Here is a 132,268-nt window from a genome sequence, read left to right as displayed (position 1 = left end):
AGTACTACATTTTAAATCAATCAGAGTGTTAGTAGATCTTACATTGTTTGTTATATGTATAAGGTCCGTAACGAACCTGCGGAACAACGAGCTTTGTTTCATTTTCGGATTAACAAACCTTCGGAATAACGAACCTTATTTCATTTTCGGATTAATGAACCTTCGGAATAACAAACCTCATCACATTTTCGGATTAACGAACCTTCGGAATAACGAATCTTCGGAATAACGAGCTGTAACCACCAAAATCATGACTGGTTTTCGGCCGGAAGCTCTGGAGTCTAGTGGATATAACTCCTGTCCAGCAATTATGAGGTCATGGGTTCGAATCCCACCTGAGTTAATTGCCCATGATTTTTATAATGGCTATAACTTAAAACACTGAATAATCGGTGATAATTGACATCGGTGAAGGACAATTGTCAATCAGACTTTAAAAAACAACAACAACATCCAAACAGATATAGAGGAAGAGAACGAGGAAACACAAACAAGCATAGTAAGTGTACAAAAGACTGCAAATAACAAAATTACCTAATGAATATCTCAGTGAAATATTCAAGGCAACATACTTTGGAGAAAGTTTTAGCAACAATCTTGTTTCATCTGAATCTTGACAATCCCCAGAACAGGCCCGTAACTATTGGGGGGGGGGGGGGCGTCGGCAGGTGGAACGACAGCTTCTCTTCCTCCGGCGAGTATAATTAGGGTCTTCTTGACAAATAAAAAACAAAACAAAACAAAACAACAAAACATGATTTTTATATACTTTTTCAATATAGGACTGCCCCTCCCTGTGGATGTACGCAGAAGGGGTTTGGGTGGACTAATGATTTAAAGTTTGGTTGTTTATTTTTTTATGCTTGTTCCATATTCCACTTATTTTTCATATTCAAGTTTTACAAGTTTGTAAATTAAATTAGGAAATTACGTTACAAGCAAAGAATTTCGTTTATTTTTGCTTTGAGCAACTTAAAAGTATATTATGTACCTCTTTTAAACAATATTGTACAATATTTTCCTTCAGATTACTTTCATACGTCCCTCCCCCCCCCAAAAAAAAAAACACACTAAACAAAAAACAAAAACAAAAACAAAAAAACACCATCACAAACAAAGATTGCCAGTGAGTGACATCATCTGTAAAATCATTGCTTAAGTACTAATATGGTTAATTAAAGACATATGATTGCACCATATCCAGTACCGAGCATAATTTGCATGTTTTCCTGCAGCGTCTTTCGTTAGTCATATCAAGAATCTGGAATTATGCAAGGATTGTAATACAGTTAACCTCTCATGCCTCTCAGACCTTTCCTGCTCACTCCCTCAGAAAGGTCCACTATTTGCGAATTTCGAACTCCCCAATAAACGTTCTATAGTTACGGGCCTGCCAGAATGTTGCTCGTTCAGCGTTGAATTTTCTTATTGTCTATTATTCTTGAAGTCACTGGCTCATCCACGATCATTGGCCAGGGGTGCAGTGACGTACGTTTTTATCACGCATGCGCCGTTCATTTCTAATATCTGGCTGCAACAAGGCACACACGTACACGAGAATGCTCTTACCTATCCCTTTGCAACTTTGCATTGTAAGCTCTCACGGAAAGCAGGTAGGTCGACTTATTTTGATGATATATCACAACGATACTTTGTAGTTGATTGTACAATTTTATTTTGTAGACGCGTCCGTCTTAGTCAAACTTGATTTCTAATTTTACCCCGAGACCTCGATCTATGTCAAGCAGCTGCTTATGATCGCGGTCTCCTGCTTTTCTTTTCTTTTCTTTTCTTTTCTTACAATTACTACAAATAAATAATTCCTAAATCCATTACCTCAATCCCCCTTTTCTCTATTTTTCTTCTAAAATTTGGTTATCGCAGTGTATGACATAGTAAATGAATACTCAATCATTATGTAGTTAATTTACAATTTACTGTTGTTTTAAGATGTCCTCTTGAATTATTCTGTAATATAATGCTACATAAGCTTTATGCATCGACCAATGTTATGCTAAAATACACTCAGCAAAAAAAAAAGAAGAAAGTAAACACTTTTTCGAGTATATATTTTTTATAGAATTTTTGGTTAAAAATTAATGTATTATATATCATACGAAAGGAAATTTAATTGGCTATCAACCCGCTATTTCATCCATGTCTCTCATTGTGTTAAACTGGTCTTTTGTTGTTACCTTGAAGAGCATTTGCAAACGAAAGGCAACATGCTATAGTTTTTGCAAGTTTTACTTTTGTGCCTTGAAGGACAAAAACGAATGTGTTCACGCATGCTTAAATTTTGGTTGATAGCCAATTAAATTATCTTTGATATGATATGAAATATAATACATTGATTTTCATCAAAATCTTCTATGAAAAATATGAACTAAAAAAAGTGTTTACTTTGCTTTCTTTCTCTTTTGGTGAGTGTATATGTATGTACTCTATGGTTATGTGTAATTTGAAAAAGCAGAAATAAAACCAAACAAACAAACTTCATGGGAACACACTCGCGCGTGGTGCTCGTAGCAGCAGACTATAGTCACGATAGTATTACTTTAACCTCATCAAACAGACTAATCTGTATCACAAACTCTCCTCTGGTGACTGTTCACAATAGTCTGATGCTATCGCTGATATCCGAATCATACTTTTTTTTTCCTTTTTAATTCTTTCTTCAAAATATCTGCCTCAGCAACTTTTCTCCTTGCGCTAATGCACAACATCTTATATTCACAGCTGCGAACAGAATCAGTAGTGTTCCAGAATTTTTGCATTCACTCTACCCAAACTGGGTGCTGCTTTATAACATTGCTAACCCACTGAATTCTTTTGAACATCAAAAGTATGAAATGCACCCACAAGGCAAAAACAACATAATTGTATCTCCTTTTGCTGATTGGGGAGTGTTCACTTATGTTGTTCTCCCTTCTACAAATCTCCACCCCCTTACAAAAATCGTCAATGGCAATTGAATGGCTGTGAAAGGTAACTGTCAATGGTGAAGGGTATTTGAATGGTATAGATTTTAAGTGTACAGTGGTAACTGTCACTGGTGACGGTTATTTGGATTGTAGGTTTCCAGTGGTCAGTGGTAACTGTCAATGGTGAATGGTACTTGAATGGTAGGTTTTCAGTAGCCAGTAGTAACTTGAAAGAAATGGTAAAAGGTGTTTGAATGGTAGGTTTCCAGTGGTCAGTAGTAATTGTCAATGGTGAAGGATATCTTGAATGTAAGTTTCCAGTGGCCAGTGGTAACTGTCAATGGTGAAGGGTATTTGAATAGTAGGTTCCCAGTGGTCAGTGGTAACTGTCAATGGTGAAGGGTATTTTAATGGTAGGTTTCCAAAGGTCAGTGTAACTGTCAATGGTGACGGGTATTTGAATGGTAGGTTTCCAAAGGTCAGTGTAACTGTCAATGGTGATGGGTATTTGAATGGTAGGTTTCCAGTGGTCAGAGGTACCTGCCAGTCGTGAAGGGTATTTGAATGGTAGGTTTCCAGTGATCAGTGGTAACTGTCAATGGTAAAAGGTATTTGAATGGTAGATTTCCAGTGGTCAGTGGTAACTGTCAATGGTAAAGGGTATTTGAATGGAAGGTATCCAATGGTCAATGCTAACTGTTAATGATGAAGAGTATTTGATTGGAAGCTTTCAAGTGGTCAGTGGTAACCATTATTGGTGGAAGGGCGAATGGTAGGATTCTAGTGGTCAGTGGTAATTGTCAATGGTTAAAGGATTAGTAGGTTTTCAGTGGTCAGTGGTAACTGTCAAGTGTGAAGGATATTTGAATGGTAAGTTTCCGGTGGTCGGTGTTAACTCTCAATGGTGAAGGGTATTTGAATGTTAGGCTTTCAGTGGTCAGTGGTAACTGTCGATGGTGAAATGTATCTAAATGTAGGTTTCTAGTGGTCAGTGGTAACCTTCAATGGTAAAAAGGGCATTTCAATAGTAAGTTTTTAGTGGACACTGGTAACTGTCATTGGTGAAAGGTATTTTAATGGCAATTTTCCAGTGGCTTGTGGTATTTGCCAATGGTGAAAGGTATTTCAGTATTGCAGTTTAATGTTTTATTATGCTAAAATTGTAGAAGTGGAGGCGACTTGATAGCCGGATTTAATTCAGCTATTGTTTCACGAATATCATTACATGTCACCATCTTTTAAAATGGAACTTCATTTCATTCATTCAAAGATAAAAATCTATAACATGAATTGGTCATTTTTTTGTTATCAAATTTTATATATTTTTTGTGGGGGGATGGGAGAGGGTTAAGCCATCTAAATGGTGCCATTCTACCAGTTTTTGGTTTTTATGCCACTGGTTATTCATTGGTATCTATTGGATCAGTATTAGAATCCATGAAGGCGATACACTCTAAGGACATGCAGAGATCTAGATTTGAGTAATTTTTTTTTTTTGGTCGTTTCAATTTTTCTACGAATATACATGTTTACATTTCATATATATATATTTTGATGTGAATACTTGTTTTTTGAATCATTGTCCTCTTTTTACGATGGAGGGTGAGTGGTACGCCCAATGGTAAATGTTTGAATTTTTAAGCTTCAGTGGTATAACGCAGAGGAGACAAAATGGAAAATTTGGAGAAATATGTGAAGGGGAATTTTAATGGTATGCTGAAAAGGTAAGTTTTAATGGTATAATGGAGGGTAGACTAATAGTAATTTTGAAGGGTATTACTGAAGGGTATGTTTGAAGAGTAATCGAATGGTATGCTAAAATGATATTTTTCTAAATGATCAGTTTTCCCAATTTAATTAGTTTTGAATGCTAGCTCTAAATGGTAAAATAGTAAATGAAGAGAGAAAGCTATATGAAATTGTAGAGTGAATGGTATACTGAATGGTTTTGTGCAAAATAAAGTGGTATGCAAAATAAGATGTTTCCAATTATCTAGATTAGTTTTGAAACGGTAGTTTCTGAATGGTGAAAAATGAAGAGTTTAAATTCTGAAAGGTAAAATAAAGTGGGATGTAATACCATTCTAAACCAAAAATGTTTTGAAGTAATAGTCTTTTTTTTTTTTGTACGGGCCTGCATTATAGCGGATAGCGTCAATAAAACATACAGTCCCATATTACAATCTTTCTTTTTATCCCCTTCAAGTGTCATTGCACATTTACAATCACATGATATGATAATTTTTTGTGATAAACAGTAATACTGATTAACATCTACAGGATCAACAATGATTTATAATAAGTTTTATACCGTCATTATCCCTGCCCTGGTCAGATACAGGTACCCTTGGGTGGCTGCTATAGGTAGGTTTTGGACTGTATGTTAAAAAACCTGTCTTCGCGACCACCTGTCTGTAGCGGCCTCCGCCGTATACGACCACTAAATACAATTTCCTTCCGAGTGAAAAGGCATGTTAGAGAAAACCTAGCTGTCTATAGCTGCCACCTATCTATAACAGTCATTTTTTTTCGTCTCCCTGGAGGTGGTCGCTATAGACAGGTTTGACTGTAGGGCTACAGTCAAAACCTTTTTTTTAGCGACCGGCTGTCTATAGCGGCCATCTGCCGTATACTACCACTCAAAAAACAATTCCCTCCGAGAGAAAAAGGCATGTTTAAAAGAAATCATGATATAGCGGCATCTTCTTTTATGACGGCCACTTTTTTCGTCTCCCTTTGGGTGGCCGATATAGGACAGGTTTTGGACTGTATAGTAAAAGCCTGTCTTGGAAGCATCACCTGTCTGTAGCGGTTTTTCAAAAAAGAAGCTGAAAAATGTGAAAAACTCCGCCTCCTTACTGAGCCTCCCTCCACGCTGAAGAAGATACATAAAAACGTGAAAAATCCCCTTCTCCCCCCTCCCCCTCCCCCACCCTCTAACATGCACTCACACCTGAATTTTGCCGCGATTAAAACATGAAATTTCAGTCGTTTCATGTCTTCAAAGCATTAATTCAGCTTTATCCTTTTTCGGTTTCGACAGAAAAAAGATAAAGATTCGAGAGTTTTAGGGACTCTGAGGCTTCAATTTCTCCTCCCCCCTTCGGCTGGGTTTTCGGGGCGGGCCTCATGCACTAAAACAGACAAAAGATCATACGAAATCACCATAAAAGATGCTATATGCCAAGTCTGGTGAAAAATTCGTTGTCGGGTTTACAAGAAAAATGAAAAACGGCAAAAGGTTTCATGAGCAGTTTTTTGTTGTACTACCGTCAATTACGTGATTTTTCGAGATTTTTCTACATTTTCCCGGCGTTTTTTGCAAAATCCCGGCTCCACAGGGGATTAGGGATACTATTAGTGGCGGCGTATTCTTACGTCTCCCTCCAGATGATTTTCACCAAGAATAAATGGTGACCCAGCCATATAAAAAAACAATTTCTATATCAATGTTAGATAAACTCCATATTTTTGGGCGCATTTAATCGGAAAATCAATCAATTCCAGCGCCAGAGGTCACACCACTTACCACTGATCAGAGGACCATAAACCTTTTTAACCTTAATACCCAACACGCTAATTACCCCTCTCACCCTTTCTTGGAACTTTCCTTCTGCATAATGCAAGATGTCTTTTATACAACATTCTCTTGAGTTTATGTTTCCCAAGTTTTCCTTTCCTTTCCTGTGTTTCCTTTGTGTATCGTTACTTTCTTTTTTGCTTCCATACAGAGTAAGCCTGAGAGTGAAAGGGCTAGTATAATCTACAGAAAGAAAAGGTAGAGGGGATACAAAGAAACAACAAATCGAGTTTTACGTGAAGGAAGAAACTTTAACACGGGGAATGAAATTTGTATAGAGCGCCAATGAAGTGTCGCATGGCCTATTTCGTCGACGAAAATATAATGACTGACTTCTTAACGAAATAGGCCGTATATGCGACACTTGACGCTCCATACAAATTGTCCATGGTTTAAACCATGGTTTCAATTGTACCACCTGTGTGAATTCGGGCCATAGTGGCCACTACGTGATTATGCTCCCAAAACACTTTCTTTATTCGCGCTTGAGGGCGACTAAGGTATTAAAAAAAAACTTGTAACGCAAAAAAAACTTTACTGTTTGAATTCTTTTTGAATTCTATTAATTAAACCCTAGCACTGATTATTTCTTTAAAGGGATGGTATATTGGTGGAGATAAGAATTGGGCTTTTAACTTCTTGTGAGATACCAAGAAATCACTTCTGAAATAGTACAGACCATATCATTCTTAGAGGATTTCATAGTTTATTTTGATGAAAATTGGTTTTAGAATGGCTGAGACATCCGAAAACAAAGTAAAACAAAGCGAACGGGCCCCACCTCTTATCAGGATCGCTCTGTTTTGGATATCTCCGCCATTTCAAAAACCAAATTTCACCAAACAAACGTTGAATTCCTCTTGGAATTACATTTTCTTTCATATTATTTTCATAAAAAGATTTCTCATTATCTCACCACAAATGTGAAAAACCTCAAGTTAGGTCTGAGCCAAAACTATACTATTCCTTTAAGCAGGGCTCGACACTAACGGTGGCCCGGTGGCCCGGGGCCACCAAAAATGAAAGTCGGGCCACCAAATTTAAAAAAAGGGCAAAATTTGGTGGTCCGCCTCGGGCCACCAACATTTTTTGAAAAGTATGTCAATAAATTCGTAACTTTTTGCGCCGGAAATTAGCAGTTAAATTTGTTCAAAGGATGGATGAAAAGGACTGAATGAATGCCTCAGAGTGAGTGTTGCAAGTTTGTTGAAGTTTATTTATGAGTAGATATGTCCAACTTCTAATTCTTACTATCATAAATCTTAAATATTTGACTCATTAAAAAAAAGGACTTTTAATGTTTTTTGTTTTTGTTTTTCGGGACACCAAATTTTTCTCTCGGGCCACCAAAAATTTGAAAAATTTAGGATTTTGGTGGCCCCATCGGGCCACCAAACAAAAAAGTTAGTGTCGAGCCATGCTTTAAGGATGTATGGAGGGGGGGGGGGGGTGGAGAGCAATGCCTGGTTGCTGGTGGTATAGCGTCGATAATATTAATGAAATCCCTTCAGCCCCTCTCAATGATTTCGCCAGCAATGCCAACATTATCCAAAGAGCAAAGGCTTAAGGCCATTTGTCAGCTCGTTGTTGTTTTGGTTGTTTTTTTTTTTTATTCAGTTTTCCCAGTTGTTTCATCTTCTCCATGACTACTAATTCCGCATGTCCCCGTATAGATAACTCTCTTCAGCCTGACTGTTCTCTGTAATAAGTAAACACTACGATTTTCCACTAAAGTCATTGAACATTCACAAAATATCTGTTCATGTTTTAATCACGGAATGTCTGCTCAAAAAAGCTCAACACGTTACTTTCTCTCTCCCCCATCTCTCCCTCTCTCTCCCTCCCCTCACACACACACACACACACACACACACACACACACACACACACACACACACACACACACACACACTTACATTTTTTTTATTTTCCTGCCAAGTTGTATCTCAGAATGAGAAATCATTTGTTTTCCTCTCTTTTTGCTAACATAAATAGTACGTCCATTTTGTATGAGAACGAGAGATGGAAAGTGAGAGAGGGAGAGAGAGAGAGAGAGAGAGAGAGAAGGAGAGAGATGGAAGAAACATGAAAAATGCTGTATGATACAAAAATGAAGATACTCAAAAACTTTAAGAGTGAAAGGTAAAGGATGAAAGGTTTAGTCTTTTCATCCGGTCTGTCGCATCTTATTTGTTTGCGAAAATGATCTACAATAATATTGTTAAGTGGCCTGTGGTATAGTCATTCCCTATTCTTGTGTGCAGCCTCATATTTTTGTTCAGAGTAAAATTTTTAGTGATGCCCTACATCGGTAACATGGTTTTCGTGCCTGGCGTCCGTGGATTCCAGCCTCCGGAGCACCAGGTGCACATGGCACTATCTCTTCAAACGTGCAAACTTATCGTACGTTATTTACATACATGTCACAAACTGAAATATTTATCAAAAGACCAATGGCAGTAATCAGCATTTTCTCAACGTGTTTATCGTAAAAGCGGCTATGTATTAGCTCGAGCATGAAAAAAAAAATCTTTTACATCAGCTTTTCTGAAAGTAGGTCGATGTATTGTTTCAACGCTGGCATGCCTCTGTGGTTTGAGGTAAGCGTTTGGTAGGAACAATAGTGTACAAGATGTGGTCAGGAGGAGTCGGCCCAATATTCACATCATAGTGGTAGTGATAGTAAAAAGTGTAAAAGTGATGGTAAAAGTGACTGTAAAAAGTGTTTTGTGTACGCAGAGCGGAAAATCAATTCAAATCAAATTAAATCAATCAAAACCCAGTTGATAGTAAAAAGTAGTATGTGTATACATAGTAATAGCTTTCGACTCCGTGTTCCGTTTTTCATGATTTGACAATTTTTTCCTACACGTAAAACGTCAACGGTGACGGGACGGGACCCCCTGGGCGTAGCGTTTAAGTGCGTTTCAAAAATGTTTCAGTGGTTGAAAAAATAGTGTTTGGTATGTAGTGCAAAACAGTATGGCGTTAAACAAGCATACAGCCAGAGGGATTTTGTGATTTTAAACGTAGTTGTAAACGGCAGTAGTAGTGGGAATTGTGTCAGGGCCATCAGGGTTACAGAAAGAAAAAAGAAGAAAAAATGAAAAGAGCAATGAGAGGATGGAGAAAGAAAAAAATTAGGAAGACGAAAAAGGAAATTAAGAATTGGGAAATCTGTAGTACTTTTTATATGATCTGACATTCACAACTTTCTAAGAAAATTATACGTTTTGGTTTCTGTATTCAGCCGCACATGCATATTGGGAGTGAAACGTATTAACGATAGCTACGAGGCGCTTCAGTCATAATTATGGTTGATAGAGAGGATCCCCGTGTCCAACCTCGGGAGGAGTCATGCGACGTATTCTTAGCCATATCTCATTCTTTTGGCTGCTCGTCAATAGATGGCGCAATGCTGATGCTCTGCTCAGTGGCTCTGCTTGGTCGGTTGGGTAGACATGCTCGAGAATTTTCCGGAGCCGAGGCGATGGTACCAAGTTTAGAGTACAAAGGCGTCGTCACCGGAGATATGTAAAACTTGTCGGATGTTATCTACTTTTCTGTTTCATAGACTAAAAATATTAATAATAAAATCTATGCTTGAAAATCAAACCTTTCTACACGTGTTTCCCCCCTCACGTGGCTATTCATTAACTCGAGCACGTTACCAGGCGCGATCAGAAAAACCAGTTTACATCAGCATTTCTAAAAGTTACGACATTTATTGTGTTTTATCGCTGCCATGCTTTAAAAAATTGATGAAATTAGCGTAGATAGGAAACAATATTTGTGAATATACCGAAGGGAGATTGAAGTCTCGGCTGTAGTGGAATTTAGCATTGTAGCTGTAAATGGTTTTATGAATACTGATAGAAAATAGTACTGGAAATCAATAATGTTTGTTTACTGTATCTAACAAAAAGTAAGAAGTTTTCTTTAATAGTTTGAATAAGTAGAAAAACGAAGACGACAATACGTATTGGAAGCATTCACAAACGTAAAGTAATAAACGCAGTATTTTCTCCTAGTCACACAAAAGTAAATAGAAAGTAGAAGTAACTGATGTTTGCATTTTGTAGTGGACGTTTAAACTGAAGCAGGAATAGGTTTGGGCAGAGTGGACCAGAAAATTATTTCTGTGGCCACATGAAGGATGAAAAATTGAAAGCATAACTTCATAATAAGCATACTTCATATTTGAAAGTAGTAAGCAATAGCTGATACCAAAAATATGATTTTGCAGTATAAAGAGCAGAATTATGTCTATATTGGTAGAAGTAGAAGTAGTATCTAGAGAGGAAGAAGAGAAATTAGAAAGGAAAACTGACCTACATCTATATAAAAACAATAATTGCTGTATCATATGAGTGTCCCGAAATCTACCCTGATCTGGAGAAAATGTTTAGTACTTTTTGGAAATAATGAAATGCCATAAGTCTCAGGAAAACGTCAGGATAAACATTTTTTCCTCATACCAGTTACGAATGACTACATTTAATTCCTTTTATTTCAGCTAATTAGTATATTTTTCCTTCCAGTCCCATTTCGTTACTCATCCTCTGATTGCTAAAAACGAAGAGCACTGGATGTTTAAGACCGAAAAAAATGTGTGGAATCCAAACCTTCTCCATGCACTTTTCTCAGCCCTCTTCAATGAAGTTATGTGTAAATATCCCGCGATAAACCGGAAACTGAAATCTCAATTATAATCTGCAAGAAACTTCGACAAAAATAATACACAAGGAGGAAGCAAGTGACTAACTAAAGGAAGAAACAGTTTAATTACAGCAGAAATGGGAGGAGATTCTGCATTAGTAAAACAATCATATCAATCAAAATATTCACTCCCAAAACCAATATGTAAACATTTGAGATTACCACTAACAGGGGCGGGATCCAGGAATTCTGTAAAAGGGGGGGGGGGGGGGCGTGACTAATATTTTCTGGTGCCACTTCCGGGTTTTTCATTTTCAGTTTTTTTCTTTTTATTTTCTTTTTGTTTTTTTAAACGAAAAAATAAAAGGGAGGGGGTGCGCCGGTTTGCGCCCCCTCTGGAATCCGCCCACTGGACTATGCAAACATGGCCTCTATACTATACGCTCTGTTTTCCGAGAAAATCTCCAATCTGTAATCGAAAGGTCCCCATTACCAATGGAGCAATATAGTTACAAGAGCTATACCAGGAGAGAGAGACAGAAAAGGTATTAGAGGGAAAGTATAGTTTACTGTTTTTGGTTTGAGCTTGGGTTTTCAGATACTAACTTCGATTCTAAACTGGGATGACCAATTAAACCACTTGAAAGAAAAAATGAGAAAAACCACATAAAAAAATATGAAAGAGCTTTACAATTCGAAGAGAAATTAACATTCTATTTGAATAAAAACCAGTGTTGAAAATAGCAAAGATATCCAAAAAAGCACAGTGGTCCTTATAAAATTCATCGATTTTCAGGCATTTTCAGCGGGTGCTGGTTTCACGCTGTCATGAAACGTGACAACCACCACTCCTGATCTGCTAATTCAGCAGTTAGAGAGACTTCTTTATCAATTTTCTCTACGATAAAAAAAGTAGATAAAAAGAAACTTACTTGTAAAGAAGTAGGCCCTACATTAATTTTGTCGAGTCAGTATTTTCGTATTTCGTCGGTAGAGAGTCAGGCATGAGTACAGATTCATGTTTTTTTCGTTGGTTGTTTTTTTTATCCCTAACTTACATTTTAAGAAGTATTTTTGAAGCAGTATATCTGGGTTTTTTTCATCTGCAAAAATAAAATAGTAAAATAGTGGCGTTAACGCGCGAATGTGAGAAATGCATAATGTGATGCATCTTACAGTAGTAACACATATATAAAACTTCCCATAGGACCGACGAGATGGGAACTATATTTAATGAGTCCACCTACTTCATCTGTTTAGCGCGGAAAGTGGTATCACTACCACGTTTCAAGCCAAGAAAAGAAGCATGTGATGATTTATACTGTTTTGTTATGCAGTGGTTAGAGTGAAATATTCTCAGCTCTTCTGAATATTTAAAGGGGATGGCTAGTTACTGATCAGTGGGAATCAGTGGGTCATGGGAATGCTGGGGGATGATTGTTCCAATTCTCGTGGGATTCATTTAAGAGTACATTATATATCTATTGTTGAGTGAAAATTATTGCTTCAAAACGGTCTCATATTCAAGTAATTTGCAGTTTAATGCCCCGTCACTGTACAGGCATGCTAACCTGGAAACATTAAAGTGCACATTTCTTGAATATGAGACCATTCTGAAGCAAACAATTTTCACACAGCAATAGATATATCATGGCTCGACAATAACTTTTTTGTTTGGTGGCCCGATGGGGCCACCAAAATCCTAAATTTCAAATTTTTGGTGGCCCGAGAGAAAAATTTGGTGTCCCGAAAAAAAAACAATAAAAAACATTAAAAGTCCTTTTTTTCATGAGTCAAATATTTAAGATTTATGATAGTAAGAATTAGAAGTTGGACATATCTACTCATAAATAAACTTCAACAAACTTGCAACACTCACTCTCAGGCATTCATTCAATCCTTTTCATCCATCTTTTGAACAAATTTAACTGCTAATTTCCGGCGCAAAAAGTTACGAATTTATTGACATACATTTCAAAATATTTTGGTGGCCCGAGGCGGGCCACCAAACTTGCCCTTTTTTGAAATTTGGTGGCCCGACTTTCATTTTTGGTGGCCCCGGGCCACCGGGCCACCGTTAGTGTCGAGCCCTGGATATATAATGTACTCTTAATTGAATCCCACAAGGATTGGAACAATCATCCCCCAGCATTCCCCCTGATTCCCTATAATGTTGGGTGATCACTAGCGAGGATATTCATCATCATCCGCACTCTCCCCCCCCCTCTCTCTCTCTCTTTATGTATATACAGTACATACATATACAGAAAGAAAGAGAGAGAGAGAGAGGGAGAGAGAGGGGGAGAGTAGATCACAACAGTAGTGAAAGACATTGTTTTAACGAATTTTCGCCCGTAGGGCTTTATCAAGTCAATAGCAGTTTTTATTTTGAAGGTGGTATAAATCAAAATGAAATGAATAAAAAATTAAAATAGAAATAATTTTCATTCATACCATCTTCAAAATAAAATCTGCCATTGACTTAATAAAGACAAAGCCCTATGGGCGAAAATTCGTTAAAACAGCGTCATTTACGGAGTTTTCTCAATTACTACTGTTGTAATCTACCAATATTTTGTTGGACTTCGAGCAGAAACCTATTGCAGTTATTCATATATATACTGTATATAAGTTGTCCACGTGTTGGTGTGATATCATCAAAAATAAAACTGAAACCAAGTTCATGCTGTATTCACCAACAGTTTATTTCGGCACACCGAAATGAACTGCTGGTGAATACAGCATGAACTCGGTTTCAGTTTTGTTTTTGATGATATTATATATTTAAAATGTTCAGTGGTTGAAAATAGTGTAGGTATGTAGTGCAAACAGTATGGCGTTAAACAAGCATACAGCCAGAGGGATTTGTGGTTCTAAACGTAGTTGTAACGGCAGTAGTAGTGGGAATTGTGTCAGGGCCATCAGGGTTACAGAAAGAGAAGAAGAAAAATGAAAAGAGCAATGAGAAAAAAAACCGTTTAATAGCGTGCTTGCTGGAATCTCAGTGCAGCACTTGGGATTTTCGACCTGGCCATTTTTTTCTCTCATATACATTTTCATCAGCATCAGTATTAGGACGATGCGATACAAAGAGTGTAAAGATCGAAGGGGAAAATAATTCCTTAATATCAACATTCCTTCAACCTTTTTCAAGAAATGAGTGCAAGTCAACAAACCAGATCGATATAATCTTGCAGATGTCTTTATTGGAGAGCAAACGTCATGCCCATCGTCATATTGCTGAGCTTTAATCAATTACAAGGATGTCACCATGTACAAGGATGTCACCATTCATCAACGTCTCAGACAACAATCGTGATTTCGTTAAGCCATTGTGTTAATCACACATGACACAACTACGACCTGCTATCCAATCGCCTTTCGTCCATCATGGAAGATCATGTATTTCATTTTATCTGTTTGATCATTAGTTTGAGACAGGGATTTTTTTTTTCATATCTCGTTTCAAGAGGTGTAACTTTGCTGTAAGACTGTCAACTTGTTGATCATGTCTGAAATATTACATATTCTTCATTCTGCTTACTGAGACTCATTCAAAATCTATCTGAGTATTTTCTTCTGTGACCCAGTGTATGTTATCAAATTTTCAAATAAAACCAATTTCTGGTTTACATTGATACAATAAATGCATGCCCATTGATTTTTACAGAGTTAACGCTACTGCAAAGTACACCTGAAAGAAATCCAATGCGATTTCTCTTTTCACGAAGTAACATTCGAGTCAATGATGATGATTATCGATAATTCAGATGTCATAAAATTCGTTGTAATCGCATCAGATCGTCTGCTTGAAGACCAATGGGAGACGAGTCGTGGCTACGTCATGCCTCGGTCTGAGAGGAAGCTCTCCCTTAACCTACGTAATTTTGAGAGAAATAAACGATAGCGTTGATTTTAGTAAAAATCCACTCCACGTCCAACATAATATCAATAAAATTACAAGTCGAATCAAACAAACGTAGTACGAGAAGCGCATGGAAATCGAATAGGGTAAAATAAGAAAGTCATGAAAATTCGATGTTTCACATATTCTCACCAAACAGAAAAGTCGATTCAATTCAAATTTCAATTCAAATTTATTCCGTTTTTCGACAATAAAAAAATAACATGACATACATCACTCTTTCTTCAGTGATAGGAATCATATAAAAGAACAAACAAAGTGAGTTTAACAAAGTAAAGCAGTCCTTATTATACTTACAGTAAAGATACATTGCAATGCCTGAAGTAAATTGAAATAAAGTGGAATATACAACGTACACAAGGCGAAAAACGGAGGGACCCACTGAAAAGACGGAGCTTGTAGAGTGTGGGCCCCTCGGGAGAAAAAGAATCAGTGGATAATATTGGTAGCAATCGGCATCAGAACAGAACAAGAATGACTGAAGCAGCAATAGCAGAAAATAATTGTAACAGCAGAAAAAGAAAAAGTAAAGAAAGAAGAAAAGAGAAAAAAAGAAATGTTTAAAACAATTGACAAAGTAAAAACAGAAATAGACAAAATGAAAATAGAAATTTAAGCCCACACAGTCAGATAGAAAAGGAAAAAAAAACACATAATGACAGCACTAACATATAAACAGACATCAAGCGACAAAGGGACATCGACGAGGCTAGTTAAGCGCAAAAGACAGGCTATATACGACAGGAAGCAAGACTAGCACAACGGAGATAACGATACATGGGGTTGGACGATGGCAAACAAAATTTAGACAAAAACGGGACAAGACGGAAAGAACTCCCTCATTATATAAGCGTATAGAGAGCAGATCTCGAAGAAAATCCTAACTAATTTAACCCGAAACTTTATTCACGAACTTGGTGATGGTCAGCCAGTACGAGCGACAATGTAAAGCAACTATGCGGATTATACAAAGGGGGTATCAGCATGAAGAACTTATAAAGCTAATCCGATTCATTACAGATGTTATTGTAAAATTGCAAAAGAAAAGATTTTAATTTCCGTTTAAATGAATACAAAGAGGGAGCTGCTTTTATATCGTGGTTTAGAGAATTCCAATAGTTTGGACCAGTGTAGGTAAAAGAATTTTTCCCTAAAATTGTTCGGAAAAGAGGTAAGTGAAAATCATTTGAACGTCGAGTGGGGTAGGAGTGAAATGATTGGTTTTTTAGGAACATTGAATAAAAAATAGACGGAAGTAAACTGTTGTTAAACATGTACATAAATTGACCTAAGTTGAATAAAAACAACTCATTTGTTTTTAGTAACTTGTTAGACGCAAACAGTAAATTTGTATGTGAACGTGTAGGAGAATGACAAATGATACGGAGGGCCTTTTTCTGCAGTAACAACACTCTATTCAAAAGGGTCTGGTGAGTATTTCCCCAAGCTAAAATTCCATAATTCAAATAAGGCAATATCAAAGTGGAGTATAACATAAGTAATGACTTTTGAGGAATATAAAATTTCAATCTGTTTAAAATACCTATATTACGTGAAATGATTTTGCAAATATAATCAATATGTGTTTTCCAAGAGAGTTTATTGTCAACAATTATACCAAGAAATTTAAAGTCTGAAACACTGTCTAAGTTAAAATCATCTAAAACTATATTAGAATTCAATACCTCGACAGTGTTACTGAAAAGCATATATTTTGTTTTTTGAACATTCAATGATAATTTGTTAGCCCTGACCCAATTTGTAACTTTTAACAGTTCAGTGTTAACTCTTTGGACTAAAATATCAGCATCTTTGTGAGCAAAGATAACAGTGGTATCATCTGCAAAATGAATAAAAGAAAGTACTTCAGAAACAGAAGAAAAATCATTGATATAAACTATGAATAACAACGGCCCTAAAAGACTACCCTGTGGAACACCGCACTTGACATCTCTTATAACTGAATTATTATCTTTAATTGTAACAAACTGTTTCCTATTACCTAAATAACTCTTAAACCACTCCAAGGCCTTCCCACGTATTCCATAATGAGATAACTTATAAAGTAAAATGTTATGATTAATTGTATCGAAGGCCTTGGAGAAGTCCAAAAAAATACTAATTAAATGAGAGTGGTTGTCAATTGCGTTAACCACGCTATCAACGAAATGAAGGATTGCGTGAGTAGTGCTATGTTTTTCTCGAAATCCAAACTGAGACTTTGTGAAAATTTTATGCAAATCAAAAAATTTAACAATTCTAATATGATTTTTTCTAAAACTTTAGACAATGAAGATAATAAAGAAATTGGGCGATAATTACTGACATCCAGTTTATCCCCCTTCTTATATATTGGTATTACTTTCGCCAATTTCATTTTGTCAGGAAATATACCATGAGAAATTGATAAATTAAAGATATGAGTCAAGGGGTCTGCAATTGCAGATATAACTCCTTTAAGAATACAATTATCAATATCATCATAACCGGAACTGCGCTTGTTTTTAACAGAAGAAACAATATCGATAATTTCATACCTATTCGTTGGAATCAAAAAAATAGAATTAGAATTACATTGACCTAAAAAATCAGTAAAATTTTGTTCCGTCTCCGGGATATCTTGAGAAAGCGTTTCACCTATATGAGAGAAATAAGAGTTAAAGACGTTGGCAATATCAAAAGAATTATTGATCAAATTATCATCAGATTTGATTTGATCAATATTGCAATATTGCAACCACAATGCAAATTAGTTGAGGTGGCGATGTTAATGCCGTACAATTCTCTATAGACTTGCATACTACAGGTGAAAACAAACTGGGTAGCTTCAATTTATCATATGGCTTACGGCAAATTAGATTGCAGGTTGTAATGATCTAATAACTATATATTTTAAAGGGAAAGGGTTGTAGCGGGTAAACCGTCAACTATGATTATAAATTTTAATAATATAATTTGTAAACAAGTCAATATGACAATTGTCAGGGTATGACATAATCACCTCATGTTCTTGGTATATTATGTGTGTTATGTGCTTGCTGCCAATAGCATTTTTGTGGAACTGTGAAATTTCAAATGTCACTTACACTATCTTTGTCAGATTTTAATGCAATCTTTCCTGTTCTGTTAGAATTGGCATCCTGTGTATCTCTAGTTTTCTATTCAAATGTAAGCAACCATTGGCTATTTTGGGTGACTTATATAGAAAGTTCGAAAAGCACCCTTCCCAGTCGATGTACATAAATGTACACGTATGAAAGGTGTCATACATACCTACACATACAGCAGCTTGTTGGGAGATCCTGATCCAACGTCTGAGATCTTATTGTTGCTTGTGCTAGCAAGCATAGATGATGTACTCTTCGAATACAGAGTGATGGCTCCTGAAATATCAAGCAAATGAATTAGAGGCTATCTCCCTGTGTACTTAAAACCATTTCCATGGGTATAATGTTAAAATCACTCAATAGCAATCATGTGCTTTTTAAGAAGCCTATAGCAGCAATCAGTGTGTGTGAGAGAGTTTGAAAGACAGTCTGTTTTCTTATCACTTTGCGAAACTGAAGGCATCGTCAGCTCATATTCGGCAGATCGTGCAATGTGATATGTGAATCTTAACCCGTTCCATACGGGAACCTGGTGGCCTGTGTATTAAGTCTATATGGGTTTGAGAATTCAGGATGGAACGGGTAAAGGAACAAACATGGCCAGTAAAGCTATACTAGAAGTGGAAGTAGGCTACCAGAGGTAGAAAAAGCAACAGAAAATATTAGCAGCAGGTATGTTAGTAAAAGAAAAGAACAAGCAGTGACGGGGTAGAGGCTGTAATATAGAATGAGAATGTGGTAACACTACTATAGCAATGGTAGTAGTCGTACACAGTGGTGTCAGAAGTAGATACTGTGACGTCATCGGCATGTATTTAGCCCTGTGTATGCAACTCATATGGAATGTTGATTGCGACAAATATAAATGAGCCGTTAGATTATGAATCGTCAATTCACACTTGTTCACAAGGGGTATGGAACTCGACCCCAAATCTACATTAGTCAACACACCCATTACACTAAAACACACTCATTGGACGAGCGATATACCATTCGCCCAGTACACAGGATAACGATAATGACGGCTACGACAACCTATACTTCGAGAGAGCAATCTTCAGTGTGTAAATAAAATATAACCACGTACGTATATTTCAAAGTGGAGTCAAAAGGGGCCTGAGCTTTCGATCCTAGCAGAATCTTCGTCAGAGGCAAAATGACAAACAAGCAGGGAAAGCACTCACATATAAGGACTTCACACAAGAACAGACAGGTACAGGCTGGGTACACAGAACAAAGAAAACAAAGGAGAGGGTGGGAGTTCATGGGCAAGGAGCCCAACAGGTAAAGAGAGGGGGGATTAGAGCAGGAGGGTGGACAGACAAAGGGCAGAGGAGAGTGGACAGACAAAAGGCAGAGGAGGGTCAGTGCTCATCAAGAGGATCAAGGGGGCAACCAATGTAGGAAAGGGATGAATAGGGAGGCAACATCAAAGAAGATAAGGAACACCAGAGGGATAAAGAAAGGGAAAGAGTGAAAAGGACAACAGCAAGGGGAAGGGGGGGGGGGGGGCTGAGCAACCAGTGAACCCTGAAAGGAGTACCAGGAGGAGGCAGCAAAAGGAAGTAATCAAATAAATCAAAGTATATATACACACAGTAATGATAATGACAATTGAAGTAACAATAATGAAAACTCGTCCAGACACAGTCAGAACCAGCAGAGAGAAGCTCTGGATGAGACGTCTTCACACTATCCAACCCCATGGCCTCAACATCCAGGAGGGAAATGACTAACCACCTTTTATTTCTTTTTATTATTATTACCATTGTTATTCTCTTTTTCATTTTTGAATTTCATTTTGTTCTTTCTTTGCGCTTTTTCCATTTGCAGACCTGTTTATTCCAAATTAATCCCTTCCTCCAGTCCGAGTCTCTTTTATACAGCCCTTTTCTACCTAAACATACACACACTTGGTTTTGTTGGTTCATACATACTTGTGCTTACTATGCCTTGCCTGCTTATCTACATACATTGTATACAATTTTCTTTCCCCCAGTTTTTTCATATGTGTTTTATTTCATTTCTTTTATCAATATCATTTTCATTATTGTTACTTCAATTGTCATTATCATTACTGTGTGTATATATACTTTGATTTATTTGATTACTTCCTTTTGCTGCCTCCTCCTGGTACTCCTTTCAGGGTTCACTGGTTGCTCAGCCCCCCCCCCCCTTCCCCTTGCTGTTGTCCTTTTCACTCTTTCCCTTTCTTTATCCCTCTGGTGTTCCTTATCTTCTTTGATGTTGCCTCCCTATTCATCCCTTTCCTACATTGGTTGCCCCCTTGATCCTCTTGATGAGCACTGACCCTCCTCTGCCTTTTGTCTGTCCACTCTCCTCTGCCCTTTGTCTGTCCACCCTCCTGCTCTAATCCCCCCTCTCTTTACCTGTTGGGCTCCTTGCCCATGAACTCCCACCCTCTCCTTTGTTTTCTTTGTTCTGTGTACCCAGCCTGTACCTGTCTGTTCTTGTGTGAAGTCCTTATATGTGAGTGCTTTCCCTGCTTGTTTGTCATTTTGCCTCTGACGAAGATTCTGCTAGGATCGAAAGCTCAGGCCCCTTTTGACTCCATTTTACTCCATTGGCTCGCCTTATTGGATAAGCAGTTTTCAGCAGTTTTTTTTTTTTTGCCACATATATTTCAAAGTGATAGCTATCAGCGTTATTTGACGACCATTTCCAGATACTAACGTGACATGACTGTACATCCTAGGTTGCATGAAATTGATTCATTGAGATCTAAGAGTCTGTCGTCGACTTGAAATGTGTAGTTTGTGTGGGTGGCCGTATGGCAAGCCAAATTACTTTTTAAAAAGATTTTCTGATATCACGAATTCCCTTTCGTGATATCAAAAATTCGAATTTCTGATATCACAAATTCAATTTTTGATATCACAAATACCCATTGGTTTATCACGTAAAACCAATTTTTGATATCACGAAATCGAATTAGTGATATCACAAATTAAATTCGTGATATCACGAATTCAATTCGAGATATCACGAATTCACATTCTTGATATCAAGAAATACATTTTGTGATATCACTAATTCCAATTTGTGATATCATTAATTTGCATGGAATTTCAGCACATATCTTTCGCAAACAAATCATTTGATTTCGAGCATTAGTTTTGCGCTGAAATTCAACCGTACATTCTAGCGTTAGTTGAGGGCAGAAATACACAGGAAATTCGAGCTTTAGTTCAGTGCAGAAAACCAACGGGAATTTGAGCGTTAGTTGAGCGCAGAAATACACAAGGAATTCGAGCATTAGTTTTGCGCTGAAATTCAGCTGTGAATTCGAGCGTTAGTTGAGCGCAGAAATACACAGGGAATTCGAGCATTAGCTTTGCGCTGAAATTCAGCTGTGAATTCGAGCGTTAGTTGAGCGCAGAAATACACAGGGAATTCGAGCATTAGCTTTGCGCTGAAATTCAATGTGAATTCGAGCGTTAGTTGAGCGCAGAAATACACTGTGAATTCGAGCATTAGTTTAGCGCAGATATTCCTATGGAATTTCAGGTGTTATCTTTACATAGTATATAACGATAGTTACAAAAAAAAAACTAAATGAAGAGTTTTGGCAACTCGTCTTCATTTAAAGTGATTAGGAATTGGTTTTAAAAGAATCGATAAAAATAAATCGTTTAGCAACATATCTAAAATGCCATTATTGATATATTGTCAATTACTTCAAAGTCACATATTATCACATTCTTATTTTTCTCCATTTCTCGCCACTGATTTGGCAGAGACTGGTTGACTTACAACTTTTGTTTGCGTTTCTCTTTACTCTGTCACGTGAAAGATACTCTCTCCCGATCTCCCCCTGTTACTCCTCTGAGTTAATAAGAGAAATTTCTCATTGCGCAGATTAACAAAATTGAAGTCCTTTGTACCACTGTTTTTTTTTTCTTACTACAAATTCTAACTGTTTGTTTGTCATGCATACTGCTGCATAAACTCCTCATAAGATCTGGATATCTTCACTCTTCTTGCTCTGGTCTGAAGACTTTTGGGCTTGTGCATTCCAGTTTTGTTCTCCCCGGTTTTGGTTCTTGAATAAACTTGCCTATAATAAATTACACTTTAAATTATTTTACAAAATCATAAACATATTGGGGCAGGCAAACTGTACACCCAACACTATTGGTCTTAATGGATACACCCCTTTGTTCTGGAGGACTGATTTTGAGGAGTGAGAAAATGTCTTTAGGAGAAACACGTCGCTTTAAGTGACCACCAGCCGACACCAGTGGTGGACATTTGGCAAGTTTACGACTCCCTCTCGCACCCTGCATGACTCACAGTCTCTCTATCTTATTCTCCGCTGCTGACATACACAGACCAGAGGGGTGATTGCCCTCGGTCGATCCTCCGCAATACAAACACATGGTATGCTTTTATAACACACATACACATACAACCACACATAATTATCATCGATCTGGTGGAAGAGTCTTACTGTAAAGGGGATTACCACATGAAAAATGTATCATAATTAACAATAATGTAGTAATAGATGACAATTTGAGGACCAAAACGATGAATTAAATGTAGGCCCTAAGTGAACATAGTATCATTGAATTCATGATAACATGTTGCAAAACAATTGATTTGTATCAATAATTCATCGAATATACCTTGATGATCATTCAGGGAATGATGGATGTGTAAATCTTTCATTATAGTTATTTGTATTTTGAACATTGTTCTAAAAAAAGTTAGCAGTAGTATACATTCCATCTAAATATCAGCTCAAAAGTATTATGTTCCAATTCCCTGTGTATTTCTGCGCTAAAAAAAAAAAAAAAAAAAAACCCGCTCGAATTCACAGTTGAATTTCAGCGCAAAACTAACGCTCGAATTCACTTTGCATTTCTGAGCTCAACTAACGCTCGAATTCACAGGGATTTACTGCACTGAACTAACGCTCGAATTCCGTGTGTATTTCTGCGCTCAACTAAAGGTGCAATCACACATCGCCGGTTTAGATGGCGGTTCATGGGGGTTCAGCAAATCGCCGTACTCCGCCAAAGACCGTGTTTACACCGTACACAAACCCTGGTCATCCGTCATTCATCCGCCATGAACCCCCGAGAACCGCGGGGAACCGCGGGGAACCGCCAGAAAAATTAAACATGTTTAATTTTTCGTGGCGGTCTTGGCGGTTTGAAATGGACCGTGTTCACATCGCCGTTCATCGTGTAAAGAACGGCATCCTCCGTGTTTGCACCGCAAGATCCGTGATAATACCGTGTTAACACCGCCATAATTTTCAAGCGAAAAGAAACAATGAACTTAAAAGAGAATAATGGCTCCGGCGACACTTCGTGGCGGAGCAATGAAAAAATGGAGAAAAAAAAAGCAAAGATGAACCCGTAATGCAAGATCGGGTAAATATATTGAATGCTTTAGTTTCCTTATTTCTTTAACACATCTGCAGTAACAAATGAAGTTTAATGTTCAAAAAGTTGTTAGGTAAGTTGAATAGTACATCATTTACATTAAAAGGCAAGTTCATAATTTTATTTATGCTTAACAGCTTTTACGATGGCCAGCAACGTGAACCTGACAAGTTATACACAGAAGACTTATGTAGATAATATGTTGGGTTTTGCTTTCGTGATTATGTATGCCTTTTTGTAAGACTGCATGTTGATACAGATAATAATTATGTTGAAACTTTAGAGAGTAGAGGGAAAAGCAATGTTGAAACTTGAACAAAAAACACCATTATTATGTTACGTGAACCTGGAAGTAAAGAGGAAACTATGCACACATACTGTATATGCTTCTTTGATAATGTATAATGTACATGTCCTTTTATTAACTGTTGTTAAAGATATTATCATTATATTATCATCATTGTCGTTCTTATATAGCGCATAGTACCTTTGGCAAGGTCTCTATGCGCTTTAGAGGGGGAACAAAAAGATCAACAGGAAAAGGTATTTTCAGAAACAGCAACAAATTGCATAAATCATCATCTACAATCACTATGTTACTATTTTAACAGATAAGTTTTTAAAAACACTTTGGACTTATTGATGGAACTTGCATGTTTTATCACTTGGGGTGCTGTTCCACAGTTCTGGGGCGGCATAAACTACATTTGCCATAGTAGTTTGTTGTAATGGAAAGAGGGTATCACATACAGATTCCCCTTACGATTTAGGAACTCTCATAAGCTCATATTTCACAAGGAGCTCTGAAAGGTAAGAAGGAGCAATTTTGTGAAAACATGGATAAACAAGCAACAAGATCTTAACTTCAATACGCGAAATAGTTATGTGAAAACTTAATAAAAAAGAGAGAGTACTTGTACTTGTACATCACTTGATAAATAAACCTGCAAATGAACAGGAAACTTTGGAAATTACGTTGGATTCTGCTTTGATATGTATGTCTTTTTCATGACAGTTAATACAGATATTTTAAAAATCAAAAGAGAAAGAGAAAAAGCATAGATAATATTGTTTGTTGCATCACTTATATCAATCTGTAAAACACAGGGGGCTACAACGTTTCATAATTTCTTTAAAATTGTGTTTACCTAACAAAGCAAAACGCTCCTTGTTGTAACCCATTGATGACAAGTGAAAGGGCTCTGATTGCATCCAACTAAATGGGCTTAGTATGGACTCCTCCACCTTCCGGGGAGATCCGTGTTACTACCGCGTCAATCCGCGTTTGCTCCGTGTTCAAAACGTGTTGAGAACGTAGTCACATCGCTTTCCGCCATCATTGGGACACGGTTCACAGCGGTTTGAGAACCGCCTGAACCGCCATCTAAACCGGCGATGTGTGATCGCACCTTAACGCTCGAATTCACAGTTGAATTTCAGCGCAAAACTAACGCTCGAATTCACTTTGTATTTCTGCGCTCAACTAACGCTCGAATTCACAGGGATTTACTGCACTGAACTGACGCTCGAATTCCCTGTGTATTTCAGCGCTCAACTAACGCTCGAATTAATGTGAATTTCAGCGCAAAACTAACGCTCGAATTTCACTTTGTATTTCTGCGCTAAACTAATGCTCGAATTCACAGCGATTTTCTGCACTGAACTAACGCTCGAATTCCGTGTGTATTTCTGCGCTCAACTAACGCTCGAATTCACAGGGATTTACTGCACTGAACTAACGCTCGAATTCCCCGTGTATTTCTGCGCTCAACTAACGCTCGAATTCACAGTTGAATTTCAGCGCAAAACTAACTCCCGAATTCCCTGTAAATTACTGATATCACATATTCGAATTTGTGATATCAATAATTCAATTCGTGATATCACAAAATGGAATTTGTGATATCAGAAATTCGCATTTGTGATATCACAAATAAGAATTCTTGATATCACAAATTCATATTAGTGATATCACAAATTTATTTCGTGATATCACAAATTCGAATTTGTGATATCAAAAAATCATTTTGTGATATTACGAATTACCATTGGTTTTTCACGTGAAACCTATTTTTGATATCAAGAATTCGAATTTCTGATATCACAAATTCATTTAGTGATATCTCAAATTGAATTATAGATATCACAAATTCGAATTTCTGATATCACAAATTGAATTTGTGATATCAAGAATGGATTTTGTGATATCACAAATTCGATTTCTTGATATCACAAATTAAGTTCATGTGCTACACTTACGGGAATTTGTGATATCACAAATTTAATTCTTGATATCACAAATTTAATTCTTGATATCACAAATTGAATTCTTGATATCAAAAATTTGATTTTTTGATATCACAAAATGCAATTTGTGATATCAGAAATTAACTTTAGATGTAAAAAAGGCTTGCCATATGGCCGTACCTGCAACATGTGGACAAGCCATAGACGTTCCGCTCATGGTCGCGGTGGCCGAGTTGCTGTTGTGCCCCAAGGAGGTGATACTGCTACCAGGAGCGAAGATGTCGAGACAGGAACCGTAGTTAGAGAAGTAAGATCGTTTGTCGTTACTGTTGGTGGCACCCACAGTGATAGCCTGCGATTTGTCACAAAGAGGAAAAAAGAACAAGTCAACCTTAGCCACACTGTTCAAATATTTTTTTTTTCTTTCGACGGTACTTAAATGTTCATATCCCATGTTGATAATGATGCACAAACCCTCAATCTAAAAAATTATGGGTTCTGCACCTCTACACCAATAAATGACATGACTACGAATGGAAGTCTGTTGCAATGAGCAAAGACCTTGCTAAACCGTGGCTTTGGCAGCTTACAAAAGCGTGCATTGGCAATCATTGTAAGTGGTATTCTGCTTCAGTGGACTGAACTATGGACTATGATTTTGATGGGAAATCGCGCTTCTTACGGTTGAGGCACGAGCGGGTGATGAATAGCAGGCGTTTGCGTCATCGTTGCCCGCAGCCACAGCCGTGGGGACTCCAGAGCTGATCAGGTTTTTGACAGCAGTGTCGAGAGCTGTGGATATACCGCCTCCAAGTGACATGGACGCAACGTCCTTGCTTCCAGCATTTGCCCGAACGTAGTCCACCCCTGGAGAAACAGAAAGCATCGATTTTTTATTAAAAAAACTCTTTTGTGTCAAAGTTGTGGTGATGGCAGCTCCACAGATGGCTTGATTACATGCCGTAATATACTGACGGTGTCATTCAATACGATAACTCTTTCCTATTTCCCCTTATATTGAACATTCACCTATGCAATCTTTCTTGAAATTTTCTTTAAGTACAAAGTTGCGAAGGCTAAAGATATTGGCATAGATATTGATGGAGGACTACAGACAGACTATATCATGATGCCAATGTGCTACCATGAACTGACTTTAACACTGGGGACAGTCGAGACATATTATGATAATAGAAGAAAGTAAGTGAGGTTGAGGAGGAAGCAACGATTTGATTTACCGCTGATGACGCCACTGTTGCTTCCAGATCCCAAACAGTTAAGCACCTTCACTCCCTTTATGGAGACCTTTGTAGCTACGCCATAGGTGTTGGATCCAACCGTTCCTGCACAGTGAGTGCCGTGTCCATTACAGTCAGACTGGAGTCAGTAAGAGAAGATTACAATATCAAGGATGTTTGTTTTTCAAGTATGTAAGGACATTTAAGGTACAGACACAACCACACACAACCACACACATGCACACACGCACACATACACACACACAGCGAAACTCACAAATAGGTACATATTAGGAGTACCCCGGTGGCTGTTTTCTTCCACAGACAATGCTCCAAAACTGTCAAATTTTAAACCTAGAGTGTTGACTAAAAAGCAAGACATAAAGATTAATACCCCCACAATGTACCTCTTACCACACATCCACCCATACAAATATGATTATGAAACTTCATATAGATACCTTTTTATGCAGAATGAATACGAAGTAATGAGGAAATCGCATCATATACAGTATACGATTTGGTTGATAAACTGCAAATTTTCCATCAATCACCCCCCCCCCCCCCCCCCTTGTCCCCATGGTCATTATCATAATGAAGGCATGTTTCGTCAATGACCGTCCTACTTACATTGCTACCCCCGGCATAGTTGACGACCTGATCGGCACGACCTCCGAAATCATTGTGGGTATCTCGGACCCCAGTATCAATCACCCAGACAGTGTAGCCACTGCCGGTTCCTGTAGAAGACAAAACATTTAGAAGATCCATGATACTAGTAGCCTGAAGGACAATGAATATCCATGCAATTTGTTTCCCGTTACCTCAAAAGTCTGAACATTCAAGTTTCCGATTTTATACCTCTAACTTCTGTTGAATTTGGGCCGTCTAATGATATCACGTAGATTGCCTCACTTTCACTGAAGAGGAGAGAAACCCTACCACTAGATAAACACAGTTTTGAGAAATTTTGCAGCCATGCTGATTTTTGTTAGCTAACGCTTTTGTTAGCTCCCAACTCCTGAACACTATATCTCATCCCTTTTCTTCTCTTCCTATTCGGGTCCCTTTATTTTCGGGGGGGGGGGGGGTTCGTCTTTATACATTCCACCTTGTGTTGTCCTTTTTGATCAAATGACATTTAAAATACTTCAAAGATTTACGTTATTTGTTCTACGTGTGCGTGCTCCGTTCCTTTAGTTTAAAAAAATGTTACAAAGCACATTTATGTTCAGGGGCCAATGTCCAAGTCAAGCGATTTCCTTATTGCTAACAGCCTCCCCCACCTGTATACTTAAAGACCTGTTATGAAGTTTATTTATTATTTCATGTGATTATGTAATTGTAATGTCAAATCTTGTTCATATTTTCATGACTTGTAAATAATGTGTTTGATATTGTTATACTTATTTTCTGTTATGTACAAGTGGAGAAGTAAGCTTACTGGAACTTACTGAAATTTTAATCTAACCTTACAATATATACGCAAACCCAATTAGATTGTCACAAATCCATGCCTACAGCTTATATCCGCATTGAATGCATGAGAACTGCTAAAACTAACTCAACGTACATGACATGTGCGCTACTTGCAGTGTACTGAAAGTTGAAACTTGTGTGTAATAGTTTCCTTTTACGCCCATAATGACGACAAATCCCCAAACAATTATTTGAAATTTACAAACACGTCGGAGATGTTTTGGATTGGTGCCACATGTCATGATAATCATTATTTCATATCTGCTAGCCTGGAAGAAATGCTAGGTCAAGTTGAGTTGAGTACCTCGTGGGCCGTAGTAGTTGTCTAGAGGAAGGCTCCTCTGATCGATACGGTCAAGACCCCACGTCACCTGAGTACGGTACACGCCATCCTCTTCCACGTACTCGACGGCAGGCAGACTCCGAACCTACAGGAAGAGTTTTACAGGACTTTAGATAACTGTTAACACTATGTCCAACATATACCAAAAAGTGTGGAACGAGAGGATGCCGGTCATGATGAACCTGGACCCTGTTTCATAAAGCTGTTCGTAAAGTTACGAAGGACTTACGAACGACTGGTGATCAGTTCTGATGTGCTATACTTATCATAATTTCAATAATTCAGCACAAGAACTGATCACCAGTCGTTCGTAAGTCCTTCGTAACTTTACGAACAGTTTCATGAAACACCCCCTAGGCTGACAGCTGAAAGGCATTGTCTAACACCAACTACCAGAACACACAGCCAATATCGCTCTCCGCCAAGTCGTGGCGGTGAATGTGATCCGTTTTTTCCCCCTCACCCATCCGCTTTATTATGCCAATATCATCAATTTCTTGGGTTATATTTTGGTGCTCTGGAAGCAACAACAACAACGACAACAACAACAACAACAACAGCAACAGATATCACCATCACTGTACACTGTTTGCAACATTATGTTGCCAGTGAACAAGCGAGTAAATGAAATTAGTTCAGGAAAAAACACCTCAAATCAGGAAAAAAAAAAGAACAGCGAAATATCTAACGATGAGCAGCGGGAGCTGGAGAAGAAGATCAATATAGTACTTGTACATTAACGCTTTTCAGAGAAGGTATGGGAAACAACGCCATAAGTCATGTGCTGTAAACATGCTCAGATAGCGACACACAGGAACATTTACGAACGGTGCAGGTAAATTTCAGCGTGCGGTCTTCTTTAGCGATAGACATAGTCTTAATATAACGAAGATTTAAAAAAAATTGAAATGGTGAAGATTAGTCATTCATTTCTAAGGGTTAGAAATGGAAGCCCCTTTGATGGTAACAGAATGCACTTACAACTTCCAGGACACGCTCCTCCAACTCTGCAGCGAATCCATGCAGGACGTTGCGCCAAATGTTTCCAACACGCCCACCAGAGATGCGAACAGTTGAGGAGATGTCATCGAGGTTGTACTCGTCCTGGGAGCATGTCCAGACAATGACAGGGAAGATCGCATTATTTTCTCCATTCATTAATTACTTTCTGGATAAAACGCTCATTAATCAACAAATCGGAATGAGTGGTTTTACTGAGAAGCTTTGTTACAACAAACAAGCTCAGGAGTACAGAAATAATTTTAATACACTGTATACAAAACTTGTTAAAACTTGGGACTTGGGGGAAAGGCGTTTCCTCCTACATAAGAAGAGCAAAGAATATTACATACCGACCATCGCTTCACAAAACTAGTACAATACTGTATTGTTACACGCTCATTTCTTGGCTTAACACTTGTCACTTTCTGCGCTAAACAGATGAAGTTGTGAGCTCGTTAAAGACAGCTACAATCTCGTCAGTCACTCACATTGGAGGTTTGATGTAAGTGTTACTACTCTTGTACGATCTCGACCCTTTTTTATAACTCCATACAACTTTAGTATCACCGACAGCCTACATACACACCAAACAGAACTTATGTTACCTTTTCTGAGGAAGTGGAAATCTGAAACTCGTGTCCATGAACGTTGAAGCAGGAAATTAAGGATTATAATCTTTAGCTCTTCAAACTTACCCTGATCTTGATGATGTATTTGCCTGGGATAGGCTCCGAGTTGCGGTACAACGGGGCGAGCTCGGCCGAGGCGGCTGCCACGAGGAGGATTGCAAAGAAGGTCAACATGATGTCTGCACAAGTCAAGAGAGAGAGAGAGAGAGAGAGAGAAGTTTGAGAAAGGTTGGATAGCGTGGGGGGGGGGTTAAAGGCTTGATTAGCTCCATTTGAAATAATTTCTGCATACTCTAAATCCATCACTGTGTTTTCAGCAAATTTTCCTGCTCATTAAAACAGCACATATACGACTTTATCTTAGATATAGTCTGGATTTAACAACATTTAGTACCAGCGTTGGTCCCTCAACACCTATCTTTGAGTTCCATGAATTGATATCATTATGGTCGAGCAGAATTTCGAATACACGTAACTTGATAACTTCAAGCATTTTTTTTTTCAATCTATCTAAATAAAAAATAACACCTAATAGAATGGGCAACCTTTTCTAAATCAGTTATAACTTTTTTTGTTGTTTGAAGTAAAGTTACGGTCACAAAGGTTCGTAAACAATCTCCCTGTTCATACGAATTCGGGAGTTCGTAGAGATTCGTAGATATACGTATGATGGGCGTAGTTACGGCCTTCTTACGAAGTTCGTACGAACCCCGATAAATTTGGAAGAACAATTATTTAAGACCTTCTTCAGAAACGAAGTGAGTCGTACGTGAAGCTCACGGCATTCTCAAGTCATTCGTAAAAAGATCTTACAAATGCTTATATCCTTTGTCTGGTTGGGGGAAAAGCCATGCCGTGTAGGTACTGCCGAAAATTCAATGACTGTTGAAAGTTTGATACTGCCAGCATGGCATCAGTGCCAAGGAGACTACAACTGCACGAACGCCGTACGAGCCCTCTGTGAAGAACTTCGAGCGTTTTACGATCATCTTAAGAATTTGAGGCTTCTATGGAATTGTCTTGCGACCGTACGAAATTTACTAAAATCTTTTTGACGTTGCTCTTGTTCGTATGGCCGCCTTGAGAAAAGGGGGATTCGTATATATACGATGTTGAAAATTATCTTGGACAAGGCTATCGACAAGGCTGGCTGCGAACTTACGAACGGTTTATGAAAATAAGAATGCTGGTTTTGTACGACCGTTTTGAGGAGCTCTTCCGGAGTGGTGTAAAATCGTTCTTACGGCGTAAATCTAAAGCAACCTATAAGGTTGCTTTAGATTCACAGTTCAACAGCTTACGGATTTCACAGTGTTTAGTTTATTAACTACTCAATATACCCTTGATTAAAGGGATGTTATAGGTGGAGATGAGAACTGGGCGTTTAACCTTCTGCGAGATACCAAGAAACCACTTATGAAATTATACAGAACATATCATTCTAGTATAAGAGGAATTCAAAGTTTATTTGATGAAAATCGGTTTCGGAATGGGTGAGGTATCCAAAAGTAAAGTAGAACAAAGCGATCCTTATAAAAGGTGGGTCCCACCTGTTATTTGGATTGCACTGTTTTGGATGTCTCAGCCATTTAAAAAACAAGTTTCATCAAATGAACATTGAATTCCTCTTGGAATTACACGTTCTTTCATATTCTATAAGAGGTTTCTCATCATCTCACCAAAAAATGTTAGAAACCTGAAGTTAGGTCTCAACCAAAACTGACCTTGACAACAAAATAGAAGAAGCAGGAATACTTTGGCTGAGACTAGACATTTTCCACAGAGTAAGAACAATAATGCATAATCTTGCTCTTGCTAACCTCTAACAGTGTGAATGATTCTAATACGCACTCCTGTCTTCTCACCCATTACTTATTTCCCTATCAGAGAAACAGCTACTAATGTTATCATAGTAACAACTGATATGTTATCATTGCTATTTTATTCAATTCGTGTAAAGATTTTTTGTTTGTTTGTATCGTTTTGTTTTGCTTTTAATATGAAAGTCTATATATATACTATTTACAGGGCTTTCTTGAAATGAAAGTCTGCTGGATATCATCAGAACTGAACGATTGTTCCCGTTAAAAGATGTTGATAACTAATAAATCATTTCTATCGCTACTCATAGTATACCATTTCTGCAACTACTCCACTTACTACCACAACAACTGTGACTTCTATCTCCCTTCAGTATATGGACCATTATTCCCGTCTATAACTGCTACGATTTCCTTCACATGACAACGATGAAACAATAACATCGTATTAAAAAAAGAGCTGATGTAACAGATTTTCTCGCTCGAGTTAATGTATAGCCACGTGAGGAGAAAAACACGTTAGGTAACGTTGATTCCAGACATAGATATGCCATATTAATAAACACTTTACTTTGTAAATATTGAGGTAATATCTGATAATTTTACACGTCTCCAGTGATGGAGCCGTGCATAGGCGTACCCAGGATTTTTTAGAGGGGGGTGTTCAGTGGCGTACCGTGGGTCAAGACATTGGGGGGGGGGGAGGGCGCACCTCATGGAAGCAACATCAGAATTGCATAACTGTACAATTAAATGCGAGCGAGCGGAGCGAGCGAGCTTGAAAATTTTGGCATTTTATACAGTCCCCAAACTGCCGTTTGTAGATATATATAATAATATATGTATACATATATATATATATATATATATATATATATATATAATGTGAGAGATAGTTCCCTGGGTCCCGATCGTACGCGGTGCCGCATTGTTGGTTGCATATTATTATTGCATATACAGGTTATTCATATAATAATCGTTCTGTTGGTAGGTCCTGACGAAGGCCCAATGACGGGCCGAAAGCTTGACAAGTAAAAGGGAGACTAAGATCGAGAGCAACGTCCCGCCTCAGTCCAATTTCTTTCAATTATATATATATATATATATATATATATATATATTTGCTTTGGAAATTAAGGGGGTTGCACCGGGCGCAACTGCTGGCAGTTGCTGGCAGTAATAAACAGGAGAATGGCATAACGATTAAATGCGAGCGAGCGAAGCGAGCGAGCTGGAAAATTTTGACATTTTAGGTCCCCAAACTGCCGTTTCTAGCTATATTTTTTCGCTTTAGAAATTAAGGGGAGGGGGCGCACCGGGCGCAACTGCTGGTAATTACTGACAGCAACATCAGGAGAATTGCATAACGATTAAATGCGAGCGAGCGAAGCGAGCGAGCTTGAAAATTTTGACATTTTACAGTCCCCAAACTGCCGTTTGTAGCTATATTTTTTTCGCTTTAGAAATTAAGGGGAGGGGGCACACCGGGCGCAACTGCTGGCAATTACTGACAGCAACATCAGGAGAATTGCATAACGATTAAACGCGAGCGAGCGAAGCGAGCGAGCTTGAAAATTTTGACATTTTACAGTCTTAAAACTGCCGTTTGTAGCTATATTTTTTTCGCTTTAGAAATTAAGGGGAGGGGGCGCACCGGGCGCAACTGCTGGAAATTACTGACAGCAACATCAGGAGAATTGCATAACGATTAAATGCGAGCGAGCGAAGCGAGCGAGCTTGAAAATTTTGACATTTTACAGTCCCAAAACTGCCGTTTGTAGCTATATTTTTCGCTTTGGAAATAAGGGGAGGGGGCGCACCGGGCGCAACTGCTGGCAATTACTGACAGCAACATCAGGAGAATTGCATAACGATTAAATGCGAGCGAGCGAAGCGAGCGAGCTTGAAAATTTTGACATTTTACAGTCCCCAAACTACCGTTTGTAGCTATATTTTTTCGCTTTGGAAATTCGGGGGGGGGGGGGGCGCACCGGGCGCAACTGCTGGCAATTACTGGCAGTAACATCAGGAGAATGGCATATAACGGTTAAATGCGAGCGAGCGAAGCGAGCGAGCTTGAAAATTGTGACATTTTACCGTCCACAAACTGTCGTTTGTAGCTACATTTTTCGCATTGGAGGGAGGGGGCGCCCGGTGCGCCCCCTGGATCCGTCACTGGTAGTCAAGGGTGTCGGTTTATGTTCATGATTGGGGGAGGTATGACCAGCAAGGGGGCGTCGAAGTGACCAAGCGGGAGAAGGATGTCCAAAATCTGCACTTTATTAATTTATCCCCTAATTTGTTTGTGTTTGTGAGTGTGTGTGTTTCATATAGATGGAAAAGTTAGGAAATAGCCAAGGTCAAGTCTTATTATTGGCAATGCAAGGCATTTTAATATAGACTAGTATGTATAAAAGCAACACTGCAAAATCAATGATCAAGCTTTGATAGCAAATGTGTACAACCTATCAAACATTGCGCAACATTGCAGCGACTCTTTTTGCCATTCCGATATTCTGAGTACACTGCGCACATCTTGCTTGTATTCAAATTGCCAACCAGGAATCACGCTGAATCACAATCTTTTGTCGTCTCCGGGCTTTTTGAACAATGTTATACCTCTTTAATTATATGGTTAAAAGAAATCTTAGAAAAATATCTTTTTTCTTGATCATCCTTTCATGTCGATTTCAAAAGCAGTTTACTAACCCTTGAATTACCATTTTCGTAGTTTTTTCTTTTTTTTCTATTTTTTTCTTTTCTTTTTTTCTCCAGCGGATTGGGGGGGGGGGGGGCACGTGCCCCCCCATGCCCCCGTAGTTACGCCACTGTTCCTAGACCTAGATATCTAGTGACTTTTAGGCGCAATAAAGTCATCCAACCACAATTTGTAGTGATATAGACTCACACTCAGTTATCTTTCAGTTTTAACTTTCAGTCATTGAAAAAAATCATATCTACTATTACTAAAGATTACCAAGTCCATGTGCTATTACTAATTACATTGAGTAGCAAGTAACTTGCTACTCCCAGAGCTTCCAGAGCTTGGTGCTTCCAGTAGGCTACTATACTGACTGTACTTGGTAGTCAGTGGCGTATCTAGGGAAAACGGCGCCCGTGGCAAGCGCGAAAATTGCGCCCCTAATTTCTGAAAAAGTGTTCAACCCCAACCCCATCCCGGTAGGGACTTAAAAAAAAGTCCTCATGATATGCTTTTTGAAGCACTTAAGAGGGGTCTTTTGAGGGTGATTTAAATGTAATAGGCAACCCTAAATTTTGATATATTTTGGCGAGCGAGCGCAGCAAGCGAGCCGAAAATTTTTATATTTCAGCTTTATACATAACATGGAATTCTTGTCATTTTTGGTTATTAAATCTTCGAATTACAATTCTAATCATAGTGACGGCCTTATAGATAACGATTTATACCAACAGTGTCCAACCCCATCCCGGTAGGGACTCTAAAAAAGTCCACATGATATGCTTTTTCAAGCACTTAAAAGGGGTCTTTTGAGGGTGATTTAAATGTAATAGATATTGAAGAATTTTGGCGAGCGAGTGCAGCGAGCGAGCCGAAAATTTTTGTATTTCAGCTTACAAAACATGGAATTCTTGTCATTTTTGGTTATTAAATCTTCGAATGACAATTCTAATCATGATATGTGACGGTCTTATAGATAACGATTTATACCAACAGGGTTCAACCCCAATCCCATCCCGGTAGGGACTTAAAAAAAGTCCACTTGATATGCTTTTTCGAGCACTTAAAAGGGTTTTTTTGGAGGGTGATATAAAATCGGATAAATTTTGATAAATTTTGGCGAGCGAGCGCAGCGAGCGAGCCGACAATTTTTGTACTTCACCTTACAAAACATGGAATTCTTGTCATTTTTTGGTTATTAAATCTTACAATTTTAATCAAGATATAGTGACGGCTTCATAGATAACGATTTATGCCAACAAACTAAGGACTTGTAAAAATATTCTAAATTACTACGAGTGAGTGAGCCGAAATTTTTATATTTCCACGTCATCATTACGTTTTGTTCTTCTTATTTATTTATTTTTTTTTTTGATATAAATTTTGGCGAGCGGGCGCAGCGAGCCAGCCGAAAATTTGTATATTTTTCAGCGTTACAAAACATGGAATTCATGTTTTGTTTTTATCTTGTTTGATTTGGTTTTCTGCCCCCCCCCCCCCCCCCCCCCATTCTCCTTCCCCCGTCCGGGCGAGGGTTTTTTTTTTTTTCTTCTTTTTTTTTCTGTTTTTTTTTTCACGTGCCCCCTTGCCCCCCCCCCCCCCTAGATACGCCACTGTTGGTAGTATACAAATGATGCACAGGATAGAGTGTGTTAGTGAAGGTGCGGCGCGCTCGAGAGTATTGACAATGGTGCGACATGCACGAGGCGCAGCCGAGTGCATGTTTGCAACCGTTGTCAATACTCGAGAGTGAGCCGCACCTTCACTAACGCCACGAAATAATCCTGTGCATCATTTGTTTTATAAAATGGGTCGAAAACTAACAGCATTATTCACGTACCTTTGTGGGTCAATACCAGTCAGCTACATGTAGCACTCGCTCAAAAGTCAAGATGTCCGAAGATGTTCGTCCCAAACATTTACGCACGTCGTCGCACTCGGAAATCCCGCACATAAGTACTGTACGTACGTATAAGAGTATACGTACGCCACGTACTGTTATGCACAAGAAAGGCCGCCGGCTGTTGTGGCAGCCCGCGGCCCGAACTAGAAGTTGTTTACAGGATTGACAGCGCGTATAGTAGCGCGTGACGCACTTGTAACAACTGATTGAGTGCGCACTGCTAGTGTAAACATTGTGACGTTGGTCAGGCCAGGGAGGTGGAAGAGAGACTCTTCTTAGTGCATACCTGAAGAAATTAATGCACGCACACGTGACTCATTTCAGCGCTTCCAATTGGCTACATTCTTGAACCCATTTTATAACTGATACTACTAACTTAGCATGCAATGTGCCTATAATAGGCTGCATTGTACACACATAATATAATGCATCATACACAATTTACGGTACCGCGTATGGTATAATACCGGTAAACGGTGAACATTATGCGCAATGTATCTTCGCGATTCGGTCAGAAAGCAAAGCAGGGATCGGGAATGTCTACTGTTTGCGCGTCAGCTTCGCGCGCGGTGCAGTAACGTATAGTATTAACATGCACTGTACACGAGTTCTTTAGTGCGTATGATATTATGTAACTCTATAATGTATCATCATCCACACAAACATTAAAACAAGGAAGAGAGAGAGAAAAAAAATGAACGCAAAAGAAAGGAAAGGCGGAATTCAAAACGGAAATAAAAGCGGTAAAGGCAGCTTTTGTTTCATTTGTCAACATCTAAACATTGCTGAAGAGGGGTGTTGAATAGCTCAAACACCTCCCTTTTGCCCAAGGGAGGTGTTTGAACACCTCAAACACCCCCCTTTTGGCAAAGGGGGGTGTTTGAACACCCAAAACACCCCCCCCCCCCTCGGTACGCCCTTGGAGCCGTGTACACCTGGTACCATCGCCTCAGCTTCGGATGTTGAACTTGGGGATCCTTGCTATCAATCAACAACCACATGAGCAAGGTGCCACGTGGCTTATCACTGACTTTGAGTTAAAGTGACTTCCTTTCCATTGTCATTGATTAATGTTGGTTACTCTTTATTACACTTTTTAAGCAAATCTTTATGGTCAGCAAGGGGGCACTTTTGTCATTTTCTCAGAGATACAGTGCAACTTAAAAAGACCTGCTCTTACCTGTCACTTTGCAACTTTACATTGTAAGCTCTCACGGAAAGCAGTTGGTCGACTTATTTTGATGATATTATATTACAACGATACTTTGCAGTTGATCATAAAATTTTGTTTAGTAGACGCGTCCGCGGTAGGTAGGCCTACGTAAGTCCAACTTATTTTTAATTTTTACCCCGAGGCTTCGGTCTATGTCAAGCAGCTGCCTATGTTCGCGGTCTCCTGCTTTTCTTTCTTACAATTACTACAAACACATAATTCCTAAATCCACTACCTTAGTCCCCCTTTTCTCTATTTTTTTCCTTCTACAATTCGGTTATTGTAAAGTGTAACATAATAATATGAAATGAAATAATGTATTATTTGCAGATGAAACAGAAACTCAGCGTTAGTGCTTCAAAATAGTTCTAAAATGTGAGTCACAGATAGAAACAAAATTAATGTAAAAATTTGAATCAGTATAATAAGTGTTTAAAGTATTGTTAAACATACAAAATGCGAACAATAATAAAAGTGCTTCGAGACTAAACCGTCTACAGTTATGGTTCATCGAGAGAAATAGTGGTACATTGTATCTCCTTATATTTTACGCTTCATTGCAAAATTTTTACATGGTAGGATGTTTTGTAATATAACTGAATCACAGATATACGTCTCATGTGATATCTTGAACATTTTCAAATCACTAGTCCCAATGGTAAACTGTACCTTAAAATCAGAGTTTTATTCATTACGCTACTCTGCCCCCCCCCCCCCCCCCCGTCGCACTAGGGCAAAAAAAGAAAGAAATAAAAAGCAATCTCCTCATTCTCTTTATTTTGAACCGTGACGAAATCTTTGCATCGTATCCCTCTGCTCAAAGGACGTGGGCGGGGACGAGCACTATCTGTTTAGGGATACTATTAGTGGCGGCGTGGCTTACATGTGTTCTTACGGCTCCTCCGGATGATTTCACCAAGAATAATAGTGACAAGATGAAGACAAACGTCGCCAATGCCAGGTCATTCCTTTTGATGGTTTTCAATCCACTAATCATGGTGTGGTCACATTTTTAAAAACGCGTGGTAGATGAACTCTCCTCATTCTGATTGTTCTATTGTATTACATGCCGCGATTTTCTCCTGTCAAACACCAGTTTAGCACAATTTCTCTATCAATGTGGAATGACTATACATAATCATTATTTTAGTGCGTTTAATCGCAAATCATCAATTACAGCACCAGAAATTAAAAGATGTCGATAACTAATCAATTATTTCTATCGCTACTCATAGTATATCATTTCTGCAACTACTCCATTTACTACCACAACAGCTGTGACTTCTATCTCCCTTCAGTATATGGACCATTATTCCCGTCTATAACTGCTACGATTTCCTTCACATTACAACGACAATAGAACAATAATGTCAAAATTATTTATTAAAAAAAAATGATGAAACAGCGTTTCTGATCCATCTTGGTAACGTGAGCGATCTGATGTATAGCCACGTGAGGAGAACAACACGTTTGGTAATGTTGATTCCAGACATAGATATGCCATATTGATAAACACTTTACTTTGTGAACATTGAGGTAAATAATATCTGATAATTTTACACGTCCCCAGTGATGGAGCCGTGTACACCTGGTGCCATCGCCTCGGCTTTGGATGTTGAACCCGGGGATCCTTGCTATCAATCAACAATCTCATGAGCAAGGTGCCACGTGGCTCGTCACTGACGACTTGGGTTAAAGTGATTTCCTTTCCATTGCCATTGACTAATGTTGGTTACTCTTTATTATACTTTTAAGCAACTCTTTAATGGTCAGCAAGGGCTTTTGTCGTTTTCTGAGAGATACAGTGCAACTTAAAAAGACGATTACGGGAGAGTGTACATTGCATGAAGCAATGGGCAATTCAAGGTTGTCGAATGTCATGATATTATCCTCTGCATGCTTCTCTTAGAGGTTAAGGGTATGCTTATGTTTATCATGATAAGAAAGAAACCTTCAAATACAAACCCAATATTTGATGTTTGCATTGTGCACCTTAATAACATCATGCCATATTGTTCTTCCAAAAGGTCTTCGTTCAAGATATGTATAATGTTTCGCTTCTGTACATTTTAACATTTTAACATTTTAAAATAGTAAAAACGGGTAAATGGTCAGAAATATCATGATACTGTTTCTAAAATTTCTACAAAACAACATTGGAAAATAGTACTACATTTTAAATCAATCAGAGTGTTAGTAGATCTTACATTGTTTGTTATATGTATAAGGTCCGTAACGAACCTGCGGAACAACGAGCTTTGTTTCATTTTCGGATTAACAAACCTTCGGAATAACGAACCTTATTTCATTTTCGGATTAATGAACCTTCGGAATAACAAACCTCATCACATTTTCGGATTAACGAACCTTCGGAATAACGAATCTTCGGAATAACGAGCTGTAACCACCAAAATCATGACTGGTTTTCGGCCGGAAGCTCTGGAGTCTAGTGGATATAACTCCTGTCCAGCAATTATGAGGTCATGGGTTCGAATCCCACCTGAGTTAATTGCCCATGATTTTTATAATGGCTATAACTTAAAACACTGAATAATCGGTGATAATTGACATCGGTGAAGGACAATTGTCAATCAGACTTTAAAAAACAACAACAACATCCAAACAGATATAGAGGAAGAGAACGAGGAAACACAAACAAGCATAGTAAGTGTACAAAAGACTGCAAATAACAAAATTACCTAATGAATATCTCAGTGAAATATTCAAGGCAACATACTTTGGAGAAAGTTTTAGCAACAATCTTGTTTCATCTGAATCTTGACAATCCCCAGAACAGGCCCGTAACTATTGGGGGGGGGGGGGGTCGGCAGGTGGAACGACAGCTTCTCTTCCTCCGGCGAGTATAATTAGGGTCTTCTTGACAAATAAAAAACAAAACAAAACAAAACAACAAAACATGATTTTTATATACTTTTTCAATATAGGACTGCCCCTCCCTGTGGATGTACGCAGAAGGGGTTTGGGTGGACTAATGATTTAAAGTTTGGTTGTTTATTTTTTTATGCTTGTTCCATATTCCACTTATTTTTCATATTCAAGTTTTACAAGTTTGTAAATTAAATTAGGAAATTACGTTACAAGCAAAGAATTTCGTTTATTTTTGCTTTGAGCAACTTAAAAGTATATTATGTACCTCTTTTAAACAATATTGTACAATATTTTCCTTCAGATTACTTTCATACGTCCCTCCCCCCCCCCAAAAAAAAAACACACTAAACAAAAAACAAAAACAAAAACAAAAAAACACCATCACAAACAAAGATTGCCAGTGAGTGACATCATCTGTAAAATCATTGCTTAAGTACTAATATGGTTAATTAAAGACATATGATTGCACCATATCCAGTACCGAGCATAATTTGCATGTTTTCCTGCAGCGTCTTTCGTTAGTCATATCAAGAATCTGGAATTATGCAAGGATTGTAATACAGTTAACCTCTCATGCCTCTCAGACCTTTCCTGCTCACTCCCTCAGAAAGGTCCACTATTTGCGAATTTCGAACTCCCCAATAAACGTTCTATAGTTACGGGCCTGCCAGAATGTTGCTCGTTCAGCGTTGAATTTTCTTATTGTCTATTATTCTTGAAGTCACTGGCTCATCCACGATCATTGGCCAGGAGATCGGTGGGGTGCAGTGACGTACGTTTTTATCACGCATGCGCCGTTCATTTCTAATATCTGGCTGCAACAAGGCACACACGTACACGAGAATGCTCTTACCTATCCCTTTGCAACTTTGCATTGTAAGCTCTCACGGAAAGCAGGTAGGTCCACTTATTTTGATGATATATCACAACGATACTTTGTAGTTGATTGTACAATTTTATTTTGTAGACGCGTCCGTCTTAGTCAAACTTGATTTCTAATTTTACCCCGAGACCTCGATCTATGTCAAGCAGCTGCTTATGATCGCGGTCTCCTGCTTTTCTTTTCTTTTCTTTTCTTTTCTTACAATTACTACAAATAAATAATTCCTAAATCCATTACCTCAATCCCCCTTTTCTCTATTTTTCTTCTAAAATTTGGTTATCGCAGTGTATGACATAGTAAATGAATACTCAATCATTATGTAGTTAATTTACAATTTACTGTTGTTTTAAGATGTCCTCTTGAATTATTCTGTAATATAATGCTACATAAGCTTTATGCATCGACCAATGTTATGCTAAAATACACTCAGCAAAAAAAAAAGAAGAAAGTAAACACTTTTTCGAGTATATATTTTTTATAGAATTTTTGGTTAAAAATTAATGTATTATATATCATACGAAAGGAAATTTAATTGGCTATCAACCCGCTATTTCATCCATGTCTCTCATTGTGTTAAACTGGTCTTTTGTTGTTACCTTGAAGAGCATTTGCAAACGAAAGGCAACATGCTATAGTTTTTGCAAGTTTTACTTTTGTGCCTTGAAGGACAAAAACGAATGTGTTCACGCATGCTTAAATTTTGGTTGATAGCCAATTAAATTATCTTTGATATGATATGAAATATAATACATTGATTTTCATCAAAATCTTCTATGAAAAATATGAACTAAAAAAAGTGTTTACTTTGCTTTCTTTCTCTTTTGGTGAGTGTATATGTATGTACTCTATGGTTATGTGTAATTTGAAAAAGCAGAAATAAAACCAAACAAACAAACTTCATGGGAACACACTCGCGCGTGGTGCTCGTAGCAGCAGACTATAGTCACGATAGTATTACTTTAACCTCATCAAACAGACTAATCTGTATCACAAACTCTCCTCTGGTGACTGTTCACAATAGTCTGATGCTATCGCTGATATCCGAATCATACTTTTTTTTTCCTTTTTAATTCTTTCTTCAAAATATCTGCCTCAGCAACTTTTCTCCTTGCGCTAATGCACAACATCTTAATATTCACAGCTGCGAACAGAATCAGTAGTGTTCCAGAATTTTTGCATTCACTCTACCCAAACTGGGTGCTGCTTTATAACATTGCTAACCCACTGAATTCTTTTGAACATCAAAAGTATGAAATGCACCCACAAGGCAAAAACAACATAATTGTATCTCCTTTTGCTGATTGGGGAGTGTTCACTTATGTTGTTCTCCCTTCTACAAATCTCCACCCCCTTACAAAAATCGTCAATGGCAATTGAATGGCTGTGAAAGGTAACTGTCAATGGTGAAGGGTATTTGAATGGTATAGATTTTAAGTGTACAGTGGTAACTGTCACTGGTGACGGTTATTTGGATTGTAGGTTTCCAGTGGTCAGTGGTAACTGTCAATGGTGAATGGTACTTGAATGGTAGGTTTTCAGTAGCCAGTAGTAACTTGAAAGAAATGGTAAAAGGTGTTTGAATGGTAGGTTTCCAGTGGTCAGTAGTAATTGTCAATGGTGAAGGATATCTTGAATGTAAGTTTCCAGTGGCCAGTGGTAACTGTCAATGGTGAAGGGTATTTGAATAGTAGGTTTCCAGTGGTCAGTGGTAACTGTCAATGGTGAAGGGTATTTTAATGGTAGGTTTCCAAAGGTCAGTGTAACTGTCAATGGTGAAGGGTATTTGAATGGTAGGTTTCCAAAGGTCAGTGTAACTGTCAATGGTGATGGGTATTTGAATGGTAGGTTTCCAGTGGTCAGAGGTACCTGCCAGTCGTGAAGGGTATTTGAATGGTAGGTTTCCAGTGATCAGTGGTAACTGTCAATGGTAAAAGGTATTTGAATGGTAGATTTCCAGTGGTCAGTGGTAACTGTCAATGGTAAAGGGTATTTGAATGGAAGGTATCCAATGGTCAATGCTAACTGTTAATGATGAAGAGTATTTGATTGGAAGCTTTCAAGTGGTCAGTGGTAACCATTATTGGTGGAAGGGCGAATGGTAGGATTCTAGTGGTCAGTGGTAATTGTCAATGGTTAAAGGATTAGTAGGTTTTCAGTGGTCAGTGGTAACTGTCAAGTGTGAAGGATATTTGAATGGTAAGTTTCCAGTGGTCGGTGTTAACTCTCAATGGTGAAGGGTATTTGAATGTTAGGCTTTCAGTGGTCAGTGGTAACTGTCGATGGTGAAATGTATCTAAATGTAGGTTTCTAGTGGTCAGTGGTAACCTTCAATGGTAAAAGGCATTTCAATAGTAAGTTTTTAGTGGACACTGGTAACTGTCATTGGTGAAAGGTATTTTAATGGCAATTTTCCAGTGGCTTGTGGTATTTGCCAATGGTGAAAGGTATTTCAGTATTGCAGTTTAATGTTTATTATGCTAAAATTGTAGAAGTGAAGGCGACTTGATAGCCGGATTTAATTCAGCTATTGTTTCACGAATATCATTACATGTCACCATCTTTTAAAATGGAACTTCATTTCATTCATTCAAAGATAAAAATCTATAACATGAATTGGTCATTTTTTTGTTATCAAATTTTATATATTTTTTGTGGGGGGATGGGAGAGGGTTAAGCCATCTAAATGGTGCCATTCTACCAGTTTTTGGTTTTTATGCCACTGGTTATTCATTGGTATCTATTGGATCAGTATTAGAATCCATGAAGGCGATACACTCTAAAGACATGCAGAGATCTAGATTTGAGTAATTTTTTTTTTTTGGTCGTTTCAATTTTTCTACGAATATACATGTTTACATTCATATATATATTTGATGTGAATACTTGTTTTTGAATCATTGTCTCTTTTACGATGGAGGGTGAGTGGTACGCCAATGGTAAATGTTGAATTTTAAGCTTCAGTGGTATAACGAAGAGCAGACAAAATGGAAATTTGAGAAATATGTGAAGGGGAATTTAATGGTATGCTGAAAGGTAAGTTTAATGGTATAATGGAGGGTAGACTAATAGTAATTTGAAGGGTATACTGAAGGGTATGTTGAAGAGTAATCGAATGGTATGCTAAATGATATTTTCTAAATGATCAGTTTCCCAATTTAATTAGTTTGAATGCTAGCTCTAAATGGTAAATAGTAAATGAAGAGAGAAAGCTATATGAATTGTAGAGTGAATGGTATACTGAATGGTTTGTGCAAATAAAGTGGTATGCAAATAAGATGTTCCAATTATCTAGATTAGTTTGAACGGTAGTTCTGAATGGTGAAAATGAAGAGTTAAATTCTGAAAGGTAAATAAGTGGCATGTAATACCATTCTAAACCAAAATGTTTGAAGTAATAGTCTTTTTTTTTTGTACGGGCCTGCATTATAGCGGATAGCGTCAATAAACATACAGTCCATATTACAATCTTTCTTTTATCCCCTTCAAGTGTCATTGCACATTTACAATCACATGATATGATAATTTTGTGATAACAGTAATACTGATTAACATCTACAGGATCAACAATGATTTATAATAAGTTATACCGTCATTATCCCTGCCCTGGTCAGATACAGGTACCCTTGGGTGGCTGCTATAGGTAGGTTTGACTGTATGTTAAAACCTGTCTTCGCGACCACCTGTCTGTAGCGGCCTCCGCCGTATACGACCACTAAATACAATTCCTTCCGAGTGAAAAGGCATGTTAGAGAACCTAGCTGTCTATAGCTGCCACCTATCTATAACAGTCATTTTTTCGTCTCCCTGGAGGTGGTCGCTATAGACAGGTTTGACTGTAGGGCTACAGTCAAACCTTTTTTAGCGACCGGCTGTCTATAGCGGCCACCTGCCGTATACTACCACTCAAAACAATTCCCTCCGAGAGAAAAGGCATGTTAAAGAATCATGATATAGCGGCATCTTCTTTATGACGGCCACTTTTTCGTCTCCCTTTGGGTGGCCGATATAGACAGGTTTGACTGTATAGTAAAGCCTGTCTTGGAAGCACACCTGTCTGTAGCGGTTTTCAAAAAGAAGCTGAAAATGTGAAAACTCCGCCTCCTTACTGAGCCTCCCTCCACGCTGAAGAAGATACATAAAACGTGAAAATCCCCTTCTCCCCCTCCCCCTCCCCCACCCTCTAACATGCACTCACACCTGAATTTGCCGCAATTAAACATGAAATTTCAGTCGTTCATGTCTTCAAAGCATTAATTCAGCTTTATCCTTTTCGGTTCGACAGAAAAAGATAAAGATTCGAGAGTTTAGGGACTCTGAGGCTTCAATTCTCCTCCCCCTTCGGCTGGGTTCGGGGCGGCTCATGCACTAAACAGACAAAGATCATACGAATCACCATAAAGATGCTATATGCCAAGTCTGGTGAAAATTCGTTGTCGGGTTTACAAGAAAATGAAAACGGCAAAGGTTCATGAGCAGTTTTGTTGTACTACCGTCAATTACGTGATTTTCGAGATTTCTACATTTCCCGGCGTTTTTGCAAATCCCGGCTCCACAGGGGATTAGGGATACTATTAGTGGCGGCGTATTCTTACGTCTCCTCCAGATGATTTCACCAAGAATAATGGTGACCCACCATATAAAACAATTTCTATATCAATGTTAGATAACTCCATATTTTGGGTGCATTTAATCGGAAATCATCAATTCCAGCGCCAGAGGTCACACCACTTACCACCGATCAGAGACCATAACCTCTTAACCTTAATACCCAACACGCTAATTACCCCTCTCACCCTTTCTTGGAACTTTCCTTCTGCATAATGCAAGATGTCTTTTATACAACATTCTCTTGAGTTTATGTTTCCCAAGTTTTCCTTTCCTTTCCTGTGTTTCCTTTGTGTATCGTTACTTTCTTTTTTGCTTCCATACAGAGTAAGCCTGAGAGTGAAAGGGCTAGTATAATCTACAGAAAGAAAGGTAGAGGGGATACAAAGAAACAATAAATCGAGTTTTACGTGAAGGAAGAAACTTTAACACGGGGAATGAAATTTGTATAGAGCGCCAATGAAGTGTCGCATGGCCTATTTCGTCGACGAAAATATAATGACTGACTTCTTAACGAAATAGGCCGTATATGCGACACTTGACGCTCCATACAAATTGTCCATGGTTTAAACCATGGTTTCAATTGTACCACCTGTGTGAATTCGGGCCATAGTGGCCACTACGTGATTATGCTCCCAAAACACTTTCTTTATTCGCGCTTGAGGGCGACTAAGGTATTAAAAAAAAACTTGTAACGCAAAAACTTTACTGTTTGAATTCTTTTTGAATTCTATTAATTAAACCCTAGCACTGATTATTTCTTTAAAGGGATGGTATATTGGTGGAGATAAGAATTGGGCTTTTAACTTCTTGTGAGATACCAAGAAATCACTTCTGAAATAGTACAGACCATATCATTCTTAGAGGATTTCATAGTTTATTTGATGAAAATTGGTTTTAGAATGGCTGAGACATCCGAAAACAAAGTAAAACAAAGCGAACGGGCCCCACCTCTTATCAGGATCGCTCTGTTTTGGATATCTCCGCCATTTCAAAAACCAAATTTCACCAAACAAACGTTGAATTCCTCTTGGAATTACATTTTCTTTCATATTATTTTCATAAAAAGATTTCTCATTATCTCACCACAAATGTGAAAAACCTCAAGTTAGGTCTGAACCAAAACTATACTATTCCTTTAAGCAGGGCTCGACACTAACGGTGGCCCGGTGGCCCGGGGCCACCAAAAATGAAAGTCGGGCCACCAAATTTAAAAAAGGGCAAATTTGGTGGTCCGCCTCGGGCCACCAACATTTTTTGAAAAGTATGTCAATAAATTCGTAACTTTTTGCGCCGGAAATTAGCAGTTAAATTTGTTCAAAGGATGGATGAAAAGGACTGAATGAATGCCTCAGAGTGAGTGTTGCAAGTTTGTTGAAGTTTATTTATGAGTAGATATGTCCAACTTCTAATTCTTACTATCATAAATCTTAAATATTTGACTCATTAAAAAAAAGGACTTTTAATGTTTTTTGTTTTTGTTTTTCGGGACACCAAATTTTTCTCTCGGGCCACCAAAAATTTGAAATTTAGGATTTTGGTGGCCCCATCGGGCCACCAAACAAAAAAGTTAGTGTCGAGCCATGCTTTAAGGATGTATGGAGGGGGGGGGGGTGGAGAGCAATGCCTGGTTGCTGGTGGTATAGCGTCGATAATATTAATGAAATCCCTTCAGCCCCTCTCAATGATTTCGCCAGCAATGCCAACATTATCCAAAGAGCAAAGGCTTAAGGCCATTTGTCAGCTCGTTGTTGTTTTGGTTGTTTTTTTTATTCAGTTTTCCCAGTTGTTTCATCTTCTCCATGACTACTAATTCCGCATGTCCCCGTATAGATAACTCTCTTCAGCCTGACTGTTCTCTGTAATAAGTAAACACTACGATTTTCCACTAAAGTCATTGAACATTCACAAAATATCTGTTCATGTTTTAATCACGGAATGTCTGCTCAAAAAAGCTCAACACGTTACTTTCTCTCTCCCCCATCTCTCCCTCTCTCTCCCTCCCTCACACACACACACACACACACACACACACACACACACACACACACACACACACACACACACACACACTTACATTTTTTTATTTTCCTGCCAAGTTGTATCTCAGAATGAGAAATCATTTGTTTTCCTCTCTTTTTGCTAACATAAATAGTACGTCCATTTTGTATGAGAACGAGAGATGGAGAGTGAGAGAGGGAGAGAGAGAGAGAGAGAGAGAAGGAGAGAGATGGAAGAAACATGAAAAATGCTGTATGATACAAAAATGAAGATACTCAAAACTTTAAGAGTGAAAGGTAAAGGATGAAAGGTTTAGTCTTTTCATCCGGTCTGTCGCATCTTATTTGTTTGCGAAAATGATCTACAATAATATTGTTAAGTGGCCTGTGGTATAGTCATTCCCTATTCTTGTGTGCAGCCTCATATTTTTGTTCAGAGTAAAATTTTAGTGATGCCCTACATCGGTAACATGGTTTTCGTGCCTGGCGTCCGTGGATTCCAGCCTCCGGAGCACCAGGTGCACATGGCACTATCTCTTCAAACGTGCAAACTTATCGTACGTTATTTACATACATGTCACAAACTGAAATATTTATCAAAAGACCAATGGCAGTAATCAGCATTTCTCAACGTGTTTATCGTAAAAGCGGCTATGTATTAGCTCGAGCATGAAAAAAAAAATCTGTTACATCAGCTTTTCTGAAAGTAGGTCGATGTATTGTTTCAACGCTGGCATGCCTCTGTGGTTTGAGGTAAGCGTTTGGTAGGAACAATAGTGTACAAGATGTGGTCAGGAGGAGTCGGCCCAATATTCACATCACAGTGGTAGTGATAGTAAAAGTGTAAAGTGATGGTAAAGTGACTGTAAAAGTGTTTGTGTACGCAGAGCGGAAATCAATTCAAATCAAATTAATCAATCAAACCAGTTGATAGTAAAAGTAGTATGTGTATACATAGTAATAGCTTCGACTCCGTGTTCCGTTTTCATGATTTGACAATTTTCCTACACGTAAACGTCAACGGTGACGGACGGACCCCTGGCGTAGCGTTTAAGTGCGTTCAAAATGTTCAGTGGTTGAAAATAGTGTTGGTATGTAGTGCAAACAGTATGGCGTTAAACAAGCATACAGCCAGAGGGATTTGTGATTTTAAACGTAGTTGTAACGGCAGTAGTAGTGGGAATTGTGTCAGGGCCATCAGGGTTACAGAAAGAAAAGAAGAAAAATGAAAAGAGCAATGAGAGGATGGAGAAGAAAAAATTAGGAAGACGAAAAGGAAATTAAGAATTGGGAATCTGTAGTACTTTTATATGATCTGACATTCACAACTTTCTAAGAAATTATACGTTTGGTTCTGTATTCAGCCGCACATGCATATTGGGAGTGAACGTATTAACGATAGCTACGAGGCGCTTCAGTCATAATTATGGTTGATAGAGAGGATCCCCGTGTCCAACCTCGGGAGGAGTCATGCGACGTATTCTTAGCCATATCTCATTCTTTGGCTGCTCGTCAATAGATGGCGCAATGCTGATGCTCTGCTCAGTGGCTCTGCTTGGTCGGTTGGGTAGACATGCTCGAGAATTTCCGGAGCCGAGGCGATGGTACCAAGTTAGAGTACAAGGCGTCGTCACCGGAGATATGTAAACTTGTCGGATGTTATCTACTTTCTGTTCATAGACTAAAATATTAATAATAAATCTATGCTTGGAATCAACCTTTCTACACGTGTTCCCCCCTCACGTGGCTATTCATTAACTCGAGCACGTTACCAGGCGCGATCAGAAAACCAGTTACATCAGCATTTCTAAAAGTACGACATTTATTGTGTTATCGCTGCCATGCTTTAAAAATTGATGAAATTAGCGTAGATAGGAACAATATTTGTGAATATACCGAAGGGAGATTGAAGTCTCGGCTGTAGTGGAATTTAGCATTGTAGCTGTAATGGTTATGAATACTGATAGAAATAGTATTGGAATCAATAATGTTGTTACTGTATCTAACAAAAGTAGAAGTTTCTTTAATAGTTGAATAAGTAGAAAACGAAGACGACAATACGTATTGGAAGCATTCACAACGTAAGTAATAACGCAGTATTTCTCCTAGTCACACAAAGTAATAGAAGTAGAAGTACTGATGTTGCATTTGTAGTGACGTTAACTGAAGCAGGAATAGGTTGGGCAGAGTGACAGAAATTATTTCTGTGCCACATGAAGGATGAAAATTGAAGCATACTTCATAATAAGCATACTTCATATTGAAGTAGTAGCAATAGCTGATACCAAAATATGATTTGCAGTATAAGAGCAGAATTATGTCTATATTGGTAGAAGTAGAAGTAGTATCTAGAGAGGAAGAAGAGAAATTAGAAAGGAAACTGACTACATCTATATAAAACAATAATTGCTGTATCATATGAGTGTCCGAATCTACCCTGATCTGGAGAAATGTTAGTACTTTTGGAAATAATGAATGCCATAAGTCTCAGGAACGTCAGGATAACATTTTTCCTCATACCAGTTACGAATGACTACATTAATTCCTTTATTTCAGCTAATTAGTATATTTCCTTCCAGTCCATTTCGTACTCATCCTCTGATTGCTAAAACGAAGAGCACTGGATGTTTAAGACGGAAAAATGTGTGAATCCAACCTTCTCCATGCACTTTCTCAGCCCTCTTCAATGAAGTTATGTGTAATATCCCGCGATAACCGGAACTGAATCTCAATTATAATCTGCAAGAACTTCGACAAAATAATACACAAGGAGGAAGCAAGTGACTAACTAAAGGAAGTACAGTTAATACAGCAGAAATGGAGGAGATTCTGCATTAGTAACAATCATATCAATCAAATATTCACTCCCAAACCAATATGTAACATTTGAGATTACCACTAACAGGGGCGGATCCAGGAATTCTGTAAAGGGGGGGGGGGGGGCGTGACTAATATTTCTGGTGCCACTTCCGGGTTTCATTTCAGTTTTTCTTTTTATTTCTTTTGTTTTTAACGAAAAATAAAGGGAGGGGGTGCGCCGGTTGCGCCCCCCTCTGGATCCGCCACTGACTATGCAACATGGCTCTATACTATACGCTCTGTTCCGAGAAATCTCCAATCTGTATCGAAAGTCCCATACCAATGGAGCAATATAGTTACAAGAGCTATACCAGGAGAGAGACAGAAAGGTATTAGAGGGAAAGTATAGTTACTGTTTTGGTTGAGCTTGGGTTTCAGATACTAACTTCGATTCTAACTGGGATGACCAATTAAACCACTTGAAAGAAAAATGAGAAAACCACATAAAATATGAAAGAGCTTACAATTCGAAGAGAAATTAACATTCTATTTGAATAAAACCAGTGTTGAAATAGCAAAGATATCCAAAAAGCACAGTGGTCCTTATAAAATTCATCGATTTCAGGCATTTCAGCGGGTGCTGGTTCACGCTGTCATGAACGTGACAACCACCACTCCTGATCTGCTAATTCAGCAGTTAGAGAGACTTCTTTATCAATTTCTCTACGATAAAAAGTAGATAAAAGAAACTTACTTGTAAAGAAGTAGGCCTACATTAATTTGTCGAGTCAGTATTTCGTATTTCGTCGGTAGAGAGTCAGGCATGAGTACAGATTTATGTTTTTCGTTGGTTGTTTTTTATCCCTAACTTACATTTAAGAAGTATTTTGAAGCAGTATATCTGGGTTTTTCATCTGCAAAATAAATAGTAAATAGTGGCGTTAACGCGCGAATGTGAGAAATGCATAATGTGATGCATCTTACAGTAGTAACACATATATAAAACTTCCCATAGGACCGACGAGATGGGAACTATATTTAATGAGTCCACCTACTTCATCTGTTTAGCGCGGAAAGTGGTATCACTACCACGTTTCAAGCCAAGAAAAGAAGCATGTGATGATTTATACTGTTTTGTTATGCAGTGGTTAGAGTGAAATATTCTCAGCTCTTCTGAATATTTAAAGGGGATGGCTAGTTACTGATCAGTGGGAATCAGTGGGTCATGGGAATGCTGGGGGATGATTGTTCCAATTCTCGTGGGATTCATTTAAGAGTACATTATATATCTATTGTTGTGTGAAAATTATTGCTTCAAAACGGTCTCATATTCAAGTAATGTGCAGTTTAATGCCCCGTCACTGTACAGGCATGCTAACCTGGAAACATTAAAGTGCACATTTCTTGAATATGAGACCATTCTGAAGCAAACAATTTTCACACAGCAATAGATATATCATGGCTCGACAATAACTTTTTTGTTTGGTGGCCCGATGGGGCCACCAAAATCCTAAATTTCAAATTTTTGGTGGCCCGAGAGAAAAATTTGGTGTCCCGAAAAAAAAACAATAAAAAACATTAAAAGTCCTTTTTTTCATGAGTCAAATATTTAAGATTTATGATAGTAAGAATTAGAAGTTGGACATATCTACTCATAAATAAACTTCAACAAACTTGCAACACTCACTCTCAGGCATTCATTCAATCCTTTTCATCCATCTTTTGAACAAATTTAACTGCTAATTTCCGGCGCAAAAAGTTACGAATTTATTGACATACATTTCAAAATATTTTGGTGGCCCGAGGCGGGCCACCAAACTTGCCCTTTTTTGAAATTTGGTGGCCCGACTTTCATTTTTGGTGGCCCCGGGCCACCGGGCCACCGTTAGTGTCGAGCCCTGGATATATAATGTACTCTTAATTGAATCCCACAAGGATTGGAACAATCATCCCCCAGCATTCCCCCTGATTCCCTATAATGTTGGGTGATCACTAGCGAGGATATTCATCATCATCCGCACTCTCCCCCCCCCTCTCTCTCTCTCTTTATGTATATACAGTACATACATATACAGAAAGAAAGAGAGAGAGAGAGAGAGAGAGAGAGGGAGAGAGAGGGGGAGAGTAGATCACAACAGTAGTGAAAGACATTGTTTTAACGAATTTTCGCCCGTAGGGCTTTATCAAGTCAATAGCAGTTTTTATTTTGAAGGTGGTATAAATCAAAATGAAATGAATAAAAAATTAAAATAGAAATAATTTTCATTCATACCATCTTCAAAATAAAATCTGCCATTGACTTAATAAAGACAAAGCCCTATGGGCGAAAATTCGTTAAAACAGCGTCATTTACGGAGTTTTCTCAATTACTACTGTTGTAATCTACCAATATTTTGTTGGACTTCGAGCAGAAACCTATTGCAGTTATTCATATATATACTGTATATAAGTTGTCCACGTGTTGGTGTGATATCATCAAAAATAAAACTGAAACCAAGTTCATGCTGTATTCACCAACAGTTTATTTCGGCACACCGAAATGAACTGCTGGTGAATACAGCATGAACTCGGTTTCAGTTTTGTTTTTGATGATATTATATATTTAAAATGTTCAGTGGTTGAAAATAGTGTAGGTATGTAGTGCAAACAGTATGGCGTTAAACAAGCATACAGCCAGAGGGATTTGTGGTTCTAAACGTAGTTGTAACGGCAGTAGTAGTGGGAATTGTGTCAGGGCCATCAGGGTTACAGAAAGAGAAGAAGAAAAATGAAAAGAGCAATGAAAAAAAAAAAACGTTTAATAGCGTGCTTGCTGGAATCTCAGTGCAGCACTTGGGATTTTCGACCTGGCCATTTTTTTCTCTCATATACATTTTCATCAGCATCAGTATTAGGACGATGCGATACAAAGAGTGTAAAGATCGAAGGGGAAAATAATTCCTTAATATCAACATTCCTTCAACCTTTTTCAAGAAATGAGTGCAAGTCAACAAACCAGATCGATATAATCTTGCAGATGTCTTTATTGGAGAGCAAACGTCATGCCCATCGTCATATTGCTGAGCTTTAATCAATTACAAGGATGTCACCATGTACAAGGATGTCACCATTCATCAACGTCTCAGACAACAATCGTGATTTCGTTAAGCCATTGTGTTAATCACACATGACACAACTACGACCTGCTATCCAATCGCCTTTCGTCCATCATGGAAGATCATGTATTTCATTTTATCTGTTTGATCATTAGTTTGAGACAGGGATTTTTTTTTCATATCTCGTTTCAAGAGGTGTAACTTTGCTGTAAGACTGTCAACTTGTTGATCATGTCTGAAATATTACATATTCTTCATTCTGCTTACTGAGACTCATTCAAAATCTATCTGAGTATTTTCTTCTGTGACCCAGTGTATGTTATCAAATTTTCAAATAAAACCAATTTCTGGTTTACATTGATACAATAAATGCATGCCCATTGATTTTTACAGAGTTAACGCTACTGCAAAGTACACCTGAAAGAAATCCAATGCGATTTCTCTTTTCACGAAGTAACATTCGAGTCAATGATGATGATTATCGATAATTCAGATGTCATAAAATTCGTTGTAATCGCATCAGATCGTCTGCTTGAAGACCAATGGGAGACGAGTCGTGGCTACGTCATGCCTCGGTCTGAGAGGAAGCTCTCCCTTAACCTACGTAATTTTGAGAGAAATAAACGATAGCGTTGATTTTAGTAAAAATCCACTCCACGTCCAACATAATATCAATAAAATTACAAGTCGAATCAAACAAACATAGTACGAGAAGCGCATGGAAATCGAATAGGGTAAAATAAGAAAGTCATGAAAATTCGATGTTTCACATATTCTCACCAAACAGAAAAGTCGATTCAATTCAAATTTCAATTCAAATTTATTCCGTTTTTCGACAATAAAAAAATAACATGACATACATCACTCTTTCTTCAGTGATAGGAATCATATAAAAGAACAAACAAAGTGAGTTTAACAAAGTAAAGCAGTCCTTATTATACTTACAGTAAAGATACATTGCAATGCCTGAAGTAAATTGAAATAAAGTGGAATATACAACGTACACAAGGCGAAAAACGGAGGGACCCACTGAAAAGACGGAGCTTGTAGAGTGTGGGCCCCTCGGGAGAAAAAGAATCAGTGGATAATATTGGTAGCAATCGGCATCAGAACAGAACAAGAATGACTGAAGCAGCAATAGCAGAAAATAATTGTAACAGCAGAAAAAGAAAAAGTAAAGAAAGAAGAAAAGAGAAAAAAAGAAATGTTTAAAACAATTGACAAAGTAAAAACAGAAATAGACAAAATGAAAATAGAAATTTAAGCCCACACAGTCAGATAGAAAAGGAAAAAAAAACACATAATGACAGCACTAACATATAAACAGACATCAAGCGACAAAGGGACATCGACGAGGCTAGTTAAGCGCAAAAGACAGGCTATATACGACAGGAAGCAAGACTAGCACAACGGAGATAACGATACATGGGGTTGGACGATGGCAAACAAAATTTAGACAAAAACGGGACAAGACGGAAAGAACTCCCTCATTATATAAGCGTATAGAGAGCAGATCTCGAAGAAAATCCTAACTAATTTAACCCGAAACTTTATTCACGAACTTGGTGATGGTCAGCCAGTACGAGCGACAATGTAAAGCAACTATGCGGATTATACAAAGGGGGTATCAGCATGAAGAACTTATAAAGCTAATCCGATTCATTACAGATGTTATTGTAAAATTGCAAAAGAAAAGATTTTAATTTCCGTTTAAATGAATACAAAGAGGGAGCTGCTTTTATATCGTGGTTTAGAGAATTCCAATAGTTTGGACCAGTGTAGGTAAAAGAATTTTTCCCTAAAATTGTTCGGAAAAGAGGTAAGTGAAAATCATTTGAACGTCGAGTGGGGTAGGAGTGAAATGATTGGTTTTTTAGGAACATTGAATAAAAAATAGACGGAAGTAAACTGTTGTTAAACATGTACATAAATTGACCTAAGTTGAATAAAAACAACTCATTTGTTTTTAGTAACTTGTTAGACGCAAACAGTAAATTTGTATGTGAACGTGTAGGAGAATGACAAATGATACGGAGGGCCTTTTTCTGCAGTAACAACACTCTATTCAAAAGGGTCTGGTGAGTATTTCCCCAAGCTAAAATTCCATAATTCAAATAAGGCAATATCAAAGTGGAGTATAACATAAGTAATGACTTTTGAGGAATATAAAATTTCAATCTGTTTAAAATACCTATATTACGTGAAATGATTTTGCAAATATAATCAATATGTGTTTTCCAAGAGAGTTTATTGTCAACAATTATACCAAGAAATTTAAAGTCTGAAACACTGTCTAAGTTAAAATCATCTAAAACTATATTAGAATTCAATACCTCGACAGTGTTACTGAAAAGCATATATTTTGTTTTTTGAACATTCAATGATAATTTGTTAGCCCTGACCCAATTTGTAACTTTTAACAGTTCAGTGTTAACTCTTTGGACTAAAATATCAGCATCTTTGTGAGCAAAGATAACAGTGGTATCATCTGCAAAATGAATAAAAGAAAGTACTTCAGAAACAGAAGAAAAATCATTGATATAAACTATGAATAACAACGGCCCTAAAAGACTACCCTGTGGAACACCGCACTTGACATCTCTTATAACTGAATTATTATCTTTAATTGTAACAAACTGTTTCCTATTACCTAAATAACTCTTAAACCACTCCAAGGCCTTCCCACGTATTCCATAATGAGATAACTTATAAAGTAAAATGTTATGATTAATTGTATCGAAGGCCTTGGAGAAGTCCAAAAAAATACTAATTAAATGAGAGTGGTTGTCAATTGCGTTAACCACGCTATCAACGAAATGAAGGATTGCGTGAGTAGTGCTATGTTTTTCTCGAAATCCAAACTGAGACTTTGTGAAAATTTTATGCAAATCAAAAAATTTAACAATTCTAATATGATTTTTTCTAAAACTTTAGACAATGAAGATAATAAAGAAATTGGGCGATAATTACTGACATCCAGTTTATCCCCCTTCTTATATATTGGTATTACTTTCGCCAATTTCATTTTGTCAGGAAATATACCATGAGAAATTGATAAATTAAAGATATGAGTCAAGGGGTCTGCAATTGCAGATATAACTCCTTTAAGAATACAATTATCAATATCATCATAACCGGAACTGCGCTTGTTTTTAACAGAAGAAACAATATCGATAATTTCATACCTATTCGTTGGAATCAAAAAAATAGAATTAGAATTACATTGACCTAAAAAATCAGTAAAATTTTGTTCCGTCTCCGGGATATCTTGAGAAAGCGTTTCACCTATATGAGAGAAATAAGAGTTAAAGACGTTGGCAATATCAAAAGAATTATTGATCAAATTATCATCAGATTTGATTTGATCAATATTGCAATATTGCAACCACAATGCAAATTAGTTGAGGTGGCGATGTTAATGCCGTACAATTCTCTATAGACTTGCATACTACAGGTGAAAACAAACTGGGTAGCTTCAATTTATCATATGGCTTACGGCAAATTAGATTGCAGGTTGTAATGATCTAATAACTATATATTTTAAAGGGAAAGGGTTGTAGCGGGTAAACCGTCAACTATGATTATAAATTTTAATAATATAATTTGTAAACAAGTCAATATGACAATTATCAGGGTATGACATAATCACCTCATGTTCTTGGTATATTATGTGTGTTATGTGCTTGCTGCCAATAGCATTTTTGTGGAACTGTGAAATTTCAAATGTCACTTACACTATCTTTGTCAGATTTTAATGCAATCTTTCCTGTTCTGTTAGAATTGGCATCCTGTGTATCTCTAGTTTTCTATTCAAATGTAAGCAACCATTGGCTATTTTGGGTGACTTATATAGAAAGTTCGAAAAGCACCCTTCCCAGTCGATGTACATAAATGTACACGTATGAAAGGTGTCATACATACCTACACATACAGCAGCTTGTTGGGAGATCCTGATCCAACGTCTGAGATCTTGTTGTTGCTTGTGCTAGCAAGCATAGATGATGTACTCTTCGAATACAGAGTGATGGTATAATGTTAAAATCACTCAATAGCAATCATGTGCTTTTTAAGAAGCCTTATAGCAGCAATCAGTGTGTGTGAGAGAGTTTGAAACACAGTCCGTTTTCTTATAACTTTGCGAAACTGAAGGCATCGTCAGCTCATATTCGGCAGATCGCGCAATGCGATATGTGAATCTTAAGGAACAAACATGGCCAGTAAAGCTATACTAGAAGTGGAAGTAGGCTACCAGAGGTAGAAAAAGCAACAGAAAATATTAGCAGCAGGTATGTTAGTAAAAGAAAAGAACAAGCAGTGACGGGGTAGAGGCTGTAATATAGAATGAGAATGTGGTAACACTACTATAGCAATGGTAGTAGTCGTACACAGTGGTGTCAGAAGTAGATACTGTGACGTCATCGGCATGTATTTAGCCCTGTGTATGCAACTCATATGGAATGTTGATTGCGACAAATATAAATGAGCCGTTAGATTATGAATCGTCAATTCACACTTGTTCACAAGGGGTATGGAACTCGACCCCAAATCTACATTAGTCAACACACCCATTACACTAAAACACACTCATTGGACGAGCGATATACCATTCGCCCAGTACACAGGATAACGATAATGACGGCTACGACAACCTATACTTCGAGAGAGCAATCTTCAGTGTGTAAATAAAATATAACCACGTACGTATATTTCAAAGTGGAGTCAAAAGGGGCCTGAGCTTTCGATCCTAGCAGAATCTTCGTCAGAGGCAAAATGACAAACAAGCAGGGAAAGCACTCACATATAAGGACTTCACACAAGTTGCAGACAGGTACAGGCTGGGTACACAGAACAAAGAAAACAAAGGAGAGGGTGGGAGTTCATGGGCAAGGAGCCCAACAGGTAAAGAGAGGGGGGATTAGAGCAGGAGGGTGGACAGACAAAAGGCAGAGGAGGGTCAGTGCTCATCAAGAGGATCAAGGGGGCAACCAATGTAGGAAAGGGATGAATAGGGAGGCAACATCAAAGAAGATAAGGAACACCAGAGGGATAAAGAAAGGGAAAGAGTGAAAAGGACAACAGCAAGGGGAAGGGGGGGGGGGGGGCTGAGCAACCAGTGAACCCTGAAAGGAGTACCAGGAGGAGGCAGCAAAAGGAAGTAATCAAATAAATCAAAGTATATATACACACAGTAATGATAATGACAATTGAAGTAACAATAATGAAAACTCGTCCAGACACAGTCAGAACCAGCAGAGAGAAGCTCTGGATGAGACGTCTTCACACTATCCAACCCCATGGCCTCAACATCCAGGAGGGAAATGACTAACCACCTTTTATTTCTTTTTATTATTATTACCATTGTTATTCTCTTTTTCATTTTTGAATTTCATTTTGTTCTTTCTTTGCGCTTTTTCCATTTGCAGACCTGTTTATTCCAAATTAATCCCTTCCTCCAGTCCGAGTCTCTTTTATACAGCCCTTTTCTACCTAAACATACACACACTTGGTTTTGTTGGTTCATTTACATACTTGTGCTTACTATGCCTTGCCTGCTTATCTACATACATTGTATACAATTTTCTTTCCCCCAGTTTTTTAATATGTGTTTTATTTCATTTCTTTTATCAATATCATTTTCATTATTGTTACTTCAATTGTCATTATCATTACTGTGTGTATATATACTTTGATTTATTTGATTACTTCCTTTTGCTGCCTCCTCCTGGTACTCCTTTCAGGGTTCACTGGTTGCTCAGCCCCCCCCCCCCCCTTCCCCTTGCTGTTGTCCTTTTCACTCTTTCCCTTTCATTATCCCTCTGGTGTTCCTTATCTTCTTTGATGTTGCCTCCCTATTCATCCCTTTCCTACATTGGTTGCCCCCTTGATCCTCTTGATGAGCACTGACCCTCCTCTGCCTTTTGTCTGTCCACTCTCCTCTGCCCTTTGTCTGTCCACCCTCCTGCTCTAATCCCCCTCTCTTTACCTGTTGGGCTCCTTGCCCATGAACTCCCACCCTCTCCTTTGTTTTCTTTGTACTGTGTACCCAGCCTGTACCTGTCTGTTCTTGTGTGAAGTCCTTATATGTGAGTGCTTTCCCTGCTTGTTTGTCATTTTGCCTCTGACGAAGATTCTGCTAGGATCGAAAGCTCAGGCCCCTTTTGACTCCATTTTACTCCATTGGCTCGCCTTATTGGATAAGCAGTTTTCAGCAGTTTTTTTTGCCACATATATTTCAAAGTGATAGCTATCAGCGTTATTTGACGACCATTTCCAGATACTAACGTGACATGACTGTACATCCTGGGTTGCATGAAATTGATTCATTGAGATCTAAGAGTCTGTCGTCGACTTGAAATGTGTAGTTTGTGTGGGTGGCCGTATGGCAAGCCAAATTATTTTTTAAAAAGATTTTCTGATATCACGAATTCCCTTTCGTGATATAAAAAATTCGAATTTCTGATATCACAAATTCAATTTTTGATATCACAAATACCCATTGGTTTATCACGTAAAACCAATTTTTGATATCACGAAATCGAATTAGTGATATCACAAATTAAATTCGTGATATCACGAATTCAATTCGAGATATCACGAATTCACATTCTTGATATCAAGAAATACATTTTGTGATATCACTAATTCCAATTTGTGATATCATTAATTTGCATGGAATTTCAGCACATATCTTTCGCAAACAAATCATTTGATTTCGAGCATTAGTTTTGCGCTGAAATTCAACCGTACATTCTAGCGTTAGTTGAGGGCAGAAATACACAGGAAATTCGAGCTTTAGTTCAGTGCAGAAAACCAACGGGAATTTGAGCGTTAGTTGAGCGTAGAAATACACAAGGAATTCGAGCATTAGTTTTGCGCTGAAATTCAGCTGTGAATTCGAGCGTTAGTTGAGCGCAGAAATACACAGGGAATTCGAGCATTAGCTTTGCGCTGAAATTCAGCTGTGAATTCGAGCGTTAGTTGAGCGCAGAAATACACAGGGAATTCGAGCATTAGCTTTGCGCTGAAATTCAACTGTGAATTCGAGCGTTAGTTGAGCGCAGAAATACACTGTGAATTCGAGCATTAGTTTAGCGCAGATATTCCTATGGAATTTCAGGTGTTATCTTTACATAGTATATAACGATAGTTACAAAAAAAAAACTAAATGAAGAGTTTTGGCAACTCGTCTTCATTTAAAGTGATTAGGAATTGGTTTTAAAAGAATCGATAAAAATAAATCGTTTAGCAACATATCTAAAATGCCATTATTGATATTATTGTCAATTACTTCAAAGTCACATATTATCACATTCTTATTTTTCTCCATTTCTCGCCACTGATTTGGCAGAGACTGGTTGACTTACAACTTTTGTTTGCGTTTCTCTTTACTCTGTCACGTGAAAGATACTCTCTCCCGATCTCCCCCTGTTACTCCTCTGAGTTAATAAGAGAAATTTCTCATTGCGCAGATTAACAAAATTGAAGTCCTTTGTACCACTGTTTTTTTTTCTTATTACAAATTCTAACTGTTTGTTTGTCATGCATACTGCTGCATAAACTCCTCATAAGATCTGGATATCTTCACTCTTCTTGCTCTGGTCTGAAGACTTTTGGGCTTGTGCATTCCAGTTTTGTTCTCCCCGGTTTTGGTTCTTGAATAAACTTGCCTATAATAAATTACACTTTAAATTATTTTACAAAATCATAAACATATTGGGGCAGGCAAACTGTACACCCAACAGTATTGGTCTTAATGGATACACCCCTTTGTTCTGGAGGACTGATTTTGAGGAGTGAGAAAATGTCTTTAGGAGAAACACGTCGCTTTAAGTGACCACCAGCCGACACCAGTGGTGGACATTTGGCAAGTTTACGACTCCCTCTCGCACCCTGCATGACTCACAGTCTCTCTATCTTATTCTCCGCTGCTGACATACACAGACCAGAGGGGTGATTGCCCTCGGTCGGTCCTCCGCAATACAAACACATGGTATGCTTTTATAACACACATACACATACAACCACACATAATTATCATCGATCTGGTGGAAGAGTCTTACTGTAAAGGGGATTACCACATGAAAAATGTATCATGATTAACAATAATGTAGTAATAGATGACAATTTGAGGACCAAAACGATGAATTAAATGTAGGCCCTAAGTGAACATAGTATCATTGAATTCATGATAACATGTTGCAAAACAATTGATTTGTATCAATAATTCATCGAATATACCTTGATGATCATTTAGGGAATGATGGATGTGTAAATCTCTCATTATAGTTATTTGTATTTTGAACATTGTTCTAAAAAAAAGTTAGCAGTAGTATACATTCCATCTAAATATCAGCTCAAAAGTATTATGTTCCAATTCCCTGTGTATTTCTGCGCTAAAAAAAAAAAAAAAAAAACCCGCTCGAATTCACAGTTGAATTTCAGCGCAAAACTAACGCTCGAATTCACTTTGCATTTCTGAGCTCAACTAACGCTCGAATTCACAGGGATTTACTGCACTGAACTAACGCTCGAATTCCGTGTGTATTTCTGCGCTCAACTAAAGGTGCAATCACACATCGCCGGTTTAGATGGCGGTTCATGGGGGTTCAGCAAATCGCCGTACTCCGCCAAAGACCGTGTTTACACCGTACACAAACCCTGGTCATCCGTCATTCATCCGCCATGAACCCCCGAGAACCGCGATGAACCGCGGGGAACCGCCAGAAAAATTAAACATGTTTAATTTTTCGTGGCGGTCTTGGCGGTTTGAAATGGACCGTGTTCACATCGCCGTTCATCGTGTAAAGAACGGCATCCTCCGTGTTTGCACCGCAAGATCCGTGATAATACCGTGTTAACACCGCCATAATTTTCAAGCGAAAAGAAACAATGAACTTAAAAGAGAATAATGGCTCCGGCGACACTTCGTGGCGGAGCAATGAAAAAATGGAGAAAAAAAAAGCAAAGATGAACCCGTAATGCAAGATCGGGTAAATATATTGAATGCTTTAGTTTCCTTATTTCTTTAACACATATGCAGTAACAAATAAAGTTTAATGTTCAAAAAGTTGTTAGGTAAGTTGAATAGTACATCATTTACATTAAAAGGTAAGTTCATAATTTTATTTATGCTTAACAGCTTTTACGATGGCCAGCAACGTGAACCTGACAAGTTATACACAGAAGACTTATGTAGATAATATGTTGGGTTTTGCTTTCGTGATTATGTATGCCTTTTTGTAAGACTGCATGTTGATACAGATAATAATTATGTTGAAACTTTAGAGAGTGGAGGGAAAAGCAATGTTGAAACTTGAACAAAAAACACCATTATTATGTTACGTGAACCTGGAAGTAAAGAGGAAACTATGCACACATACTGTATATGCTTCTTTGATAATGTATAATGTACATGTCCTTTTATTAACTGTTGTTAAAGATATTATCATTATATTATCATCATTGTCGTTCTTATATAGCGCATAGTACCTTTGGCAAGGTCTCTATGCGCTTTAGAGGGGGAACAATGAGAACCGCCTGAACCGCCATCTAAACCGGCGATGTGTGATCGCACCTTAACGCTCGAATTCACAGTTGAATTTCAGCGCAAAACTAACGCTCGAATTCACTTTGTATTTCTGCGCTCAACTAACGCTCGAATTCACAGGGATTTACTGCACTGAACTGACGCTCGAATTCCCTGTGTATTTCAGCGCTCAACTAACGCTCGAATTCACATATGAATTTCAGCGCAAAACTAACGCTCGAATTTCACTTTGTATTTCTGCGCTAAACTAATGCTCGAATTCACAGCGATTTTCTGCACTGAACTAACGCTCGAATTCCGTGTGTATTTCTGCGCTCAACTAACGCTCGAATTCACAGGGATTTACTGCACTGAACTAACGCTCGAATTCCCCGTGTATTTCTGCGCTCAACTAACGCTCGAATTCACAGTTGAATTTCAGCGCAAAACTAACTCCCGAATTCCCTGTGAATTACTGATATCACATATTCGAATTTGTGATATCAATAATTCAATTCGTGATATCACAAAATGGAATTTGTGATATCAGAAATTCGCATTTGTGATATCACAAATAAGAATTCTTGATATCACAAATTCATATTAGTGATATCACAAATTTATTTCGTGATATCACAAATTTATTTCGTGATATCACAAATTCGAATTTGTGATATCAAAAAATCATTTTGTGATATTACGAATTACCATTGGTTTTTCACGTGAAACCTATTTTTGATATCAAGAATTCGAATTTCTGATATCACAAATTCATTTAGTGATATCTCAAATTGAATTATAGATATCACAAATTCGAATTTCTGATATCACAAATTGAATTTGTGATATCAAGAATGGATTTTGTGATATCACAAATTTAATTCTTGATATCACAAATTTAATTCTTGATATCACAAATTGAATTCTTGATATCAAAAATTTGATTTTTTGATATCACAAAATGCAATTTGTGATATCAGAAATTAACTTTAAATGTAAAAAAGGCTTGCCATATGGCCGTACCTGCAACATGTGGACAAGCCATAGACGTTCCGCTCATGGTCGCGGTGGCCGAGTTGCTGTTGTGCCCCAAGGAGGTGATACTGCTACCAGGAGCGAAGATGTCGAGACAGGAACCGTAGTTAGAGAAGTAAGATCGTTTGTCGTTACTGTTGGTGGCACCCACAGTGATAGCCTGCGATTTGTCACAAAGAGGAAAAAAGAACAAGTCAACCTTAGCCACACTGTTCAAATATTTTTTTTCTTTCGACGGTACTTAAATGTTCATATCCCATGTTGATAATGATGCACAAACCCTCAATCTAAAAAATTATGGGTTCTGCACCTCTACACCAATAAATGACATGACTACGAATGGAAGTCTGTTGCAATGAGCAAAGACCTTGCTAAACCGTGGCTTTGGCAGCTTACAAAAGCGTGCATTGGCAATCATTGTAAGTGGTATTCTGCTTCAGTGGACTGAACTATGGACTATGATTTTGATGGGAAATCGCGCTTCTTACGGTTGAGGCACGAGCGGGTGATGAATAGCAGGCGTTTGCGTCATCGTTGCCCGCAGCCACAGCCGTGGGGACTCCAGAGCTGATCAGGTTTTTGACAGCAGTGTCGAGAGCTGTGGATATACCGCCTCCAAGTGACATGGACGCAACGTCCTTGCTTCCAGCATTTGCCCGAACGTAGTCCACCCCTGGAGAAACAGAAAGCATCGATTTTTTATAAAAAAACTCTTTTGTGTCAAAATTGTGGTGATGGCAGCTCCACAGATGGCTTGATTACATGCCGTAATATACTGACGGTGTCATTCAATACGATAACTCTTTCCTATTTCCCCTTATATTGAACATTCACCTATGCAATCTTTCTTGACACTTTCTTTAAGTACAAAGTTGCGAAGGCTAAAGATATTGGCATAGATATTGATGGAGGACTATAGACAGACTATATCATGATGCCAATGTGCTACCATGAACTGACTTTAACACTGGGGACAGTCGAGACATATTATGATAATAGAAGAAAGTAAGTGAGGTTGAGGAGGAAGCAACGATTTGATTTACCGCTGATGACGCCACTGTTGCTTCCAGATCCCAAACAGTTAAGCACCTTCACTCCCTTTATGGAGACCTTTGTAGCTACGCCATAGGTGTTGGATCCAACCGTTCCTGCACAGTGAGTGCCGTGTCCATTACAGTCAGACTGGAGTCAGTAAGAGAAGATTACAATATCAAGGATGTTTGTTTTTCAAGTATGTAAGGACATTTAAGGTACAGACACAACCACACACAACCACACACATGCACACACGCACACATACACACACACAGCGAAACTCACAAATAGGTACATATTAGGAGTACCCCGGTGGCTGTTTTCTTCCACAGACAATGCTCCAAAACTGTCAAATTTTAAACCTAGAGTGTTGACTAAAAAGCAAGACATAAAGATTAATACCCCCACAATGTACCTCTTACCACACATCCACTCATACAAATATGATTATGAAGCTTCATATAGATACCTTTTTATGCAGAATGAATACGAAGTAATGAGGAAATCGCATCATATACAGTATACGATTTGGTTGATAAACTGCAAATTTTCCATCAATCACCCCCCCCCCTTGTCCCCATGGTCATTATCATAATGAAGGCATGTTTCGTCAATGACCGTCCTACTTACATTGCTACCCCCGGCATAGTTGACGACCTGATCGGCACGACCTCCGAAATCATTGTGGGTATCTCGGACCCCAGTATCAATCACCCAGACAGTGTAGCCACTGCCGGTTCCTGTAGAAGACAAAACATTTAGAAGATCCATGATACTAGTAGCCTGAAGGACAATGAATATCCATGCAATTTGTTTCCCGTTACCTCAAAAGTCTGAACATTCAAGTTTCCGATTTTATACCTCTAACTTCTGTTGAATTTGGGCCGTCTAATGATATCACGTAGATTGCCTCACTTTCACTGAAGAGGAGAGAAACCCTACCACTAGATAAACACAGTTTTGAGAAATTTTGCAGCCATGCTGATTTTTGTTAGCTAACGCTTTTGTTAGCTCCCAACTCCTGAACACTATATCTCATCGCTTTTCTTCTCTTCCTATTCGGGTCCCTTTATTTTCGGGGGGGGGGGGGTTCGTCTTTATACATTCCACCTTGTGTTGTCCTTTTTGATCAAATGACATTTAAAATACTTCAAAGATTTACGTTATTTGTTCTACGTGTGCGTGCTCCGTTCCTTTAGTTTAAAAAAATGTTACAAAGCACATTTATGTTCAGGGGCCAATGTCCAAGTCAAGCGATTTCCTTATTGCTAACAGCCTCCCCCACCTGTATACTTAAAGACCTGTTATGAAGTTTATTTATTATTTCATGTGATTATGTAATTGTAATGTCAAATCTTGTTCATATTTTCATGACTTGTAAATAATGTGTTTGATATTGTTATACTTATTTTCTGTTATGTACAAGTGGAGAAGTAAGCTTACTGGAACTTACTGAAATTTTAATCTAACCTTACAATATATACGCAAACCCAATTAGATTGTCACAAATCCATGCCTACAGCTTATATCCGCATTGAATGCATGAGAACTGCTAAAACTAACTCAACGTACATGACATGTGCGCTACTTGCAGTGTACTGAAAGTTGAAACTTGTGTGTAGAAGTTTCCTTTTACGCCCATAATGACGACAAATCCCCAAACAATTATTTGAAATTTACAAACACGTCGGAGATGTTTTGGATTGGTGCCACATGTCATGATAATCATTATTTCATATCTGCTAGCCTGGAAGAAATGCTAGGTCAAGTTGAGTTGAGTACCTCGTGGGCCGTAGTAGTTGTCTAGAGGAAGGCTCCTCTGATCGATACGGTCAAGACCCCACGTCACCTGAGTACGGTACACGCCATCCTCTTCCACGTACTCGACGGCAGGCAGACTCCGAACCTACAGGAAGAGTTTTACAGGACTTTAGATAACTGTTAACACTATGTCCAACATATACCAAAAAGTGTGGAACGAGAGGATGCCGGTCATGATGAACCTGGACCCTGTTTCATAAAGCTGTTCGTAAAGTTACGAAGGACTTACGAACGACTGGTGATCAGTTCTGATGTGCTATACTTATCATAATTTCAATAATTCAGCACAAGAACTGATCACCAGTCGTTCGTAAGTCCTTCGTAACTTTACGAACAGTTTCATGAAACACCCCCTAGGCTGACAGCTGAAAGGCATTGTCTAACACCAACTACCAGAACACACAGCCAATATCGCTCTCCGCCAAGTCGTGGCGGTGAATGTGATCCGTTTTTTCCCCCTCACCCATCCGCTTTATTATGCCAATATCATCACTTTCTTGGGTTATATTTTGGTGCTCTGGAAGCAACAACAACAACGACAACAACAACAACAACAACAACAACAGATATCACCATCGCTGTACACTGTTTGCAACATTATGTTGCCAGTGAACAAGCGAGTAAATGAAATTAGTTCAGGAAAAAACACCTCAAATCAGGAAAAAAAAAGAACAGCGAAATATCTAACGATGAGCAGCGGGAGCTGGAGAAGAAGATTGATATAGTTCTAGTACATTAACGCTTTTCAGAGATGGTATAGGAAACAAAGCCATAAGCCATGTGCTGTAAACATGCTCAGATAGCGACACACAGGAACATTTACGAACGGTGCAGGTAAATTTCAGCGTGCGGTCTTGTTTAGCTATAGACACAGTCTTCATATGAAGAAGATTAAAAAAATGAAAATGGTGAAGATTAGTCATTCATTTCTAAGGGTTAGAAATGGAAGCCCCTTTGATGGTAACAGAATGCACTTACAACTTCCAGGACACGCTCCTCCAACTCTGCAGCGAATCCATGCAGGACGTTGCGCCAAATGTTTCCAACACGCCCACCAGAGATGCGAACAGTTGAGGAGATGTCATCGAGGTTGTACTCGTCCTGGGAGCATGTCCAGACAATGACAGGGAAAATCGCATTATTTTCTCCATTCATGAATTACTTTCTGGATAAAACGCTCATTAATCAACAAATCGGAATGAGTGGTTTTACTGAGAAGCTTTATTACAACAAACAAGCTCAGGAGTACAGAAATGATTTACATTGTATACAAGACTTGTTAAAACTTAGAGGGAAAGGCGTTTCCTCCTATATAAGAAGAGCTGAGAATATTACATACCGACCATCGCTTCACAAAACTAGTACAGTATTGTACTGTTACACCTTCTTTTCTTGGCTTGACACTTGTCACTTTCTGCGCTAAACAGATGAATTTGTGAGCTCGTTAAAGATAAGTACAATCTCGTTAGTCACATTGGAGTAGTATTACTGTTCTTGTACGGTCTCGACCCTTTTCCATAAATCCAAACAATTTATTGCATCACCCACGACCTATACACGAAAGACAGAACTTGTATTAACTTTTCTGAGAAACTCAAAATCTGAGACTCGTTTTCCTGAAGCAAGAAATTAAAGACTTTAGTTCTCCAAACTTACCCTGATCTTGATGATGTATTTGCCTGGGATAGGCTCCGAGTTGCGGTACAACGGGGCGAGCTCGGCCGAGGCGGCTGCCACGAGGAGGATTGCAAAGAAGGTAAACATGATGTCTGCACAACTCAAGAGAGAGAGAGAGAGAGAAGTTTGAGAAAGGCTGGATAGCGTGGGGGGGGGGGGGGGTTAAAGGCTTGATTAGCTCCATTTGAAATAATTTCTGCATACTCTAAATCCATCACTGTGTTTTCAGCAAATTTTCCTGCTCATTGAAACAGCACATATACGACTTTATCTTAGATATAGTCTGGATTTAACAACATTTAATACCAGCGTTGGTCCCTCAACACCTATCTTTGAGTTCCATGAATTGATATCATTATGGTCGAGCAGAATTTCGAATACACGTAACTTGATAACTTTAAGCATTTTTTTTTCAATTTAACTAAATCAAAAAAGACATCTAATAGAATGGGCAACCTTTTCTAAATCAGTTATAATTTTTTTTTAAAGTAAAGTTACGTTCACAAAGGTTCGTAAACAATCTCCCTTTTCATACGAATTGGGGAGTTCGTAGAGATTCGTAGATATTCGTATGATGGGCATAGTTTCTTAAGGTCTTCTTACAAAGTTCGTACGAGCCCCAATAAATTCGGAAGAACAATTATTTAAGACCTTCTTCAGAAACGAAGTGAGTCGTACGTGAAGCTTACGCTTTTACGGCATTCTCAAGTCATTCGTAAAAAGATCTTACAAATGTTTATATCTTTTGTCTGGTTGAGGAAAAAAGCCATGTCGTGTAGGTACTGCCGAAAATTCTATGACTGTTGAAAATTTGCTACTGCCATCATGCATCAGTGCTAAGGAGACTACAACTACAGCTGCAGCTCTCCCCTTCTTTCTATTTCTTCCTCATCTTTCTCCTAGCTTTTCTCCCCCTTCGCTCTCTTCCCTTTAATAGACTCCCCTTTTGATCCAATATTTCTTCGACAGGAAATGATAAGTTCCTCGTCGAACACCGTGAACAGAATGAAGATTTCAACTTTGCATGTTTTTTTATACTCCCTAAAACTCAACTATATATTGCACAAATTGTATATGAACTCCTTACGAGCAGCTTACGAATGTCTTATGAACCCTATGAGTCGTTCGTATGAACGACGTAAGACTATTCGTTTGTAAAGTTTTCTTACGAACGTCGTAAGAGCCTTCTGTGAAGAACTTCAAGCGTTTTACGATCATCTTAAGAATTTGAGGCTTCTAGGGAGTTGTCTTGCGACCGTATGAAATGTACAAAAATCATTTGTGGTTCTTACGTTGCTCTTGTTCGTATGGCCGCCTTAATTAAGAAAATGGCGAACAAGGCTATATCGACAAGGATGCGAACTTACGAACGGCTTATGAAAGGTCTGAGAATGCTGGTTTCGTACAACCGTTTTGAGGAGATCTTACGGGATGGTGTAAAAATCGTTCTTACTGCGTTTGTACCAGTTCCTAAAGGCACTTGTGACGGAGCCTTTAGATTTTATTCTCTAGAAAAATACCCATGATATTCAGCATTAGTGAAGAATCATTTCGAAGACAATTTAGAGATGCTGAGTAGTTTATTGGTATTTGTGAGAAGAGTTGGATTGCATCTATTGTAAATAAGTAGCACCTTGTCTATTCCCTGATATTATGACAGCAGGTTCAACAAGGAAAGGAAAACAGGAAAACTCACCGGCAAAGACGAACTGGTTGAGCTGGTGTCAAGAAGAGTCTTCAGAACAGCAGAGGGCGATCTTCAAGGCAGATCTGATGAGGAGCTGCAGTCAGATGGCAATATTTATACTTTTTGATGCAGCCGTGGCAAGATGTCCTGTTCCCAAACGGCGCGCCACAATACAAACACTTCAAGTCAGATCCGCAAATTTCATTGGCTAATGTCAGGGTTACGTATATTGTATGATAACGGACAAACATATCATAACTTATCAGAAGACAATGATATAGTTAAGATGTAGGTTGTATGCCGACTCTCTACCGACGCAAGTACGAAATACTGACTCGACAAAATAATGTACTTCATTATAAGTAAGTTTCTTTTATCGACTTTTTAACTTACAGAAAATGATAGGGAAGTCTCTCTAACTGCTGAATAAGCAGACCAGGGCCCTATTTCATAAAAGATAGGTGATATCATTTACCACTGGATGTGACGGGTGTATATCTATTCATTTTTCCTTTGTTGCGTCTGTTGGTCTGAGGGAAGGCGAAGGAACTATTGAGATTCATTGTTAATATAACTGGGATTTATTGCACCATGGTTGCATAAGATACTGGTACGTTATACACGTAAATATTTATGCTGCTGTTTTTTACATACCTTCACAAACACAATCATATACATACACATTTCTACAAGTACTTAGTATACAGGTATACTAGGTAAACATACAGTTGGATACATTCCTTTCACACTAACTTAACGTGTGTGGGCTTTGGAAGAAACATATGCAATATTTTATTCCGTGGATGTAGGCCCTACTTTTTTTTATTGGGTGTGATGATTTTTGAGTTATTCGTTTATCATGAAATCATTAATGTATTTAATGTGACCATGTTGTTTTACTACGTTTTGTGGTTCATTTTGAAATGTGTGTTTTGTGTATGTGTAACCATGTATGTCCCTTTCATGGACCATGAATGAATAAATGAAATAAAATAAAATGAAATAAAATGAAATGAATTCATGATTTGGCACTTTTCCTACGCAAACATGTTTGTGCCTTCCAAACCTCCACGGCAGGTACCTCGGTCACTATAAGTTGCTATTCATAGCAAACATCCCTGGGTTACAGCCTCCGGGCCACCAGATGCACACGACACTATCTCTTGAAGCTTGCGTGCAAATTTATCGTAAGTTATTTACATTCTTTTTACAAGCTGAAATATTACCAAAGACAGGAATCAGCATTTCGTAACGTGTTTATCATTTATCGTTATCAGCTTTTCTGAAAGAAGGCCGGTTTATTGGTTCATCAACTATAATAACTAGGTCTTATTTATCCAGGGTAGCCTCTTCAGTGTTGCCACTGCTCTCCAAGAGGGCCCTGCCATTATCATTAACCTAGCGTTGCCTGCCAGGTACCCATTTATACACCTGGATCGAGAGGGACATGGTGGGTAAAAGCATCTTGTCCAAGGACGTAAGCACTGGGCGGGAATCGAAACTCGGGTTCTCCAATTGGGTGTTAGGATTCTTATCCACTATATGCCCCCATTAGTGCCATGTCTATAAGGCTTTTTACACTTGTAAATTTTTGCTTAGTCCCGTACCAACGGTGGGGCTAAGGGGGGGGGGGCTTAGCCCCACCGTTGGTACGGGACTATCCTTAGCCCACTTTCTGTTTACACTCGTTTTTGCCAAAGTGGGCTAGCCCCACCGATAGTCCGGTACTATCTGGCCCTGCAAAATAGCAGGGTTAGCACCGCAATTGCGGTGCTAACCCCGCAATTGCGGTGCCAAGCAAGCGAGTGTAAACAGAACGAAAAAATAATCCTGGGCTAAGCGAAGGAGACGAAGTCCGACCCCCACTGTCCAATCAGAAACGAGGTAATCAAGTGCTGCCGGTGCGTACGTGTACGTGTACAGTGCACAGTGTAATCATGAATATTCATGTGGTTTGGAAAGTACCGGACTAAGAAATACGAGTGTAAAAAGGTCAATTTTCTCCTTAGCCACGGACTAGAGCTTAGTACGGGACTAATTGGCGAGTGTAAAAAGCTGAAAAATTGGTATGGGACTAACGATAGTCCTGGGTCAGAGAAATTACGGGTTTAAGAAACACAAGTGTAAAAAGGGCTTATAAGAGTTGAAGGAAGTGTAGAATCACTCGACCAAACTGGGTGTGATAAGCATTAGTAGAAGGTGTCCAGACACGCACAAACACACAGGACATATATATATATATATATATATATATATATATATGCCTGTACAGTGTCGGGGCGATCGTTAACGGCCCGTTAGCGATCGCCCCGCCACTGTACAGGCATGCTAACCTGGAAACATTGAACTGCACATTACTTGAATATGAGGCTATTATAAAGCAAATAATTTTCACACAACAATATAATGTACTCTTAAATGAATCACACAAGGATTGGAACAATCATCACCCAGCATTCCCAGTGATTCCCATTGATCAGTTACTAGCCATCCCCTTTAAGGCTTAATCTAGGCCATTCTGTTAGCTCATTTTGTTTTTGGATTTTTCCCCCAGTGTTTTCATAATGATTACTAATTTCGCATGTAGATAACTCTCTCCAGCCTGACTGTTCTCTGTAATAATAACTGTAAACTCCAGGATTTTCCACTGTAGTCATTGATTAATAACAGAATGTTTGTTCATGTTTTAATCACGTAATGTACGTCCAAAAAAGCCTTAACACGTTACTTTCCCTCCCCATCTCCCTCCCTCTCCCCCTCCATCTCCCTCTCTCTCTCTCTCTCTCTCTTCCTCCCTCTCTCTCTCTCTCTCTCTTTCACTCACACACACACACACACTTACATTTTTTTTATTTCCCTACCAAATTGTATCTTAGAATGAGAAAGCACTTGCTTTCCTCTCTTTGCTTTCAGAAATAGTACGTCAATTTTGTATGAGAACGAGAGATGGAGAGGGAGAGAGAGAGAAAGGGGGAGAAAGAGAGAGATGGAAGAAACATGAAAAATGCAGTATGATACAAAAATGAAGATACTCAAAACTTTAAAGGTGAAGGCTAGTAACTGAGTGGGAAATCAGTGCGATTGCTGGGGGATGATTGTTCCAATTCTTGTGGTATTCATTTAAGAGTACATTATATATTTATTGTTGTGTGGAAATGATTTGCTTCAAAACGGTCTCATATTCAAGTAATGTGCAGTTTAATGCCCCGTCACTGTACAGGCATGCTAACCTGGAAACATTAAACTGCACGTTACTTGAATATGAGACCATTCTGAAGCAAATAATTTTCATAGATATATAATGTACTCTTGAATGAATCCCACTAGGATTGGAACAATCATCTCCCAGCATTTTCACTGATTCCCACTGATCAGTTACTAGCCTTCCCCTTTAAAGGTATTAGCCCACATTATTTGTAAACCTGCAGCAATTGGTCTCATAGTTAGCATGGAGTTTGGGTATGATTGCAGTAACACCTGTGCAAATTTTCGTTCCAATTAGTCCATTACTTTCATAAAAATAAATGAAAATGCACCGTATGCATGCATATAACGCTCGCTAGCTCCGGTCCACGTACGTACTACATGCATGCGATACATGTGTAAGTTACATGTACGTAGCTAGCCCGCGCTCGTAATTCGATTTTGGGTCGGGTTGACCCGGTTTGAAAATTGATTTTAAAACGATGATTTTCTCTCTTTTATCGAATGGTATAGACAAAGAGCAAGAGGTGAGGTATGTTACTGTTATAACTTGTACTTGAAGTCATATTGGACCTGTTTTATGCAGTTTTGATTTTCGTGGGTTTGCAAATGTGGGCTAATACCTTTAAGAATGAAAGGTAAAGGATGAAAGGTTTAGTCTTTTCATCCGGTCTGTCGCATCTTATTTGTTTGCGAAAATGATCGTTAATGATATTGTGAGTGACCTGTGGTATAGGCATTCCCTATTCCTATGTGCAGCCTCATATTTTTGTTCCGACTAAAATTTCAGTGATGACCCACTCCAAGTGATGCCCTACATCCGATTCGGTCACATGGTTTTCGTGCCTGCTAGTATATGGCGTCCGTGGGTTCCAGCCTCCAGTGCACCAGGTGCACCATAGCACTATCTCTTCAAACGTGCAAACTTATCTTACGTTATTTACATGCATGTCACAAACTGAAATATTTATCAATATACCAATGGCGGCAATCAGCATTTATCAAGGTGTTTCTCGTAAAAGCGACTATCAGCTCGAGCATGAAAAAAAAAATATGTTACATCAGCTTTTCTGAAAGTAGGTCAATTTATTGTTTCACATGGCTGACATGCCTCTTACGTGGTTTGAGGTAAGCGTTTGGTAGGAACAATAGTGTACAAGATGTGGAGGAGTCGGCCCAAAATTCAAATCACTGTGGGAGTGATAGTAAAAGTGTGAAGTGATTGTAAAATGATAGCAAAGTGACTGTAGGTTTTTTTGTGAATGCAAAGCGGAAATAAATTCAAATCAAAGTAATCAATCAAACCATTAGTAAAAGCCTTATGTATGTATTGTAATAGTTCGAGTAGCGATATTGGTAGCAATATAATAATTTCACTCAGATATATTGCGACGACCCAGTACTCGTTTGGAGTCCGTCTTCTGTTTTCATGATTTGACAATTTTCCTTCACGTAAACGTCAACGGTGACGGACGGACCCCTGGGGTAGCATTTTAGTGCGTTCAAAATGTTCAGTGGCTGAATATAGGTATAGGTATGTATTGCAAACAGTATGGCGTACAGCATACAGCCAGAGGGATTTCTGGTTTTTAACGCAGTAGTAACGGTAGTAGTAGTGGGAATTGTCTCAGGGTTATAGGAAGAGAAGAATAAAAATGAAAAGAGCAATGAGAGGATGGAGATGGAAAAGGAATACGAAAAGGAAATTAAGAATTGATGGGAATCTGTAGTCCTTTTATCTGACATTCACAACTTGCTACGAAATTATACGTTTGGTTCTGTATTCAGCCGCACGTGCATATTGGGAGTGAACTTATTAACGATAGCTACGAGGCGCTTCAGTCATGATTATGGTCGATAGAGAGGATCCCCGGGTCCAACCTCGGGAAGAGTCAAACATGCAACGTATTCTGAGCCATATCTCATTCTTTGGCTGCTCGTCGATAGATGGCGCGATACTGATGCTCTGCTTGGTCGGTTGGGTCGACATGCTCGAGAATTTCCGAAGCCGAGGCGATGGCACCAGGTGTACGAGGCACCATCACCGTAGATATGTAAATTTGTCGGATGTTATCAACTTTCTGTTCATAGACTAAAATATATTGATAAATCTATGCCTAGAATCAACCTTTCTAAACGTGTTCCCTCCTCACGTGGCTATTCATTAAGTCGAGCACGTTTCCAGGCGCGATCAGAAAACCTGTTACATCAGCATTTCTAAAAGTACAACATAATTATTGTTTCATCGCTGTCATGCTTAAGAAATTGTTGCAGTTAGTGTAGATAGGAAGAATATTAGTGAATATACCGAAGGGAGATTGAAGTCGCAATTGTAGTAGAATTCAGCGCTGTAGTAGTAATGGCTATGAGTAGCAATAAAAATAGCGATAATAGTATTTTGGAATTAGTAGTGTTGTTACTTTAACATAAGTAGAAGTTTCTCTGATAGTTAAATAAGTAGAAAGCGAAGACGGGAGTACGTATTGGAAACATTCACAACGTGAGTAATAACGCAGTATTTCTTCTAGGCACACAGAGTGATAGAAGTATTAGTGTTGCATTTGTAGTGACTTTAACTGAAGCAGGAAGAGGTTGGGCAGGGTGAAGAAAATATTTTTTTTTGTGTGTGTGCCACATGAAGGATGAAAATTGAAGCATACTTCATAATAAACATACTTCACATTGAAGTAGTAGCAATAGCTGATACCAAAATATGATTTGAAGTACAATGTAGTATATCGCAGCATTATGTCTGGTGCTAGAAGTAGAAGTAGTATCTAGAGAGGAAGAAGAGAAGTTAGAAAGGAAACTGAATACAGCTAAAACAATAATAGCTGTATCGTGAGCTTCCGAATCTACCCTGATCTGGAGAAATGTTAGTACTTTTGGAAATAATGAATGCCATAAGAACCAAGTCACAGGAATGCCAGGATAACATTTTTTTTTTTTCATACCAGTTAGGAATGTCTATTATTTCCTTATTTCAGCTAATTAGTATATTTCCTTCCATTCCATTTCGTACTCATCCTCTGATTGCTAAAACAAAGAGCACTGAATGTTTAAGAAGGAAAAATGTGTGAATCCAACCTTCTCCATGCACTTTCTCAACCCTCTTCAATGAAGTTATGTGTAATATCCCGCGTTAACCGGAAGTGAATCTCAGTTTTAATCTGCAAGAACTTCGACAAAATAATACAAAAGGAGGAAGCAAGTGAATAACTAAAGGAAGTACAGTGAATACAGCAGAAATGGAGGGGATTCTGCATTAGTAACAATCATATCAATTAAATATTCACTCCCAAACCAATATGTAACATTAATTTGCGATTACCACTAAGCAACATGGCTCTATACTATACGTTCTGTTCCGAGAAATCCCCAATCTGTATCGAAAGTCCCATACCAATGGAGCAATATAGTTACAAGAGCTATACCAGGAGAGAGACAGAAAGCTATTAGAGGAAAAGTATAGTTACTGTTTTGGTTGAGCTTGGGTTTCAGATACTAACTTCGATTCTAACTGGGATGATCAATTGACCACTTGAAAAAAAAAAGAGAAAACCACATAAGATATGAAAGAGCTTGCAATTCGAAGAGGAATTAAAATTCTATTTGAATAAAACCAGTGTTGAAATAGCTAAGATATCCAAAAAGCACAGTGGTCCTTATAAAATTCATCGATTTCAGATTTTAGTTGGAGGCATTTCAGCGGTAGCTGGTTCACGCTGTCATGAACGTGACAACCACCACTCCTGATCTGCTAATTCAGCAGTTAGAGACTTCCCTATCATATTCTCTAAGATAAAAAAGTAGATAAAATAAACTTACTTGTAAAGAAGTACATTAATTTGTCGAGTCAGTATTTCGTACCTGCGTCGCGTCGGTAGAGAGTCAGACATAACCTACATCTTAACTATATCATTGTCTTCCATTAGTTATGCTTTGTTTGTCCGTTATCATACAATTATTAGACAGGGCAGAGCCAGGCAAAAACTGCCTTTTTTTCCTGTCAAGGTTTTCTCACTTGATTCTGGTACTTTAGACCATACTTAACAAAATAAGCTTCTGCGCCATCTTGAAATCTGTCCCGAATCCAAGATGGCCGCCAAAAATCCAAAATGGCCGCCAGAGGACCAAAAAAGTGCCTTCTGTGGTTAAGATTTGTCTGGGGATGGGTTTTTTTTTTTACTCTATTTGATGATAAATGGTAAGAGGAATAAGATTCAGTGAATTGAAATTAAAATCAGTTTCTTTTTTATTGCGAAAATCCAACATGGCCGCCAGACGCAGCTCCCGAAATTGATAAATGTCATAATAACCGGAGGGCCAAACCCTAAAAACTTGCTTACTTAACAAGTGAGTTCCACTCTCTCTACAAACTAAGTAGACCATGCCTATTTTCAAATTTTTATTGTAACAAACAACATTCCACTGGTCTACCTCAAAAAAATTTGTTGCGAAAGCCTCCAAATCCAAAATGGCGTCCAAGATGGCCGCCATATTTACTGAATTTGCTATTTGAAAGATAGAATTTGATAAAAACATCAGATTTCAACAAATGTGATGTCATATGAAAGAAAATAAAATTTCCTACAAGTTGATACCATTTTTGTGGGCAATTGTGATAACTGAATGGTGATATAAAGGAAAAATACTCATTTTTTGATATTTTTCTGAAAAAAGGAAAATCATGAAAATGCTTGATTCAGCATAAATCAGAAAAAGACTGAAGGATTATCTTGAAACGTTTTTAAGAATTTTGCTTAACATATAATTAATATTTGGAGAAAATTAGGGGTCAGTACCATTTGCGGTTCAGGAGTTATAATGTCTCAAACTTGAAAACTTACTATGTAAAAAATTCCACTTTAGCTGTGACAAGACCTTGTTGGTCGTAAAGAGAGTCTGCACGCGCCAAGACTACTACACGCACCACTGCAGCAGTGCCAGTGGTGCGTGTAGTAGTCTTGGTGCGCGCAGACTTTTTTTGACAAACAAGAGTTTGTGCCTGCAAACTAACTTTTCATACCAAGTGGTAGCTCAGGTGACGCTGATCGTTATTATTTCAAAGTAGATTGTTCTGATATGTTTTTATGCCTCCGCCAACGAAGTGGCCGGAGGCATTATGTTTTCGGGTCGTCCGTCCGTCCGTCCGTCCATACGTCCGGACGTCCGTCCCGTTTTGTTTTTGTCGATATCTCAAGAACCGTGTGGTGGTTTTACATCAAACTTGGTAAGAGGGTATATCCTGGGGGATAATACTTTATTTAGATTTTAGGGTCATGGGGTCAAAGGTCAAAGGTCACAGGTTATTTTGTGAAAAAAAGGTTGAAATTTCATGTTTTTCTCCATATCTCGCAAATGGCTAAAGGTATCTTCATGGAACTTAGTATATATATGCTTTTACCGATGGGCAGTGATTATCTAGGAAAGTTGGGGGTCATGGGTCAAAGGTCAGGTGCGGGGTCAAAGGTCAAGGGCAACTCCTCAAAATATCACTACTTATATTTATGCAATGCCTGAAGGTTTGATTTTTAACTTGATGTATGCATGTATTACCAAATATATATTCTGTGGGAAGTTTTCGCCAAAGGGTCAAAAGTCAAAAGGTCAAAGGTCAAGTGAAAGTGCTTCATTGCACTTTTTCCTCCATATCTCGAAAGTAACTCAAGGTATCATCATGAAACTTACATATTTATGTATGTTCTACCTGACAGTGATTCTCTTTGGAACTGTGAGGTCAAAGGTCAAAGGCCAGGTTTAGATAATACTATTCTACCATTTGATACTGAAATTATACTTTTTCTCAATACCTTGAAAATTACTCAATGCATAAACTTATAAAAGGGTCAAAAGTCAAGTAAAAATCATCAGTTCCCCCAAATACCTGCACTCTGACGTTTTAATCATTCATCCAATTGAACCTAGTTCCAGGAAAGTGAACATTCAGCACATTTGTGGCAAACCTGTCATTTTAATATTTTGCCAATTGTGTGAAACTGTCATCACACATTGTCAAAACATTGTACTATAGACCTACTAGGAGAACCATGCATTATGGCGGAGGCATACCAGTCGCCGTAGCGACATTTCTAGTTTTTTATACTAAGCTGTCAACAGTTATCAATGTTATGGTTTCTTGAAAAGAAATGGTGATATCTCCGTATGTTTTAGGCTTCATTTTATATATATATATATATATATATATATATATATATATATATATATATATTTTTTTTTTTTTTACATGGTAGAATGTTTTGTGATACAACTAATCTGCACATATAAATCGAATGTGATATCTCTTCCAACGGTAAACGATACCTTTAGTGTGTTGCGTCAGAGTCAAATCTTGATTAATAATTTGATATATTTTTAGAATTTCTTGTATTGCTGTCTATCATATATATTGTCCATGTTTAAACCATATTGAGGGTTTATTTATTTATTCATTTTTTTTTTGGGGGGGGGGGGGGGTGGAGCTCATTTTAGTGTTTGGGTAAGGCCCGATCTTTGATTTAAAAAAAGAAATGCTTCTGTATCAAAGATATGCTTTTGTACTTGTATGTTACTCTGCTGTTGTAGAAACGTGAATGAGGATGGCATATGTGTAATAATATCTGATCCGTACATGTCGTTGAAAGCCCTTCTGATCCGAGCACCCCCCCCCCCCCGAAAAATCCGACATGGCGGCAATTTCTCAAAGTTGCTTTTAAATGTGTTGTGCGAAATTACTTTTCAGTATGTTGTTCAAATAACAATGTCCAAAATGATTATTCATGCTGTATATTCACATTTCTGAGGGGCCCACATTCTACAAGACTTGTCTTTATAGTGGGTCCCTCCATTTTTCAAATTATCCACAATGTTTACTTACTTCAAATCACTCGAGTTTTATGATAATCTGTAATGATTGTAAGGTGCTACAATATTCTTTTCATCCTACATAGTTTTGAGCACCTGATTTTCTGTTACAAAAAAAGAAGAAGTGATGTTTATATGTTCTTGTCGAAAAATGAAATAAAACATTGAATTGAATTGAATTGAATTGAATTGAATTGAATTTACAAATAAGCATGCTGAAAGTGTATTCACTGTGAATAGATTTTTCTTACATCGTTTTAGGCTGATTTCATGTGGGTTATAGTGTCAAAATTGAATTGAACTAATGCCATTGGTAGATGCTTTCACATTTTAGATATCAGGATCACTCGAGAGTGGAAATGTTCATTTTCATTCCTTTTAGAGTGATCTCAGGGATCACTCAAAGAGTGACGAGTGATCCCTAGGGTCACCCTAAAATGAGTGAAAATGAAAATTTTCACTCAAAATTCACTCCAATTTTACTTTAAATTTACTGATTTTCGTTATTAACTCCTTCAAAAATGAAACTTCCACTCGATTTTTTTTTCTTTTTCGGAGTAGAATATCACTGGTTTTAAAAATATCTCCATAAAAACCCATGACGGTTTGAAATAGCACTACAATGTTCAAAATATATAAAAAACTATAAATGGATAGCACAACAGAGAAAATTGTACCAAAATTAAAATAATACATTTAATTTGGCGCAATAAACTATGTCAGCTTTGATGGCCTGCAATCTTGAAGTTTTTTAGTGATTGATCCAAATTTTGTTTTAAACTTTCTATAGCATGGTTGTTTCAAGCTTCTACCTCTATTTGAAAGACATTTTTTGCTTCATCTCATCTGCTCCAGAACAATCTACTTTGAAATGATAGCGATCGGCGTCACCTGAGCTACCACTTGGTATGAAAAGTTAGTTTGCAGGCACAAACTCTTGTTGTTTGTCAAAAAAGTCTGCGTGCACCAAGACTACTACACGCACCACTGGCACTGCTACAAGCGTCAGCGCCAGTGGTGCGTGTAGTAGTCTTGGCGCGTGCAGACTCTCTTTACGACCAACAAGTTCTTGTCACAGCTAAAGTGGAAATTTTTACATAGTGAGTTTTCAAGTTTGAGACATTATAACTCCTGAACCGCATATGGTACTGACCCCTAATTTTCTCCAAATATTAATTATATGTTAAACAAAATTCTTAAAAACGTTTCAAGGTAATCCTTCAGTCTTGTTCTGATTTATGCTGAATCAAGCATTTTCATGATTTTCCTTTTTTTCAGAAAAATATAAAAAATGAGTATTTTTCCTTAAAATCTCAATCCAGTTATCACAATCTCCCACAAAAATGGTATCAACTTGTAGGAAATTTTATTCTCTTTCATATGACATCACATTTGTTGAAATCTGATGTTTTTATCAAATTCTATCTTTCAAATAGCAAATTCAGTAGATATGGCGGCCATCTTGGACGCCATATTGGATTTGGAGGCTTTCGCAACAATTTTTTTTTTGTAGGTAGACCAGTGGTATGTTGTTTGTTACAATAGAAATTTGAAAATAAGCATGGTCTACTTAGTTTGTAGAGAGAGTGGAACTCACTCGTTAAGTAAGCGAGTTTTTAGGGTTTGGCCCTCCGGTTATTATGACATTTATTAATTTCGGGAGCTGCGTCTGGCGGCCATGTTGGATTTTCGCAATAAAAAAGAAACTGATTCTAATTTGAATCCACTGAATCTTATTTCTCTTACCATTTATCATCAAATAGAATTTTAAAAACCCATCCCCAGACAAATCTTAACCACAGAATGCACTTTTTAGGTCCTCGGGCGGCCATTTTGGATTTTTGGCGGCCATCTTGGATTCGGGACAGATTTCAAGATGGCGCAGAAGCTTATTTTGTTAAGTATGGTCTAAAGTACCAGAATCAAGTGAGAAAACCTTGACAGGAAAAAAGGCAGTTTTTGCCTGGCTCTGCCCTGTCTAAATATACGTAAGCCTGACATTAGCCAATGAAATTCGCGTTCCTGACTTGAAGTGTTTGTATTGTCTTGCGCCGACTGGGAACAGAACACCTTGGCAAGGCTGCAGAGAAATAAAGTATAACCGGCCATCTGACTGCAGCTCCTCATCAGATCTGCCTTGATGATCGCCCTCTACTGTTCTGAAGACTCTTCTAATAACGCAGTATTTCTTCCAGGCACACAGAGTGATAGAAGTATTAGTGTTGCATTTGTAGTGACTTTAACTGAAGCAGGAAGAGGTTGGGCAAGGTGAAGAAAATATTTTTTTTTTTTTTTTGTGCCACATGAAGGATGAAAATTGAAGCATACTTCATAATAAACATACTTCACATTGAAGTAGTAGCAATAGCTGATACCAAAATATGATTTGAAGTACAATGTAGTATATCGCAACATTATGTCTGGTGCTAGAAGTAGAAGTAGTATCTAGAGAGGAAGAAGAGAAATTAGAAAGGAAACTGAATACAGCTAAAACAATAATAGCTGTATCATGAGCTTCCGAATCTACCCTGATCTGGAGAAATGTTAGTACTTTTGGAAATAATGAATGCCATAAGAACCAATTGACAGGAATGCCAGGATAACATCTTTTTTTTTCATACCAGTTAGGAAACATACACTTATTTATATCGGCCCAAATTATTGGAATTCTCTGAATCATGATATAAAAAACGCCCCATCCATACATTCTTTCAAGAGGAGACTGAAGTCCTTTCTATTGCAGTCGTATGACTATGCAGGACACACACACACACACACACACACAAAAGCCATTTGGCCTTCTTTCTCACATACAGACTTACTCACTTTTTCCTCTTTGAAGAAGAAATTGTAATCTTTTGGATGTCTGCTGCCATCTACGCTTTCGCCAAAAGAGTCAAAGACATGAATGTCTGTCTTATTCCTATTCTCACGTCCTTTCATTTCTTTGCTTTTCTCCTTTCAGACGCTACAATATCACTTTTTTCCTCCACAACTATCATCTGTTTCTCTTGACACGCTTTTGTCGAAGATCGCTGTCTCTGTTGTGCATTTTCGTTTGCTATTTTTTCTTCTATTTGTTAATCGTTTCCATTCCGTTTTGTCCCGTACAGCCTTTTCTTCAGTAGTTGTTTTGTTGTCTAGTCTTGTTTCATGTTTGTTCACGTCTGTTAGTCTTGTCCATCCCGTTTTGTCCCGTACAGCCTTTTCTCCAGCAGTTGTTTTGTTGTCTAGTCTTGTCCTATGTTGTTCACGTCTATGATAGTAGGTGTATTATCTCTGAATCTAATTCTCAGTGATGGGCTTCCAGACTTCTTCCTCTTTTTTTCTCTCCTTTTGTATTTATGATGCTTCAATTAATCTTTCCATGGATGTTGTTATTCTAAAGGGGCCCACATTCTACAAGCTCTGTCTTTTTAGTGGGTCTCTCCATTTTTTCGCACTTTAAGCAAAGTTATACATGTACTTTATTTCGATCACTTCTGGTCTTTTTAAACTACAATGTATAATTAATATAAGGTCCTCCTCATATAGTTTTACATTCTTTTCGATACATAAGGTTTTGTTTACCTTATTCTCTGTTGTCAAAAGAAGTGTAACTTATATGTTTTGTCGAAAAATGAAATAAACTTTGAATTGAATTGAATTGAATGTCTACAATTATTTCCTTATTTCAGCTAATTAGTATATTTCCTTCCAGTCCATTTCGTACTCATCCTCTGATTGCTAAAACAAAGAGCACTGAATGTTTAAGACGGAAAAATGTGTGAATCCAACCTTCTCCATGCACTTTGTCAGCCCTCTTCAATGAAGTTATGTGTAGTATCCCGCGTTAACCGGAAGTGAATCTCAATTACAATCTGCAAGAACTTCGACAAAATAATACAAAAAGAAGAAGCAATTGACTAACTAAAGGAAGTACAGTGAATACAGCAGAAATGGAGGGGATTCTGCATTAGTAACAATCATATCAATTAAATATTCACACCCAAACCAATATGTAACATTTGAGATTACCACTAAGCAACATGGCTCTATACTACGTTCTGTTCCGAGAAATCCCCAATCTGTATCGAAAGTCCCATACCAATGGAGCAATATAGTTACAAGAGCTATACCAGGAGAGAGACAGAAAGCTATTAGAGGAAAAGTATAGTTACTGTTTTGGTTGAGCTTGGGTTTCAGACACTAACTTCGATTCTAACTGGGATGATCAATTGACCACTTAAAAAAAAACAGAGAAAACCACATAAGATATGAAAGAGCTTACAATTCGAAGAGGAATTAAAATTCTATTTAAATAAAACCAGTGTTAAAATAGCAAAGATATCCAAAAAGCACAGTGGTCCTTATAAAATTCATCGATTTCAGATTTTAGTTGGAGGCATTTCAGCGGTAGCTGGTTCACGCTGTCATGAACGTGACAACTACCACTCCTGATCTGCTAATTCAGCAGTTAGAGACTTCACTATCACGTTCTCTAAGATAAAAAAAAGTAGATAAAATAAACTTACTTGTAAAGAAGTACATTAATTTGTCGAGTCAGTATTTCGTACCTGCGTCGGTAGAGAGTCAGACATAACCTACATCTTAACTATATCCTTGTCTTCCATTAGTTATGCTTTGTTTGTCCGTTATCATACAATATACGTAAGCCTGACATTAGCCAATGAAATTTGCGTTCCTGACTTGAAGTGTTTGTATTGTGGTGCGCCGACTGGGAACAGAACACCTTGGCAAGGCTGCAGAGAAATAAAGTATAACCTGCCATCTGACTGCAGCTCCTCATCAGATCTGCCTTGAAGATCGCCCTCTACTGTTCTGAAGACTCTTCTAATAACGCAGTGTTTCTTCTAGGCACACAGAGTGATAGAAGTATTAGTGTTGCGTTTGTAGTGACTTTAATTGAAGCAGGAAGAGGTTGGGCAGGGTAAAGATTTTTTTTTTCTTTTGTGAGTGTGCCACATGAAGGGTGAAAATTGAAGCATACTTCATAATAAACATACTTCACATTGAAGTAGTAGCAATAGCTGATACCAAAATATGATTTGAAGTACAATGTAGTATATAGCAGCATTATGTCTGGTGCTAGAAGTAGAAGTAGTATCTACAGAGGAAGAAGAGAAATTAGAAAGGAAACTGAACACAGCTAAAACAATAATAGCTGTATCGTGAGCTTCCGAATCTACCCTAATCTGGAGAAATGTTAGTACTTTTGGAAATAATGAATGCCATAAGAACCAAGTCACAGGAATGCCAGGATAACATCTTTTTTTTTCATACCACTTAGGAATGTCTACAATTATTTCCTTATTTCAGCTAATTAGTATTTCCTTCCATTCCATTTCGTACTCATCCTCTGATTGCTAAAACAAAGAGCACTGAATGTTTAAGAGGGAAAAATGTGTGAATCCAACCTTCTCCATGCGCTTTCTCAGCCCTCTTCAATGAAGTTATGTGTAATATCCCGCGTTAACTGGAAGTGAATCTCAATTATAATCTGCAAGAACTTCGACAAAATAATACAAGAAGAAGAAGCAAGTGAATAACTAAAGGAAGTACAGTTAATACAGCAGAAATGGAGGAGATTCTGCATTAGTAACAATCATATCAATTAGATATTCACTCCCAAACCAATATGTAACATTTGCGATTACCACTAAGCAACATGTATGTATCTCTTTACTATCTCTTATGTATCTCTTTACCTGGGGCCATCATCCTCGTCAAGCTTAGCTTATGATGATGGTCCCCTGCATTTCATTTTTATCATTTCCTATTGCTTCCTTTCATATATGATATTCGTTCTTGAAAAAAAAAAGAAAATGTATGGAAGATCCAAACGTTACGAATATTAGCTGTGTAAATGACTATGTAAGTATTTTGTTGATTTGTTGATTTGTATTGATTTTGAAATGCAGAAATAAAAACTGAACTGAACTGAACTGAACATGGCTCTATACTATACGTTCTGTTCCGAGAAATCTCCAATCTGTATCGAAAGTCCCATACTAATGGAACAATATAGTTACAAGAGCTATACCAGGAGAGAGACAGAAAGCTATTAGAGGAAAGGTATACTTACTGTTTTGGTTGAGCTTGGGTTTCAGATACTAACTTCGATTCTAACTGGGATGATCAATTGACCACTTGAAAAAAAAAAAGAGAAAACCACATAAGATATGAAAGAGCTTGCAATTCGAAGAGGAATTAAAATTCTATTTAAATAAAACCAGTGTTGAAATAGCAAAGATATCCAAAAAGCACAGTGGTCCTTATAAAATTCATCGATTTCAGATTTTAGTTGGAGGCATTTCAGCGGTAGCTGGTTCACGCTGTCATGAACGTGACAACCACCACTCCTGATCTGCTAATTCAGCAGTTAGAGACTTCCCTATCATGTTCTCTAAGATAAAAAAGTAGATAAGAGAAACTTACTTGTAAAGAAGTACATTAATTTGTCGAGTCAGTATTTCGTACCTGCGTCGGTAGAGAGTCAGACATAACCTACATCTTAACTATATCATTGTCTTCCATTAGTTATGCTTTGTTTGTCCGTTATCATACAATATACGTAAGCCTGACATTAGCCAATGAAATTTGCGTTCCTGACTTGAAGTGTTTGTATTGTGGTGCGCCGACTGGGAACAGAACACCTTGGCAAGGCTGCAGAGAAATAAAGTATAACCGGCCATTTGACTGCAGCTCCTCATCAGATCTGCCTTGAAGATCGCCCTCTACTGTTCTGAAGACTCTTCTCTGACACCAGCTCAACCAGTGCGCCCGTTCGTCGTTGCCAGGTGAGGTTTCTTATTTTTCCTTTCCTTATTCCACTTGCTATCATATCAGGAAATAGACAAGGTGTTACTTATTTTCAGTAGAGGCAATGAATCCAACTCTTCTCACGATTGTCAACACACTATACACAGCATCTTTAATGTCTTCGAAATGATCGTTTACTAATGAAACTAGTCGGAGTCCATGTGATGGAAAAGGAGAACAAGAGTAGTGTACAATTTTTAGGTTTGAGTACTGAAAATCTTCAATTTATAGGCCCTATATGGTTTTGAGTAGGCATGTGTTACCGTTTATAAGTATAGTCGACACAATGATAATGGTGATGCGAAGTCACACGAAAAGAAAGTCCAGTTCAGCCAGGATTATTGTTATTTGTCGAAGGCGGAAATACAGCATAGCTATTAAGCCAGTTCGGGGTTCCAGTTTGAGCATGCTCATTTTGTACCGAGAGACAGGTTGGTTTTTAATTTCACTGAGATAAGCGTTTGTAATGTTATGATTATTCACGTAATCCTTATAAAATGGTGCCTGCTAGCACATCCACCTGACAGCAAGCCTTTACATTTATCATGGATATTTTATGAGGGGGACAATCCAAATTTGGAAAGTGGAAAGTTCCGAGACCATTATAATTATTATGGTCATAAGATTTTATAAATGTCCACTCTGCTCTGCTCTGGTTGGTTGTCAGCACAATGGATGTGTGACTGGTGTTTACCCAAAATAGCCTAAAACAAAGGGGCGCACGGGGGGGGGGGGTATGGTCAGTGGGGACTGCCCACTGTCCGAATACCTAAACCAGTGCGTCGTATAAGGGTTTCGAGGTTTAACGCCTTTGAAAATGTTTACCAGAAGGAGCAGTGACTGAAAAAAAAATCAAAGCATCGCATTTGGAGCATATGTATAGTTCAGTTGTATCACAAAACATCCTACCGTATAAAAAAATGACAACAAATCCGCATATATAACATATCACTGATTGTCAAAAGAGAAAAAAAAATAACTGTTGACAGTTTAGCTAGAAACGATTTTATTAAAACTGTTGTTCAATTTTTTCTTATATTTTACCATACAATACATTGATTAAACAGATTTATGGTGGTTTTTTTTTCCGTTGGTCGTTTCTATCCCTAACTTACATTTAAGAAGTATTCTAAAGCAGTAAATCTGGCTTGTTTGTTTTTATCTGCAAATGGTAAATAGTGGCGTTAACGCACGAATGTGAGAAATGCACAAAGTGATGCATCTATACAGTAGTAACACATATATCAAACTTCTCATGGGACTGACGAGATGGGAACTATGTTCAATGAGTCCACCTACTTCATCTGTTTAGCGAAAGTGGTATCACCACCACTTTTCAACCCAAGAAAAGAACATGTGATGATTTACACTTGTTTTGTTATGCAATGGTTAGAGTGAAATATTCTCATTTCTTCTGTATATTAAAAGAGGAAAATACCTTATTTTCGTAATGGGAATATACACCCCATAGTCTTTATATAGGCATATCAATATGCAATTTCTGTTCTCGTAAACTGGTTTGTTGTAATAAACCTTCTCAGAAAAACCACTCGTTCCAATTTGTTGAATAATGAGCGTTTTATCCAGAAAGTAATTCATGAATCGAGTAAATTATATGATCTGTCCCTGTCAGTACGACCTCGATGAGATCTCCCCAACTGTTCGCATCTTTGTTGGGCGCGTCAGAAACATTTTGGCGTCACGTCGTGCATGGATTTGCTGCCGCACTGAAATTTAATTGTAGCCTAGTCATGGCAGTTCATACATGTAGATCTTGCTGTATGTCGGCTATCTGCATAAGTTTCCATATTTACCGTATAGATAATAATGGCGTTGTTTCCCACATCTTCGATGAAAAGCGTTCATGCATGATATTGTTCTCCAGCTGTGGCTGCTTAAATATATCGCTCTGTGGGTTTATTTTATTTAGTTTTTTAATTTGCATGAACTTTTCCAAATCTCATTTGCAGGGATGCCAAGTTCAGAACATTTTTGTGAGTGAGATTTTCATGACTCGGCATCTCGGCGAGCGAATGTGCACGCGAGCGAGGGTGTGGGAGGGGTTTTTCCCCCTGTGGCCTCTCACGGTTAGGGAGCTTTTTCAATTTTTAGCTCTAATGGTGCGATCAGGTGCTTACTTAAGTGACTATTTTTTACTTATTTTGAAAGACAAAGGGAAAATATACCTTCAATTGTAACTATCACTTTAATCCTTTGAGCTATGCTCCTTATTATAGGCCCAAATTACAGACTTCGCCCGATGCGTGAGAAAAATGGGTGCCATGCGTGAGATCGTGAGACAGCCCCTAAATGCTTGAGTCTCACTCAGAATGCGTGAGACTTGGTAGCTCTGCATTTATTTGTTTGTTTACTCGTGAACAGTGGTAGTGATATCTCTTTTGTTTCGTTTTATGTTTTGCTTTTATGGCAGTAAAATATGGCTCCCAAAGTAACAGTAGGCTTGCACATTTTGGTGTATATTGGACATGTGCTAGACACAATGTTGATACTTAGTGTAAGTCCTGTAAAACCCTTTTTGTATAGGTTCGGCGTCTGCCTGCCGTCGAGTACGTGGAACGGTGAAAGCCTGCCGTGCTCAGGTCACGTGGGGTCTTGACCGTATCGATCAGAGGAGCCACATCCCACGAGGTACTCAACTTGAATTAGCATTTCATTCAATGTTAGAAGATGCAAAAGATAGAGTGCGTTAGTGTAGGTGTTTCTCGAGTATTGACAATGGTGCACCATTGCCAATACTCTCGAGTGCACCGCACCTTCACTAACGCCACGAAATAATCCTGTGCATCATATGTTTTATAAAATGGGTCGAAAACTAACAGCATTTTCACGTACCTTTGTGGGTCAATACCAGTCAGCTACATGTAGCACTCGCTCAAAAGTAAGATGTCCAAAGATGTTCGTCCCAAACATTTACGCACGTCGCACTCGGAAATCCCGCACATAAGTACTGTACGTATAAGAGCATACGTACGCCACATGATATGCACAAGAAAGGCCGGCTGGCAGCCCGAACTAGAAGTTGTTTACAGGATTGACAGCGCGTATAGTAGCGCGCGACGCACTTGTAACAACTGATTGAGCGTGCACTGCTAGTGTAAACATTGTGACGTCAGTGACTTTACGGCGTGCATCTTAGTAAGAAATTAATGCAAGCACACGTGACTCATTTCAGCGCTTCCAATTGGCTACAATCTTGAACCCATTCTATAATATACAAATGATGCACAGGATAGAGTGCGTTAGTGGAGGCGTATAGTGCACTCGAGGGTATTTACAATTGTGAAACATGCACGAGGCGAAGCCGAGTGCATGTTGCACTACATTGTAAATACCCGAACATTGTAAATACGCCACGAAATAATCCTGTGCATCATTTGTTTTATAAAATGGGTCGAAAATTCGAAAACTAACAGCATTTTTCAGCGTTTTTCACGTACCTTTGTGGGTCAAGACGTCCGAAGATGTTCGTCCCAAACATTTACGCACGTCGCATTCGGAAATCCCGCACATATATTAGTATGATGGGGGGTTGGGTTTCCGGACACTTAAGTTCCCGCATGAAAACTTACTTATTTTACATAGAATATGCACCCTTTACCTTAAAGACTTGATATAGACTCCTCATATAGGCCTACTAGACAACATACTCTGAAAACGGCGTGAGAATTAACCTGCTAAATCGTTGGATTTGCCCTTCAAAGTGAATCCATGTACGCGTCCGGTCCCACAACGCTTGGTCTACTGTACACTGTACGTATGATACGTACGCCACACAATGTTATGCACAGGGGAAGAAAGGCCGGCCGGCCGGCAGTCCGAACTAGAAGTTGTTTACAGGATTGACAGCGCGTATGCATGCAGTTCAAAGGAGCCGCCGCGCGCACAGACGATCGGCAATAGGATTAACACGCAGTGCAATGGGACCGAGTAACCAAAGCACACGTGACTCATTTCAGCGCTTCCTATAGGCTACATTCTTGAACCCATTTTATAACGATATATGACGTACACCGACGTAAGTATCATGTGCCACGAAAGCACAACACGTCCGTCGTGCTTGCCAATTTCAAATTATTGTTTGGGGATCTGTTGTCAAATTAATGTGCATAAAGGGGCAACTTGAACACACAGAAGTTTCAAATTTCCAGTACACTGCAAGTAGTGCACGTGCTGATGGTGCTGAATTACTCGTAGCAACTCTCCCCCCCCCCAAAAAAAAAAAATAAATAAAAAAAGAAGAAACGAACAACAGTCAATGAGATATAAATTTTAGACATTAATTTCTGACAATGGAAATGGGATTTGAGTATTGTGCGATACGTCTAAAAAGGATAATAAAGGAGCAACATTTCTCACAGCGGTGGCTTATTTTTCCGTAAAGGGGGAAGGGGTGGGGGCGAAAAATATTTCTGGTGCCACTTCCGTGTTTCATCGCCTGACAAGCAAGCCCCCCCCCCCCCCCCGAAAAAACCCCAAAAACAAAACAAAACAGAAACGAAAAAAAAAAACAGAAACAAAACAAAACAACCTACAACAACAACAAAAACCGCTTCAGTGCGCGATTCTTCCGTTTCTCGTGCCACTTCCGGGTTTCATGGCTATCCAGCCATATTGTCAGATGTAAAATGACCCCCCCCCCCCCTCTTAAAAAAAAGACAAACAAACGATAGAGATGTACGATAAGATGAGCTCATTATCCAAAGACAAATAATGTTTTGATCTAAATGATATTCCAGCATTACTGGCATTGTGAGATGGAATGTATTTCACATTATCACTCCAAATGAAATTTATAGCAATTATATGTTCCTACGAAATTCAGTGGAGGATCTCCTCTTGCGAGAAACGTGTCTTATATTTTACATTACATTCAATATCACTATTAATTTGTTTGAATGTTTAGAGTGTTCATGATATCTTCCTTTAGATTCAAGGATAATACATTGATTTTAAACCACTGTGACTATTTTGATTATTCAAAAATTAAGAATTTAATGAGACAGTAAAAATCCGAATTAGAAAGAAGCATTTTGAGTCATTAGCAAAAATCACGGATTGTAATAAGTGCTTTTCAACTGTAAAGTAAGTCATTAGATACAACAAGAAATAATGGCCTATGCCTTTGCGGTACGACACATTTTATCAGCAGTATTTTAGAATGACAAGAATTGAAAGATGTATATTGTTTTATCAATTAGACAATTTGCACAAAAAAGGAGAGGATAGCAGTTCCTCTTATACTCTAATACTTGAACTTTGATGAAAAAATATAATGATCCAGGGTGGTCACTTCCATAAAAATACCTACAACAACATTCGGACAGTCAAGGCATTTGATACTCTATTTCAGGCCAGATTGATTTCTTTTTCTTTCTTTCTTTTTTCTTTCTATTTTTTTCCTTTTTTTTTGCTGAAAGCCATACACGCACAGTGTATTCAAACAAGAATGTGCAAGATTAATGCCTGATGATGATCGCAATAGCCTTTAAATTATTTCACCAAATACAAAGAAAGAAATTAACGATGCACTTATTTTCAGTTGTATAGATAGACACGCACACACAAAAAGAGACTCCCATCTTTAAAGTAATTGCCTGAATGATATTGCAAGGAGTCCGACTCGATTAGCATTCATGCTATTTCCTTGTTTTATTATATCCTTGCTCTTTCCATGTGACGGCATATTTGTTAACATGTACAATGATTATTATTGCATTGGATGATAATTCCATATTCAAATATTCGCAAAAGAATAAGTCACAATATATATTATTGTCGGTTGCCACTGCACGGACTCTTTTCTTTTTCCTCCTTGTCTTCGCCTCTAGTTGTTGTTGTGCCTGTTAGACTGTCCTGATCCTTTTCTAGTCTTACTTCCTTCAAAAAGAGAGAGAGAGAGAGAGAGAGAGAGAGAAAGAAATAGAAGCATGCTCACCTGCTGTATAATAGGACCTACAGTCTCCTGAAGATTCCCGTGCATGGACACTCCCCTGTGTTGCATGTACACTATCTGAGCTTCTTTTGTTTCCCACCATGAGCACAGGCTTCAAGCAATAGCCTTTGTCAGATTTTCGTAGCTCGACTTGACTATGTCGCATATAAATTAATATGAGGCCAATTTATTTTTATTCGCTTCTACGTCTGTTCTTTTTTTTTCCCCCGGATGCGACTCCAGCTTCTATACAGTCCTAATGTGAATTAACGACCGGACATTGGCATTATAATGATGAACGAATCGCTCGTTTTCATTTCATTTCATTTCATTTCATTACAATATGACATATGCATTTAAACAAAATAAAGTAGTGTGACTTTTGCTTATTCAAGTGAGATTTCAATGGAGATCATATTTTTACAATAAGATAAATCGTGGTATACTTTTAAAGAAAGAAATGCATGGACAAACTGTCGGCCCACTGAATCATAACAGAGAAAAGATGTCGGAAATGGAGGGATGCAATCCCCTCGTGAGTAGTAAATTGTAGTAATAATCAAACGAAACGATAAGACATATTGCCTGAGAAACAATTATATAGAATTTATTTTGGTTATGCTAGAATTTCCTCAAACAATACTGCAATTAAACATGAGATGAAAGTTATAGATGATATACAACATTAGGAGGGATTTTTAAACCTTTTGATTTGTGAAGTATTCAGACGTTTCTGGATACACATCAATGTATATTTTATAAATATTTCTTCCAGTTCAAATTCCAGTCAATGGTGAATCGAAGAAATTTTGTTCTTTACTTTTCAGTGAGGGAATGCCCAACAATGTTATCGTAAATTCCCGAGTGTTTTATAATGAATATTGTTTGTTTTCATAGTATAAAGTGGCTATAAAGTGCAATTTAACCATTTGGAAACTTTTGTTAAATCAATTTATCGAGTTGTAAAATTTCTGACATTTTGATGCGAATTGAAAAAATACTTGCATCATTGGCAAAAAGAAAATAAAGTGTAAAACTGTTTAGAGGAAGTCCTTATATCATTGACGTAAATATTAAACAATAATTGGCCTAATTTGAGCCTTATGGTGCAGTAATTGTCTAAACAAATCTGTAAGTTAAAAAAGAGAATCCTAGTCCTCTAAATCTGAATTCATTCATTAGTATGTCATGGTCAATTGTGTCAAAAAATTAATATATTCATAATAACCCCTATCGCATGCTCTCTTTTGAACAAATAACACAGAAACCTCTTTCATTTCATTGTACTAACTTACCACTGTATAATCAGTTAAATGTTTTTTTTTTCTGAAACCAAATTCATAGGGAATTAACGAATTATTGTTTGTAAAAATTGGTACAATTCTCATCTCTCCATCTGATCATGTGCGCAATCTTGGAGTTATCTTTTCCTCTGATGCAAAGATGAGCATGCAGGTTTCACAGATCTGTAAGTTAGCTAACTACTACGTCAGACATCTGTGGAGGATCAGAAAATTTATTGATGCTTCTACTTGTCACGCAGCAGTCCGTGCATTGGTCTTATCGCGACTTGCTGTAATGCTCTTCTTGGCGGAATCAGTCAGGCTGATGCGGATCGCTTACAGAGAGTTCAGAATGCTGCCTCTAGACAAGTGTACCATGTTCGTTCACGTTCTCATGCCACTCCTCTTATACGTCAACTCCACTGGCTGCCAATCAAAGCAAGAATATCTTTCAAGCTTCTCCTGCTGGTCTACAAAGTAGTCAACAAAAGAGCTCCAGAGTACATTGAGGAGTGTCTGGTACGACACTCTCACTCTAGGCGCACTCGTCTTTCATCATCCGTTATCTTTACACAACCACACACGAAAAAACTAGCCGGAGATGCAGCTTTCTCTTCTTCTGCTAATAGGCTGTGGAATAAGCTCCCTCCTCTTCTCAAATCATCACCCACACTTGATCATTTTAAACAAAACTTGAAGACTTATTTATTTTGATGTCCCTCTTATATGTGCACTGGACTTATACTGTCACTGCCTGGTATTTTGTATATATTTTATCTCCTATGGCGACCAGGGATGATATGTCATAGCGCTTTGCATCCAGTGGAAAAGGCGCTCTATAAATGTCTCCTATTATTATTTAAAAAAAAAAAAAAACAGCGAGACGTTTAGGTATAATTTCTTTTCAAAAATTTCGGATGTGCAATCTAAAATCGATATAGACCTGTAATTACTCATGTTTTTTTTTTTCCTTAATGGGAACTAAAGTTAACGGGAATCACGAAATTTTCCCGTTGACAGTATCAGAATAAAGATGTGATAATGGAGCATATACAGTGTAGCAATATGAAAAACAATATTTTTCAATAACTGTACCCTGACAATGTCACGTCCCGTGTATTATTTTACTCAGCTTGCGTTGATTAACCACATTTATTATTTTGTAATCATTGGTTGGGTTGAGGAATAATTGATTTTAACCTGGTGTTGCAGTAAAAAATCAGAAAATTTGCGTGGTAATGGGTTGAATATTAGTTGCAAAATAAACTACATTTGCGAAATAATCATTGAAAGAATTTGCTGATGTATTTGGATTATGAATTTTTGTTTTTCATGATATATATATGTATATATATATATATATATATATATATATATATATATATACATAAGCCATATATATGTATATAAACAAAGAAAGGGAAAACTGTCCAAAAACAAATGATAAATAGTAAAAACTTTCAGCAAGGAAAAACCATTTTCTTTGCTCAAAGTTTTCACTTTATAATATATGTAATTATATATATATATATATATAATATATGTGTGTGTGTATCAACACTTCTTATTCTTTTCTCTCTCAAGAGATTATTCGCACTTTTGCATAATAAAGTAATACATTATTATCTATGTTCGTTTCTATAATAATTATTAAGAGTAATATGATTTTAGAGAAAAACGTGTTTCTGCTTTTACTGTATATTTGGCAATCTTTTGATAGCATTGACCTCTGTTGCTTGGTTGTACAATCTCGGGGGAATACAGACTGCTTTATGCCTCTGGAGATTGAAGGCTGCTGATCATATCATAATAAAACTGAGCTTAATGCACAAACAAAAAATGATTATACGCTTTGTTGATATACTCACGCATTATTTCGTCCCATTTTTCATAAGCAAGATGGAAATCTAAAAACTAAATTTTTCGCTGAGGCTCTTTTCTGCACATTTTATGTCTACTTCAATTTGTATTTTAGTCAGATTCAATTTGATTAGAAATAACAAAAATTGGTAAGTGGCCTGAAGTGTCACTATACAGGAAGTCGTTGGTGAAGCTTTTAATTAATGAATTAGGAAATATTTAGTCAATTAGATTCTTTTAGTTGATTTATATTCTAGTTCTATATTTGCTGGATTTATGCTATCGTCCCCTATAAAATTCACCTCTGTTTCTTCGCGGGCAACAATATTCAAACAATCATGCAGTTTACTAAAAATAAATATATGGTAGGTTGGGGGTATGATAATGCTTCCAATAATATTCTTGGCTTTGTTGTTTATGATTTCACGGTCTTCCGTGCCATCAACATGTAAATCCGATCTAAAGATTTCATTTTAAGTTTTGCAGTCTTGTTTTTCAGTGTTGTAGGCCTAAACGTGTAGAACATACCCCACCTCCTTCATCATACAAACAATTAGTGCGATACATTATATGTCATGTTATTTGAACAATTTCTTTTATTGAGATAAAAGTTATTCGATAGAATCAAAGATTGTATTTAAACTTCTGCCATGGATATGAATTAAACTCAGAGATTGATAACTTGAGTTCGTTAATTATGTGAGATTATGTATAAATTGTTGATCAGATCCAGGTTCAATTTCTCGGATGATTTTCGCTATTCCGAGTTTTCGACATTCCGAATATAAAATAAGGTTCCCCGTGTCAAAGGTTCGTCATACCGAAGCACTCGAATTTCATTTACACAGAGGATCACAGGGTGTAAAGACAATGCGTGCGGTACTAGCGAACCTTCGGAATAACGAACCTTAATTTATTTTCGGATTGACGAACCTTCGAAATAATGAGCCTTATTTCATTTTCCGATCACCAAATTTCGGAATAATAACCTTCGGAACAACGTATTGTAACCCATATTCTTATCATTCAGATTCCCTCTGAACTATGGACAAACCTTTGAATCAACTCTTTGTTACCTTTGTCCGAATCGTGGGTAAATGGGAATTTTTCCTTATTTTCCCCCATGGTCTTACAGTCTTGTTCATTATACTTGTAGTCGTCGTTCCATTGAGTGTTTTCACAGTGTCTGATCAGGCTATGGTTACACAATACTATGTCTCCCGTCGCGTCCCACTGCGGTCCACCTTCTAGTTTTGTCAGAGATTGGTTCGTGCTGCCACGTTTGGTTACGTTCTTCCTATTTTACTACGGCCTATAATGTTGTAATCAGCACCATGACTCCTTGGGTATTCTTATTTTTTTTCTCTTTTTTTTTTTGGGGGGGGGGGAACTAGTTGAAAAATCTGACGCGACATTATGCACAGCAGGAGCTGTCACGTTTTCACATCCCATCCCCAGCGTTGTCTCAAGTCCATCTCGTTTTGTCAATTGTAGCCTGAAATAATATTGCTGTGGATCTAGACACGTCTACATCCTGATGTAGAACATAATGATGATCAGACGACAAAGTCTTTGATCTCGTCAAGTGTGCATCCCTTTAAAAAAATAGATAATAAGATATAAGATCTTGTCATGACTACACTGTACATCCGTGCGAGTAGAATGTGGTTGATGTAGACGGGAGTGATGAACAAAATGGCGTCTTTGAAGGTGCAGTAAACAATTCAGAACGGAATACATTATCAATATCACCTTATTCATGACTTTTTCCTGTAAAGAAAAGGAGTTCTGTGTCCTTGGAGTAGAGATGTTGGACTTTTTTGATTGGTTTTTTTTCTTCTTCTCAACTAGATCAGCAATTGTTAGGTCGCCCGTGATGTAGATTTTTTTTTTTTTTATGTAAAGTTTTTTCACCACGTTTTTTTTCCATGATCTTCGCCCTCTGTCTACAGGTCAAGACTCTCACTAAAATGTGATATGTCTTCTCTCCTTGCTTTCCTCTACTATTGGCTCGATCCACCTTGATTGATATGATCTGAATTATTTCCGCTTTGTGTTCATTGAAAAAAGAAACATACATATCTCGATAGCAGTGATTATTACTATATAATAACATTTTGTCGCAAATGAAAGCAAGATATTATTCAAAGGGGTGAAAGTTCAGGTGCAATTTGTCTCCCTCCAATATCAGAACTTCGGAGCTTGGGTATTTGTTCCAAGTTCATCGTGTCACTGCCGGCAACTAGGGATAGCTTGGTCATGTTGGTGGTAGTGTCGCTGCCAGGAAAGTAGTAGATGACAGGTTCGAGTCCCACTGGTTCCCTTTTCCGACATGTTTGTTAATGCATAGATCAGCAGTTGCGATCCTAACAAATTCCATATGTAAGAGGGAGACAAATTAAAGAATCTGAACATTTTGTCTTTTTTGACATACAAAAATGATCGAAACGTATATTCTGATAAGGTATTTTGCAACTATGGTAGTAAATAAATAGTAGTCATAGTATACGAACCAAGGGGGAGGGGATTCTAGATTGAATAAAAAAAAAAAAACAGACACGCAGTTTGTATAACTTAGCTCCCAAAAAGAAATTAAATCACATCATGGTTAGACCAAGGCGTAATAGGAGTTAGTACCTCCATGGTTAGACAATAAAACACAGAACAATACTGAGTTTATACCAGACAGATAAAAAGAGGAATACAACTAAAAGAGATGGGAAGAAAGGATACGAAATAGACGGAATAGATACAAGTTGAGATGAAAAATGAAAGAAGGGATGGAGAGAGGAGGGGATATCAAGCAGGAGGATTGATAATTTCAAGCAGAATATTTATACCTGCTATCCATTACCTAATTGTCTCTTACAGTTAATCAAAGTAGATGTATTTCTTTTAAAATTTGACCATTTCTTTGAAAGGATAGAGACATGGTACCGATAGTACCGATGTAGACATGAAGAGATATACTATCTTGTCATCTGATCATCTCTTGAAAAGGATGTAACGGTGACGAGATCCAAGATCGTGTCGTCTTATCATCTCTATACATGACGTATAGACATGACGGGATCTACTAGTATTGTATGAATTCATTCGTAACAGTACGTAACTCGTAGCTGCCACTGAATCCCACTGAATTGCAACATGACATTATGCAATTCATAAACACAACTTCATTTAGTTTTATTCGGTGCATATGAAACATGGACCAAACCCTGGCGTGCTTTCCATCGCGCGAGAGGAGGAAATCCATCGCTATGCAAGTGTCTCTCAAAGCGTCTATTATCTGTGGCAACGCTTGATGTGTCATCTTAAAGGACAAGTCCACCTTCATATTTATGTGGATTGAGTGAATGCAGCAATATTAGCAGAACACATCAGTGGAAATTTGGGGAAAATCAGACAATCCGTTCAAAAGTTATGAATTTTTAAAGTATCTGCACCCTCACTGCTGATGATGAGAAGACTACTGGAGTGTATGATGTCATATGCGTACAACGATATATGGAAAATGTAAAGAGAATTTCATAAACTTTTACTTTTTGAAAAAGTGCGCTTTTTGAAAAAGTGCACATTCCCTCGACTTGTCACTGACGTAAGTTAAGGATAATATTATTCGCCCTTTTTTTCCTTCTGAAAGAGGGAAGTAAAGTGTTCTTTTATTATGCGAGAAAACTGAAAATATCTTGAATTTTCTTCATATCGTTGTACACATGCATTGTGACATCACAAGCTGTAGTAGTCTTCTCATCCAGCAGTGACTAAGCAGAAACTTCAAAAATTCATAACTTTTAAACGGATTGTTTGATTTTCCTCAAACTGTTGCTGATATGATCTATTAATATTGCTGAATTTACTTAATCCGCATGACTATGAAGGTGAACTTGTCCTTTAATAGCGTGGTCGACCAAGTAATTTCTATCAAGTTCGTTAGTTTTGTAAAACTAGATGAAGACTGATTTCATTGTGAATATCCTCTCATTGAGATATCATCTCCATGCTTTGACCATCGGAACAAGCTCGGCCAATCATCGACATGCCCCGAAAATGCAGTCAATAATAATATCATACCATCGTTTGATTGTCCCTTTGATTTGTTTTGTGAAAGTTAGGTAATTATTATAAATAGGGTCTGAATTATCACCATGTTTTGTATCACTGTGTAAACTATATGCATACTTACTACCAGTTTTTGGATAGGATACATTCATTATATAGGGAATATCACTTAACTTGTTAGGATGCTATCAGGACACGTTGTTCAAGAGTTTCGATTACAATTTCCCACTGGAGTTCTTCCAAATTGTGTCGGCAAAACGTTAAAAAAGTTACAGGAGCAAAATTGCGGAAAACTGTCGGGACATGTGACTTCTGACAAGGTAAGATAGGTTAGAAAATTTTTGTTTACTGATGATATGCGCTGAGAGAGAGAAAACTAACAAGTTATAACAGGTGCAGAAATTGGATAAATAAAAATTTATCAGTTATACACTATTGAGTGGGTGCCAATATCCAAACCTGCACATCGGATTTTTTTTCTTCCATTAATAATTACATGAAAATCTCTGTTCTCTCCCTCTCTCTCTCTCCCTCTCTCTCTCTCTCTCTCTCTCTCTCTATTACGACACATACATGTGATTGTATGTATGTAAGTATGTATCTGTGCTTCATTTCCTGAAAAAAAAAGAAAAAAAATCGATTTCTTCTCAGGATTCGGTTGCTTAGGTATAGGGCTGTAGTTGGGGATGGTCTTACAAGTCACTCAATTCAACAGCAACAGTTCTTTCGTGATGTACACTTATAGTCAGAAAGGAGAATTTGGCGGAATTTCCTCTGATGAAAAACTTTTTTCACTTCACGTCAAAAATGGATTCGGCTTCCTTACAACAGTATCTACCATTTCCAATAACATCAAAATAAATTTCCCATTTTTAAACACATAATGTATAGATAAATATGTCAATCATTCAGAAAATGATTCTCTCTCCATTTCGGTCTCTCTATCTCGCTTTGTGTTTGTTTGTGTGTGTGTGTGTGTGTATGTATGTTTCTATATAGTTTATAATGTATAATCATGGAGGTATAATCATGTAGGGCCTACACATGTGTTTGTATACTAAGTAGGCCTAATTACAGTAATGGGAAAATGGGACGATCGTGTATCCCGCTACCAAAATTACCTTTCCGAGTCTTACATCTCTCTCTCTCTCTCTCTCTCTCTCTCTCTCTTTCTCACACACATACATACACACGCACACGCACACACACACACACATTCACACACGAATAAAAAATGTCAATGATGAGCGTGTCGGAATCTCAGCATACTTTGGATAGTTGATCTGTCCATTTCCCCTCATTTACATGCAGCCACTAGCAATAGTATTAGAACAAAAGTGTGTGTAATTGAAGAGCTTGCTTCCAAAAGTCGCTAAATCCATTGAAAATTATGGATTTAGCGCCGTTTGGAAGCAAGCTCTTCAATTATTCTAGGGAAAATTTTTCTTAAGATAATTATTCCTTAACCTTATTCAAGAAATGAGTGCAAGTCAACAGCACAGATTGATATGATCTTGCAGACGTCTTTATTAGAAAACCATCATCATAATTATCATCGCATTTGCTGAACTTCATTAATTACAAGGATCAATTAAAATGTCTATGTCACTATTCATCAATGTCTCAGACAACAATCGTGATTTCGCTAAACCATTGAATTGTTCTAATCATAAGTGAAGCAACTATGACCTGCTCTTCATTCTCATTTCGTCTGTCATGGGAGGTTATGTATTCAATAAAATTTATGATCTTTTGGAGTCAGGAAATTTCCTATATATCTTCTCCAACTGGTTTAAAGTAGGATGTATAATTCCTCTTCGGGACTGTCAAACTGATGATTTTGTCCGGAATATACTTCATATTCTAATTTCGCTAACCGAAAATCATTCGGAATCTATTTGAGTATTTCTCTTTGTGACCCAGTGATTGTTACCAAATTTTACAAGAAAACTTATAATTTCCAGTTTTACATTGATAAAATGAATGCAGGTCCGTAAGTTTTGACAATGTAAGACTAGCGCAAAGTACACCCAATAGAAATCTACTGCATTTTTTTTTTTCACGAAGTAACGGTGAGTCATTGATGATTATAAGTAGTTTCGGATTTCAGAAAATTCGTTGTAATCTCATAATTATCGTCTGCTTGAAGGCCAATGGGCGGAGAGCCGTGGCTACGTCACGCCTTGGTCCGAGAGGAAGCTCTCCCTTAACCTACATGTACGTCAATTTGAAAGAAACAAACCATATAGTGTTGATTACAGTAAAAATCCACTTTGCCCAACATTACATCATTAAGTAGAGCACATCAAAACAAACAGCATAAGAGATGTCATAGAAATCGGATAGGGTAAAATAAGAAAGTCATGAAAATTCGATGTTTCACATATATTTTCGCCAAACACTGATATCAATAACAAACAAAAGGTGAATCAGCTGAGATGATGATGATGCCATATATAGCTGTACAGGTCTCCGATAGACTTGCACACTTTATGTGAAATCAAACTGAGTAGCTTAGACTGATTAAAATGACTTCTAGCAACATTACAGGGGAGATTGTATAATGACTTCGTATCAATGATTTTTAAAGGGAATGAGTTGTATCTACTAAACTGTCAACCAAAACCAAAAGTTGAAATGATTGTAATTACATTGTAAACAAGCCAATCGATAATTGTCAGGAGATGGTATTATCACTTCATCTTCTTGGCATATCATGTATATTATGTGCTTGCTGCCGATAATGTTGTTTTATGAATTTGTGACGTCCGAATGTCATTAACACAGTCTTATGTCAGATTTTATTGAACTCTAGGCTACAGTCTGTTTGCATTTGCATCACGTGTATATTTTGTTTTTATTCAGATAAGCAACAATAGAAAGTTCGAAAAGCACCCTTCCAAGTCGATTTAAATATCATGCATGTCTGAAAGGTGTCATACATACCTACATACAGCAGCTTGTTGGGAGATCCTTGAACGTCTGAGATCTTATTGGTGCTTACGTCAGCAAGCATAGATGTTGTACTCGTCCCAAACAGAGCTATGGCGCCTGAAATATCAAACAAACGAATTAGAGGCTAAAGTACAAATTCTGTTCGCTAATGTGAACAACATACAATGTTAAAATCATCTAAATCAACCATGCGCTTTAAGAAGCCTACAAATAGCTGCAATGGCATCAGTGTGTGAGCGAGAGTTTGAAACACAGTCTGTTTTCTTATCACTTTCCCAAACTGAATGTATCGTCAGCTCATATTGGACAGATCGTTGGAATGCGATATGTCAGTCTTCAGGAACAATACAGCCAGTAAATATCCATACTTGAAGTAGGAGTAGGCCACCAGGGGCAGAAAAGGCAACAGCATTAGTAGCAGTAGGCATGTTAGTAAAAACGAAACAAGCAGTGATGCCGGCAGAAGTTGTAGAATGAGAATACATAGTAACAGTGCTAGCAAAGGTACATGTATGTAGCAATCATACGCAGTATAGTGTCTGAAGCATCGGCATCATCGGCATATATTATTTAGCCGAGTGTATGCAATTTATATGAGATGCTGATTGTGACGAATATATATGAGCCTATAGTATTGGAATTATTTAATTCACACTTGTTGATAAGGGGTATGGAACTCGAACCCTAACCCTACATTAGCCAACACACCCAATACACTAAAACATCATCGCTGTATGATAGGTTGCTTATACCACACAGACGAGACAGAACATTATGCTATTTATGGAATACATTGATAAGGACGACTACAACAAAATGTACTTCAACAAAGCAAACTTTAATATGCAGATGAATAATAACCACGTACGTATATCTAAAAATGATAGCTTTCAACGTTATTCGATGACCATTTCCAGATACTAACGTGACGCGACAGTACATCGTACAGGTTGGATGGAATTGATTCATTGAGATCTAAGATCGACTTAAAATGTGTAGTTTGTGTGTGTGTGGCCGTACCTGCAACATGCGGGCAAGCCATAGACGTTCCGCTCATTGTCTTGGTGGCATAGTTGTTGTTGTGACCCAAGGAGGTGATGCTGGTACCAGGAGCGAAGATGTCGAGACAGGAACCGTAGTTAGAGAAGGAGGATCGATTGTCGCTACTGTCGGTGGCACCCACAGTGATAGCCTGCGATGTAACACAACGAAGAGAGTCATAGCTTTTATTAGCCATGCTATGCCAAACTGTTGGGGTTTTTTTTTTGGGGGGGGGGGGGGGAGGGAGAGGGGTGTTCATTTATGTGCTTCATATCCTATGAAAAATATAGACTGATTTTCCAAACCCTAGATAATAATAATAATAATAATAATAATAATAATAATAATAATAATAACAATAATAATGAAAATAATGATAAGAATACCTGGTTTTATATTGGCCATTTCACACATGTTTGTAATTCAATGCCCTTTACAGACTATCATTACCCTGGTCACTGGATACATTATTTCCAACCAGCACTGACAGTGCTCATTCTCAACTCTCTGGGGAGAGGGTTTGTATAGATGCGCTCTTCTACACCAATAAATATCATGACCACGCAAAGAAATCTGTTGCAATGGGCAAACTGCTTGCTAAACTGTGACTTTGGCAGTTTAAAAGCGTGCATTGTTATCATTGTTGAATAAATCTGATTCTGTGTTAGAGATGTTAAAAAAGTTTGCTTCAATATGATAACTGATCTTTGCTGTTTCCATCCATTTAATTCCATTTAAGTACGTAGTTTCATTGTTTGGGACATCTCATCATTTATAGTGATTTAAATGAAATCAAAGAAAATAAATATTTTGACTTAAAACACCTTATTTTAATGTTTAAAAAGCCTGGCAAATCTTCTTGCAGAGATGGAAGTTGCAGATCTAAGCACCATCGATGCTTATATATCGTATTACCTCAGCTACGTGTCTGTGTAATTTGACCCCTATACAGTTTTGAAAACTATCACTACCCACATAGGGCGTCAGAATAGATAACTGGCTTGCTTTGCACATACGTGTTGACAGTTGTCATAGTCAGTAGCCATTGCTTTTATTTAATCAAGGTATATTTTGCCTTAAAACACGAGAGGTTTGTTCATACTTTGACACTTTTTGAAACTTATTATATCACAATTACTGGAAGAATGATGCAATGGAAAAGTAACAAGTTGTTTGTAGGTGAATAAATATCAAGCCAGTTTGGGTATAAAATGCCTCATTGTAGCACAAAGTCACGCTGTTTACAGGTGAAAGTCTGTTGGTGTGGTTCTCATTAATATTAATTCATAACATGGACAATATGATGGAAAATTGCGTTTCTTACGGCTGTGACACGAGCAGGTGAATAATTGCAGGCGTTTGCGTTATCGTTGCCCGCAGCCACAGCCGTGGGAACTCCAGAGTTGATCAGGTTGTTGACAGCATTGTCGAGGAGAGTGGATGCACCGCCTCCAAGTGACATGGACGCAACGTCCTTACTTCCAGCATTTGCCTTAACGTAGTCCACTCCTGGCATTGCCTGGAGAAACAGAAAGCATCGATTTTTTTTTTCATCAAAAAACTCTTTTGTGTCAAAGTTGTGGTGATGGCAGCTCCACAGATGGCTTGATTACATGCCGTAATATATACTGATGGTGTCATTCATGTACGATAATCCTTTCCTATTTTCCTTTATATTGAACATTCACCTATGTGTGTAATTTTTCTTGACACTTTCTTTAAGTACAAAGTTGCGAAGGCTAAAGATTATTGGCATAAGTATTGATGGAGGACTATACGCATGCTTTCTCATGATACCAGTATGCTACCATGAAGCGACTTTAGTTTAGTTCGCAATGTAAATGTAGTGTTTTGTGTATCATGCTGTATTCCTTTTTGTTTTGTTCTTATATCAGTATATTTGTTCATCTCGTTTTTTATAAATATGAAAATGATTACCACCAATGCATCTTTTTTTAAATTGATTATCTGGGTCGGCCAGATTTTAAGGAAACTTTTAATTCCTCGTTGGCTGCTTCCCTTCAGCTTTTATGTATTCAAAAGATCCGTCTTTACTCTTTGCTTGTCATGATTGTTAATCAATGTCTTTCTCTGTTGTTGTTTTTTATGCTGAACAAATAAATTCAATTCAATTCAAGATTCTTGACACTGGAGACAGTCGAGACATATTATGATAATAGAGGAATGTAAGTGAGGTTGAGGAGGAAGCCACGATTTGATTTACCGCTGATGACTCCACTGTTGCTTCCAGATCCCCAACATCCGAGCACCTTCACTCCCTTTATGCTGACCGCTGTAGCGACGCCATAGGTGTTGGATCCAACCGTTCCTGCACAGTGAGTGCCGTGTCCGTTGCAGTCGTACTGGGGTTGTCAAGAGAAGACACAATATAAAAAATGTTTATTTTTCAAGACAGTATGGAACGACCTTAGCCATTCCCTCTTCCCTATTTGAAGAACTTGAAAACTATATAATTCACGGTTTCATGATATGAGCACATTGTTTTCAGATGACGTTTGTAGTCTATACGCAAATTTATGTTTATTCGTATATAAAGCACAAATTGATGAGTGGTAGTCAGGTATACATGCAGAAGCACACGCACATATTACAATAACTATATAGAGCTACCCATAGATATTATGTAGCTTCATATGGATATTCATTTAGACACGATGAATATGAATTACATGAGATAAATTTGGTCATATTCGATTTGGGTCATATAAACCGCAAGTTATCCACCAATCACCACCCTGTCTTCCTCTTCGTCGAGCCATTGTCAAAATGAAAGACGTGTTTCGTCAATGACCGTCCTACTTACATTCTTATTATCGCCGGCATAGTTAGCTATTTGTTCGGCACGACCTCCGAAATCATTGTGGGTATCGAGGACCCCAGTATCAATCACCCAGACAGTGTAGTCACTGCCGGTTCCTGTAGAAGACAAAACATTTAGACAATTCATGAGAGTGTGAAGGTAATGAATATCTATATACACCTTGTTTCCCGTTACCACAAAAGTCTGAACACTCAAGTTTCTGATTTCATACTTCTATAACTTTCTAACTAATGATTTTACTTATAAGATTACCTCACTTTGATTTAAAGTTTCTATTGAAAATACCGAAGCGGAGAGAAAACCTAATACTAGATAAACACAGTTTTGAGAAATTTTGCATCAATCCTGGTATTAATCTAACCTTAAATGCAAACCCATTTTACATTGCCACAGATCCATGCCTGCAGTTTATATCCGTTTGAATGCAGCATGTAGCTCGTCTTTTTAGGTTTTTTGTAGTTGTTTTTCTTTTCCCCGGGAAACGCAAAGTTGAACTTCTTGCAGTGCACTGGAAATTGAAACTTTTGTGTGCATAAGTTTCATAAAATGAAGACATTTAAGTAAAATGATGCTTGCAGTCCATGCAAATCTATGCTTATTCGTAAAGCGCAGCATGGACCTACAGTCCATGAGCACAGGAAGTCATATCTGGTTGAGTGGTATTCAGGTACATACACAAACACATTCACACACACGTTTGTATTTATACACTTTGTAAATTATACCCATGTAGCTTTATTATAGATAATAATTTAGACAGAATGATTACGAATTACATGAGGAAAACGTTGGCAAATCACATCATCACACACGATCCATGATAGTCTGAAGGATAATCAGTATCCATACACCTTGTTCCTTGTTCCCACAAAAGTCTCGCTATATGTTTATTGCTAAAATAATGAGAAAGCCTACCCTTAGATCAATAACAGCCTTAAAATCTCTATAATCTTCAAGCAACACATAGATAAAAGAAGTTTGGGGAATTTTACATCCATGCTGGTTTTAGACTAACCACTGTACGCAAAACCTACATAGATTGTCACAAAATCCATACCTACACATCTGCATTGAATGTGATGTAGCGCATCTTTTTAGTTTTTGGAGTTTATCTTTCTGGGAGAATAGGGACCTACTACAATTAAATTAATTCTTGCCGATGCGAGTATTTTAAGTTGAAACTTATGCATGCATCAGGTTCCCTTTATCTCCACCCTATGACAACAAAGCACCAAAAAATAATTTGAAATCTACAAGCACGACAAAGATGTTGCGCAATCGTGACAGATGATAATCTGCTAGCCTGGAAGAAATGCTAAGTCAAGTTGAGTACCTCGTGGGCCGTAGTAGTTGTTTAAAGGAAGGTCCCTCTGATCGATACGGTCAAGACCCCACGTGACCTGAGTACGGTACACGCCATCCTCTTCCACGTACTCGACGGCAGGCAGACTCCGAACCTACAGAAAGGGTTATACAGGATATACGATAAGTGTCAACATTGTGTCTAGCACGTGTCCAACGTAATACCACAAAACGTGGAAGAAAAGGACTCGGGTCACAATGAACCTTGGCGGACAGGCATTCCCTACTAAACACCAAACACCAACCACCATTTTAGTATGTAGCCACTAAAATACTTTTACTCGATGTCCTCAGCGGTCACGTTTGCGCGAAACATAATTCCATTCCTCGTTTCGTTGAACGTATAGCTATCAGACGTCTGGTCAGGCTAGACTACGCAATATTTTCTGTCACGTCTCACTCCGTACAGCCTCCTATCATGTACTGTCACGCTTTGTTGCGTTCGCTCCGTTTTATTACGACCTACAAGGTTTCTCATTTTGCACAGCCTATTGACTGTCATGACATTTTTTTTTTGACAAAATCCGACACAACATCCACCAACCACGACTTGTCACGTGTGCCCATCCCACCCATCGCGTTGTCTCACGTCCATCCCGAGTTTTGTTCACGGTGGACTGAAATTTGACTGACTGCCGTGGCCCCTGGGAACATGGTGTTTTTTTTTTTTTATTTATTTATTTGTTGGTTTGTTGGTTTGTTTTGGGTTCTTTTTTAATGTTTCGTCCTTCTTGAATAAAGACTATCATTTTTTTTTTCTGAGGACATTATTTCAATGCTCTAAAGGCAAAGCAGAAATCACCATCACTGTTCATTGCAGCAACATGTTATCGGACTTAGAAAAACAATTCAAAACACAAAAAAGAAAGGCAAAATGTTTCAGCAGCGGAAGCTGGAATGTAAGATGATACCTGAACAATTTTTATAGAAGGTGGAATGTCGAGAAAAAGCGCCGTCCACTGTGTGCAGTCATACACCCATTCCATAGATCTCTCTCCCTATCTCTCTCTCTCTCTCTCTCTCTCTCTCTCTCTCTTGGCCACTATCGGAAACAAAGGTTGTTGCTTCCGACCACCCACCGAAGTGAATCGGATCTCAGTCTGAGGAATCCGAATTGGTTGGTCAACTATCGGGTGAATGTCAGACGTGCGGCACGTGATCTTCATAGGACGATCTTGCCTCCTCGGATCACCGCCCGACATGTCTGACGCTGGCCTGATAGTCGACAAACACAAGTCGCATTCATCGGACTGTGATCTCACTTCGGCTGGTGATCGGAAGCGATAAACTTTGCTTCCGATGAAAGACCGATGAGAGAAAATCTCTGTGAAATGGGGGTACAAAATTTGTCTATGCAACACGGGAAGATCTATGAATTTCAGTACGGATTTTGTCAGCCGGACTTAGTCCTTAATCCAGTTAGGAATTATGAGAATGGTCAAGGTGATGATGATGAACGGTATTGAAATAACAATAATAATAATTATGATAAAGCATTATTTTATATTATCATCATTATTAATAATATCATTTCTATTATTATTATTATTATTATTATCATAATTATTATTGTCATTATTATTATTATTATTATTATTATTATTATTATTATTATCGTTATCATTATTATTGTTATAAGGCGTCACTTGTCTGTAGAACATTCAAACGCGACAGACTCCCACAATGTGTCACACATTATTGATAAAGTTGCTGGGTCTTCTGTCCTGATTTGAAGGTATCGAGGTTGTTACAAGTCCGAAGCGAAATCGGTAGAGATTTCCAAAGACATGGAATAGTCATTGGTCATTGGTCATTGGTCATTCATTTCCAAGGGTAAAAATGCAAGTTCCCTCGAAAGAAATAGAATGCACTCACAACTTCTAGGATACGATCCTCCAAATCGGCCGCGAATCCATGCACGACGTGACGCCAAATGTTTCCGACACGCCCACCAGAGATGCGAACAGTAGAGGCGATCTCATCGAGGTTGTACTCGTCCTGGGTGCGTTTCCAGACAATGACACGTCAGATTATTTACTCCACTCATTAATCAACTTCTGGACTAAATGCACATGATTCAACAAAGTGTTACTGACTAGTTGCACCGTGAAGTTTCATTGCAACAAACCAATCCTCACTTCTGAGGTATTATATTTCAACTGTATGGGGAAAATGACGTTTCCTCTCACAAAGGACAGTCATGACAGTTGAGGCTATCACATAATAGATCGCTTCATAAGACTAGTGTTGATTAATACACGCCAATTTTGCAGCTTCAGAATTGTTCTATAGTTCTGCTGAAAATGATGGTTCTTTGAAGATAGCGATAATCTCGTCAGTCACATTGAATACTTGATGTAAGTGTTACTACTCTTTTAGGGACGGTGTCGAATCTTTTCAGTTAAATGCGTTTGTTTCACCGAGGAAGAAACATAATATTTTGTCAAATTTTCTGAGAAAAAATCTGAGACTCGTATCCTTGAAGCATGAAATCAAGTATCAATTAATATCAATTTAGTGTACTACAATATTAAATTAGTTTAAATTAATTGGTATAGATTAACACTAATCAACTGAGGCCTATGTTCTTCAAAGTTACCCTGATCTTGATGAGGTATTTGCCTGGGATAGGCTCTGAGTTGCGGTACAACGGGGCGAGCTCGGCCGAGGCGGCTGCCACGAGGAGGATTGCAAAGAAGGTCAACATGATGTCTGCACAAGTCAAGAGAGAAAGAGAAGTAGAAGAAAGGTTGGATGGCGTGGGGGGGGGGGGGGGGGCGGAAGGAGCTGAGGGAGGGAGGTTTACGGTTTCCGTGTCATACACGAGCCAACGAATGCCCAACGAGTACGAAAATTCGAAGATACGTTGGCATCCGTTGTTAATCGTTTAGAACATGTTTCAGGTTCGTTATATTCCCTATACTGTTCGTAGGGATTCGCAGAGATACGATGGATCCGACTGTTTTTTTTTTCATAGTGGACATATTAAAACTTTGAGTGGATGACAAGGAATCAACCAATATTTAGCTCCATGTGTCATTCATCTGTATTCAGTGAATAAAAATGGTAACGATTGGGATAAATTCCCCTGTGCGGAGACTCTGCCCATGAATGATGAATGCAGCGCATACGGCTTTTTCTTATATTATGTTCAAATTTATGAAATTCTTGCGTCGAGCTATGTTTTATTTCAACTGATTGCTTAACTTCGACGTATATAGTGGATATCACACACACACACACACACACACACACTCACTCACACACACGCATACACACACACAAAGGATATCAAAATTTGGAAGGGTACTATTTCATCATGGACAGATGTCATCCATTCCGTGAGATATTCAATGTTCCTTCAGGATAACACACAAACTTGGAAAAGTGCAATTTGTTATTGTTTCTTAAGTATATGTGCTCAGACATGCCATGTATATTATGATATTTGTCAATGTGATTAGGTACAACAGAAAAAAAAAGAAGAGTTCTTGTGTCCTCACAACAAACATTGTGCTCTCCATAGCTAAAGTTGGATTGCCTTTTTCCGCTTATATGTACTGATAATATATTTGGTTCAGCGCTCTTACGAAGTATTTAGTGGTTTCACTGCGCTTTACATCGATATCACTTTATGGTCGAGCGGAATGATAGGCACATCTTCACGAAAAGGAAACTAGCAAACATTTTTATACGTTTTGCTTGTTAGGTCTTAGTAAGATTTCTTTTTCAGAAAAATAGTATTCAGCATTAGTAACTGATGATATTTGAAGATATTAGAGATGCTGAGTACTCTCTAAAAAAAATCGAGTGAAAATATTCACTCTCAAAGGAGTGAATACTAAAAAGAGTGAATTTAGAGTGAAATTGGAGTGAATTTTGAGTGAAAATGTTCATTTTCACTCATTTTGGAGTGACCTCAAGGATCACTTGAAGATTTTGGAGTGATCCCTGAGGTCACTCTAAAACGAGTGAAAATGAACATTTTCACTCAAAATTCACTCCAATTTCACTCTAAATTCACTCTTTTTTGTATTCACTCCTTTAAGAGTGAATATTTTCACTCGATTTTTTTTAGAGAGTAGTCTATTCACATTTGCGAGAAAAGTTGGATTGTCTCTATTGTGAATTGATAGCACCTCGTCATTTCCTAATATGATAGCAGTTTCTATAAGGAAAGGGAAGCTCACCTCGTAAAGACTCACCTTGCAACGTTGAGCTGGTGACAAACTGGCTGAGCTGGTGACGAACTGGTTGAGATGGTGACGAACTGGTTGAGCTGGTGTCGAGCAGACTCTTCAAGAGGTCAGTAGAGGGCGATCTTCAAGGCAGATCTGATGAAGAGTTGCAGTCAGATGGCAACATTTATACTTTTTGATGCAGCCGTGGCAAGATGTCCTGTTCCCAAACGGCGCGCCACAATACAAACACTTCAAGTCAGATACTCAAATTTCATTGGCTAATATCTGGGCTATGTATATTGAATGATAAGGTACAAACACATGCTAACATCGTGACTTAATGGGAAGACAAGGAAATATATAAATTATACCGAAATCTCTTCGGTCGAAGTACGACATGACTTGACGAAATTATGTACTTCTTTACAAGTAAGTTTCTTTTATCTATACTTTTTAAACTCATGGCAATTGATAGGAAAGTCTCCAAAACTGTTGCCTAAGCAGACTTGGAGTGGTGGTTGTCACGTACACAGTTAACCGTGTGGACCAGCTACCACTCAAGGGTAGAATGTACTCTTTCAAATGCCCAAGGCTGCATCAACACCGATGAGTATGGTTTAACCATTGATTACCAATGCATTATATCCATTCATGAGGTTCATTTTGTATATTGCGGAGTTTGCTCTTGTAACTGCAGACCTTTTACTGTGTAAAGATACACAGAGTCAGGAGAATTGCTCTGCAATTCCTTGCTTTAGATTAGCACTTTAAAATAAGTTGTCGAACTTAAAAAAAAAATAATGATGACTTTTTACTTAGTTAAGAGACTCTGAGTCAGGAAAATTGCTCTGCAATTCCTTGCTTTAGATTAGCACTTTAAAATAAGTTGTCGAACTTTTAAAAAATAATGACGACTTTTTACTTAGTTAAGAGACTCTGAGTCAGGAGAATTGCTCTGCAATTCCTTGCTTTAGATTAGCACTTTAAAATAAGTTGTCGAACTTTAAAAATATGATGATGTAATGGATGCTGTTCAGATCACGCATGGTAACGTGGTCGTGCTGATGTATAGCCACGTGAGGAGAAAAACACGTTTGACATGCTGATTCCAGACATAAGATATGTCATATTCATAAACACTTTACTTTGTGAATATTGAAGTGAATAATATCTGATAATTGTGCACGTCTCCAGTGATGGAGCCGTGTACACCTGGTGCCATCGCCTCAGCTTCGGATGTTGAACCCGGAGATCCTTGCTATCGATGAACAACCACATGACCGATGCGCCACTTGGATGGTCAACTACTCTTAACACGCATGCGCGGCTGCATACAGAACAGAGAGTAGGCTTACACAATACACGTAACTTAGAATTACTTCACAAGCAAGATTTAACGGAATTGATGTTATTTTGTTGCCTCCCTACTTTCAGTACTTTCAAACCAGAGATCTGTACTTCTTCCGTTGAAAAAAAACCCACAAACACACCAACAACAAAAACCTGTATCTGTCTTATTCCCTCTCGCTCTTTCAATCTCTCAGTGACTTGGTTTGTTTCCTTATTTCAGGAAGGAAACCCATCATCTCCCCCACCCCCACCCCCCCCCCTCAGTTATGGTCGACATAAGTTACCGTATTTAAAAACCAAATTAGTATACAGTAGAGTAATAAAAATCAGTGGACTCGCAACTGGACAATGCTGGATGCTTTCATTTTGGTTGCGGTTAAATAAGAAACTCTTGAACCATGAGAGAGCTGTGCCTCTAACGCCGAAATTATGAAACTTTATTAGTATAATTTTATGACAAATCGTGTCAAAGGCTTTACTATGTACCCTTTTATATGTCTTCAATAGCTTGTTCTTTGTTAACGAGTGCTTCATTGATATCATCAACGCGTTTGATAATTGCATAATCAGTAGAGTATACCCTCTCTCGAAGCCATAATCTGTTTTTACTTACAATAGTAAGGTTAATCATTACATGAGTTATTATATTATGCACAACTTCTATTGCTCCACTACCACATCCACTTCTACTGGTCTTACATCCAACATCCTCCTCTATTCCAACTACAGCTTCTATTTCCAATTTTATCTTTACGTCCATGCACCTCCTACCAGACGGCGATGAAACTACAACTTGACATACGTTTTGGAAACAGTCAGGCAACTGCATGCTATTCTATTTTCTCCTGCATGGGTCATGCCGTAAGCTGCCTGGGTCAACGGACAGCTAGGTCATGATAAGATGAAAATACTGATTCCAGACATATGATAAAATTTGCATTGTGAATAGAATACAAATAACATCAGATAATTTCACACGTCTCCAGTGATGGAGTCGTGTACATCTGGTGCCATCGCCTCTGCTTCGGATGGTGAACCCGCTAGTGATCCTCGCTAGTGATCACCAACCATGCAGGTACATTGAATAACAAGATGAACATTACATTCTAAATTCTATCTTTGTAACTAAAGACGGTAATCTCTTTCTTTCTCTTTAAACTGCATCTTTCTTGTTCTCTTTGTCTCTTTCTATCTCCATAAGTTCTAAAACTCTACCCACACACACTAATGTAAAGTAACTCCATATAAGGATTGCGTAACATGATTATTAACGATGAAGTTTTGAGAAAAATCATTTAGCAGGAGCATTAGTTCAAGTATTGACTATTTCTGTGTGAAAATGAGAATTATCTGTACAGCCATCCACGAATGATCACGCATTAAAGACAAAATGGTCGCTCTTCATAATATGTTACAAAAGTTATTTCCAGGAGTATGTGAAACATTTTGTTTCTGGTGTATGTTAAAGCGCTGTTGTTTTTTTCATAATGAATGCTTTGACCCCTCGTATCCTGACACTTTTCTTTCTTTCTTTCTTTCTTTCTTTCTTTCTTTCTTTCTTTCTTTCTTTCTTTTATTCGTTCTTTTTTAGGATGGTACTATCATCTCCACTGCCTCTACTACTTCTGCTAACTACTTATAGTACTGCACTATTGTGATAATCATGAACTATTCAACCACAGATTGACCTACTATTACTACTACTACTACTACTATACTACTACTACTACTACTACTACTACTACTACTACTACTACTACTACTACTACTACTAGGGCCTACTACTACTACTACTATACTACTACTACTACTACTACTACTACTACTACCACTACTACTAGGGCCTACTACCACACTACTACTACTACTACTGCTACTACTCCTACTACTACTACTACTACTACTACTACTACTACTACTACTTCTATTACAACTACTACTACTACTATTACAACAACAACAACAACTACTACTACTACTATTACAACAGCTACTACTACTACTGCTACTACTACTACTACTGTTGCTACTACCATCTCCTATACCTTTTCTAACTACTATAGTACTACACTATTATGTGTTACTTGAGGGTTTGAATGGTGAAGAAAATAAGGGAGAAAGGTTTGCCGTGACACCATATCGTTGCTTGGCAGAAGAAGAGCCTAGAAAGAGGAGGATTGAAGAGGGAAGCGACATTTGGGGGTTGTAAGGAGGGCAAAAAATGAAGAGTGGGGCACAGTAATTGGCTGGAAGTTTTTATCACTATACTAATATTTCAATGCTGCTTTGTTTGCCAAAACAATGATAGAGTTTGTCACTACATGTACAAATATATACGTTACTATACTTTTACTCCACTACCAAATCAATTCCCACTTGTTTTATATCCAAAATCTTCCTCTTTTCCAACCACAGCTTCTATTATCAAAGTTAACTTCACTTCCATACAACTCCATCTACCAGACGGTGATGAATCTATAATTTGATGTACGTTTTGGAAACAGTCAGGCAACTGATATTCTCTTTTCATCGGCATGAGTCACGCCGTAAGCTGACCGGGTCAACGGACAGCTAGGTCATGATAAGATGAAAATACTGATTCCAGAAATACGATAAAATTTGCATTGTGAATAGAACACAAATAACATCAGATAATTTTACACGTCTCCAGTGATGGAGTCGTGTACACCTGGTGCCATCGCCTCAGCTTCGGATGGTGAACCCGCTAGTGATCCTCGCTAGTGATCACCAACCATGCAGGCACATTGAATAACAAGATGAACATTGCATTTGAAATTTCTATCCTATGCAACTTAAGACGGAAATTTCTTTCCTTCTCTTAAAACTGCATCTTTCTTGTTCTCTCTGTCTCTTTCTTTCTCCATAAGTTCTAAAACTCTACCACACACACTAATGTAAAGTAATTCCTTAAAAGGATTGCGTAACATGATTATTAACGATGAAGTTTTGAGAAAAAAATCATTCAGCAGGTGCATTAGTTCAAGTATTGACTTTTTCTGTGTGAAAATGAGAATTATCTGTACAGCCATCCACCAGTTAGCGCGCATTAAAGACAAAAGGGTCACTCTTCATTTGTTACAAAAGCTATTTTCATGGGTGTGTGAAGCATTATGTTTCTGGTGTATGTTAAAGCACTGTTGTTGTTTTATCAATAATCCTTTGACATCTCGTATCCTGACACTTTGCTCTATCCCTTTCTTTCTTTCTTTCTTTCTTTCTTTCTTTCTTTCTTTCTTTCTTCTTTCTTTCTTTCATTCATTCATTTTTAGGATGGTACAATTTTACAGATCTTGTTATTTAGATGTAACAGCACAGGTCGTTTTAGCAAGAGGCAATCGTTGTGCTGTCATTAAGTGATTACAAGGTAACCATGGAGAAATGTTATTGTTTTCCAACGTTTTCACATTTTCTTTACTGAATGATTTTGCATAATGATAGATAAATCTTCTCATCCTTACCTTTCTTTGGAAGTATGTACAATGAGTATTCACTGCTAACCCTTGACTAATCACGTATCAATATTCTGTTTTTCTTTTATAACATTTTATTTCATTTTATTTCCTTTCCAACAACATAATACATTAATATACACACAGTAGCACAAAACCATTTATACAATCTTGTAACTAAGACTAATACTACTGCTACTGGTTTATTTAAAAATTCATTTGCAGCCATGGATATGGCTGAATTGCAGAATTTTGTACAATATCATATTTCATTTTTTAATAACATGCATAATGATACAATCATTCTTCGATCAAAATATAAAACTACACAATTATATATATATATATATATATATATATATATGACATCTGATGACCAAAATATCAAAATTAATCAAATATACTTGTACATACACATTGAAAGAGCTGCGAGAAAAAAATTAAACATAATCTTCATGTCACCCACATATATGCATATTTATACACAAACTTATAGACTAAAATATATCAAATATACACAAATCATTATACTTCTCCAACAACTTTCAAATTTTGTTTATACATGTACTGAAAAAAGGGGAAAAAATAAGGCGGGCAGTGATGACATAAGAGATATTAAACATTTGTGTATGGAGACGGAGAGAGAGAAACACAGAAGGGGTAGGAAGGAGATAGCAAGAGAGATAGAAAGAGACAGAAGATAATACTTGGAATGAGATGTGCAAAGAGATATAAAATAATGAATCTATTTCTTTTTCATCTTGTATTTCTATTAAAATCATCATTTCAATCCATATAATCTTTTAACGTTACTATCTTTTTAACAATATTGTATATGATAAATGGTCAAAATTATACAAAAACCGAAGAACCTTATACATATAAGGGGGGGGGGGGAGGGGGCTACCCACACATGTGCAATAAGCATACAAACATAACAACATTCATTTATACAGTCTATTTCACATTTCAATTATTCTCATAACAATTAATATTATTTTCTAATAATGATCCGAATACATAAACTCAATCAATATCACACAATAATCTCCATTCAACTCATTATCATTATTATAAAAGAACATGATTATGTGTGTTATAAAAATTACACCGTCTTGAAAACAAAATATAAAATTGTCAATATAAATCGTATGATAAATATAAAATATCAATTTTATGAATGCAGGTGTAAAATACACACAAAATATGTAGATCAGGAAAAAAAAAATATTCAAAAAAAAAAACCCGCATAAAATATTGCAATATCATAACATTCAAGAATAATTATTGCACAACAGGAGTTTTGCAGAAGTGTGACTTGCAAAATTTCAGTCACATAATGACCAGTGCTGGACGGGGAGGGCGCCCCATAAAACCGTATCAAACAGTCATGTTGCTTGGTAAACTCTTTTGATGTCGAGGTATGAATATTGCAAATTAATCACAAATTATGACTATTGCACTATTTCGCATAAAAGTAGTTTGAAGAGAGGGGGATAGAGAGCGAGATAGGTATAAAAGCCTATTTACATAATGCCTCATAGATAGTGCAACCGAACAATAAAATGTAAATTATGTAACATACAACCAATCTGCACAACTTAATTCTTACAATATACCATGCAAATAATATATTATTATCAACCTGATTACAATGAATTCAACAAATCAATGAGATACGGTACTGTACTGTTACGGAATCACTGATAGTCTGGGTGCCAAAGCCACTTTTTGGGCCTAACCTTGTTTTACCGTCCACCCAATGTTTTTTGATGGTTTTACCCTATTTCGAGGGTGCTGAATCCGAATCTGGATGATGCAACTCTTGCATCCTTGAGGGTTTTGAGATATTCAAGATGGCCGCCAAAATGGCCGCCCAAACCGGAAATTCTCACGTATTTCATTCTCAATGGTGAAAAATTGAAAACACTTGATGGTTTTACCCTATTTCGAGGGTGCTGAATCCGAATCTGGATGATGCAACTATTGCATCCTTGAGGATTTTGAGATATTCAAGATGGCCGCCAAAATGGGCACCAAAACTGGAAATTCCCATGTATTTCCTTTTGAATCGGGAGAAATTGAAAACAATTGATGGTTTTACCCTATTTCGATGGTGCTGAATCCGAATCTGTATGATGCAACTCTTGCATCCTTGAGGGTTATGAGATATTCAAGATGGCCGCCAAAGTGGCCGCCGAAATAACCGCCAATTAAAACCAGAAATCCCGATGTATTTCCTTCTAAATGGTGCATGAGAAATTCAAAATGATTGATGGTCTTACCCTGTTTGAATGGTGCTGAATCCGAATCTGGATGATGCAACTCCTGCATCCTCGAGGATATTGAGATATTCAAGATGGCCGCCAAAATGGCCGCCAAAACCGGAAATTCTCACGTATTTCCTTTTAAATGGTGAGAAATTGAAAACAATTCACGGTTTTACTCTGTTTGGAGGGTGCTGAATCCGAATCTGGATGATACAACTCCTGCATCCTCGAGGATTTTGAGATATTCAAGATGGCAGCCAAAATGGCCGCCAAAACCGGAAATTCTCACGTATTTCATTCTCAATGGTTCAAAATTGAGAACAATTGATGGTTCTATTCTATTCCGATTTCAAAATGGCCGCCAAAACCGGAAATTTCCACGTATTTCAATTTTAATATTTCGCAATTGAGAACAATTTTATTGATGATTCCACCCTATTTTGATCACTGTGCTGAATGCGAATTTGGACGAAACCACCCTTGCATCATTGAGAGTTTGGAGATATTCAAGATAGCCGCCAAAATGTTCGCCAGAATGGTGAGAAATTGATAACATTTGATGGTTTTACCCTATTTCAGGTTTTCGTCAATGGCAAAATCTAAACCCAACCATACTCTGCTGATAAACGAATGCATGTTGTACATCCCAGTTTGAACTTGCTGTACAGTGAAACCAGCTTTACCGGATATCTTGGAGTTTGTAAGATACAGCTGTGCCAGGAATGAATCCTGCAAGACTACAGATGCGGTTGAATATTTGAAAGATTACACTGTTTCATCTACATATCATGGATATGTTTTGAACACTAACAATCAGCGGACAAGACATACCCATCTCGATCATCTTGTGATAGTGATGTAGAGAAGTTTACTGAGATTCCCAATATTACCTGTTTTAATCCATGAACAGTTTTAATCGTTTCATCCATGAACACTCACATTGGTTAATTGGTTTATATTGGTGGTCTTGATGACATTGTCCAAGACAAGAGTTGGACATTTTTATAGTTCTGCTTCAAATTTTTCTTCAATATGATGTAATATTTATGGGGCGACAAACCTCGCATCTACAAAATGTCACATGTTCAGGAGAGAAAAACAAAAACAAAAACAAAAAGCAAACAAACATGGCAGCCAAAGCACTATAACAAATGAGAGAACCTTTCCTTTGACATGCCATGGTAGCTTCATTTTTTGGGTGAAGACAGCAAAGGTTTGGACAGGACATCATTAACTGATTATCTGTTTATTCAAAAATGTCATTTTCACTAGAATTTTAGATACACAGGGTCTTGTCGCCCAAGCGACGATATCATACACACGAGGGGGTGGAAAAATCACAGGTAACGCGCAGTAAAACAAACAAACAAACAACAACATGTAAGGTAATAGTTGATAGTCCAGTACTTACGAATATCATAATCACGCAGAGTGCTTTTGAAACTACCTTTATATTGATATCTACTATAGTGGTCATGGATGCAACCATTTCTAGTGACGTAATCAGAATATGCCACAAGTTTCATAAGAGTACGCGGCGAGACTCATAAGAATACAAGACAAATTTGAACACCAAATACCAGCAGGGCATAATTTAATATTACTCTTATAACCAAAAAGGATTAACTTCACATCAGTCTGCGAAGCCCTTATTGGCTACCACAGGCATTACTCTACAACAATTATTGTGCATAAAGAAATTTTCAGTCTTATCTTTGTGTTTGTACGTTTCAGTATGATGTCAATATCATTTTCTTTCCATTACGTGTTAAAGTTCCGTTTGAGACATAGCGGAATATCTCAGTATATTACAATACCATTGTGACATTCATTTTGGATGCCATTAATTGTAAGCTGATTTGACAAATTTGCTCAACCGAGTTGAATTCAAGAATACGGATTATTGCTTTTAATCACTCGCTTCACTTTATAGCACAATATTTCACAATTTATAAGAAAATATCAAGGAATTTTCGTTTATACAGGACATTTGCAAATATCTCAAAACCTTCAGCACCCTCGAAATGGGGTGAGACCATCAATTTATTTTCAAATTTTTACCATTTAGAAAAAAAAAATATTAACATTGGAATTTCAATTTCTGCCAATTAATTTGGCGGTCATCTTGGACATCTCAAAACCCTAAGGAACGCAAAAATGGCAAGAACAAAATGTCGAGGATGCTGAATAGGGTCTCAAAAATTTCAATATTGACAGTTATTTTGGCGGTCCTCTTGGAATTCTCAAAAAACCCCAAAACACAAGAGTTGCATCAACCAGGTTCGGATTCAACACCTTCAAAATAGGGTAAAACCACCAATTGTTTTCAATTTTACACCATTTAGACCAAATTAGGGGGCCTAAATGGGAATTTCCTTTTTTGACGGCCATTTGGGGCCATTTTGGCGGCCATCTTTATCATCTGAAAAAACATTAAGGATGCAAGAGCTGGATCCTGCAGCTTGAAATTCAGCAAACTCAAAATAGGGTAAAACCATCAGTTTGTTTTCAATTGTACACCATTTAGAAGGAAAAAGGGGGTCTCTACTCTACATGTGAGTTTCCATTTTTGGCGGTCATTTTGGTGGCCATCTTTATTATCTCAAAACCCTTAAGGATGCAAGAGTTTTATCAAGATTCTGATTCAGCACCCTCGAACTAGGGTAAAATCATCAATACTTTTTCAATTTCTCACCATTTAGAAGGAAATACAGGGGAATTTCCGGTTTTGGCGGCCATTTTGGCGGCCATTTTGGCGGCCATCTTGAATATCTCAAAATCCTCAATGATGCAAGAGTCGCATCAGCAAGATTCGGATTCAGCATCCTCGAAATAGCTTAGAACCATAAATTGTTTTGAACTTCTCACCATTTAGATGGAAATACATAGGAATTTCCGGGTAATTTGGCTGCCATTTTGGCGGCCATCTTGAATATCTCAATATCTTCAAGGATGCAAGAGTCGCATCATCCTGATTCGGATTCAGCACCGTCGTAATAGCTTCGAACTATCAATTGTTTTCAATTACTCACCACTAAGAAGGAAGTACATAGGAATTTCCGGTTTGGGCGGCCATTTTGGCGGCCATCTTGAATATCTCAAAATCCTCAAGGATGCAAGAGTTGCATCATCCAGATTTGGATTCAGCACCCTCGAAATAGGGTAAAACCGTGAATTGTTGTCAATTTCTCACCATTTAGAAGGAAATACATGGGAATTTCCGGTTTGGGCGGCCATTTTGGCGGCCATCTTGAATATCTCAAAACCCTCAAGGATGCAAGAGTTGCATCATGCAGATTCGGATTCAGCACCCCCAAAATAGGGTAAAACCATCAAAAAACATTGGGTGGACGGCAAAACAAGGTTCAGCCTTTGGCACCCAGACTATGAGTTTTGCGCATTAATTGTTCTCAGACATTTGATTTACGTAAATGTCTAATGTTCTTACATAGGGGTATGAGGTAGGAAACCTTTATATCATTTGGAACCATTTTCTCAAATCTCAAATGATAACCAATAAACACTGGAAACCGCTGGGAACCATATTTGGATGGTGATTACAAAACTTTGCACTATTTCACATAAAGTAGTTTGTAGAGAGGGAGAGAGAGAGAGAGAGAGAGAGAGAGGAGAGGAGAGAGATAGGAAGAAAGAAGCGAGAACGAGAGGGAGAGAGAGGAGAGAGCAAAATAGGTATGAAGGTCTATAGAGATAATGCCTCATAGATAGTGCGACCGAACAATAAAATGTAAATCATGTAACATACAACCAATCTGCAACTTGATTTTTACAATATACCATACAAATTATATAATTATCAATCTGATTAAAGTGAATTCAACAAATCAATGAAATACGGTACTGAACTGTCGCGGAATCGCTTAGTTTTGCATCTTAATTGTTCTCTGACATTTGATTTGCGTAGATTTCTAAATAAATATACTACTACCACTGTTGCTACTACCATATCCATTACTTCTACTACTTCTAGTAACTACAAGTCCTGCTCTATTGTAATAATCATGAACTATTCAACCACAGATTGACCTACTACTTCTATACTACTACCACCACTACTATACTACTACTACTACTACTACTACTTCTACTAACTACTATCATGACTATAGTACTACACTATTATGTGTTACTTGTAAATACTAGTAAATAAGGGAGAATGGTTTGCTTTGACACCATTATCTTGTCTTGGCAGAATAACAGATTGGAAAGAGGAGGATTGAAGGGGGAAGCGACATTTGGGAGTTGTAAGGGATGAAAAAAAATGAAGAGTGGGGGACAGTAATTGGCTGGAAGTTGCAGTTCCACTATACTGGAGACGGTATACCTAGAGAAGGTAACAGAGAGAGAGAGAGTGATGGCGTGGAAGAATACTATACACTATTGTAATAATCACGAACTATTTAAACACAGACTGACCTCCTCCTTGGTAAAGAAATATCAATTACTACTATCCCTGTTTCTATCACTATACTAATATGTCAATACTGCTATGTGTGCCAAAACAATGATAGAGTTTGTCATTACATGTACAAATACATACATTACGTACTACTTTTATTCCACTAACAGATCCACTCCCACTTGTTTTATATCCAAAATCTTCCTCTTTTCCAACCACAGCTTCTATTGTCAAAGCTAACTTCATTTCTATACAACTCCTTACTACCAGACGGTGATAAATCTATAATTTGATGTACGTTTTGGAAACAGTCAGGCTACTGCTATTCTCTTTTTTTCTGCATGGGTCACACGGTAAGCTGCCCGGGTCAACGGACAGCTAGGTCATGATAAGATGAAGATACTGATTCCAGACGTATGATAAAAATTTTGCATTGTGAATAGAATACAAATAACATCAGATAATTTTACACGTCTCCAGTGATGGAGTCGTGTACACCTGGTGCCATCGCCTCAGCTTCGGATGGTGAACCCGCTAGTGATCCTCGCTAGTGATCACCAACCATGCAGGCACATTGAATAACAAGATGAACAATTCAATTCAATTTCAATTTCAATTCATTTATTTTCATTCTTCTTTCTCCAACAAAACATAACATAAGATAAATTAGGAATTGCATCATAAACACAACATTTGCCTTTGCAATAGATAAATGATACCGATGAACATAAGAGCGCATACTGGCAAAAAAAAAATATTACAAAGTCATGCTTCAGTTGAAAAAAAAAAGAATTGAGAGGTCCACTAAAAAGCAAAGCTTGTATAATGTGAACCACTCTTAACACTTATGAATTACTTATTTACACACACTTGTTACAAACATGATATACGACAGGACGGGACAAAATAGGAGAAACACAACAACATGACACAACTTGCCAGAATAGATGAAAAGAATGGAAGGAACGAAAGAAAAGGAGAGAATGAGAGAATGCCTATACACACTGAACAAGGGAAATGGAACAGGGGATGGTAGAGAATGTGCTTCATAGAGTTGGCGCTGCATGCAGCTGTGCAAGGATTGTGATGACTACTTCATTACGTAATAATGAAACCAGTGATTGAATATTAGTGGATGGATGATGAACCCTGAGGTTGACGAAACCTATAGCTAATGAAAAAAAAGCATATCAGAGAGGATTTAATAGAAAAAATTTCAACTTGCGCTTAAAAGAATACAAAGATGGGGAATTTTTTATTTCACAGCTTAGTGAGTTCCAAAATCTAGGACCGGTGTATGTAAATGTATTCTGAGCCAATAAAGTTCTCAGGAGGGGTAAAAGAAACTCATTAGATTGTCTAGTAGGATAATTATGAAAAGACTGGTTCCGTAGGAACATTGAATTAAAAATACTGGGAAGTGCATTTACATTGTACTTAAACATAAACTGACCAAGTTGAAAAAAAAATACAAATCTTTAATTTTCAAAATCTTATATATAGTAAATAATGGCTCTGTATGGGAACGTGACGGGACGCCACAAATAATAAAAAGAGCCTTTTTTGTAATAACAGTAGTTTATCTAGTAAAGTTTGATGGGCACTTCCCCATGCTAAGAGTCCGTAATTAAGATAAGGTAAAATCAGAGAAAAAATACAACGTCAACAAAGAGGACAATGGAATATGAAACTTGAGTCTATTAATAATACCAATATTGCGTGAAATTATTGTACAAATGTTTGTAATATGCGGCCTCCACGAAAGTTTATCGTCCACTGTGATACCAAAGAATTTTATATGAGATACTCGTTCTAACAAAGTGTCATCAAAAATAATATCTGTGCCTAAATCTTCTATCAAATTAGTAAAAAACATATACTTAGTTTTCTGAAGATTAAGTGATAATTTATTAGCACTTATCCACTGAGTTACTTTTTTCAATTCGGAATTAACGATGCGTCTAAGAGTATCTGGATTTTGGTGAGAAAAGAAAATATTTGAATCATCAGCAAAAAGTATAAATGAGAGTATGTCAGATGATCTGCAAAAGTCATTAATATAAATGATAAAGTAAAGGTCCTAATAAACTACCCTGTGGGACGCCACATTTAATTAATTTTAAACTTGAGCTGTTCTCGTTCAGAGATACGTATTGTTTTCGGTTTTGTAGGTAACTCCTGAACCACTCCAAGGCCTTCCCCCGAATTCCATAATGAGACAGTTTATAAAGTGAAGGCCTTGGAGAAGTCCAGGAAGATACCAATAAGATGAGAATGATTACCAATAGTATGCGCGGCGTGGTCAATAAACTTTAAAAGGGCATGAATGGTGCTATGTTTCTGACGAAACCCAAATTGAGAATTTGTAAAAACATTATGAAACTTGTAAATATCAATTTTTCCAATATTTTAGATAAAGATGAAAGCAAAGAAATATGTCTATAATTACTTATATCAGAATCATTTCCTTTTTTATATAAAAGGAAAACCTTAGCTATTTTCATAAAATCAGGAAAAACACCACTTAATATGGATTTATTGAAAATATATGAAAGTGGGTCAGCAATTGAAGATATAATTCTCTTTAAAATAAAATTACTGATATCGTCATAACCGGCACTTCACTTGTTATTCATTGCAGTAACAATATCTATTATTTCATATTTTGTTATTGGAACGAAAAAAAAATAGAACTGTGTATTCATTTTTTGACTTCTCAGTTTTTTTTTCATTTTGAATTTATAATATAACCGATTTTTCCTATTTATTGAACGAAGAAGAGATTTTGTAATGCATGGTAATTTGGGGGAAGTTTTATAATTAACTGACTATTCTTTTAATCTGGGAATATATTCATCTAAATATCTATTAATTATCCCTAAAAAATTCTCAAACGATACATTTATATCCTCATTATCGTAAACACTAGACCAATCAGCCCTATCTAAGCTAGCACCAAGGCTAGCCAAATTTTCTGGTGTAGCTCTACGTCTGGATGAAGAAAAATGAAATTTATTAACACAGTGTTTAAGGTCAGAACAAGCTATAATAGGAAAATGATCAGTAATATCAGATAAAATTATAGAAGAATTTAAAATCTGCACAGAATTAGCAAAAATATTATCAAGGAGGGTGGCGGAATGATTTGTAACACGAGTTGGTTTCGAAATTAATGGCAAAAAAAGAGGCTGACAAAAACATTTCAAGAAATTCTTGAGATGTATTATCATCATTCTTAATCAAATCAATATTAAAATCACCCATTATGAAAATACTTTTATCAATAAAAAAGGGCTTTTTAATAAATTTATTATACAATCCAAAAAATCTTTAGAACTTGAACTTGGGGGTCTATAAACAATACCAATTATAATGTTTTTACGTTGCGGAATGATAATTTCCACAAACAGGGACTCTATCATTCATAATATTCAGTTCACCACAAACACTAAATTCTAATTTTTGAGATAAATAAAACGCAACCCCACCACCAGTCCTGTTCACTCTGTTATTAACAATAAAATCATAACCATTTAATGCATACGGCAAATTATCATCAGATGATAACCATGTTTCAGTTAAACCTATTACTGAAATTTGATATTTATTTTGATTATCTAATAATATCTGTAATTCATCAAAATGTTTATAAATACTCCTTATATTCACATGTAACATAGAAAATGTGCATTGTGAAAAACTATTTGTAAAATCTTTAAATTCATGAACTATGACATACTTAGGAGTTTGAGTGGAGTCATATTCAAAATCAAAATCATTACATATATATCTTTTGAAGATAAGTTAACATTGTTGGCAATAAGATTATCAAAAAAAGCAGACGAATGTAACTTATTCCGACTTAATTTCGAAGGGGAGCGTCTAAACAAATCAAAGAGTTCATCATCATCAAGGGAATCAAATGCTGCATTGAGTCGATTAGCCATAAGGAGAGTCATAAAGTATATGAAGGCATGTCAACTGACGAGTTTGTAAAGGAATAAAATATATTGGCACAAGGGAAGCACGAACAAACCCGGGTTCACGGATAGTACAGCGAGTAGGCAAATTCACATAGACATAGATTTCTGGCAAAATAATCAAAAACATAGAATACATAAACAGCACAGGTAAAGAACATAGAATGCATAAACAACACAGGTAGAAAGCGTACACAGATATAGTCAAAGTCTGTAAAAGAACTTTGACAGGACCAGTACAAAGCATGTAAACGGACAAAGAGATAGCTCCCGAATTTGGACAGATTTGTTGTTTGTAGGAAATAATTATGAGAATTATCTTAATAGCTATTGATTTATTGGATTAAAAAACATGTAAAGTGTATGCAAAATAGATGCGTTCAAAAATGAAAATGAAAAATAAAACCCCCTTTCATTTCTTGGACAGATATGTAGTATAATATTACCAAAATCCGAAAGTCTGACATTCATTACATCATACACAAGGGGCATAAAATAATTAAGTTAAATTAATTTGCTGACATTACGCATGTCGGACAACTGCTGAAATAAGTGAACGATATAGTAATACTGATAACCCTCGCAGGGGCAGACGAGGCAACAGCTGTATGCGAACTGAATACCATGCTTACAAAAGGTGACGAGGAAAACAAAAACAAAAACAACAACAACAACAACAGTTCTCTCCAAAGTCTCAGGGAAAGCGTCGTCCATATATTTGGATGCACGAAAAAGATGTACTGTATATCCCACCCTCTCTCCCGATTCAACCCTCCAGTTGAAATTTCTTTCCTATGCAATTAAAGACGGAAATTTCTTGCCTTCTCTTAAAACTGCATCTTTCATGTTCTCTCTGTCTCTTTCTTTCTCCAAAAGTTCTAAAACTCTACCCACACACAGTACTGTAAAGTACTATTACTACAACAACAACAACAACTACTACTACTAATACTACTACTACTACTACTACTACTACTACTACTACAACTACTAATACTACTATGTGCTATTTTTTACTACTACTGTTGCTACTACCATATACTTCTACTAACTACAAGTACTGCACTATGGTAATAATCATGAACAATTCAACCACAGATTGACCTACTACTACTACTACTACCACTACTACTACTACTACAACTACTACTACTACCATACTACTACTGGTTACCTCTACTACTACTACTACTACTGCTACAACTACTACTACTATATCACTACTACTGCGAATATATCACTATTATACTGTTGCTACTACCATCTCCATCACTCCTACTGTTTGTACTAACTACTGCACTAAGTACTGCACTATTGTAATAATCATAAACTATTCAACCATAGATTGACCTACTATTACTACTACTACTACTACCACTACTACTGCTACTACTATACTCTACTATACTCTACTACTACTGTTGATACTTATACAATATCCGCTACTTCTACTACATTTACTAACTACTATTATATTACTGCACTATTGTAATAATAGTCATGAACTATTCAACCACAAATTGACCTACTACTACTACTACTGCTACTACTACTACTGTTGCTACTACCATCTCCACTACTTTTTCTAACTACTATAGTACTACACTTTTATGTGTTACTTGAAGGTTTCCATGGTGACGTAAATAAGGGAGAAAGGTTTGCGGTGACACCATATCGTTGCTTGGAAGAAGAAGAACCTAGAAAGAGGAGGATTGAAAAGGGAAGCGACATTTGGGAGTTGTAAGGAGGGCAAAAAATGAAGAGTGGGGGACAGAGATTGGCTGGAAGTTGAAGTTGCACTGTAGTGGAGACGGTAGAGAAGGGAACACAGAGAGTGGTATGGAAGAATACTACACTATTGTAATAATCATGAACTATTTAAACACAGACTGACCTCCTCCTTGGGACAGAATTACTTTTATCCTAATTGTTTCAATGATAGAGTTTGTCATTACATTTACAAATATACACGTTACTACTTTTAATCCACTACCACATCCACTCCCACTCGTTTTCCATCCTAAGTCTTCCTCTTTTCCAACCACAGCTTCTATACTACCAAAGCTCTAGAAGCTCACTTCTATACAACTCCTTACTACCAGACGGTAATGAATCTATCATTTGACGTACGTTTTGGAAACGTGATAAAGGTAACTAGTATTCTCTTTTCTTCTGCATGGGTCACGCCGTAAGCTGCACCGGCCAATTAACGGACAGCTGGGTCATGATAAGATGAAAATACTGATTCCAGACATATGATAAAAATTTTGCATTATGAATAGAATACAAATAACATCAGATAATTTTACACGTCTCCAGTGATGGAGTCGTGTACACCTGGTGCCATCGCCTCAGCTTCGGATGGTGAACCCGCTAGTGATCCTCGCTAGTGATCACCAACCATGCAGGCACATTGAATAACAAGATGAACATTGCATTTGAAATTTCTATAGTATTCAACTAAAGACGGAAATGTCTTTCCTTCTTTTAAAACTGCATCTTTCTTGTTCTCTCTGTCTTCTTTCGCTTGGTATTTAAGCATTGTTTCTATGCAGATCTACGGTCACAATATTTCACATAATATATGTCATGATTTGTATATTTATATATAATAATTATATCCCCTGTATAAGATATACGTGGTTCACCCATAGCTTTAGCGAGAGGTGGGTGTGTATATGGTGTGCAGTAAACAATAATCGGGAAAATAGTATTGGGAGAAATCTATGTGAATTTATGAGAATTTATGTAGAAAATACACAAAATGCAGGCTACAAATTGCTTGTGTGAAAAATGTTGCATATTTCTACTGCCATCACTGTTGAATTCACTGGTTACATGGTTAATTACTGTTCGACAGGGGTGCGTATATAAAGAGTTCTTTCAGAGGAGACCGACTGGGAATAAACTAATGACGCAGGTTTTAATCACGCATGCGCATTTCATTCTTTAATATGCATAGACCACGACTCGCAAAGGAGTCGATGAACCTGTTTGCGTGCAATATGCGAAGGCTCTTCCCTATCACTCTGCACCTTCGCAATGGAAGAGCTGGTTGGATATCAGGTAGGTCAACTATTTTCAAGATGCCACGATCTTCTTACCTGAAATCG

The 132,268-nt window shown here is 37.7% G+C and overlaps 2 protein-coding genes across 2 annotated transcripts; both read right to left on the bottom strand.

Moving 5' to 3' along the window:
• Positions 1-14,421: 14,421 nt before the first annotated feature.
• On the bottom strand, positions 14,422-71,324 carry LOC139741409 (aqualysin-1-like). Its single transcript, XM_071651995.1, has 10 exons — positions 71,246-71,324; positions 30,614-30,726; positions 29,898-30,020; positions 28,878-29,001; positions 27,725-27,834; positions 27,095-27,233; positions 26,539-26,723; positions 26,037-26,208; positions 18,362-18,471; positions 14,422-15,040 (listed from the first exon to the last, which is right to left on the bottom strand). Exons 2-9 carry the CDS (start codon positions 30,719-30,721, stop codon positions 18,362-18,364), a joined length of 1,071 nt encoding a protein of 356 aa, XP_071508096.1. The 5' UTR covers positions 30,722-30,726; positions 71,246-71,324; the 3' UTR covers positions 14,422-15,040.
• LOC139741385 (extracellular serine proteinase-like) lies at positions 59,265-112,191 on the bottom strand. Its single transcript, XM_071651968.1, has 16 exons — positions 112,084-112,191; positions 111,360-111,482; positions 109,456-109,579; positions 108,105-108,217; positions 107,505-107,643; positions 106,605-106,789; positions 105,260-105,431; positions 104,207-104,335; positions 69,529-69,602; positions 68,851-68,973; positions 67,834-67,957; positions 66,682-66,791; positions 66,060-66,198; positions 65,505-65,689; positions 65,005-65,176; positions 59,265-59,290 (listed from the first exon to the last, which is right to left on the bottom strand). Exons 1-16 carry the CDS (start codon positions 112,189-112,191, stop codon positions 59,265-59,267), a joined length of 2,046 nt encoding a protein of 681 aa, XP_071508069.1.
• Positions 112,192-132,268: the final 20,077 nt, after the last annotated feature.

This window comes from Diadema antillarum, unplaced genomic scaffold, assembly GCF_040938485.1.
Source record: "Diadema antillarum isolate AM-2024a unplaced genomic scaffold, OU_Dant_1.0 seq00000927_RagTag, whole genome shotgun sequence".
Classification (NCBI taxonomy): domain Eukaryota; kingdom Metazoa; phylum Echinodermata; class Echinoidea; order Diadematoida; family Diadematidae; genus Diadema; species Diadema antillarum.
This window is presented reverse-complemented; position numbering and strand designations above follow the sequence as displayed.

Coding starts and splice junctions, on each gene's coding strand:
- LOC139741409 (XM_071651995.1), bottom strand. CDS start 30,721: ATGTTGACCTTCTTTGCAATCCTCCTCGTGGCAGCCGCCTCGGCCGAG. Junction 26,209..26,538: donor CACCCGCTCGTGCCTCAACC/GTAAGAAGCGCG, acceptor GACAAATCGCAG/GCTATCACTGTGGGTGCCAC. Junction 18,472..26,036: donor GGCTTGTCCACATGTTGCAG/GTACGGCCATAT, acceptor TTGATATTTCAG/GAGCCATCACTCTGTATTCG.
- LOC139741385 (XM_071651968.1), bottom strand. CDS start 112,191: ATGTTGACCTTCTTTGCAATCCTCCTCGTGGCAGCCGCCTCGGCCGAG. Junction 109,580..111,359: donor AGGATCGTATCCTAGAAGTT/GTGAGTGCATTC, acceptor CCCTTTCTGTAG/GTTCGGAGTCTGCCTGCCGT. Junction 67,958..68,850: donor AGGAGCGTGTCCTGGAAGTT/GTAAGTGCATTC, acceptor CTCTTCCTGTAG/GTTCGGAGTCTGCCTGCCGT.